Raw genomic sequence first — 116,967 nt, 5'->3', positions numbered from 1 at the left:
CTTGTTCCTATAGAAACAGTCAGTGACCAAATCATTGCGGAAATAGACGGTTACTAAAGGACGAAGTAAAAGAAAAGTGTTGCAGCTTACGGGAAGTGTATCAGATGAGGGTGGCTAAGCCCTAGTAAAATAAGGTTTGACTTTTAGCTAATCTACCATTGATTTTCTCTCTTATTTAAAAAATTCGTTTGCTTTAAGCCATATCAGTGAACTTCATACCTTATTGAAAAAGTTTTCACACACGCATTGCATGAGTTAAGTTTACTATTAAAAAATTTATATCTGCAGGAAAATTTTTGTGCTTATTGACTCTTAACTCTCAATTATATCTTGGTATATTTTTAAAATGCTATTTGACTGTTTTATGAGTTATTTATACATGCGTGTTCTGAAGCTAACGTTAGTAAAAAAAAAATTCTGTATATTTCCCTCTTTTTTTCAGCTTCTAGTGTGAAACGTCCGGACGAACATGTTCTTGCGTCCGGACACTCTCGGCTCTGTCGATATCTTATTTGACAGCATGCCGTCCGGACGAGTATGTACCATGTCCGGACGCGAGCTTTTGCTTTCTCTGCCAAACACATACTACTACTTTTTGCCTGTTTTATCATGTCATGTTGTGTGTTTTTCTCGCGGATTTCTCTCAAGATTTTGGCATTCTCTGCACATCTTTTCTCATTCCCAGGTATTTCCTTATTCTCTTAAGCTTTGGTTCTTTTTAGAATATTAGAATTTTTAATTGATTATGATTTGAGAGATTGTGCATAAATATCTTTTTCTGCCTTTATGCTGGTTGGATATTACTAAGCTGTGTCTTTTGGATTGCTATATCTACTTTTGTATTTCTTTATGTATCTAATAAATAGTCATCATAATACCACATTCTGTTTGAAACTAACAGGATCTAATATTTATTTTCATTTGGTTTTATTGTGGTGTTATTTTTGGATAGATTTATGTTTAAATATTTTCAGGAATATGTTGTCCAGCGGCTTCCAGCATAGTGTCAAACAGATGGCTCTTTGGAAAACAGATCAATGTTGAAATCATATGTTCCAGAGATCTCAAATTTTAGATGAGCTCATTCTCCCTGCTCATACAGAGTCCTCCGTAACCTTTTCCTCTAGATCTGCACTAGATAAAGATTCAGTGGTGAATCTTCTTTATCATCTTGCAGACCACTTGTCTAGGGGATTTCTTTCTACGGATGATCAGTTTCGGGCTATAGAAGACTCAAGTGACTAAAAAATTTCAGTCTATGGTTTCCCGGCTTTAAGAGCAAGAAGCCGAAGTGGCTCAAATTCAGGAAATGTGATATCTTGAGGTTTTGATTCTCTCTTATGTTGATTTGAGCTTTTGATGAGACACTTTACTATTATTCTTGTTGTTTTGAATTTTAGTAATTGTGGTTTTCTCTTATACTCTGTTTACCCTTTGTCATTTTGAGACAAAAATGGGGAGTATTTTGTGTTTTTGACCGAGAATGTATTTCCAAACCGGTCAAGTGTTTTTTATCCCATAATGGCCAAAGGGGAAGTTTTTTAGTATTTTATATTGACAACATTCTGGTTGATAAAAACACTTTATGTAACGGTTGCTTTTTAACAGGATTATCAGTTCTATTCAGAGTCTTCAAGTAATATGGACAGTGTCTCATTTCATGCCATGTGTATGGTCACAAGTTTCTAAAAAGATGTCCATGAAGATTCCATGCAATTTCCAAGTCAGAACAGCCGGTTCCTATGCAACCGTCCGGACGGGCCTTTGAAGGTGTCCAGACGCCCTGCAGTGTCTAGAAGCTTCAGCGTTGAAGACGTCCAGACATTAAAGCAACACCGTCTGGACGATAGGTCAAGCTTCTCCAATTTCTACACGGAGTTGGATTTCAGCAGTCGACATTGTTTGGGAAGTTTCTGCAAGACGTCCGGACGACGTGGCAACACGTCTGGACGCTGTTCAGCTTTTCAGATTATTCTGGACTTCCGTTCGAACGCGAAAAGAAGATATAGCAAAGACCATTCGGACGCTCAGCCAAGCCATCCAGACGTATACTTGTTATGGAAAGATTTGTGCTATTTTGGAAGGCGGTCGCAGAAGACCATCCGAACAAGGTTAACTTCCGTCCGAACGCTCGATAGCCAGAGTTCGAATTTAAGTAGATTTAGGTTTTCTGTAAGCCTATAAATAGAGGATTCTAGGCTTGTAAATTGTATGAATTCTGTAACGAATTCCATAGTACTTAGAGAGGGTGTTTAGGGAGAATCGAAGATCCACTAGCTCTCTAGCCGTTGCCGGTGTGTGCTCAACAGTTCGTGTGAAGTCTATCTTAGGAGTCGTCCCTAAGGTAAATGAATCCATCAAAGACCCCTTCAAGTAGGAGATTTGGTTGAGAAGCGTTCACGATGGGCTTCGTGTTATAGTTAAAGATATGACTACTGCAATAGGTTTTGTGAGTACGAGTGATTTGTAACTTGCTTTGTTTTTGGATAGTGGAGTTTTTGGGTTTGGCTGCTCCTGAGTGGTTTTTCTCTTCACAAAATTTTCACTTCGTCAACAAATATCTTGTCTTCTTTAAATTTCACATTTAAGATATTTTGTTGCACACAAACACACACTTGGTTCTTTTAGAAGTCCTTATTTTAATTTTCAAATCTAATTTTGGGTTCTTTTTTTAAAAAATAAATAATTTTAGCTACGTGGCTTTAATTGCAGTGGATAAAAAATGCCATTTTTTAAAAAAAAAATAAAAATAAAATTGCATTTAGCCACTTGGGGTTGCATGTCTCTAAACGTCACATGGCTAAATAACCACATATATAAAAAGGCCACGTTTCTAAATGTCATTTAGCAACAACCGGATTCACCACGTGAAACCCATGTAGCTAACTGTACGTGGCTAGTAGTTGGCCACGTGAATGACCCTCATCCACGTGGCTAACTGCAAGTAGCTAAAAAAACAAATTCTTTGTAGCAATAATTATACACGCATATGAAATGTAACATATATGTAATACGTAACATATAACAAGTAGTACCCACCTGGCTAGCGGTAAATAAATTAAAACGGGAAAATTAAAAACAAAACATGCAATTAAAACATGACAATTAAGCACCGTCAAACGTCACTATCACGATTGTATTATTATGGCACATTCACTATTGACGATTGTTTTATTAATTATGACCCGTTCTAGACGTACGTGGAACCATTATTAATTGTTTAATTAATTCTAACCTAATTAAGCTGGCCAGAAGGTGAAGGTGAGCACGTGAACCTAAGATTCAAACGCTTTTTGGATCTCACGGTGAAACCTTAATCCTCCCTTCGACACATGCGCCCCTACGTACGTTGCTTTTTTCCCTTTCTTTTTCAGATCAATAACGATTCCGCAAAGGCGTCTAATTCAACTTGGCTTTCTTCTGGCTTGAGAAGTTCTAGAAAATATTCCTCATACAGCTTCTCTAGCGTGTTCTCGCCTGTGGGTATATGAGAAGGGCACTCAAAATTTGAGCCGTTGACAAGACCATGATCTTGATCATGACCGCCAACAAGAAACCCGATCCCATTTTCAGCACTGTCTTTGATCAACTCGCTCCAAGGAATAATATTTACCACTTTTGATCCTTCTCTTGCTTGGTCCGAAGACCCACTAATTGTATTGCAATCAAAGCTTTCATTTCTTGGTATCCGAAAAGAATTAACCCTTGTCGCCTTCGGGAGATGAACCTTTTGCTTCTCTGGCTCTAGATTTGCTATACTCTTGCTCTTCTGCTTCCTGCTCTTGCTTTTGTTGTTGTTGTTGTTGTTGTTGCTGCTGCTGCTGCTGTTGTTCTTCCTCTTTGATCCTAATTGGGCTGTCTCCGACAGCTTTTTGTGGGTATTCGGGTCGGTTCCTTGGCTTCTGAGTTTTTTACTGAGATGGGTGTTCCAATAATTCTTTATCTCGTTATCAGTTCGGCCTGGAAGCCTGCCCGCAATGAGAGACCATCGGTTGCCGAGAAGCGAATGTAGTCGGATAATAAGGTCATCCTCATCAGGGCTTATGTTCCCTCTCTTTATATTTGGTCTTAGGTAGTTCATCCATCTTAGTCGGCAGCTCTTTCCACACCTAAGCAGGCCTTCATGCACACAAGACAAGTAATTTGTAATTAAGAACAAGAACATAGACTAGTATATATGTTGATATATATGATGAATAAACAATTCCAACTTTTCTTCAAAAGGGTGTTGATCGAAAAAACTAGTAGTTAAGGGAAACAGAGTGTTATGTACGTAATAGATATATGAGATAATTATTACCAGCTCTTTTAGGCATAGATCTCCAGTGACCTTCTCCATGAGCTTGAATATACTTGGTAAGCAATGTGTCTTCTCTAGGAGTCCATGGACCTCTATGCAACCCAACCTTAGAACAACAAGGAGCTCTTCCCATCTCTCTGTTTTTCTCTAGAGAAAATTAGGGTGACGTCGGGAAAGCTAGCAGCCAATTATATATCTATAAGCAGAAGGCCGATGCTCTGGAGAGTGGAGAGTGGAGTCTAGAGAGCACGAAGACTTCAACTCTTGTTCCCCCTATTTAAACTGTTGAAGTAGTTATTGAAAGTATCATGGCCATGGTATAATCGTAATTTACTTTGATATGCATACTAAATATGGAGGACGATGAAGTTGGGCAATTACTTTTAGGCATACTGCACGTAAGCCAACAACCCTTCTTCCTATCTGCCCTTCTGCTGCATGCCTACATTTACGTATCCTGGACCCCATTCACATAAGAATAGGCCTCCCCTGTGGTGCTAATTTTCCACCGCTACCATGTGGGAACTACGCTGAAGTGTCACAGCAGGTTAGATTGTCATGACTCATGGTCCATAAAAATCAAAGAATCAAAAGACCGACCACGTACTTATATATAATTATATATATAGCTCGCCATGAGGTTCCAACTGTCTCTATTAGCATTAACCTATTTTCAAAGAACCAAAGGAATCGAAGAAAAATCAAGGAGATCGAGACTATTCTCCTTACGTACGTGAGTCAGCTTTTCTCGATCTCCATTAGGGCCGGCCAGCCGACATGTGCAAATATAGAAATCTTATGCATTTCAAAAATATACGAGGAATGTTAGTGTTTTTTCTGACGAAATGTAATTATTTAAGTAAAAAATTAAATTTAAGTCCTCCACATTAGAAGAATGCTAGCTCAAAGGAGTTCTAATATTTCTTATTAAAAATATGTCATGAATCAAGCACGGTTTCATTCTAAATTAATGGTACAAAAAGGATGAGCCCAGATTAAAAATCACTGTACATGCGTGAAAGAACACTTTTTTGAGCTATATACAAATAATATATTTTTCCATGAAGTTTAATTATAGAGTAGTGCTATACGTGCGTCAAGAGTCCGGCTGGTGTCCGGCTCTTGACCCACGTGGCACATCTTTTTTCTTTTTTTATTTAAAAAAAAAATCCAAAAGAAACTTTGAAAACGCGGGTGGAAGGAAATCTCTCTCTCTCTCTCTCTCTCTCTCTCTCTCTCGTGAACCCAGCAGACCAGTACCCATCGATCGACTGGCGGCCAACGACCGCCCGACCCTCGCCCAGCTCTCTCTCTCTCTCGGACCCAGCAAATCCAGCCGACCCTCGCCCCCAGCTCTCTCTCTCTCTCTCTCAGACCCAGCAAATCCAGGAGCTCGTCGTTCTATCTCTGCAAATCACACGCAAGCAGGGAAAAAAAAAATTCAACGGGAAAAAAGACATGCCACGTGGGTCAAGAGCCGGACACCAGCCGGACTCTTGACGCACGTATAGTATTACTCTTAATTATATGCTTCAATTCCAATATCATTGCATTCCCAATAGCTTATACATTTTTAACTAATGGGTTTCAAATTGTACAATACAATATCGATCTAATTATCTATTGTTTCACTATATCATTTAAATATTCTTTTTTATCTTTCTTTATTTCAATTCTAAGACATTTTTTTAACGAGAAGTCTTTTCTTTTTTGGATAATTATTTGCTACAAAATCGGCAAATTTTTTGTTCTCATCTAAGGTGGTTCGCATGAGTGTAACCTTAAAATGGCAAAGATAGATTTTGTCATATAGACATACTCTGGACTACTATTTTCTAAATTCAGAGATATATTAAAATATTGTTATGGAGTAAATGGGTTTTATTGAGAGAGAGAGAGAGAGAGAGAGAGAGAGTGAGTGAGAGTGAGAGTGAGAGTGAGAGAGAGAGTGAGTGAAAGAAAGATAAACAAATAAAAAAAGAGATGCGTGTGTACGTGAATAGTGCAACTCTACTGTACTATTCACATATATATGCATCACAAACGCATTTTGCATTTGATTTGCATAATCGGATGGATGGACTTTTTAATGAATTAATTGATTAGTCATTTTAGCCTAAAGGTGAAAATAGGTAAACCATTGAGAATGCTCTAATAAAGCATGCTATGATTCCTACATGTAGCTCAACGAATAGGCATCCCTTTCCACCACAAGTCCTTTAGTCAGCAATTGTTTTGATGGGTACTTTTATGGATTTCGCTTATGAGTTATTTTGTTTTATTTTGTTTCGATTGTGCCGTTTTTCCCCTAGCTCATTTCTTCGGGTATTTTGTTAAAAAAAAAGGCTTGTCCCCCACATCGGCCAAGGAACAGTGAATTAATTAGTTTATAAGCATCATAAATCTTCTTTCAATCAATAATTATCTGAATGAGATACTTTTGTGAATTCCGCTTATAAACTATTATCTTCTATCAACCTATTCAGTCCCAATAGAACCTTTGTGGGTACCTTGGTATTATCTTAAAAAAAAATAAAAAATAAAAAGCACCCATTTCATCATAAGTCCCAATACCTAATGATTGTACGTAGCTACTACTTTTTTGGTTCTAATTTATATGTTTTGGTTTAAAACGGTGAACTTATTATTAAAAAGATAAAAATATAGCAATTTATATAAAATGCTTTTTTTTAAAAAAAAAAAATGTATTAAAGGTGACACAATTCTTAATAATAATATTATTTGCTGTTCTAAAAAGGAGAAGAATAATATAAAAATTAAAAAACCTAAAAAGTAAAAACTTTCACCCTCATAAAATTAAAAGAAGAAGTATAAATCTTCCCAAAAGATTAAACAGAAATACAAGACAAATAAGGATGGTTTTTCTTTCTTTTTATGATCGATCAGCATTTCTTTTTTCTTTTTATTATGTCTGTACTTTTTGAAAAAAAAAAAAAAAAAAAGACTGCTCTTTCCAACCACAAGTGGTCGTATACACTTGCAGTGCCCATGCACCGTTCCCATTTGTGAGGACCTCCCAAACACCGCTTTGGGAAACATCCAGAAGCGGAGTCGATCGGATCTCTGCAAGAGTCCCACCACTTTAACCGCATTCAACTTCGTGGGACCCTGAATTAAATGGTGCCGTTGGAATATGCCAACTGGTTTTACTGACTTGAATGGTAGGATTCTTCGCCGTCTTGATGTCTACATATATATATCTAGAGCTAGCTGTTAAAAACTGACGATCTTAAATGTTGAATGGAGAGATCAGATTTTCTGGAAATTATGATATTAGTCGATTTTAATCGATCTGATTTATTTAGATAAACGTGTCATGTCTTTTCATCGATAATTTTACGTCAAATTCATATCAAATTTAATAATTATGTAAAAAATTAAGAAAATGATAAATTTATCATAACCCCCTCACATGAAGGCTATATGTCACATGTGATGTCTCCGCATGCTAATCACTTTTAATGGTAAGATAGTACCCCTTAGAAGTTAGAGGGTGTGTTCCATAAAGCTTTTTGAAGGTGATTTTTTTTTTTTTTTAATGATAATAAAAAATGATTGATGTGATATAAAATAAAATGAAATTTTTAATTTTTTGTAAAAAAATTAAAAAAAAAATAATATTTTACATTAAATTTTTTTTTATTTGAATAGTGATAAAAAATTATTAATTTAATATAAAAGTGAAAAAAAAAAATTAAATAAAAAATGAAATATTTTGAAATTGATTTAAAAGAAAAAAAGAAAGAAAAGCACAAGTTGATGTCGGAGGATTTACCAAATTAGTCCAAAATATACTGCATTTTTTGACCGTCGAATTAGGCCCCAACATCAGAAAATAAAAAAATGTGGTCCTGTCCCACTGTCCGAGGCTTTCTTTTGGGACAACAATTCTGCACGGCTGCACCACAGAGTGGCCAGCATTTTTTATTTCAAAAAAAGAAAGAAAGAGTATTACACAAGGTGGAGCGATTGTTGCACAACTTGTGCAATCTGACACGAGGAAGTTGAGCCCACACAGTACACATATTTAAAGTGTAGTACACATATTTTGAGGTTTTAAAACAGCACCACACATATTTTAAGCAAAAGTGAAAATTAGCAATAGTCAGATAAATAGTAAATAAAAAAACATTTAATATATAATAATAATTTTTTACTGCCACATTAAAAAGTAAATATTTAAAAATATGTATAACATTTCTTCTTTTATTTTTTTATTTTTTTTTTTTGGAGTAAATAGCATGTGCTATTATATATTTCTTCAAATGAAAGCCCCAAGGCAAGAACCAATACAAATAAAAGAGGTACAAGACCTCATCACTCTAAGCCAAAAAACCTGACTTGAACAGCAACTTAAGCAATACAGAAATATTACAAGGGCATCAATGAGCCACTCTTTACAATTCAGCACAGACAACAAATAAAAGAGGGCAGATCTAGCACATAAGCCAACAAATAGTCTCGTAACATTTAAGCATTACACAGGCTAATTGTGGATAAAAAATAAAAACAGCAAAACACCCTAGACAGAAAAACAAAACGGGACCGGAGCCGGGAAACGACGTCGCCGGCGACAGTGAGTGCAGGCCATGCGCCGTCGCAGGGGACCTCCTCTGCAACAGAATCCGCCGGAAGACCCCCGAACCACCAGGAAACAACCCACCGCACCCTAGAAGACAAGACGTGACCCGCACGCGCCGGATCAGGGAGTTACCTCCTTGGTGCGTACAGGCCACGCGCCGAGCGTGGAGAGCCAGCACGACCGTGGCTAGAAGCTGCTGAACCAGAAGAGACCGGTGAACCCCGTGGAGAGGCGCGTGCCTTGAGAAAGGCCGCCGGAGAAAGCAGATCTAACTACAAAGAAAACCAAAAAAAAAAAAAAAAAAAAAACCAAGTCAGGAAAACTCCGCCAGAGGCATCGGAAAAATCGCTCCCCAACCCAAAACCGTGAAGTCTACTGCCAGGGGACAACAACCACCACCGGATCTAACCCGGGGGAACAAAACTCCACAACCCTAAAGGCTGGAAGGCACCTAAACTCCATTGGATTTAACCAGGGAAGAACAAAAACCTCCCCTAAAAGGCAAGGAGAACATCACCACCGGGGGAGGGAGGCGTAGAACCTTCCCCCCCGGAACACACCAAATCTCAAGCTCACTCTCTCTCTAAAAACTCTCAGGACCTTCTCTCTCTCTAGGAGGAAAATACTATTAAAGTAGTTGTTCATGTATAACAAAAAAAAAAAAAAGCAATTTTTGCTCAATATCAAAGTAAAAATCCCGAGCTCAGAACCTAAATCTAGAGCATCCGAGCCCATCAGATGCGGCAGGGTTTGATCGGGTCTCTTAATGTGAACCAATTGACCAAAAACACAAAGAATAATAGGTAACCTGTTTCGAGCGAGCGAAAAACCCTCGAAAATACAGTAAATTATATTTAGCTTAATAAAATTCAACATGCTATTATTTCATATCTTTACATTAATAAAATTCGACATGGTCTTCGAAGGCAATTGTTTGGTCGTTTGGTTTCCATTTAGGCAAAAATCTCCTTGCCTTTTTGTTCTCTTTATGTGTGTTTCACAACCCGTATATAGAAAGAAGACAATTTGTTGCATGGTGGCTATCAAGGCTGTTCTATTCATGACTCTCGAAATTCTTGTGTAGCTCTCGTTCGGATCTGCGGCTGATCATTTCACCAAACCAACTAATGAAGGAAAGGCGATCGACAATGAAGGATGACAGATGTTGTGGCTGCTTCCTCTGGTTTGCAGAGATAATATAAAAGGAGGAAAGAACAAAACATGCGAGATAGTTAAGCTCTTTTTGCATGCTTCTCATTATATTTTGGGTTAAATATAATTTAGTTTTCTCAACTAACAGATATTTTTATAAAGCACTATAAACAGACAAGTGTCATATTTGACGTCCCTTCAAAGTTCAAACTATTAATTTATTGCAACATAGCTTTATCCGTCACTCTAGACCGATAAATTGGATTAGTAGAAAAAGACAAAGGGAAATTTTGGTTTTTCAATGGTCAAAATAATAGAATTTTTGGAACATTTTGGTCAAATTTAATTTTTCATCCAACATAATGGTCAAGACTAATAGAGAGTGCTTAATAATAACAGATTGACAGTTTGGAAAGGTCAAATCATGACATTTTTCAGTTTGTAGTACTTCATAAAAAATTATTGTTAGTTTAGGAGGCTAAATAATATTTAACCCTTATATTTTTCTTTTCCTCTTATGATTATAGAGGATTTGTTGTGCTAGTCATAATATGCAATAGATCGAAAGAAGTTCGTGTTTCAAGGAGCGAGAAAAAAAAAAAATCAATTGAAAAAAAGAAGTCAAGAGGCATATGTGTGGCCCATGTTGCCCATTTTAGGCCCATAGTAGGCCCCGTTTCGGCCATAATAGCCAAAGCCGGCCAAAAAGTCGTCAATGTCAAAATTCTGGTCAAAATAACCATTGTCAGCCAAAGTTGCCGAAAGCCAAGTTTTGATCATAGTAACCGATGTTCAAATTCAAGCCGTAGTGGCCATTCTTCAGTCGTTCGATATTAAAGTATTTGATGAAATAATTAAATTTACCTATTTTTATTAACTTAAACTTTTGGGACAAATGATAGTTTTTGCATTGTATCAGAGAAGAGATTTTTGTAAAATGCATGATCCAATTTAACAATCAATTCACTCCATTTCAATTAAATATTCCACGTATTGGGCCTCGCCTATTAAAAAGAAGAGGAGTATGATCCCACATGTGAAAAAGAATGTTAAAATATTTGATTTAATATTCAAATTTACTTCTAATATCAACTTAAGTTTTGAAGACAAATAATAATTTTAAAGGGTGATCAACTGCTGACTTCTTCAATGACAATGAAAAGCTAATTAAATGGAAGAGAATACCTTCGGTCCAGATGAGCTATAAAAGGGAGCTTTTACAGCTTCCAATAAAAAGATGACACATCATCTAAAAGCACCAAAAGCAATAGACATGAAATAAACAAGAAAACACTCAATTGTTTTCTTTGAAACAAAAAAAAAAAAATACATCTAGCCACTTTCACTGCTGCCAAATCCTTCTTTAATGGAGGATCTTCATCCCGACCATCAAATCCTTCTTCTTCTAAGTCTTATGTTGCTACGATGGAAAAAATAAATAAATAAATTTATCGTATGCCAACTTTACAACATAGCCCCTTCCTTTAAAACTTATCCCCAGGTCTGTTGCTCTTGTGCGGTTACTGGCCGAAGAGCTTTGAAAGCCATTAGAGCTTCCAAATCTAGGTTTGCATAAGCTTTGGAGTGAAACAAGTGAAAGATGAAGATGATGAAATAATTTGTTGATGGCTACTCAGTTTGTTGTCTGCAAGTTGAGAGAGAGAGAGAGAGAGAGAGAGAGAGAGAGCTTCCAAATGGGTTTCACCTAGGGCTGGCAATTTTGACACGACCCAACAACCAGACATGAACACGACATGAAATTAGCGAGTCTAGGTCTACCTTAAACGGGTTTTGGTCATAAACGGGTCGACCCATTTATGACCCGTTTATCTCGGTCTGGCGGGTCGAGTCCCGGGTCACCCGTGGGTGACCTACTAGACACGATTAACTCCTTTTTTTTTTAAAAAAAAAAAAAAGAAGAAAAAAAAAAGGTGGGGAATGATCTGTTTTAACCGAAATCAAAACACAAAACCGGAAAAGTGAAAACCCTAACTTCTTCCTTTTTTGGTTTTTCCTCAGCCTCGCCGCGCCGCCGTCCCTTCTTCTTCCTCCCGCAAGGCCCAATCGGAAATTGGACCCTCTCGTCGCTCTCTCTCTCTCAGTCTCTCTAGTCTCTGCTCTCCGCTCGGCACTCGCTGCTGATTGCCAACATCTTTGCTCTCCCCGTCTCTCTGCCGCTCTCTCTGCCGATGTCGCATCCGGTACCGCCGGGTCTGTCAGCATGTTAATAGTTGATTTCCATTTTTAATTTTTATAGCATCATTATTGTGGGTATTAAAATCATAATCGTGATGCTTGCCTGCTTGGTCGGCATCTAATTTTTTATAGCATCATTATGTATGCATGAATCCCGATTTTCTGGGAAATATTTTCTTTTTCTTCTTGTATATTTACACCTCGTGATCTAAAAATTTTACTTGAAGTCTCTAATAAGCAACTAAACGGGTCAAACGGGTCTGGTCGATTCGACCCATTATGTTAAACGGGTTTCATGGGTCGTGTCAGATAACTCGTGAAATTATCGTGTTCGTGTCGTGTCTGAATCCCCGACCCGTTAACATAAACGAGTAGTGTTTAGGTCTAGCTTAAACAGGTCACGGGTCGTGTCGGGTACCCGTTTTGCTAGCCCTAGTTTCACCATTGTTTTCTGCAAGTTGTGAGAGGGAGAGAGAAAGTAATCGGACCAACAAATCCAGCTATACCATGAAGGGGAAAGATAAAAGTGTCCCAACTTCTTGATGGATTGGCTGCTTTCATTTTTATTCTATTTGGTGGTTTTGACTGATGTGTCAAAGTTTTATAGAAGGCTGTAAAAAAAAGGCTTTTATAGAAGGTCCGGATAGGAGGTGCTCTCTAAATAGAAACAATTACAAAATCATCGAGTCTTCGCTGCTGTCATAGCCGAACAACCCAAACATCTGTGCCATGACTTTTGGTTGCTTCTCTACCACTTATTTATAAGCTGTCACAAGTAGTGAGTTTTCACAATGAGTTGTTGTTATGAATGAAGAGATTGAGGCTCTTCATAAGAACTAGACTTGAAAATTGGTGAAATTGCCTAAGGGCACTAAGTAGGGTGGGCAAATTATTCGCCTACTGCCTACCGATCGCTTACCGAACCGCCATCGACTACCTACCGACTAATTTCGGTTCGGTAGTCGGTATAAAATTTTGTTCCGAAAACCGGTTCGGTAATCGAACCAACTTTTAAGTGGTAACCGAACCGAATCGAGCTGAACTGAACCGCCTTTTATTCCGACCAATTAACCGAACTGACATAAAACGAAACGACATCGTTTTAGTAAGAACGAAACATTTGATCATTTTCTTTTTTTCTTTTAAAAAAAAAATCAAAACAATGTCGTTTTATTACCCGTGTTAACCAAATGTTAACCGATTTAGCCGACCCCCTATTAACCGACTTAGTCGACTTAACCGCCTATTAACCACTTAACCGATTGCCTATTAACCGCTTAACCGAAATAAATTTACCGACTGCATTCCGACAAAAGTTGGTTAACCAACCGAATTAACCGCTTACCGAACCGATACCCACCCCTAGCACTAAAATTGTTGGTTGCAAATGGTTCTTCAAGAAAAAGGAAGCGATTGATCACAAGGGCTAAGGATGCAAGGTTCAAGTGACGCTTGGTGGCAAATGGCTCCAGTCAAAGAGATGGTGTAAACTTTAATGAAGTTTTTTCTCATGTTGTGAAACATAGCTCTATTTGCATGTTGCTTGCCATGATTGATCTATTTGATTTGGAGCTTGAACAATTCCATGTGAAAATGACTTTTCTACGTAATGAGCTCATAAAAACCATCTATGCATGCATCAGCCATATATGGGTTCATTGTTGATGGTAAATAAGATCTTGTTTATCGGTTGATGGAGTTAATAACATGATTAATAAATATTTGATCATTTCTTCAATTTGTATAGATTTACAACAACTCTTTCAATTTTTATAAAAACATTAAATATTAAAAATGAAATAAAGATTCATGTCATCATTATTGTTTAAGTATTTAGTAGGTCTACGGATGTACATAGGTTTATCATTCATTAAACCTGCATCCTTTCCATAATTTTAATACAAGTCTTACTTCAATAACGAAACGAAATCATCTCTATTTGTTAGAACTTCTTTCAATGAGTCTCTACACCTATTTCTCTTTTCTCTTTTCTTTTTTTTTCTTTTTTTTTTTTTCTCACTTTATGAACTCTCATTTGTTTTATTTTTTGAATATATTTTTGAAAAAAGAATTTTGCTCATTTGCTCATTTGCTCATTTTTTAATCATAAGATTTCTTTGAATTTGAAAGTTGCCGTTTGCTAGGTTTTCATATCAAGCTCAATCCAATTATTAGGACCACAAGGCCTACCAATTTTGTCATGAGTAATGCTATAGGGATAATCTTTCTATCCTAGTGAGATATGATTTTCCATCACTTAAATATACAATTTTTTATCACCTTATTTATGTATTTTATTTTTTAAAAATAAAAAATTTTAAAGCTAAAAGTTATCATTTGCTAGGTTTTCATATCAAGCTCAATCCAATTATTAGGACAACAAGGCCTACCAATTTTGTCATGAGTAATGCTATACGGACAATCTTTTTATCCTAGTGAGATGATTTTTCACTACTTAAATATACAACTTTTTACCACCTTATTTATGTATTTTATTTTTTAAAAATAAAAAATTTTAAAGTTAGTGGGGGACCACCTTGCCACATAGACAAGGTGGTGAAAAGTTGTATATTTAGGTGGTGGAGAATCATATCTCTATTTTATTTTTATCATTCTAAAGTTGATATGGTTTTTAAAATTACCATTGGATAAAATTCAATAATGATCCAAAGGCACATCAACTTTGAAGGATTAAAAAAATAGTATTTTACATTACTCTTTTGCCATATCCCCTAATTTTTTGTTTTATTGTTTCAAAATTAGGAACTTACTCGTGATGTCCTTTCCTTTTTTACTCCTATTCCTTTCATTTGCATTACATGTAGTCGATACTTTTTTACTATGTTAAGAACTAGAGAAATGATACACTTACATCTCTTATACATCTACAACCAACCAAATTTTAAATCTATCATTGAATTTGTGAGTCCTATAAATTCAAAAGTAAATTTAAGAATAAAACGTACAAAATATATATGTATATATATATAGATATATGATTCCGACACATTTAAGCACATATAAATCCGTAATTGCCTTGTTTGTTAAGTTACAGAACAGTACACAGTAATACGTGTACTGTTTATGTACTTTTTCATATTTCCTACTCCTTATCAACATCAAAACATGCTCATTTTTTTTCGCTTTTTATATCACATCAATAATTTTTTATTACTATTCAAATAAAAAAATTCACTACAAAATAAAATATTTTCACATTTTTATATCACATCATCACTTTTTACTAATTTCAAAATTAACAACTCACTACTCTGTTCTGTTCTGTTCTGTTCTGTAGATACCTTTACCACACAAGCCATGTGTTTTTTCCAAACAAGAAAGAAATTAGAACTTGCAATGATTCATGAGAGAGAGAGAGAGAGTCAAAGGCACAATTATTGGGATCGCTTTCACGCCAATTCAGCGGGCCGGGCGGTTAGATGAGCTCGTGGCCAACTTCTGTTCCAAAAATTGGTAGATGAGGATACATTTAGTACGGACTCCATTGTATTTGAGCCAAAAAAATTACAAAACCTGTGGACGGGTGGCGACAAAAAAGGGTCAGAGCAGGAGGTCCCCGTTATGATGTATGACCTCCGGCCTCGAATTCATGAAACAAAACTGTGTCTTTTAAAAACAAAAACTGTCAATTAATTAACTTCATCTCAGATTAAGACACCTTTGATTCACGTTTGAATTATTATTATTATTATTATTTTTTTTTTTCATTTGGATTTTCAAACCTATTATTATTCTCGATGTTTGGAAATAATTAATGTTTGGGTAACATTTTATATATATATATATAATTTTTTTTTTTTTTAGAAACATGTTTGAATTATTTTTTGAAATTCAAGTTCTACTAAGGTTTTATTTAACTTCTTCAGACACAATTTTAAAAAACAAGTTTTTTTTTGTATTCATAATTTTAAATATAATACGAAATAATAAAATATAATGTAAAAAAAATTGCATACCCAAACGAACCCTGAAATGTAATTAATAAAATTTTTGAAAATATAAAATTTGCATGTTTGGTTTACTTTTGGACATTAATTATGTACAAATTATTTATTTTTTCAAAAAATATATTCATGTACGTTTTGTCCGTTAGGGACGTACGGAACTTGGTATTTAACTTTGAGAGCTTTTACACATCCATTTCTTGTCTATTTCTTTCGAAAATTTATTTAAGTCTCACATATTTAATGATACATTTACACATTTCTAGATTGTATGGGGAGATGGACAAGAGATAAGTAAAAGATAAAAATGTGTCTCTTGAAGAGCCATATCTAATTTCTAACCCCATTTTACAGCTTCTAATAAAAATTTGACATATCAACTAAAAACATCATATCTTCATCAAACATCATATTTTTCTAACTTCATCAGATCTACCCTTAAACAACCCACCACTTCCTTCGCCGCACGTTGCCACTGTCGGAATATATTAAAGGCCAGCAAGGGCCACAACCCCCGCAGGAAAAATCAAAAATTAGTAATTTACGTTTCCTATGGCAACAACCTTTTTGTTACTTAGTCTAAGGTCTGGCCCCACCAACTTGGCACATTTTCTTTGATTTTCTTCTTGTAATAAGTCAGTAAATGTAAGACCAACTGGTTGATAGAAAGGCTTCTCTTATTCCCCAAATGGACACCAATTTTTTTTTTCCCTTTCCTTGCTTTCTACCACCTAATCCAAAACCCAGGCAAGGCCTTCCCATAAAATTTCTTAAAGTTTTGATAAATAAGTCCATAGAAGAAATATCAGTTTTCCATTGGCCATGGCTAGGGACTAGGGTTGTATTTGAGTCGAGTATTGAATGTTTAAGTTTGGCTCATTTAATTTTATTTCGAACACGAGTAGAGCTCGAATTTATCACTGAACGAGATATTCTATTCAAGCTTGAAAGCTCAATCTTGTCACGAGCTGCTCAATTAACTTATTCATTTCTTATATAAAGTAAATATTATAATTGTTTACATTTTCGTAAATCCATACTAATCATTAATTAATTAAATATTGTTAAAATTTTATCACTTGAGTTCATTAAATAAATTAACTTGAATTTTAAATAATATACTCTGGAGTTTATATGTATATAAATAAATTTACTATGCAAATACACAAATTACATGCATGCATACACACAAAGATAACCACATATGCTCACAAACACACTCATGTACACACAAATCTATAAAATTCAACTCAAAGCAATAATTCAAGTTATATCTATCATATTAGAGCATTCCTAGCAGCTTCCCTTCCCTTTCCCTTCATTTTTCCTAAATGTATGGAATAAAACTATTTTTTGCTTCCCTATCAAAAAACACCCCACAGCAGCTTCCCTTCATTTTTCCCTATATCATTAAAATATTATTTTGTTACTTTTACTTTAATTAAAAGTAAGAAAAGAAAGAGATAAAGTAAGAGAGAGATTATATTTTTAGAATAAACATTTGAATGAGAGGTGAACAGTGCTTCCCAATGCATTGGGAAGCACTGTTCACTTCATAGTGAACAGATAATTGTAAGGAAGCTGCTGTGGGATGGTTTTTTTGACTTTCTTAAAATTTTCCCTAAAATTTAGGGAACAGATCCCTTGTAGGGAAGCTGCTAGTAATGCTCTGAAAGATAATTAATTTTTGGGAAAAGTACACATAACTCCATTAAACTACCACATCATTGTCAATGTACCCCCCAAACTACCAATTGTGTCAATCTCCCCCCTTAATCTACCAGAAAATGTCAATGTCCCCCTAATGACAAAAATACCCTTCATAAAATTATTAAAATAAAATAAGAACTAAAAAAAATTATTAAAAAAAATAAAAAATAACAAAAAATTATTCCAAAAAAAAAAATTAAAATTAAAACTGTTTCTTTTTTAAAAAAAATAATAATTTTCAGTTTTTTTTTTTTAAAAAAAATTGTTCTTTTTCGTTTTTTTAATTTAATAAAAACTGGTTTTTTTTCATTTGTTTTATTTAAAAAAAAAATAAATAAATTTCAGTTTTTTTCTGTTTTTTTGTTTTTTTTTCTTTAAATTGACACGTGGCATTATATAAAAAAATTAAAAATATTTAAATAATAATAAAATTAAAAATAATAATAATAATAAACTAACGGTACGCTATGGCTTGCCACTCCCTTGTTTTTTTTTTCAATTTTTTTTTTAAATTTTATTATTTTTTAATTAATTTTTAAAGATTTTTATTTTTTTTATATAGTGCCGAACCATAAGTTTTTTGATAGAAAACTTGACTGAGATATTAATTCGGTTTTTTTCTAAAATTTAGGTAGCATCTGTGATACGAATTGAAACTTAGGAACTAAAAAATAAAGTTGTTAAAACTCAAAGACCAAATGTGTATTTAACCCCTTATTTTAAGAGGTTTAGTATATCAATCACTAAAAAAAAAAAAAAAAAAAAATCAAAAGTATAAACCACTCAAAAAATGTTATATCAACCAGTATAACATGTATGATAGATGAATGTAAAGAGTAGGATTACTCGATGCTGTTTTATTTGACAATTATATCGTAATGATAGAACTCTTATCAGCCTAGAGATATTGTTCACTTTTCGTATGGCGGAGGTTATGCATTCATCCTACAAAGTTTTATTCCTAATTAGGTGGGGAGAATTTTTTTCAATCCAACTTATTTAATTGACATGTATCATTAAAATATGTAATTTTTCCCTTCATTTTTAATTGGGCGGTCTATTTAATTGATATATGTCTTTAGAGTAAGTGATTATCACCTGCATTTTAAAAATAAATTTGAAAATCACATATTTTAATGACACATGTCATTTAATAAATTGAGAAATGATCCCTACACTCATTTCTCACAACAACCTTACAACAAGCTGATGTGGCTTGTAATATTTTATTATTTTTTTGTTTTCTTTTCATTTCTTTTTGTAAAAAAATAATAAAATATTACCAGCCACATCAGCTTGTTGTGGGGCTGTTGTGAGAAATGAGTGTAGGGATCATTTCTCTAATAAATTTATGTTATAAGGAGTTGCAGTGGTGAATGGATTATTGTATAATTATGTTAAAAAATAAATCGAAAGAAAACAAACCTTTATGTATTTATTACCCCATTCAAAAAAAGAAAAAAAAAAAGAAAAAAAAGGAGCAATTTATTTGTTATTTTCTTTTGGGTCGGGTCAGTGTGTGGAGCAACATTTGTGCCTTAAATTTCGAAGTAAAAATAGGGCGGATGAAGCTCAAGGCCCACTCGATCGTCCCCAAAAAAGATTGGGTCAGCAGATCCATCATCTGAAATTACGTTGAGAGAGTGGAATTTGGGCGGAGAAAAGAATAAAGATCACAAAGTCATGGACTTTATATGAGAGGGAGTATTGGGATTCTCTTCTTAATTGAAGATTATGGGCCAACCATCCAAAACACCCTCTCAGAACTTTCCTATCATCAAGAAGAGTTAATTTTAAATACTCGACTCTCATTCTATTTTTATATAATTGGGTTGATATGACAGAGTTTATTAGTCTTTCAATATATAGTAACTAGGCAATATGAGACTTAACATCCATGAGTAGAGGTGAAAATGCGGGCAGATAATAACTGTATGCATCCACTATTCGCACATGCATATGTGGTTAGCAAAAACCAATATATGCATTCCTTTTATATATATATATATATAGTTTTTTTCACTATCATCTCAAAGTCATACTTTATTGGATTTATTTATTTCTTTTCTTTGGTAATCAAAATCCCAATTTTTTTTTTTTTTTGAAGGAAAGATAAAATCTTTTATAGATCAAAGAAGGGTACATAACAAACCCACCATAAAAGGTGTATACAAGACACCCCCAACCAGGTGAATACCCCACCTGAGCCAAAAGACTCAGACCATTACAGACAGAAATGCTACATATAAGAAAACCTAGCCAAACAGAATGATACATCTACGGTGACATAATCCTTATCTTTAGAGGGAGTCGGTCACACATCCTGTGCAAAAAGCAAATACTAGGTTGATCAGCAAAGAGCACATTGCCAAAAGAACCAAACCCCTCCGGATTAACACTGAGGGGACAACAACTCCACCATTAGCTCAAAAGACTAAGGGGAAAAACAACAAGGACACAAACAAAAAATAAAAACAACTACAAATGCAATGGCTGGACCATTTCCACCACTTCGCCATTTTGGCAAACGGTTGGATACACCTGAGACTCCAGAAAATTCTGGAAACGTTCCATGAAAATCGCTCCTAAACCTCACCCCAGAAATCGTTGGATACACATTATGAGACTCCAGAAAAATTCGGATTCCTTCCATGAAAACCGCCCCTTATCCGCACCCAAAAATCGTCCTCAAACAAAACACTGCTAGTCCGGATTTTGAGCCACATGTCGCCCCTATGGCGAAATAACCAGTGAATCCAAACCACCAGAACCGCCGTTCCCCCTTTGCGCCCGAGACCACCGTTCCAGTAAAAGAACCCAGGCCGCCTCTGCTACAAACAACCACGGACAGACCCTAAGCGAGAATCGTCTCCGGCGTGGGCATCTAGACCATCAGCGGCATAGCAAAATTACCAAAGCAATTTCAGTACTGGGCACCACGAAAGACCGGAAAATCCATGAAAGAAGCCCTAATCTTGGAAATATGAGAAAACTTCCACCATTACATCGCACTAATCGAAAGAAAACCACAATAACAAACAAACCGTTCACCTCTACGGAGCCGACGACGCCGGAAAAGAAGAAAGGAACAATTATTTATATACAGACCTAACACCAAAAAACTGGGAAGGAGGGAAGCATATACAGACCTAACAATTATTTATATACAGACCCTCCTCCATTAACACGCTCCCACAAGGTTTCTGCAATAAGAGGCAAAAATCCCCATAGCACAAGTTGTAATTGTTTTTTTTATGCGAAAATCACAATTACTTAATGAGACAATGACCTTCTATGACTAATAATCGCGAATTATGTAACAAATTAAATCGTAATTTTTTTAAGCTTACATATAGTAATAACTGCATTATGTAATGTTGCATATAGATTTAGGTAATAATCTAAAATGCCCATTACTTCATATCTGGATAGCGGATAATAACCGCATTTAATAATTGCAATAACTGCACGAATGCAGATAGTGATCATATAATGCGAAGCAGGTATCTAAAAGTGATAACCGCATTTTGCGAATGTTAATAACTGCATCCGCATTTGCATTTTCACCCTTACTTATAAGTATTTTTATAAACCACTCGCTTTATGTGAACTATTCATCTGTTTTCGACATGAGACCATGATATTACAACTTTTCTCCACATATTACTTTACATGAAAAGAGAATTTGGGATCTGGCTGCTCGAGGGTAGACCTTTTGATCTCCACTTGGCTCTATCACTAGGTATATTCATCTTTCATTTTTCTTATATTTCATTGAAAAAAATAGAAAGAGTTTGGTTGTAAGTAAATGCGTCAAACCGGGTACAACAAAATACAGGGTTATTTGTTTAATTATCATTTTTCTCTTATATAATTTGTTCTACCATGAAACCCCATACAGGCACAAAAGACAAGCAGAGACACATTAGTGACATTACACATATAAAAGAAGAAGAAGAAGAGGAAAATGGGAAGTATTTTTCAGATAGATATGGGCTAAAGTCAAAGAAGCTAGAAATGGATCTTTAGGGTAATCAGCCATCTTTGAGCACGCTTTGTGAATGCTGTCACTTTTTGTCCTTTTGACTTTTATAAGTGGAATGAACAGAAGAAATCTTAGCTGGATTGAGACCATCACTGATTATTGCTTGCAGATTTGCAGACCCACATGAAAAGTTGGAGTAATTTGGCTTCGCACGGGGGTGTTTACTGTTTAGTGTTATAACACAGGACAAAAGACAAGGACACTTTCTTACCTCTTCCTTCTTCCTTCTTCCTAAAACCTTACCTGTCTCTGCTTATCTACTACTCTCAGCGTCAAGAGCAGCATTACTCTTTTATCTAATGCCCAAACTATATTCTTTTCCTCCTGTTTGTGTTCTCTTTTTCTAAAGAAAATATATATTGATTGCATTTTGTCTGAGTTACAATTTTTATATTAAAGCCCAGTACAGACTCACCAAGGAACAAAATTCTCTCACTATTTTAAGTAAAATCGATAATTTTTATTTTAAGGTCACAGTTTAGATGTTTTTGTCCTAATTTTCCTCTATTTTATAAAAAAAATTTCCTAAAACTTGCTCCTTCAATGATGTGTCACAATCCTGCGAAACGGTAACGTATTTCTCAAAATAATAAATTAGGTAGGATTAGGACACATTATTTATAGAGCAAATTTAAGAGATAATACTTTTTCAAACAACAATGAAAAACACCCCTACAAGCACATCAACAAAGAGATTATAAGGTCTCTAATTTTAGGATTGGTTTATCAAGACTTAGGCCTTGTGGATGTCCTCCTCCCATACTCTCATTCTCAAATTATCTTAATAAAAAATCCATCCTTTTCAAGTTATCTTAACAAAAAGAAAAAAGAAACATTTTCATTCATGGTTTATATTGATATGAGGACCCTATTTTAGTATTTTATATCAAAATTGAAATTGAAGACTCAGAAAATTGCAAGAGCTTGAAAGAAAAAAAAATAATAATAAAAATCATATAACCATTAAGTTTCTTTTTATGTCATTAAGAAGGCAAATATAAATCTGGCCCTAGGTCCTTGGCTTTTACTTAATGATGACATATAAAGTGAGAATAAGTTAGATCCAATATTCAACCCTTTTTTTTTTTTTTTTTTAAATCCTCCGAGACAAGGCAATTTCGTGTACCCACTATTGTCAGGTAAACCTCGGATCTGTGTAAAGTGTCCCCTCCACATGGATCAAGTAATATTTCGGCTTTGACAGCGGGCTGATCCCAAGAAATTGTTTGCACCAAAATAGATTCGAACTTTATTAAGACCAATGCCCTTGCTACTTGAGCCAACCCCTTGTGGTTCAGCTAGGATCCTTCTAGCATATTCTTTTTTTATTAAGACGTTAAATCATTACTTACTCTAAAAGTTTAAGTTCATTCTCTCAATAAATAAGGCTTAATATATAAAATATTTAACTAAAATAGAGACAAATGTTAGAAAAAACCGAATCTTTGTTTTGATATTATTACAAATTATCATTTAATTTAAAATTTTAAGCTGATAAAATAATAAATTTAATTATTTAATTAATCTTTAATTGCAAGTTTTAAGTTTATGACTAAAGATGAATAACACGTTTTCCATCTAAGAATTTGGTGGCAATGATTAATGACTTGTTTAGAAAGCCATGCAGTGACAGACTGACAGTGAGGGATGAAGTAAAGTCCAAGAAGTCCGCCCTTGAAAAGGAACTCACTCTCCATTTCTGGTTGGCATCCGATGCAAAAACACAAGAAAATCAGCTACGAGTGCGACCACTCTGGTGCTACCATGTGAGCCTTAATATTGGCCGAATAAAAATACTTTCCGCCACATGTTCTCATTTAATTGGCAGGAAAACATGAACAGAAGCTTTATATAAATTCCTTTTTCTTTTTTTTTTTTTTTTTTAAATTTCCTCCGTACGAAAGGAGATGAGAAGATATTGCTTCATGCTTCGCTGCTTTCACTATGCTACTGTAGTTCCATTTCAGAGGGTAGGTATGAGGAGTTTGGATCATGTGCTGAGATTTCCATTATATTTCTTCTGCACTCTATTAATAATAATAGAGTTTGAGAATTCATCCATATTGTTCTTTCCTTGTTGTCAATGAAAATGCCTTCATTAGATAACTCAAGCCATTATATTTTCAAAGTAATTGATATAAATTTTTTCCAACTTTCTCGTCCCTTTTTAATATTTGTTTTTTATTTTGAAAAAATGTTATATAAATGTGAAAATAATTTTGAGAAAAAATAAAATTATAGAATTTTTTTTTTTTTTTTTTTGGAAAAGTCCTTGTATCGCTATCAAATTACCACCAAATTGATAATATCTTCTTAAACTTTCAATTGAGACAATAAAGATTGTTGAAGTGATATTTTTATTTTTGAGTAATAGTAAGTAATAATTAATGTGATATAAAGTAAAAATAAGTTATGAATTTTTTTAAGGAAAAAAAAAAAAAAAAAACTTGTTTTACGGTGAATTTTTTGTTTAAAAAGTAATGGGAAAAGTACACATAACCCCCTCAAACTACCACATCATTGTCAATGTACCCTCCAAACTACTAATTGTGTCAATCTCCCCCCTTAAACTACCAGAAAATGTCAATGTCCCCCTAATGACAAAAATGCCCTTCATAAAATTATTAAAATAAAATAAGAACTAAAAAAATTATTAAAAAAATATAAAATAACAAAAAATTATTCCAAAAAAAAAATTTAAAATTAAAACTGTTTCTTTTTTTAAAAAAATAATAATTTTTAGTTTTCTTTTTTTTTTAAAAAAAAAAATTGTTCTTTTTCGTTTTTTTTAATTTAATAAAAACTGGTTTTTTTTCATTTGTTTTATTTTTTAAAAAAATAAATAAATAAATTTCAGTTTTTTTTTTTTTTTTTCTGTTTTTTTGTCTTTTTTTTTCTTTAACAAAATGTTCCTTTTTCGTTTTTTTAATGGAAAAAGTACACATAACCTCCTCAAACTACCACTCAATTGTCAATGTACCCCATAAACTACCAATTGTGTCAATGTCCCCTCCTAAACTACCAAAAAATGTCAATGCACCCCTAAGACCAACAAAAAGACAAAAATGACCCTAATTTTTTTTGAATAAGACAAAAATGTCCTCATAAATTCAAAAAAATTAAAACTAAAACTTAAAAACTTAAAAAAAAAATAATAAAATAAATTAAATAAAAAAAGAATTTTTTTTTTCTAAAAAAAAGAACAAATTTTTTAATTTTTTTTTAAAAAAAGTACAAAAAATAACTGATTTTTTTTAAAAAATAAAATAAAACAAATGAAAAAAAGAAAAAAGAAAAACCTGTTTTTATTAAATTAAAAAAAGAAAAAGAACAATTTTTTTTAAAGAAAAAAAACGAAAAAACAAAAAATAACTGAAATTTATTTATGTAAAAAAAAAAACAAATGAAAAAAAAAAACAGTTTTTATTAAATTAAAAAACGAAAAAGAACATTTTTTTAAAGAAAACAAAAAAAAAAAACTGAAATTTATTTATTTATTTTTTTAAAAATAAAACAAATGAAAAAAAACCAGTTTTTATTAAATTAAAAAAACGAAAAAGAACAATTTTTTTTTTGAAAAAAAAAACTGAAAATTATTATTTTTTTTAAAAAAGAAACAGTTTTAATTTTTTTTTTTTTTTGGAATAATTTTTTGTTATTTTATATTTTTTTAATAATTTTTTTTAGTTCTTATTTTATTTTAATAATTTTATGAAGGGCATTTTTGTCATTAGGGGGACATTGACATTTTCTGGTAGTTTAAGGGGGAAGATTGACACAATTGGTAGTTTGGGGGGTACATTGACAATGATGTGGTAGTTTGAGGGGGTTATGTGTACTTTTCCCTTTTTTAATTTAATAAAAACTGTTTTTTTTTTTTTCATTTGTTTTTTTTTTTTAAAATAAATAAATTTCAGTTATTTTTTGTTTTTTCGTTTTTTTTATTTAAAAAAAATTGTTCTTTTTCTTTTTTTAATTTAATAAAAACTGGTTTTTCTTTTTTCTTTTTTTCATTTGTTTTATTTTATTTTTAAAAATAATTCAGTTATTTTTTGTTTACTTTTTTTAAAATAAAAAATTAAAAAATTGTTCTTTTTTTTTTAAAAAAAAAACGTTTTTTATTTAATTTTTTTAATTATTTTTTTTAAGTTTTTAAGTTTTAGTTTTAATTTTAATTTTTTTGAATTTATGAGGACATTTTTGTCTTATTCAAAAAAAATTAGGGTCATTTTTGTCTTTTTGTTGGTCTTAGGGGGGACATTGACATTTTTTGGTAGTTTAGGGGGGGACATTGACACAATTGGTAGTTTAGGGGGTACATTGACAATTGAGTGGTAGTTTGAGGAGGTTATGTGTATTTTTCCCTAAATTTTTACTTAAGATGTTCTTATTATAAAATTAAAATAATACGATTTTTTTTTTTTGTAAAAATGAAGTTATACGAGTTTATACATGCTTATCCGAGTCGAGCCGAGGTTATAGAGTATATTTCGTTTAATATTCGAACATATTGTTGTGTTCACGAACGACTCATTTACTATTCAAATCGAGATCGAATCGAGTTTAACCAAACCGAACCGAGCCGAATTCACGAGCAGTTGGGCTCATCTTGCACCCCTAGCCATGGCCCCTCCAACCACAATTATATGGGTCCGCCACTGTCTTTTTGTATAACTTTAGGAGGGCTAGACTGCATTGATTTTTTTAAAAAGGGGAAGACAAAAAAAAAACAAAATATTTGTTTTAACAAATGTAAGGGCTAAATATATACTTTTTAACAATTTTATTATATATATATATATATATATATATATATATATATATATATATATATATATATATATATATATATATATATAATAAAAATAATACGAAAGTGAAAGACAAGAGAGACGTATGAGATACATCTTGATTGAATTGTATTAAATACTGCATTTCAATGCTCTTAATTTATAGAGAGACTATGAGTGATAAACAAGTAAATGTAAAATGAATCTAATTAAAATAAGGGATAATTGCACCGTTGGTCCCTGTGGTATACCATAATTATTTTTCACTCCCTATGGTTTAAAAAGTTCATGGGAGGTCCTCGTGATATGCAATAATTACAAATCGATCCCTAGCGTCAAATTCTGTTAAAATTTTTAACAGATTCCATCAAATGCCACATCAGCGACACGTATCCACCGTAATAAAAAAATAAAAATTTATTAAAAAAATAAAAATACTTAATTTTTTTTTTTTTTTTTTTAAAAAAAAAGGCTGAAGGGGCCGGCCACCCCCAGTGGCCGGGGGTGGCGCGGAGCCACCCCAGTGGCTGGGGGTGGCCGGCCCCTTCAGCATTTTTTTTTTTTTTTTTTTTTTTTTTGAATTTATTTTTAAAAAAATAAGTATTTTTATTTTTTTTAATAAATTTTTATTTTTTTTATTACGGTGGACACGTGTCGCCATCTTATTGGCGACACGTGTCGCTGACGTGGCATTTGACGGAATCTGTTAAAAATTTTAACAGAATTTGACGTCAGGGATCGATTTGTAATTATTGCATATCACGAGGACCTCCCATGAACTTTTTAAACCATATGAAGTAAAAAATAATTATGGTATACTACAGGGACCAACGGTGCAATTATCCCTTAAAATAATTAAAGAAGTGAATAAATCCTACTAGACAATAGAATAAAGAAGAATATACAATGGTAACCAAATCTCTATGGGAAGTATTATTCTAAGAAAATAAACCAGCATAATATGTAATATAACCAATGTACTATGAAATATATATTTAAACATCCTTCTCAAACTCAAGGTGTAAACTTGAGTTTGAAAAAGAGAATGAATTAAAGGTGGCCGAACTCAATGGTTTGATCAAAAAGGTGCCGACGAGAAAAGATGAAAGTGATAGCCGGAGAATTGAGACTATCCGTTAAAAGAATCTGATAAAGGGTTAAGCCGCAGCTGACAATGATAGTGAGATAATAGAAACTAGCCATTAAAAATCAGGTGAGACGCCAAACCATATTGTGTCAAAGATTCGCCAATGAATGGAGTCGTTGATCACAACAAAATAGCGCCAAAAATGAATTCCAAAGTTCTGTCACATACAAAAACAATCGCAACAAACGTTTGATGTATTGTTAAAAAAAAAAAAAAGGCTCAAACGAGAAGGAAAAAAAAAAATTGCACGTGCAAATCTCTAGATTTGGTTACAACCAAACCTAAATGGAAAATTATTCTAAGAAAATAAACCAATGTAATATGTAATATAACCGATGTAATACGAAAATATATATCATAACATAGTGGATGGGGGTTGGAGCCTTGGAGGGAAGCCATGGCCCGGCCCCCTACCCGCTTTCGTTAATTACTGGTATCCATACAATTTGCACGTTTTATTATCAACAAAAAGAAACATGTTTAAACTGAAAATTTGATGGGAGGTGGAAAATGAAAAATGGTGTTTCATTATTATTATTTTACATTTCTTGTTCAAGAATTTGAAATCTATCATCATATAATAGAACAAGGGGTAAGACAGATAGATACATAACATTTCTCAATCAATCTCGAATAAGGATGCTTTCGGCAAATTAACGTTTCTCAATACATACTAGTGTTTACTCTCTCGCCATAAAAATAAAAAAATAATAATAATAATAAAAAAAATAAAAAAAAGGCCACATTTTCTCTATCTTTTAGAGATAGGCTCTCCTCCTTCCCTCTTAAGAGTAAGGCTTTGCCATCTTCATTTGTGAGGTTTTTCCTCCACCTCCGGTGAGGGAAAAGGATGGTTTCCTTCCCTCCTCCCTTTCTTCCGTTGTTTTCCTTTGGCTGTTTTTCTCTTTCTCCATAATTGCTGTTTTTGATTTCTCCAAATAACACCATTATCGGTTGTTCTTTGACCCTGGCCTGTTGTCCCTCGTCGTCGAGTTGCTCTCCGGCACTTTCCTACTCCTTGTCGGCTGTTTCTTGGATCTGTGGAGGATCACAAATTTGACTTTTTCAATGCTAGATCTGTAAACCTCCTTTAGCCTCGCCCTCAAACACGCCCCACCACCATGCTCCGGGGCCTCCCCGCTTCCTGCCACTCTCTTATGTTTTTTGTCTGGCCACCATGCGCTAACGCATGACACTCATGCACCTGCGTGTGGATCGCATTTGCCAGCAAGTGTCCTCCACGCGCTGGCGCATGGCTGCCCCTTGCCCACACATGGCCTTTCTAAATTGTGGTTTCACCGTCCTCCTCCACCGTTGTAGCTGGTTTTTGGTGTTTTGTTGTATTTATGTTGTGTTCCTAGTGTTTTTTCGCATCTCTCTTTTTCTTTTTCTTTTATTCCTTTTTTTTTTTTTTGGTGTGTTCTTTGGATTACCGTCTCTCAACTCTTATGTGTCCTGATTTGTTAATGGAGACTTTTGTAACCAAAGTTTGTTCCTTTTCATTGGTTCCTGTTTCAATTTTTGGCAGTACTTTCCTTGCAAGAACTACTTAATGGTGGTTGTTGCCTTAACCGCTTAGGGTTCCTAAACAAGCTATTTTTTCCTTGTTTATCGCATTGTGCGGCCTTTAGAGAAGCTTTGATCTTTTTTAGATCCATTGTCTACTGTTTTTCTCATACCTGTATTGCATTTTTCGTTTGGACTGTGTTGTTGGAGAGCCCACCTTGTTTTTAATAACCCTTATCCCATTATTGAAATAAATAAATTAAACATTTTTCATGATTATACATACTCACGATGTTTGCAGATATTAGACATTCTGAGAGAACCACTGCAATAGCGGACAAATAAATCGTTTTTTTTTTTAAAAAAAATAAAATAAATAAGCCGTGGTTCAATGTAGGAGAGTGTCGTCTACAATTAAATAAAGGCGGACATTCCACTGGGCCAAATTTTGGCCTCATATAACTAGAATCACATATATGGTTCGAATATGTAATTTTTTTTTTTCTTCAAATAAATAACTTTCATTATGAACAAAGTATTTGCTTATAAAGAAACCTTAACAAAGCTAAAGCAAAAGACAACAACCTACCTAAATAATTCAGCAAGAGGAGTACGGTAGGAAAATGCGCAACAAAATCAAGCTAAAATCTCATCTAAACCCCAAATCATGCAAATGATAACATTTACTTTAGTGACCTTAAACTTAACTTTAGAGAGATTCTTAGTTCTAACCTCTCATATAATTCTAGTCCTAGTTCCAACCCTGTATATCCTAAATCAACAATAACATCCCACATTGTGGGACGATTCAAGACATTACAAAGTCTCGTAGCATAAGTCAAAGAAGAACACTAAAATCGCATGACTTGCTGGCTTGACAGAATAGTAATTTGGTTGATTAGGATCCTCCTTCCTTAGGTTCTTTTAAAGTCAACTTTGATATGGCCATTCGTCCTACTTTTGCAGTTGCTGCTGCAGTTCTCCGAGGTCATTCTGAAAAATTCTTGGCAGTCAATACTCTAAAGCTGCCCCCTATGGATGCCTTGATGGGTGAAGCCCATGCAACCTTATTGGCCTCTAGATTGGCTGTCTCAATGGGTTGTTCCCCCTGATCATTGAAGGAAACTCTCTCCTTACTATTCTGGCTTTGAAGGATCCTTTGCTTTTCTCAGACAGGATTTTTGCACTAGTAATTTCTGATTCTCTTGTTCAATTGCATTTCATAAATGTTTGGAGTGCTTTTAAGATATATAGATATGCAAATCTTGATGTACACCTTGTAGTTGGATGAGTCGCTTCCCACCTTGTATTCGGAACCATTCCCACTGTTTCACCTTTCATTTTTTCTATAAGATGAAGGAGTGGAAATGATCCTCCTTTGTAATTTTTTCGTTTTCTGCTTTTTTCCGTATTTGAATAAAATAAAATAAAAAAATAAAATAAAAAAAAAACAAAAAAAAAACCGCAATTTAGAAGAGCGCGTTTAAGCATACGACAGCGTTTCCCGTCACTACGGTTACGTAAAAACAGACAGAAAAACTACGAAACGAGGATTGCGAACAGGAATAGAAGCGATGGGAACAGTAACGGGGCCATGGAAGCAGCTTCTTATCAACGCTCTGGAGTCTAACGTTCACCTGAAGCACTCTTCCTTCTTTCAACTTGTACGTCCGTTAATTTTCATTCTTTTCTTTTTGGAAGTCATATTTTCTAAAATCAGTTACTTTGTGGATGTTCTTTTTGGTTTGGTTTTAGGCAACAATTGGATCAAATGGGAGACCTTCGAATCGCACTCTGGTTTTCAGGTAACTCTCTCTCCCTCTCTCCCTCTCTCTCCCTCTGTGTGTTGGAATTATGATTTCTTTTTTGGTTGTTGGTTTTCAGAGGATTTCAAGAGAACAGCGACAGGATCCAAATCAACACTGATTGCCGAACTCACAAGGTTTTTTATCTCATAGTCTTTTCTTTTTTTCGTACTTAATTTATATTACTTATTCTTGTTCTTAATTTTTAGGGATCTTGTTTTCCTTGTTTTGACATATAATTACGATCTGAGTTTTGTGTATGACTGAAAATTTAGCTGTTGTGCTTGAATTTTGGCTTGAACTCTGCTAATTGAAATTATTGTTCACTGCTCATTTGCATTTCCAAGGCCTTTTTAGTGGTTTTGTTGATATCTGTGTTTCACTGCACGTGCTGGCGTTTGTTTGTTCAGTATTTTGGTTCTGTTTTAATTGGGATATTGCCTGTTAGACTTTATTTTTTGGTTTACTATGCAGATTGAAGAGCTTAAGCATTGCCCATTTGCTGAGGTAATTATTCTCTAAGGTATACTCCCAAATTTAAGTTAAAGAATGATTTTGCCTCTAATTAATTTGCACTACTATATTGCATTCACATCGAACGCCGAAGCTTCTCTCCTAGTCTGGTTTATTTTGTGTTCTTAGGTTTATCCTAAACTCAATATTTGATTTATAGATGTGTTGGTATTTCACTGACTCTTGGGAGCAATTCCGGATCAATGGCAAAATTGATATCATTGATGCATCGGATCCTGATCCCAATAAACTTCAGGTAAGACTTGGATCTTATTTTTATTTCAAGGTAATTGTAAATTCCACATTCAAAATTTCCTTGATAGTATGGAGATGCTGGAATTTGTTCTGGCGACAACAAAATCCATGTGATTGATCCTTTATGTTTAATAATATGCTCATTGAATGTACATTTAATGTTACATGCTGATAATAATGGCTTGCTAACTTATTAAAAGGAAAAGTCATATGCTAATTGGTTGATAAACTGATGGATTTCATGATAAAATAGTCTATTGACCTGGTAATTGGCACATTAGTGTCTTGTTAAAGTCCGGCTTTTTTTGCGTAAAGCTTGGTTTTGCAATGGGTATCATAGTTTGCAACTTATTATAGGCCATCTGAAGGTCATCCTCATCCTTAGAATCGTCCTAAGATGCCTCAACATGGTCAAGTGTCTCAGCCACACTAGACACACTACCACTCTTCATAGAAGCGGTAAAAGCCATGCAATTTTCATTCTCACCAAGAGAGTCATTAGTGTCTAACTCATTCCAAGGGTAACTTTCATAGCTTTTCTTTTGGACTTTTTATAATTTGAATACTCAGCTCGAATATGTCCAAAACCATAGCATTCATGACATTCGATGCCTTGAGTATTTTTATCTTTCTTACCCCTAGAGTCTATTCTAAATTGAAAACTCACACTAAGGGACTGATATTTTTCCATGACAACATGGGTAAAGGATCTCACCAAGGAAATTAATCCAAATAAAGTGAATCCGCTTTGATACCAATTAAAAAATTCTGATTTAGACTCCAAGTTGTTACAAACAAGATTACCAAACCAATTATAAGTCAATTACCACAGATATAGTCACCAAAATCAAGATCAATAGTAAATAAATTAAACACAGAGATTTGGTGACGAAGTGAAAACCTTTTGAAGAACTTTTAAAAAGTAAAACTACTCCTGGGGCCAGCCAACCCCAAAAGCATCCCCTATAGAAGACTTGTATTACAAATTGTTCTTACAACTCCAAAGACTCAATCTTGCAACCCTGGCAAATGACACTTTCACCTCCCATCATAGTAGCTCTAGAACCTCTAGCCTTCTTCTACATGAATCGCCTTCACAAACAAACCTTGTCCGCTTCAACCCAGAACTTTGATGAGTATAAGCTTTTCTATGGTTTGAATGATGAAAAACAAGGAGATGGATAGAAATTGTTTAGGCTTAAGAACAAGAATAAACTTCTTCTAGAACAATGAAAAGTTGCCTCTTGGTCCCTTTGAAATTTGTGGGTCATTAGCCTTATATAGGTAGGAAGAAAACTAAGGATTTAAAGCTAAGTCGGCTAAAAATTAATTTTGTTAGCGGCTGGTTGGATCTATCCAAATTTAAGTTGGATTGATCCAACTTTAGGGGTTTTCAAATTTATTGTGCGGCGATCGAACGACTTGTGAACAACACTTCGATCTGAGCATTTTGTGCCTCTCTATTGGATTAGACTTGTTATCCGATAATGATAAGTGTAAAGTGTTAGAGTTAGATCAAGAGTTGTTATTAGATAATGATAAGTGTAAAGTGTTAGAGTTAGATCAAGACTCTGTCTCTATGGATAATCTTTAGACTAGTTATATTCTATTAGTCTAGGTCTCTTTAAGTCTTGTGATAAGGTAGATAGTTATTAGTACTAGAACTCTTCATGTAAAAGATATCTAGTGTAAGCTAGATGATTTATTCTCTATATATTCCAACACTGCCATACAATTATGGTAGGCAGTTTTACCTATATATCCTAAAATCCTATATGGTATCAAAGCCAGTGAAGACTAACGTCTATGGCTGCTCCCACCTCTGAAACCGATTCTACCACCTCCAACCCACCGCCTATCTCCATCCCAGTTACTTCCCCTATTCTTATTCAGAATGTGCACCATCACATCTTTGAAAAACTAACCCAGGATAATTACATCCTATGGCAATTTCTCATGGTTCCGTTTCTTGAAGGCCACAACCTCTTCGGTTATGTTGATGGCACCTTCCCTCAGCCTCCAAAACTCATCCCTGACCGAACCTCTAGTCTCCTCATCCTCAATCCCGATCATTCTCCATGGTATCATCAAGATCGCATTATCTTCAGCGCCATCATCTCCACACTCTCGGTGGAAACACTGCCTCATGTTATCGGCCTTACAACATCTCGGGAAGTCTGGGTCACTCTCGAAACTCTATTTGCTGCGCAGTCCCAATCTCGGATCCTCCAACTCAAGCAACAACTATCCAATCTGAAGAAAGATGCTCAAACTGTCTCTGCTTATTTCCAAAAAGCACAAGGAATTGCAAACCTCTTGGCTGCCATTGGAAAGCCCGTTGAAGATTCTGAATTAATCTCAAACATCCTTGCCGGAGTGGGTGCTGATTATGACCCCCTTGTTACCTCTGTCACAACAAGGCAGGATTCTATCTCTCTTACTAACCTTTATGGCTACATGTTATCACATGAACTGCGTCTGGAGACTCACAAAACAGCCCTTGATATCAACATCTCTACTGCCAACACTGCTCAACGTCAAAGTCCTAGCTATCCAAGGAACAATCGTGGCTCCAATACGGGCTACCGCAACACTAATTTCTCTCGTGGCAGGGGGCGTGGCGGTGGTCGAGGACCACCTCATCAATATTCCTTTTCTGGCCTGTCCCAACGCCCTACATGTCAAGTTTATCACAAGCTAGGCCATATGGCTGCCACTTGCTGGTTCCGGTTTGAACAAGGATACCAATCTGAAAGCTCTCCCCTGAATGCAAACTTGGCTTCCCTCCCTACTGCATCTGACTCTCAATGGTATCATGACACCGGATCTAATGTCCATCTCACGAATGAGCTGGCAAACCTCAATATGCATGCTGAGAACTACAATGGCACTGATCAGATCCGAGTGGGGAATGGGCAAGGTTTGCATATTTCAAATTCTGGTCGTGGACTCTTACCCACTCCCTCACGTAATTTTCATTTATTCTCTCTTTTTCATGTTCCTCAAATACAGAAAAACCTTATATCCGTAAATCAATTCACACATGATAACCATGTTTTCATTGAGTTTCACCCTACCTTTTTTTGTGTTAAGGATCTTCAAACTCGTCAATTGCTCCTTCAAGGCCCGAGTAAGCTCGGTCTCTATCCATGGCCATCCTTTGCTGCTGCTTCTTCCCGGTCTCTTGCTACCTTCCTTGGTGAAAAAGTATCCCTGGATCAGTGGCATCTAAGGCTTGGTCATCCTGCCTCTCCAATCGTCAACCAAGTTGTCCAGTCAAATAAACTGCCTGTGTCTTCATCAAAGTCCTCCTCTGTTTGCTCTCCATGTCAACAGGGCGAAAGTCACCGTTTTCATTTCAGTTATTCACCTTCTATTTCAAATTCTCCCCTTCAATTGTTGTTTCTTGATGTATGGGGCCCTGCCTCTGTAAACAACAATCGTTTCTATTTAAGTGTGGTTGATGATTTTAGTAAGTACACGTGGCTCTTTCCTCTTGCAACTAAATCTGAAGTGTGTTCAACTTTTCTTCGTTTCAAACATCTTGTTGAAACATTCTTCAATACTAAAATTAAATCTGTCCAAAGTGATAATGGTGGTGAATTTCGCCCACTTCAATCTGCCCTTAATTCCATGGGAACCTCTTATAGATTAAGCTGTCCACACACCCATCATCAAATGGGAACTGTTGAAAGATAACATCGCCACATTGTTGAAACCGGCCTCTCCTTTCTTGCCACTGCAAATGTACCTTTAATCTTTTGGGATTCAGCTTTTGAAACAGCCACTTATCTCATCAATCGTTTCCCATCTAAAGTTACTAACAGAAAATCTCCCTTTGAGTCTCTCTTTCACACTCCTCCTGACTACAAATTCCTTAAAAATTTTGGTTGTGAATGCTGGCCCTTTCTTCTTCGCCCTTACAACTCCTCTAAACTCTCCTTCCACTCTTCCTCTTGTGTGTTTATTGGATATAGCAAACAACATCTTGGCTATAAATGTCTTCATCTTCCCTCCGGTCGAGTCTATATTGCAAGACATGTTGTCTTCAATGAAAACAGCTTCCCCTTTTCAACTCCTACTCCTACTACAACATCTACTGTTCCTATCACACCTTCCTTGATCTCTATTCCCATTATACCTTCCTTAACTCCTCAATCTCCTGCCTCATGTTCAGATCCACCTCTGCTGACCTTTCCAAACACACCACTTACTCCATCACCTTCCCCTACAGTAAACACACCGCCCTCACCTTTTCAATCCGAGCCAGCCTCTTATGCCCCCTTACAAATTCCTCCAACCCGAGTCCATGACATGACCACTCGGTCACAGAATATGATCTTCAAGCCATCCAAGTTCACTGATGGCAGGGTGAGGTACCCTCCTCAAGCTCTCACAGCTTCCATTGCATCCACCGAAGAAGAACCTACTTGTTTCTCTCAAGCCAGCAAACATCCGGCCTGGCGAGCAGCTATGAATGCTGAATTTGATGCTCTCCTAAAAAATGGAACATGGTCTCTAGTTCCATCCCTTCCCTCAGTGAACATTGTCAGCTCCAAATGGGTTTTCAGAATTAAAAGAAAAGCTAATAGCGAAATAGAACGGTACAAGGCTCGTTTAGTGGCAAAAGGGTTTCACCAACAATCTGGAATTGACTTTGCTGAAACTTATAGTTCAGTGGTCAAACCTATTACTATTCGTTCTGTGCTCTCCATTGCTGTCTCTGCAGGTTGGGACATTCGACAAGTGGATGTTAGCAACGCATTTCTTCATGGTCACCTTCAAGAAACTGTGTATATGGCTCAACCTCCTGGATTTCAGCATCCTCAATATCCAGCAGCTGTTTGTAAGCTCCGCAAAGCCTTATATGGCTTAAAACAGGCCCCCCGCGCCTGGTTTTCAGGCCTAAGTACTCGACTACTTGATCTAAAGTTCACTAGCTCCAAATCAGACTCGTCTCTGTTTATATACAAAGCTCATGGCATCACTGTATTTGTCCTAATATACGTTGATGACATCATAATCACAAGCTCCCATCCAGCAGCCATCTCTCAGCTCATCAGTGACCTTCACGAATCCTTTGCCCTTAAGGATCTTGGACCTCTTCATGTTTTTTCTTGGAGTTGAAGCTATATGGCACAATGATGATCTTCATCTTTCCCAACAAAGGTATATTCATGATCTCCTCACCAAGACAAACATGCTGCTTGCAAAGCCAATAGCTACTCCTATGTCGGCTTCCACTACTCTCAGCCGGTTTGAAGGTTCTACTATTACAGACTCTACTCAATATCGAAGCACGGTGGGATCTCTTCAATATCTCTCCCTTACTCGGCCTGACATTGCCTTTGCAGTCAATAAAGTATCACAGTTTATGCAAGATCCTCGGGACACTCACTGGTCGGCAGTAAAATGTATCCTTCGGTATTTAAAGTCCACAATTTCACATACCTTCTGCATTTCAAAGAATTCTTCAAAGCATCTCACTGCTTACTCAGATTCCGATTGGGCTAGTTGTCCTGATGACCGGCGCTCTACTTCCGGGTATTGTGTCATTCTTGGTAAAAACATCTTATCCTGGAGCTCCAAGAAACAACCCACGGTGTCCCGATCTAGTACCGAATCTGAGTACAAGGCCATTGCGAATACAGCTGCAGAGTTAACTTGGATCCAAACACTTCTTTGTGAACTTGATGTAATATCTCCAGAACCACCGATTTTGTATGGTGCCACGTATCTCACTTCCAATCCTATCTATCATGCTTGCACAAAGCATATAGAGATTGACTATCATTTTGTCCGAGATATGGTCGCTAAAAAGCTCCTTAATGTATGTTTCATTTCTAAAAAAGATCAATTGGCCGATATCCTCACGAAGCCACTTGCTGCTGCCCGGTTCATCATGTTCCGATTCAACCTCAACGTTCATCCTCCCACGTCGAGTTTGAGGGGGCGTATTGGATTAGACTTGTTATTCGATAATGATAAGTGTAAAGTGTTAGAGTTAGATCAAGAGTTGTTATTAGATAATGGTAAGTGTAAAATGTTAGAGTTAGATCAAGACTCTGTCTCTGTGGATAATCTTTAGACTAGTTATATTCTATTAGTCTAGGTCTCTTTAAGTCTTGTGATAAGGTAGATAGTTATTAGTACTAGAGCTCTTCATGTAAAAGATATCTAGTGTAAGCTAGATGATTTATTCTCTATATATTCCAACACTGCCATACAATTATGGTAGGCAGTTTTACCTACATATCCTAAAATCCTATACTCTCTAGTTCGAACGCCTTTCAAATGGCTTTGTGAACTGGGCTTTCTGGAAGTCTAATTAAATTGTTGCATGACTTTGATTCAACCTAATGCAATCAAACGATCCAAGCTTAAGTTAGATTGATCCAACTTTAGTCTCCAGCTTTTCTTGAACCCTATTTTGTACTATCTCAACCCTAAACCAAATCTGAAGTATTATAACCCAAACAATGTATTTTAACACTGAATTTGCCAACACTAAAACCTAACAGAGTTAAAAATGGTCATGTTCAAATCTTTTTATGCTTGGATGGCAGCACTCAATAGCCCTTGCTTTTCTAGTTTTACTGAATTTTTGGATGTTTACTCTTTTCTTTTCTTTTCTTTTCTCTCCCTAACTGGGAGTCTCTCTTGTATAATTTCTGTGTACTTGGGTTGCGACCCTTTGCGCCTTATAATGAAATTGATTTACTTATCAAAATAATAATAATAATAATAATAATGGGTTTCACTAGTTATTTGATTTCGGCTTATTAGTTAAAAGTCCAACGAGTCTAAATCCATTAGGGTTTGGTATTAAGATCCCATATATATGGATGTAAGGGTTTTTCTAAAAAGGATTGGAAAAATAGGAGGGCTATGAAAATTTTAGCAACTATTGCCTAATGGATTGTGTGATGCAACCATATCCAAGTTGTGATGCCAAGGAACTGTAGGTGTGATGGTTAGGTATATTTTTCTCCTTTGTGTTTTTCCTTTGAAATTTCTAACAATTTCTAGAAAATCACAAAAAATTTGGATTATTCTTTCTCTAAACCTATTCTTCAAAATCTAAACCAACCAATTCTCAGGAGATTCAAAATTAAAAAATAATGTTTATGGTACTGTTTATGCATACTGTTCATGGTAGTGTTTACACAGTATTTTTCTACATCAATTTTGGTATCAAAACGTTTGTACTACATCACTTGATGACTTTGTACATGTAAAATGCGCTTTTGAAGGGTTAACCATTGTTGTTAGCATAGAAATTTCCATGAAACATTCCCACTTATATGGACGTGAAGTACGAGTTTGTGTTTAAAATATTTAGGTTGTGTCTGGATGGGGAAGTTTGAAATGAAAGGGACTGAAAAAAAAAAAAATACTGGCAAATTTTTACATTTTTTGTTTTTTTTGGATAACCTAATTGAGAATTTTAGATGTTTTGTACTGCCAACACCTTCGCCATAAGACCACCTCACCTTCACTCCACCCAAATGCACTGGCAAATTTCCCACAGCCACCACCCCAGTCCTGAATGCATTTCCCAAGTTCCCCACACCCGCATCACCACAAACAAACCACTTAACATGCACACATGAATATCCCACCATCATTGTGCATCAAATTTGGCACCACCATAAACACCATCCAAAGTCACTACATTTAACCATCGCAAAATCTGGCTAAATCCACCATCTTCATCATCATAGAACTCTATCAAAATCACACCATCTTTTATTGCATAAATATTAATCAAACCCACAGTTTTCCAGTCAATACCCATCATATTCCATCACCATCCCTTATCAAAAAACTGAGAAGTTCTCTTTTTTAAAACTCTCTCATAGAGATTTCCTGCAAGGGTTCGAGTTTTTTGATATTTAAAAATGATGTTGTTGGCGCTGGTGACAGAGGCTCAGAAGGATTGCATATGTACAAAAAGCGGCTGGATCAATGACAGGGAGAGGGAGGAATGTTTGGTGAGCGGGGGAGTCAATGTACGTGGATTTTGAAAATGAGTGCCTCTTGGGTGGTATTTGTTGCCGCCGTTTTGGCCCTGCAGAAGTCCACCTAAAAGTTCAGAGAGACATTTTGGCTTCTAACTTGGCCAAAAGTGGAAATGCTACCTTAACCACAAATTCTGGCTCAAATAGCTTGCCCGTGCACTCTTAGAACATGAAGTTCAATCACAATCATTTTTTCTTTAACCAAACCCTAAGTGCATGTTAGAAGCTTTGGACTTATTTTAATGCTAAAAAATGCCTTTTAACATGCTATAGTAATTCAAATTTCGGCTACCTTCAAAAGCTTTATCTTTTCCTTGTATGTTTCAATTCCTTATGCAGCAAAGAGAGAAATCTTGGTTTGCTAGTTCTCCGAAATCAAGACTGCAGTATTTAGGGCCTAATCCAGGTCTTCCCTGTCTAAGCGAACAGCCAGACCAGGAATTCTTAGATCCTTCTACAGGTCCAGTTGGTGCATTTTGTGTGCTGATTTTAGATCCAGATCAGGTTTCTAGCTTCTTTAGTCTCGTATTCATTTCATGATGTTGTTGTTTCCGTTTCTTAATTTGCTGGAATTCAACTTGTCTACAGGTTGATTACTTGAATTTGAAGAGCAACCAGAGGGTAAAATTTACATCTGGACTGAGTGTTAATGGAGAGAAGTGCTGGACTTCAGAGAGGGTCAATCCATAATCTCTGCTTTGTGATTGATTTTTGGATTCCAATGTCAAACAAGTTGCCGATTTAGAAACATTTATCAAATTGATTATAAAGAGATCCCTTTCATGTATCGTGCCTAGTGATTGTTCAACTTTTTTTTCTTCTTTGTCTTCAATGAATAAAAGACAGATTTGCGTATATATAATAACTCTCCTTGCAATTCTAATCAGGCAGTGTAATTCATGACAAGAACTGAAACAGTTAAAGATTTGTACTTACCTCCTTGATGTGAAGCCTTTGATTTAATGTTGTGGATGTCTAGTAGCCTCCCATGCAAAAGCATCTTGCCTAAATGAGCATCCCATTCCAACATTTGAAAGGAACTGATTGGAGGAGACCTATTGGAAATTAAAATCGCACATTCCTAACCAAGTTTGTGGAATACTCATTTGAGCAAGAGGCTTTTCCATGGAAGGGATAAAATGAATCTCCCCTTCTTCTCTAGGGCTGAAAGTGACCGATCCTATATATCAATGGTTTCTGTATGCTACTTGTCTACCAAACTGTGTTTTTCTGAGAGGTGGTTGTACCAGCCTTGCAATGTAAGGATAGCTTGGTGGTTGTATTTTCTTTGTATGCCATAAATAGGGATATGTTGGGCTGTTAGCTGTACTTATATCCTCCTAACAATATTTCGAGGGCTCCCCACCAATCTCTACGCCATATTATCCGCGGGATGTTTCCCAATAATTGGAAACTGCGTTTCTGCTGATGCTGGAAGAATCCTTGTAAACTATTTGTTCCTTGCTGTACGTCTACATTCGACTATTGTACTTCCGAAGTTTATTGTTGCACTACAGTCACTATTTCTTAAGTTTCTCTGTCGTATTACATATAATATATTACTGTTTTCTTTCAGTTCTCGATATCTCTGGGGGACTTTAGGATAGTGTGGCCCTCTGGTAGGAATCCCCAGATCAGTGCTTCATCGAGATCATCAAGAGTTTCAAGGTATGCATTAATCCCGACACTGGTACTTCTTGTCGATTAGTGTCCCTTAATCTTCCCTCTTATCAAATGGAAGTGTTAACCATGTGACCCCCAACCATAGGTGGGTGCCACCAACCTTTCTTTCAAGGAAGAAAAACAATCAGCTTCTTACTTCTTTCCTTGACTTTCTGGCATGCTGAAGAATGCAGATGAGGGTTAAAAGCAATAGCCTGAAGAATGCAGATGAGGGTTAAAAGCAATAGCCGTCATGCATAATGCATTATGGTAGCATTATGGTAGCATTATGGTAAGAGGAATGCTAGATATCCAAACACTTTTTTTCTAGAATTTGATTCCAACCTGATGTATCACAATCTATAAGATCTATCATTTTGGGAAGTGTGCCACAATCTCATAAGATTGTGACACATCAAGTTGAAATCAAATTCTGGAAAAAAGTGTTGAGATGTCTAGCATTTCTCTTATGGTAATCGAATAGGCCCATTGTGCTTCATATACACTTTGAAATGGATATATTTCATTTTCTTATACAAATCTAACGGGTGCTCTAATATACCTTTTTGGAGAAGTATTCTAGAGTTATTCTATGCTTGCATTTATTTCTTCTCAATCATATGATCTTGCTATAAAATTAATAGTAAAATACACCTAAATCCTCGATGATTTACAAGAGGACAAAGTTTTCGTTCAAATTGAGTTGAAAGAAATTCTTCCAACCCAAATTCTCACATGTTTTAAGAACAGGACAGAGTTTTCCTCCAAACTGAGTTGGAGGAACTTTCTACAACCCAATTTATAAAATTGCCATGTGTCCCGCGAGAAGCATTTGCTTTATGATACAAATAAATGACCCTATATCAATATTTATTAATGGAATAGCCTTATGTTACCTCCATATTAATATATTATACACCCACTTTTATCGAGTATTCTTTAGTTCCATATTGCCCTTGGGCCTTTGTTCGCATGGAAAACTAGTGGAAGGGGTACTGGGGTTGGGAGTTAAGTGTTAGCTTAGTCTTTAAAAGGCTATCATAAATTTGAAGATGCAAGGCATTAACACAGGATAGGAAAGATTCTTATTTTAGCCATGTGCAGGAGGGAAGAATATTCTTTCCAAATCTATCCAAGAGGGATGTATATGAGCCCCATGTCTTCTCTACTCCACACCAAATCGGCAACTCTCCCCTAAAAAGATGAGGGAAAAAGAAAGAAAGAAAAAGGAGTCATGACCTTTTGGTGGACTAATGTCCTGAACCAAGGAATTCGTTGGCTTCCCTGCCTATTATGTGATGGATTACTAGTTACTACCCACTTCCCAGTTTCCACCATACAAAGAAAAACAAAACAAAACAAAACAAAACAAAGAAAAAAAGAAAGAGGAGGAATCCCAAACAAATGAAGGAAAAGAAACTCCAATCAGTTTGGCATTTTTAAGACTACAATGACGTCTTCTAAAAGATATGGACCAACCACACATATTACACACTTGCACCAAGAGCTCTTTCACGTTTACTGTTCAAATCTAGCAATTCGGACAACTAAATTGTTGGGATCTCTATCCGCGCCAAATAATCCTTGCTCGGAAACTAGTATCGCGTACAATAGCTCATTAGTGTCAGTTCTGAATTATCCAGCAGAAATCTAGCACCGTGGGAGGTCTGCTGGAGGGGGAGGAAGTGTCTCCAGCTCCCCTTTCCCATTTTTCACTATGAAAGCCGTTCCTAATCCCCATGATTGATGTATGTCCAAGTGACAGTGCATAAACCAAACCCCTGCAACAAATCCAAATAACACCACGTCTTATATATCAGATAGATTTGGCTTATGTGCTGAAAAAATAAAAAATAAAAATTGTACCTGGATTGTCAGCGACAAATCGTATTGCAGTCCATCCACCCACCGGAACTCCGATCGTGTTCATGTAAGGTGGATCGACCAAGTTGAATTTTGCAGCTTGCGGATTATAGTTCCCTGTACCATATCCTACAACATAAAAGCTAAAACCATGAAGATGAATTGGGTGGTTCTCAGTGGTGACTGTCGCCGTGTTCTGCAAGATGAGTTGCACCCTGCTCCCATATTCAAGGATCTTGACCCTCGTCCCATTCAACGACTGCGTGTCATTAGGAATATTATTAGGTGCCCCATTCACAAAGTCATAGAACTTAAGGGGTACCCCAGGAAAATCCTCAGTGAAAGAACCGTTAATCTTTTTATAATAAGCTTCCAAAAGCGAAATCTTAGGCATTATGAAGCTTATATTGTTCATAGACGCCGCCATAACCCCATGATTAATGCCTTGGCAATTTTGTTTGGGTGTCTTTGAGTGACACTTTTGGACGTTTAGTCCGACGGTGATGAAAAAATTAGTGTCGATTTCCGTCGGAATATTAACTGGGTTTAGGCTCCTTAGCCCATCCATGACCGTCTTAACGGTGAGATTATCACTAACACTTGGTAATTGCGCAGGTAATGAAACGCTATTAGTTACGGCACCTAAGTATTTGAAGTGGGCTATGGCTAATGTATCTTGGAATGCAGCACCCTTGGCCGAACTGTAGGGTCCCATGGCCATGGAGTATTTTCCTATTGCCTGATCGGCGGTGACAAGGACGTTAATGGTCTGGCCTGGTCCAAGCATCACACGGTCCGTGGTGAAGGGCTTCGTGTACTCGGCGTCAGCTTCGACAATGGTTAATTTGTGATCAGCGATTGCAAAAAAGTTCTCGGAGTTTAAGCCTGCGCTTATCAGCCTTAACAAATACGTCTTCCCGGGAACCACATCGATCTTATACACATCTGGAATAATCAGCATGTTATATATAAGATAAAAATAAAAGAAAATAAAATAATGATTGATGATTACTTACAGCAATCATATTAGTCAAATTATATGATTACATTAGGAATTTCTTAATTACCATTGTTGGAGCAATTGTAGTTGGGGCCCGGGTGACCATTAATTGTATAGGCATCTGCCACTGGAGGACTTCCACCGCTTGCTGCAGTGGTGCGCTCAATTTGTACCACATCCTGCTTCCAATACTCCCCTAAACATATTCCCAAATAATCCAACGTACTGAGTGACTAAGAAGTAGAAGCTAATTTCATTCAAAACTCATCCAAAAATTAAAAAAAAATAAAACTTCATTTACCCCTTTTATGTTTCAGAACTTTTGCAATCATTCCTTTAAGATTTAAAAAGTTACAATATCGAGTTTCCATATTTCAAAATTGCAATGTTATTCCTACTGTTAGGGTTTAGGGTTAAATCAAACAGTATACAGGTGAAATGTTTCTTATACGCCCTTGTAAAACTAATAAAAATACAAAACCACCCTTTAAAAAAAAAAAAAAAAAAAAAAAGAGTATTTTGGAGATTTTAACGTCCTCCGTTTGGACTTAACAAAAAATCATAACGGATAGGTGATATTGCAAAATTTTAAAACATGAGAACCCGATATTGTAATTTTTTTAACTTTAAGAATATATAATTGCAAAAGTTTCGAAACATAAAGGGTAAATGAAGTTTTTCAAAAATAAAATAAAATAAAGAGAAGAGAAGACGCAGGTGTCAAAACAAAAGTGTTAGAGATTTGATTTACCTAGGATTATAATATGCTCTTCAAATGGGTAATTAAATGGGTAAGGGAGCCCAGTTTTTGGATGAACAACAAAGGCACCATAAACGGTGGCCCGGAGCCAAGAAACATGAGCATGCCAGAAAAAGGTGCCCTTTTGGTTCACCAATGCGAAGTCATACGTAAAAGTTTGGCCGGCCTGAATTGGGCATTGTGTAATGTATGAAGCCCCATCGAACCAACACGACCGTCTCTGCCTCACTCCATGCCTTGGAATAATTAATTAATAAATGGAGACACGTACACGTAAATCAGTGGTTGAAGTTGTTTTGGTACGTACGTACGTAGTCATTTTCTCATAATTAAAGATATATATATATAGGGTTTACCAGTGGATTGTGGTGTTAAATGGTGTCATATTTGTAACTTTGACAACGATTCTATCATCTTCTTGGGCATAAATTACAGGTCCCGGAAATATTCCGTTGATCGTGACCATGTCCTTGCTATTGCAAAGTTTTGTGATTCTCGTGGTTTGCACCTGTTTACGATTGAAACCTTCATTAACAAATAAATTAACCCGAACATATATATATATATATATATAGAGATCGAGAGAGAGAGAGAGAGAGAGAGAGAGAGAGAGAGAGAGAGAAACAAAAAAAATAAAAAATAAAAACACTCAGAAATTAATATGATGCTGCCATGCATATGCAGTGTACGGATATATATATATATACACACAGTAGAAGTAACCACTCAGAAATTAATATGATGCTGCCATGCATATGTAGTGTACGGATATATATATATACACACAGTAGAAGTAACCTTGAAATCATAGAACCTGGTTGAGCTTCCTCTAGGCAGCCATTGGGCCATTGCATGCACAGTATAAGCATATGATATTAAGCTTGACCATACCATAAGTGAGGTGGCAAAGTTGGACATCTTTTCCATACACAGATACGCGAGAGAGAGAGAGAGAGAGAGAGAGAGAGAGGGGGGGGGGGGGGGGGGGGGGGGGGGGGGGGTGGGGATTGAAGAGCTAGATGGGCAGTGGAGGGAGGTCATTATATATAATATAGAGAGTGAAAATAATTAATTTTGTCTAATTTTATTTGTTCAGAGGGGAAGAAGAAAGGGGTTTGTGTTGTTCTATAATGTTTGTCAGCTTTCATGATTCCTCTAACATGGATTGGTGATAATAAGGTGTTGGGGCGTGATTATCCAATGTGACCAATGTGGGGAAGGGTTTTATCCCTCCTCTTTTCTCTCTCTCTCTCTCTCTCTCTTTGTCTCTCTCACACGCACACACACATACTATTTTCTTCCCTTGCTGTCACATTTTCCCCAAGAAATTATGTCATTTGACTGAGAACATCAGCACACCTGCTTCTTAACACTATGCAAAAACCCCACCATGACAGCTACTTGCCCTGTTCTCTTTATGTCCTTAATCATTATACTACAAATAATCTTTTTCCTATTTGAATGATATATATCATATTCTAACTTTCTTGCATGGAAACTCTGTCCTTGACAAGGCTTATCAGAATTCAGACCATAGGCCTCAGCTCCATCATTTTGTTCTGTATTTGGCTATTGCCAACCTTGATAACTTGAATCAAAGTCATCACACATATTGTGGCAATGGCATGCATGCTGTAATTAAGTGCCTAATATTTCTACTCTGGAGCAGCATCACTTTAATTTGTTTGTGCTTTTATGTTCGTCTAGAGAGAGAGATTAAGACAACCCAAAACGTTTTATTTTATTTTACTTCATGATATGTATATATATATATACTTGGTACACAAATAGGGCAAAAGGTGAAAGAAGGATGGTCTGTTTGTTGTGCTTTTCTCATACATGCTCTTCTACTCAATCATAAGCAAGGTTGGTGCACGCCTTCGACATCCAACCCCACCTTTGTTGAGGGACTAAGCATCACGATTTTCCAAAGCTGTTTTCTTCTTCTTTTTTAGTACCCTCTTCGCTAAAAGCATTTCCCTTTAGATTACTAAGCTAGCCGTTTTGTTTCTTCATTATGCGTGCCATATTATATTTATGTGTTTCCTGTTTCCCTATTACAGTATTACTTTCCCTTTACTCTGTTTTTAGGTTTTTATTTTATTTTCTGCTTCTGGGTTGGGATGCTGGGAGATTCCATGGAAATTTCTGTATGGATTTGAGATTTTGCATTCAATAGACCTTCTCCACGGGCCTTATTGCCCCAATGTTCACGGACCTAAAGACATCACTCATCACTAAGTACATATATATATATATCCAACCCTTTAATTACTATATCATGGTCGGGATTGGCATGTGGTGTTCATTCAGACACTGCTGCCAAAATAATTTCTGATTAATTAGTTGCTAATGAAGTTAAATGATTGGCTTAATGAAGTTGTGTTCCAAGTGTCTTATTTTGCTAATGGTATATGCTCCAACAGTCCAACTACTTGAGTAATTAAACTGCGTCAACCAAACCAATCATGTAAATTAACTTCTTCTTCTTTTTCTAATTGATAACGGGAAAGGGTTACAAAGGGGCATGCAAATTAACTTATTAAGCCATAAAGTGATCATTAATTTAAATTAGTTCTACTATTACTAGCCCCCATCACCACCACCACCACAAAACCAACCTCAGCACCATAATTTACTGATCTTATCCGAATCTCAGATCGCATGACATGCATTAATTTACTTTTTCATTATGTCAATAATAAATGTATGCTTGCATGGAAGATGATAATCTTTTTGTGGAAGATGATCGTCTTTTTGTATAATGAATTGACTGTACTTAGTATAGACAAGCGGCGACCAAAGTTTAGCTCAAAAAGTGTTGACCATTGATGTATAATTTCTTAAAACTATGTTCTAGTACTATATATAGCATAACCATCACAAGAAATGTTCGACACTTGAAGAATATGATACCATGCATGTACTTAATTTCATCTTCGTAGTTATTATTACTCTAAACTCACAGATTGTATGTGTCCAAAAACTTTGAAAACGGCATTTTGTCCAAATTTGATCTCAAAGCAAACAAATTGTGTACAAATATTTACATGGTTGTTGAGTCAAATAGGAAATCACTCGTAATTTAATAACATGCATATCTACACCCAAGAGAACCCCAAGAAGATGTTCATTTGTATATATTACTTACATGTTGAAAATGTGATAGTTAAAGAAAATCATATCAACATGTATTTTTGTACCATTTACTACATTCTTATTAGTATCCAAGGGCATAAATTTTAATGATGGATATCGTTGAAGAACAGAGCCCTTTGATAAATGGGGTATGGATAAAACCATCACCATACCCTGTGACAAGGGACCAGCCTACACTGATTTATCAAAAGCGAGGGAGAAACACTTGGAAATAAGCTTTAGATTCTAACTTTTGTTTCTATATTCAAAGCCTGGTTCTTTTGTTAGACACCATATACAATATTCATAATCATCTATCATATACTATCTATATACAATAAAGCCTGTGATAAATGGGGTATGGATAAAGCCTCCACAAAGAAGGCTTTGAAGTTTGAGGAAGAAGAAGAGGTGAAACGGGTTATGCCTGGCTCCCTGTATGCCACAAGCATCCGCCGATCTGCTTCTTGATTGACTACTGTGGGTGGCGTGCGAGGAGCCAAGCATACGGGGGCTGTTTCTACCATTTTTTAGTTAGATTTTGTTCATTTCTTGCTCTGGTCGATTATGTGAGGTTTGTTTCAAATTTTTTCTGTATTGAATATCTCAAATATATATGGCATGAAAATTTGCATGCTTTGCTGCAAGTTCTGATCCAATTACTGACACTTACTTTACTTCAAACATAGTTGCCCTAGAATATAACAACCTCTTCATTATCCTGTGAAGAAGTTTCTGGCATAATTCATTCATCTTCTTCTTACAGATATAATAAGGCTAATCTAGTGTATCTTTCTCTTAAGATTGGAAATGCTGCCTACCATAGTGAGACACTGTATGAAGAGCTTAGGAGATCCATTCCTCAACTGGCAAACTTGCTGCTATCAGCAGCGGAAGATAAGACTAAAGCCAATGCTGCCATTTTATATGTTACATTATGCATGCAAGTTTCAATTTTTAGTGGGTGTATGGATAAAACCATCATCATACCCCATTTATCACAGGGTTTCATATCACTTCCATTAATTGCATAAATTCATTTATTCACATGATGGTGGCGACTATGTCTACACTTTCATAAATTCATTTACTTTATGGATCCAAGTAAATACAAGCAACCAAGTTCACTTATGTTCCTAAGGTAACCAAAAGGAGGAGGAAAATGCAATTACAATTCATAATCCACTGCATTATTCAATCATTCATTCCCCACAAAGAACCAAACTTCCAAATGACCACATAATATGATGATATGCAGAGCAAAACATTTAAATAATAACCAACATATGTGCCAAGTTAAATGTCCTAGAATTGCTAATCCTCAAAGCTAATAACAATAGAGGAAAGACAAGTAGATTATAAACCTGCCATCAGAAGCACATTGCATTCTATTATTGACAAAAGATTCCGATTCCTCCATTCCTTTGAGGAACGCAACATAAAGAAAAACCATAATGTAGCTCACAATCCTGAGACAAATAAAAAAAACTGAACACAAAATTAAACAATAATTGACAATAATACTCAAGAAAACAATGTAGCTGGAATACAATTCAAGCGAACGGTTGATTCGAACATTACATAATCCACAATCAAAGGCAGGAATTCAAACGAAGGAATCACCCCTGAAATGTAATCGGTTGAATTTGAGAAAACAAAAAAAAAAAAAAAAAAAAAAAAAAAATAATGGCGAATCAACCCACAGACATCCCCATGATCCACATCATCTAACTCTGATTAAACATTATCTACAAATTTCATATATAATCAAACACAAATTTTTCTAGAAAAAAAAAAGGGGGGGGTTACGGACAGGGATCCAAACGAACCCAATTGTCGTCACAGAGAAACAAAACCCCAGAACGCGGAGTTACGCGAACAGAAACAGTGACATAGAATTAAGAAAACCCAAGTGAATCAGTGGGGAATGGTCTTGGAAATGGGCTTGGGATGGGGTTCGGGGTTGGAAAGCATGAGAGGACGGTCATCGTTGTCGTGGTCGTCGTCGAGGTCGGAGGTGCTGAGGTTGATGCAGGAGCAGCGCTCCAGGGAGGCGAAGAAGGCAGACGCCACGTTGGATCCCACCCAGCTGGCCACCCGGTCCAGCTTCTCACACGACATCATGCTGCACTTGTTCTCCATCCTTGGCTTTTTCTCTTTTCTCTTTTCTGATGAACTTCTGAGAGATAGAGAGAGAAGGGGATGAGGCTGGCAATCCAAATTTGGAGCTGCTGCTCGTTGATGTAACGGACCGTTGTTTTTTTGTCCGTTACCCAATGGATGGGTTATTCCTGGCGAGAGTGGCAAGTCTTAAGTAACAATTGTTTTTATTATTATTTAAAAAAAAAATTATAATTTTATTCGATATTCATCCAACCACCCTAAAAAAAAAAAAAAAAATCATTCACCAAATTAAGTTATCATGGCACCCTCAACTAATCCTTATTAAATAAAAAATATATATATATATATATATAATGGTTAATTTAGAGTGGCACGTCAATATTATTGGACAATTGTAAGATAAAAATATGGTATTTTACATTAATTTTTTTTTTAGAATAATGCTAGAAATCTCATTTTTATCCTATAATTAGTCCATAATACTGACATTACAGTTTCAACCAACCTTTGGATATGTTCTTGTTAAATAAAAAAAAAAAAAACCAAATATTGGTTGGAGCTGTCACGCCAACATTATAAAATAATTGGTTGTATGATAAAGATATAGTTTCTAGCATCTCTCTCTCTCTCTCTCTCTCTCTCTCTCTCTCATTGTGTTTAGCTACTAGATGAAATGCTTATGAATCATGAAATGAGTACTGATAAAAATTACAATTTTATCCTACAATGCTAATGTGATAGTACCAACTAACCTTTATTTTATTTTTATTTTTTAACAAAGATTGATCATAGGGTTGATTAGAACTAGTACATCAAGTGTCAGCATTGTGAGATAAAAAATATAGATAAAAATATAGTATATACTCATCATGAGATATATAGCATGTAAGAATATCACTCGGGTATTACTATTATAGTAAGAGTAATGAAACTTTTCACACTCATTTCATACAGGTTGACGTAACGTGTTTAAAGTAACTTCACATGTTAGTCATTTAAAAAAAAAAAAATACTCAAAATACGCCACGTCAATCAGTATGAAATGAATACGAAAAATAGCATTACTCTTTACCGTAAGTGTATGCCGGTGTGAGATTAGTATAGCCTGAAATTAGTTTGCTAAATCACATAAAAAGGGGGGACTTAAAACCGATCAAACATGTTCGTACGACCATTTTAGCTAGGTGTATGAGTTTCGATCTTAAACCTGTATCTTATTAAAGTATTAACTAAATAATTTAAATTAATTATTTTTTATTAATTTAAATTTTTAAGACAATTTATAATTTAATATGATTTCATGACAAAAAGTAATGAGTTCAGATCTTCTTTGGGTAATTCGCAGTTAATTATTTGCTCCACCTGTTGAGCTTTATATATGGATTTGGGTGAAAATAGTTAATATTAAGAGTTATTAATAAAATTGGTTAGCCAAGCAGCGCATGAGCGCATCTAGTGTAGTGGTATCATAGTACCCTCCCACGGTACTGACCGGGGTTCGATTCCCCGGATGCGCATGCTCTCTCTCTACCCCAGTTTTTCTCATGACAAATCACCCTATAAAACGCCGACGTTTTGTTTTTAATCATTCTCAGGTTCTACTGCTGCTCTCTACTTCATACTCACAAGTCAGAAATCATCAATTCCGCCCACATCAGAAAATCAGGTTTAGAGATAAATTTATCAATTGAAGATTTTATGGAGTTTTCTTTGAACTAATTTTTTATTTTTTATTTTTTATTTTTTTTTAAAAAAAAGTATCATTAGACTGATCAAAGGTTATCAGGGAAAATGCTTTATGAGATATTGACATAAATAACCTACATTTTGTATATTGTTGCAATATTAAGGGGTGATTAGAAATGATTTTCTTATGATCAGGATTGAAACTAATAACCATTACCTTAATTTTTCTCTATTTTTTGAAAAAATATCAAAAAAAAACATTCCTGTACGTAGGCTGTAGTGAAATGAAATCTTGCCTCCTTTCTGTGATTCTGATTCCCGATCGAGTTGTGGGTTGGGGTATACTAAAAAGCTGATGCCTTCTGCCTATGCATGACGAGCTCTTTTGCTGTTGGCGTAAAGGTTTGGCAACTTCTCTCTCACTCTCAAACACAATACTGAATACTTCCCCTGCAAGACAGGTCGTTCAGCGGTTCAGGGCTAAATAATTTATTGTTTTTCTTTTCAACCTTTTGGCCTGACTTTAACCATTTAGAAATAAATTCAAATTCAATTTAACCAACAAACCACAAGTTAAAAATCAAAGCAAAATCTAATGAATAATGATATTTAGTAGACTATTTTACGACTGTAAAGGGTGTGGATAATGTCGTTTTGGATTACGTATAAGTTATGTTTATACCAGTTTGGTGTTGTATTGCTTTCTTATGTAATATTCGGGTAAAAAGACCAAAAGCAATATGAAATCAACATATTCTCATAAGATTAAGGCTTAAAAAAATTACAAACACTAAAAACCGAACTAAATTATTTTTTAGAATCATTTAAAATATACCCTAATAGAGACTCAAATAAGGCTAAAATAGGATTAAAATGTCATTACCTAATATGTGGATAACGGATAATAACCACGTTGATGCGGTTAGTAAAAATATAATTCAGATATTTAAAAATTATATTTGCATTTTGCGGATGCAGTTGCAGATATTAGAAATAGCCGCATTTGCATCCGCATGTGCACTCCTAACGACTGTCATATGACTGATATGACGTGACAATAAAAATTAGTCTTTAGTTTTTATTTTGTTTACAAATACTTATTTAAAAACGGACTCCGTTTGTTTCGACGTAAAATTGTTTTTCGTCGAAAAATATTTTTAGAGAAATTATTTTTTATTGCTTGTACATAAAATGAGTGACAACGAAAAACGAATGGCGACTTTCAGCAACCTCTGGCTGTGATCTAGAGAGAGTACAACAGTGAGCCGGCAGAGATTTCATGGTTTGAAAAAGAGAAACTCAAACTTAAAAAATGATTTTATGAAATTAAAAAACGAAATGCTATTTTCTAAAATTAAAGAATTTTTTTTTTATCAAACTGAAAATGTAACTATTATTTTCGATCATACCAAATATTAAAAAAATTTAAAAATTATTTTACGAAAAAATAAATATAGCCTGATTTAGCATGACAGTCGTACCACGAAATTCCTCAAAAAACCGGAAATGGCATAACCGAAATTACTAACAGACTGTGGGTCAATATTTAGCGGAAAAACACTCCCAGTTCCATCGGTTGGCTTGGCTGGAGAGAAACATGAGCGAAGAAGCAAAGGAGCGTTACAGAAAAGAAAAGAAAAGAAAAGACTAAGAAAAGATTGAAAAGAGAAGGAAGAGTGAAGATGAGGCTCCTCCGTCTTCCCACTCCAAAAGTCCAACTGCAACAACACACAGGCCGCCCCATGAATGCCCATGATTAAAGAGACATGGATTTTGTGTCTCTCTTCCTCCCCTTTTTCATTCTAAAGCTCGTCATTAAACTAAAGTACCCAAACTCCTTCATCATTAGGAGTCTCTTCCAAGCAACACTCCACCACCATTAATATATTCCTTTACTAACATCCCACTCACACCTCCTTCTTCACTCATTTGATTTCCCACTTCACCCACATTTATTCCTACTCTGATTTTGTGGTGGGTGACCATATTCATGACCTTTTAGCTTTTCCTTTTCAAATTTGTAACGCTCATCGTAGAAATTGGCTTGTGGCCTTGTGGGTATTGAATTTGATTTTGCAGCGATGCCGGGGTTTGTTTCCGTGCAAAACCCACCTCAGACACCGCCGTTACCCGTGTTCATACCGGAAGACCCGACCCGGAGAAACGAGTACTCCAATGGTGGCAACGCCAACAAAACCCCATCTGGGCCATCTCCCTCCAATTCACGAGTCCCGGCAAAGAAGGCCCCGGAAAAGGCACCCACTGACCAGTCCTCGCTGGAGAACCCGGATTTGGGTCCGTTTCTGTTGAAGGTCGCCCGGGACACGATGGCTTCGGGTGAGAACCCGAATAAGGCGTTGGACTATGCGCTCCGGGCTTCCAAGTCGTTTGAGAAGTCTTCGGGTCCGGGTCTGGAGCTTGTTGTGAGCCTCCAAGTGGTGGCTGCAATTTACTGTAGCTTGCGGCAGTTCGAGGAAGCAGTTTCGGTTCTGGAGCGGTCCATTGATGTTCCGGATCCTGAGAACGGCTCCGACCACGCACTTGCGAAGTTTTCCGGGTACATGCAGCTCGGGGATACGTATTCGGTGCTCGGAAAGCTGGACAAGTCCATTTCGTGTTACGGGTCGGCCTTGAAGATCCAGATAGAGGTTCTGGGTGGGTCAGATCCGAGAGTTGCAGAAACTTGCAGGTAAGTTCTGTTGTACTACTTATCTAGCGGCTCACTTTAGGTTGTGATGCTTTGGGATACTACCATGCGCTTTTTGAAAAAAATAGGGGTGTATGTTTGTGGCACTGACTACTGGGCAAGTGGGATCTACTTTTTTCCAACCGTAATTGGTTCGGGTTGGCCATTGCATTGGGATTTGGGCTGAAGATGCTGTCCACTTTCATGAGTTAATTTAATTCTTAGTAATAGTTAACAATTATTAGGGAAATCAACCATCCTCCTAATCTTTTCGTCATTTTGTTTTAATATCTTAGTTTTTATTTTAATAAATTTAAAACTTCAGAGCTTTTTTTTATATTCAATTACTAATTAAATAAGAGTAATGTATATAGCATACTCTCATCTCACCACCATCTCATTACGCTCGCTCGATACTGTCAATCTATTCGTATATTAATCTTAATTAAAAAAAATCAATAATAAATTGACAATATCACGTCATTACAGTGGAATGTGAGTGTGCTATTTAGGCTTTCTCATTAAATAATATTTATTTTAATTTATATTTATATTTTTTTTATTTAAAAATCATTCTTCTCGATTTTTACTGTTAATCTTTTTTTTTTTTTTTTTTTTTTCCAAATGATATGTATAATTTATCTCTGATGCAAGATATATCTCCGATGCAAGACATTTAGTTTCAAGTGATGACATATTTTGTGTTGAGCACTTGAGCTACATATAATCCTTTTATATAGAATTTAATTTGCGAAAACAAAATTTACTTTATTTTATACATTATTTTAATGAGCATTCTTAGCTTGATTTTAAGTTAGGAGAAATTATGAGTTTAGTTACTATTTTAGGAATATCATTAATGCGACTTTCTTTTTTTATCTTTCTTTTTCCCTAAAGTATTAATATCTTGGGATTCAATTCTTTATAATTATTTTTTTACCATAATTGGAGCCTTAATTAATTAAAGAACATTGACTAAACTCTTTAACTTAATTGGGGCCTTAATAGGTTTTTTTATAAACGGAAAACTTAATCATACTATTGATATTTGAGGCCTTATTTCATTGGGGCTATAGGCGACTGTCTAATTTACCTAAGCAATGAGTCGCCAGAGAAGCGATCAAATAATTTTGATTATATGATTTAGTAATATGATATGGAATGTAGAATGCTTTTACGTGTGATCCAACTATTAGATTTACATGATTTTTTTTTTATAAGTAACTATTAGATTTACATGATCAATAGTGATTTGGATTGCAAGATTAAATTAAGTGTAATTTAACAAGTATAATTAATTAACCTATAACGAGAAGGAAGATTTAACGGTCAAGGATAAAATGACCGTTAGTGATCAGTAAAATGACGATCAAAATTAAGTGACCATGACTGATGATTAAATTACAGTTAAATTTAAAATTAAATGTCGGTTAATGAACAAGCATTAAGCTACAATCACCATGGCTATTTGAAAAGGTATTTTCTCTTCTTCTCCCTCTTATAGATTTTCAACCTTCTATTTCTATAATAGTGTTTATAAGACCGTCATTAGATTCAAATCCACTACTCTGTCTAATTCAGTCTAAACTATATGACTTTGTTTTCCCTCTTTTCAACGGCATAGCTATTAACTGATTTCTGGGAATTGTTGTTCTTTATACATTTGGAGCATGTGGTTACCTTTGATTTATATTGTTTGTCATAAAACAAAAGTAATTGAGACAAGATGCTGAAAACCCTCTAGCATAACTATTGCCTTTCAATTGACTTTGAAAAGCCAGGTACTTAGCTGAGGCCCATGTTCAAGCAATGCAATTCGATGAGGCAGAAAGCTTCTGTAAGAAGACTCTTGAAATTCATAGGGAGCATACCGCACCAGCATCCCTTGAAGAAGCAGCTGATCGGCGTCTTATGGCTCTCATCTGTGAGGCAAAGGAAGATTATGAATCTGCACTCGAGCACCTTGTCCTTGCTAGCATGTCAATGATTGCCAACGGGCAAGATAATGAGATCGCAGCCATTGATGTTAGCATCGGTAACATTTACTTGTCTCTTTGCCGTTTTGATGAAGCGATTTTTTCCTACCAGAAGGCGCTTACTGTCTTCAAATCCACCAGAGGTGACAATCACCCTTCTGTAGCATCAGTCTATATTCGCCTTGCTGATCTCTACTACAAGACAGGCAAGTTAAGAGAGTCGAAATCATACTGTGAGAATGCCTTGAGGATACTTGCAAAACCTGCGCCTGGAGCCACAAATGAGGAAATTGCCAGTGGGTTAACTGAAATCTCGACCATCTACGAAGCTATAAATGAGCCAGAGGAGGCACTGAGGCTCTTGCAGAAGGCAGTGCAGTTATTGGAGGATACACCTGGTCAGCATAGCACAATTGCAGGAATAGAAGCGCAGATGGGTGTGATGTTCTACATAATTGGGAGGTATGGGGAAGCTCGGAACTCTTTTGAGAGTGCTAGAGCAAAGCTTCATTCCACTGGGGAGAAGAAATCAGCCTTCTTTGGAATAGTGTTGAATCAGATGGGATTGGCTTGTGTGCAACTTTACAAGGTAGATGAGGCCGCCAGATTGTTTGAAGAAGCAAGGGACATACTGGAGCAGGAGTGCGGCTCATTTCACATGGATACAATTGGAGTTTATAGCAATCTTGCAGCAACTTATGATGCCATGGGGAGGTGGACGTTCTTTCATAATCATTTCAAGCTTATCTCAATCTTTTATTTGCTGTCTTAGAGTTTTTTTGTTTCTCTTTTTAAGGGGTTCCTCTCTCTTACCGTATATTGTAATCTAGACAGGTTTATATCTGTTTTTCATCCTGCCCATGCATGTACAACTATCTTGCATTGGCTGATTATTTCCGAAGGCTTTTACAGTCTTCAAACCCCGCACGTGGCTGTGATCACCTGATCACAGCACTGCTAGTCGATCTTCATATCAATAAGAAGTGACCCTCCTGGTGTCTTGCACTATCGCTGCTTATGCCTTAGTCATGATTTTTGTTGCCTATTGTGTGGGCTAGCCTGTGTATCTTGTTCCTACTTCAGTTAAAAGTCCAGTGCCCTCTGATTTGGAGCTGCTATGTTACAGAATTTTGGCATTTATTGCAGGGTGGAAGATGCAATTAAGATATTGGAGTACATTCTTAAGGTGAGAGAAGAAAAGCTTGGAACAGCAAATCCAGAGGTTGAAGACGAGAAGAAAAGGCTAGCAAAGCTTTTGAGAGAAGTCGGAAGGAATCGGAACAGAAAGGGAAAATCACTTGAAAATCTTCTTGATTCCAACTCCCATAGGACGAAGGAGGGAACTAAAAGGAGGTCTGGATTTCGTTTCAAGACTTGATCAAGAATAAGATTCCCTCTCTGCTCTCCTTTACTCACTGACCCCAGTTTTTGTTGTGTTACATTATGTAAAGATAAAGCTCTTACAGTTTTTGTTCTTATTTCTTAATATTTAATTTCCACTTTTCTATGTTCTTGTATTTTCTCATTTGGTTAAATTAAAATTCTTATTAAATATCGAATTTGTTCACTGGATAAAAAAGCTCATATGCTAGTGAATATATATAGTTTGGATTTGCACTTTGTCATGCTGGGTTTTTTTTTTTTTCTCTAGTTATTTTCATTCTCTTTGGAAACAAACAACATTCTGGTTGTTACACATTTCTTTTTTTCTTTTTCTTTTTTAAGCCGACATCCAAAGTTGTAAAGTTGAGACTGGCCTTGACAAATCTTCACATTACTTCTCACTTCCTTCATATGAGAAAAATTTCCAATTTCAAGGACAGCCTGCAGTCCATTCACAGTCCAAGATTTCGGTAGAAGTAATCACCAAAAACAAAATGGTGAAAAACACGTGGGAGTTGAACCAAAGGTTCCCATGAAAATCAAAACAGGTAATATTTTTCTACATCAAGAATTGGAAGGAAGAGGAAAATTTCCGAAAAACAAGTTTGACCAGGAGGCTGAGTCGGATCTTATCTCAAGGATTGAAACTTACTTGACGATGGTCCCCAATAGCATCATACGGCACGTCAGACTTGAATTATATTGAAACATAAGTATAAGACTATATAGGTTAATCCTAATCCGACCAATTTAATTAAACGTTCGAACTTCTTAACCCTAATTCGACCCATTTCTATGTTGAATTTGTGCCGGGTTCGTAAGTCGTGTCGAAGGGTGATATAAAACCATACAAGTCAACCTTAACCGACCCATTAAATGAAACAAATCAAACCCTTCAACCTTAATCCACTAATTTCATATTAGGTTCAAGCCAAAAATAATAATAATAATAAAATAAAATAAAGGCTTTACATGTGCTCACTAAAGAAACAAAAGTACTTCACAAGTCCAAACTAAATAGCACCCATTTTCAAATTAGACAGCAGTTTAGGGAGAATTTGGATGTCACACGGTGGGAAATTTCCTTGTTGGGATAGCGACTAACTGTTTGGTCCACTACAGTTAGGTCCACTGTCCCAACAGTGAGGCACCACATTTTTCAACAAAATTGATCATCTAAAGCGTCCTCAAGTGGCCGCCTCGTCCCCCACATCTTCCTCGCGTTTGACTTTTTGAACTTTTTAGCACCCAAACAAACTAGCCGTTCCTATCATCCTCTCCGCAACTAATTCTCATCATCCTGTTTATATAACAGCTTCCAACAATTTTCTCCACACTGCAACGTTTTTGACCCTCCAAAATATGGGTTTCCAAGTGCTGGCCGGAGGCACCAGGGCCCTTCAACCGTGCGCCGCCTGTAGGATGCTCCGCCGAAAATGCGACAGTGATTGCTTGCTTGCGCCCTACTTCCCAGGTGATGACGTGGAGAAGTTTGCTGGCGTGCATAGAGTGTTTGGTGCCAGCAATGTCGCTAAAATGATAAAGGTGACAAAGTTTTGTCCATTAAAGTTTTCGATTATCATTCTGGTACATATCATTTGTTATAGTACAGATTATTAGAATATAAAATTAAATGATAAAGCTCCATGGGGTTGGCTCATCGTTAAGCATTTGGATCCTCTCCCGTTCTTCAGAGGATCCGGTTAGTTTTATTTTAGGGATAAAATTGGTTTTTATTTATCTAATCGGAAGATCCTTGTCCTATGGTTAAAGGGTCACTTGGGATTATCCATTCCCAAATTCAGCCCCCATTTTAGAGGTGAAACCGATGTCGAGGGGCCAGCTCTTAGGCGAAGCTCTCAACTCAACCTGGTCCATGCAAAGAGGGGCGTGTAGTATGGATTACGAGTTACTTCTTAAGGGTGGTAAGGGTGGGCACACGAAATGTTACTGCTTTACAGGATTTTTGGTCATAAAAAAAAAAAAAAATAAAAATAAAAAAAATTAAACGATTAAATTCACTTTTTCATGTCAGTTTAAACTTTCGAGATAAGGGATGATTTAATACGATATTAAAGTAAAAAATCATGAGTTCACATCTTGTATCAGTGATCTAACGGTGATAAAGTTGCATAGCAAAGCCAACTCTTCTCCTTTATGACACTGAATATTTTTGTAGTTGAGAACTACATCATCGATCTAAGCTGATATGGGTATGTTTGTTTTGGTCTTAGATAGTGGAGGAGACAAAGAGGGAGGATGCTGTCAAAGCAATGGTCTATGAAGCAACAGCAAGGCTCAGAGACCCTGTTTATGGCAGCGTTGGATCCATTTTCCATTTGCAGAAGATGGTTCAGGAAATCAAATTGCAGTTGGAATCTGTCAGAGCTCAAGTTTCGGACTCGCAGAAACAAAGAGATCAGCTGTTGGGCATCCTCATGAATCTTCGTCACCTTGATCTTGTCTCTCCCATCAATGACCCACTACTCCTTGATCGTGACAGTTTCACCTTAGATGATGAAACCATGGCATATGATCCTGTTAACTTTCCTGTAGAATGTGATTGGATTTCGTAAGGAGAATATATAGAAAATCGCTTATAATACCTAGTGGGCTAGCTAGTAGATACCAGATGAAGTACAAATATCAAATAATGAATTATTAATTAGATCATCTTTAGGATAAAAGCTAAGAAAAAAAAAACCATTTTCGGTTTGCATATAATTAACTTACAGAATTGCATTAGATCGTAGATTAGGCTCCACGATTTTGATTAATTATCTGTTGTACTTGTATGTATACTTGGTGCGAAAAATGATTATGACTTTTTTATCAATAAAAAAATTCAGTTTTCTAATATTTTCATTTTCAATTATATATATATACTCTACATCAATCCTACACCGAGATGTATTTGGTGTGGAACCTACATGCATGAGCTCTATGTGCCTTGATATATATATATATATATATATATATTATGCTTATTATAAGTTCTATAAATTATGGGACCTCAATTGCAATTTTCCCGTAACTGGCTGAAGAGACTGGATGCCGCCGTTGCATGCGCCTAACTAAATTTGGCAGCATTTTCCAGAATTCTTGATTGGAATATTACAATATTCATGTAATTTGCAGAGAGATGGCGTTCACGTTTCAAATTTTTGCAAGGCACGGTAGTATTATAGTATGCTATGGTGCTCAATTTTCCAGTCAGAGTCAAGAGGGGAAGTCAGTGAAGACAAAGACGGCGAATGAGACCGGTGCTGTGCTTCCAGAACCTCACCAGACTGATTCAACCAGATTACGAACAACTATTTTGAAAATATATATATATATATATATATATTGTAGGCTTGTAGCTTAAACGTTTATCTCATCCTTTTAAGTTTGGAATTTAACCCAAATCTAATTATACTTATTTTCTTCTTTTTATAAGGAGAAGGTTTAGGATTATTTGACCCATCAAATCCATTTTGTGGGATTATGCCGTTAGTTGAGCTCTCTTAATGAGTTGAGTAATATTATTTTGGGATAATTGTACCATTGGTCTCTGTGGTATGTCATAATTATTTTTCACTCCCTGTGGTTCAAAAAGTTTATGGAAAGTTATTGTGGGAACAATAATTACAAATTAATCTCTGAAGTCAAATTCCATTAAAATTTTTGACAAATTCTATTAAATGCCACGTCAACGCCACATCAAACCAATAAGATGGCGATAAGTGTCCATCTGAATAAACAAATATAAATTTATTAAAAAATAAATAAATATACTTATTTTTTAAAACCAAACAAAAAAAAAAAAAAAGGGAAGGGAAAAGGGGTGGCCCAACCACCCCCAGTGGCCGCCGAGGGTGGGTGTGCAGCCACCCCCAGAGGTGGCCGGAGGTGGCGCGCGGCAACCCTCAGGCCATTGGGGGTGGTTGCGCACCACCCTCGACCACTGGGAAGGCCGCGTGCCACCCCTCCCCATTTTTTTTTTTTTTTTTTTTAAAAAAAAAGTTTATTTATTTATTTTTTAATAAATTTTTTTTTTATTCAGATGGACATGTGTCGTCATCTTATTGGTTTGACGTGGCGCTGACGTGGCATTTAACAGAATCTGTCAAAAATTTTAATGAAATTTAACTCTAGGGATCGATTTGTAATTATTGCTTACCACAAGGACCTCCTATGAACTTTTTGAACCATAGGGAGTGAAAAATAATTATGGCATACCACAAGGACCAGTGGTGCAATTATCCCTATTATTTTAATAGACGTTTATAATTTTAGGATCAACAAGATTTGTAGGAAAAAAAAAATTATAGTTAATTTTCACTGTCACATTATTACAATTATATGATAGTCGTATAGTAGTTTATTAAATAGTAATACTTTAAAGAGTTTTCATGGAGTTTTTCATTGGAATCCAACTTACATCCGGTAAACAAAAGTACCGCACATCTCGCGTGTAAAGAATTTGATGGTCCATATCAATTATCTTTTATATATATATAGATCCATATCAAATTATCAATAGGAAAGACAAACGATGTAGCTATTACGCTTTCAATTTTTATGATCTTCTTTAGAGTTACATTGGGACACCATTTGTGCTCCAAAATCAGTTGGAGGTCTTGGTATCAAGAAAATGTGGGAGTTGAATGAGGCTTTTATTTTCACTTAAAAGTTGTTTCCAATGTCTTTAGACTCTTACCCTTTGAGTTCAAGCTTTCAAGCTCATGTACATCAAAGCCAATTATGAGTTATGCTATTCACATAAATTCGTTCTTCTCTCTCACGAAGACAACCACAAAATCTCCCATGGCTATCGAGGAGAAGGAAGTGAAACCCACTCCCTCCTCATCCCCTTTTTTGTCTATTCCCTTCCTCCTCCTTTTTTTCGCCTTTTTTGAGGCTCAAACTACCTCATCGGATGTCTTATCTGCATCTCCGGAGGTCTTATCCATCGTCTTTAGCGATACATCTCGGTTCAACATCATTGATGGCTTCTCCTCCACTGTAGATGGTCTGGTTTCAGCCTACTCATGTCGTTCTTAGCCTCGGATCCACCCCCTTATTGAAGTTGTTGGATTTGATTTTTTCAAATTCAGATCTGTCCACTTCAAGAAGCTTCATTCCTCCGTGATCCCGGGTCTCTCCGCTTCGCTCTGCCATCAGCAACTTCTTCGTCCGACCAACACACGCTGGAGAATGTCCCACACGTGCCGACGAGTAGATCTTACTCGCGGGTGCGTGTCCCACATGCACTGACGCATGGACAGCCATACACCACGCGTGATGACTTCCACCGCTGCCACCAGTCTCTCGTGGTGTTCTTCTTCCTCTCGGCAACCATCACCGACGCGATCTTTAGTTGTTGGCGAGTGGCTTACACGCATGGCAAACTCCACCTTCCTTCGCCACGCCAATTGCCAGTGTTATGTTCCATGATTTTACTTGCTTTTCCTAGTTTATTTAGGGCTTTTCATGCCATCACCACCATCTTTGGTGCTCTCTCGATTTGGTTGCAGATCGTTTTGTAGTGTTATCTGAACTTCGTGTTGGTGTTTCCCTCAGTGGGCTTCGATTTGACCTTCATCAGTGTCTTCTCTACTGCGATGGTTTCCCTCTGGGTGAGTTGCTACAATTGTTTCTTTGCTAGCTACAGAATGAGTTATTGGACCTTTTGAAGTTGTGGCCCTTCTTGTAGGATTAGGATCCTCTCTAGTTGGAAGCAATTGGAGAGGAGCTGGTCCTTTATAACATAAAGGTATAATTGTAATTTCACTTTTTATTTTGACAATTATACCCTTATGTTATAAAGGACCGGCTCCTCTCCAGTTGCTTTCAACTGGAGAGGATCCTCATGCCTTCTTGTGCCTCTAGGCTGTGCCATTCCTAGTGCGCCTTACCTTATTGCCATAATTGGTGACCAATCTTCTTAGTGTTCATGCCAAAAATCTATACGGCTGCATCATTAATTTGATACATTCATTTTTAATTTAGTTTTTCCGCATTGATGAGGTTACTTTGAGGTTTTTTGTCGGGTTGCCCAATCCTTTATTGTTCTTTGTAGTAATTTATCTATTGATGTACTTATAAAATAATAATAATAATAAAAGCTTTAAAATTCATATATCTAAAAACTTGAGCTTTCTACAAGCCCCTCGTCCCTTTGGAGCCTCTTTTAACTCTAGAAAGTTATTTTGAAATGGAGGGAGATTCCTGGCAAAGGGCTTTGCTACCAAGTTTTCGTTTTTTTCATTAGTTTAACGTTTTCTCATAATATATTCAGCAGAGCTTTTAAATTGTTTATAATAGCTATATTTAGCTATTATTAGGTAATTTATCCCTCTAAGCATCTCTAGCAAGAAAAGTTAAAATAGCTACTGAAAAAGTGCAAATATCTACTTTAGCTAATCATTTTTCTAAACACACTCCAACAGTTTACTCTTTGTTTTCTTTAAATATTGTTTTTTTAATATTTTTCTTTATTTTTTTCATTATTTTTTTTTCATTTCTCTCTCACTCTCCGATCTCCCCCAACCTCATTGTTTTCCATCGAAAATTGGCTGGACTTCGCACTTAGTTCGCCGGAAATCACCCCAGTTGGGTTCACGGCAATGGCTATGCTTAGCAATTCGAGTTTGTGGGTCGGGTTGGCAGGTTGGAGTACGACCCGATTAGCAACCCCAATAAAACCTGATTAATAATCGGGTTGGGACTGGTCAACCCAATTGTAATTTTTTTAAGAATTTTTTAAAAAAATGTCGTAAACGAGTTGACAGGTCATAAACGTGTCATTAACAGGTTGGCGGGTTGATGGAATTTTTTTAACTGAGTCGCAATCGTGTTGGTGGATCAACCCGCCAGACACGATTCTAATCGGGTCATAATCGAGTTGACCCGATTATGACCCGAACCCAACTACCCAAACCCTGTATTTTCATGTTGTATTCATGCCAGGTTTGCGAGTCGTGTCAAAAATTGCCAACCCTAGCGATGGCCCACTGTTGATCGGCTCCTCTGTGTCACGGGTCATCCAATTCTCTCCTTCTCCTGTGATCTCCCTCTCTCTCTCTCTCTCTCTCTATGTCTCTTTCTCTCACTCGATCTCTATCTTTCTCATTCTCAATCTCCCTCTCTGATTCCTATCTATCCCTCCCTGGTCTGCTATTGTTTGCCGTGTTCACGTAGAGAATAGAGAACAGAGAGAGATCAATTGAGGGAGAGGGAGAAAATATCAATAAAAAAAAATGTAAACAAATGAACAGTAATATAGGCAATATTGCCTATTTACTGTTCATGTGTTTAGAAAAATGGTTAAACTGACTATTCTGCTGGAGAAGAAAAAATGCTAATAATAGTCCAATTTGACTATTATGAGCCATTTTCCATCTCCAACAGAATAGGTAAAATAGATTTTTTTTTTTTTTTTTTTTCCTTCTAGTGTAAATAGTAAATAGTAAATAGGCTCTTCTGTCTATTTACTATTCACACCGCAAAGTGTTTTTTTTATTATTTTCTCTCTCCCGTTTCCTTCTTTCTCTCTCTCTCTCTCTTTCTCTCCTTATTTCTTTCACACTTTTTCTCACATAAAATAATATTAAAATGCAAGTAGATAGTAGAACAGAGAATCTGTTGGAGAGAATATGAAAAAAATAATAGCTGAAATAAAGAATTGTACTTTTTCAATAACTACTTTGACTATTATTGCTGAAGATGCTCTTGACATAACTTTTAAAATAAAAGTTTCCTCTTGGACTAATATAATAATATTTAAAAAAAGGGAGGGTGAGAAAAAGGTGAAAATGTGAAAAAATAATAATAAATGATTGAAAATAATATTTAAAGAAAGTAAATGGGTAAAATAGATAATTATACTAGAGTTTGAATTAAAAAAAATGAATAGCTAAAATATAAGTGAGGGTTTTTCAAGCATTTAAAACAACTCTTGTTGTTAGAGATGCGAGAGCCCGCAAGCATATGCTTCTAACTTTTCATTAATTTTTTTTTAATAAGTTAATTTCTTAAATTTAAATTTAACTTAAATTAAAAGTTATATAAATTCAATAATAAATTAAATGAGATATATAAGAAATGTATTTATATAATTTCTCTAAAAGAAATATATGCTTGCTAACTTTTCATTTATTTTTTTAATTAGTTAATTTCTTAAATTTAAATTTAACTTATATTAAAAGTTATATAAATTCAACAATAAATTTAAAAATAAGACGTATAATAGATGTATTTATATAAAAAATTTCTGAAAGAAATTTACACGAATGACGTTTTAAAATGTAGACATATCTTTTCAGTCTATACTTGTAGAATTTTTTTTTTTTATTAAAAAAATCACTTTAACAAATAAGCAAAAAGTAACTACTTTTTGAAAGGAAATGAATTTTAAATTATAGCGACGGTGCCCGCCTTGGCGGAATACAAAAGTAGCCTTAAAACCCCCGGTAGTCGCTGCTGAAACGTAAACGGCTACGGGAAGAAAAACGACGACGTATCCCTTCTCTAACTTGTAAATATAAAAACTGTTCCACTTCGCTCACTATCTTCTTCTGTTCCCGATCACGACCCGAACCAATGCCAAACCCAAACCCAAACCCAAACCCAAATCCAATCCCCGCCATGGATCCGACAGAGCACCTCCCACTCGCTCTCGTCCCATCGGAGCCGATACCTTCCGCCCCGACTAGTTCCTCACCACCCGGATCCACCATCGACTTCGCCCCCGACTTCTCAGGCTACTCATGGGTGGCCTACGCGGCCTCCTCTCTTCTTGTCATCTCCCATTTCCCCTCCCCTCTGTCCCCCGAAGAAACCCTAATCGGCCCCATCTTCCGCCAGGTGTTCGAACCCTCCGCCTCAGAACTCGCTGCCGTCTCTTGGTCCCCGGCGACGCCCTCCACGGGCCAGCTCGCCGCCGCCGCGGAGAATTGTGTCTGGCTGTTCGAGCATGACTCTGCGAGGTTCGAAGGTACGTTCATTGTTATTTTCTGTTTGGTTGCCGAGGGAATTGAGCAAGAAAAGTGAGAGTTTTAAGCTAACGTTATTGGAGTACAATCAGCAAAAATGACCAGCATTGTATTATTAATTGTGCTTTTAGTTTCTGAAATATGAGAATCTGATAAACCTCATTTTGGATTCGCCGTAATTTTTTTTGGTCTGGAAATCTTAATTCAGGTTCTTTTTGTTGGAGCCAGAATGCAGTGCTTGTACAATCCACGAAGGTGGAGGCAATCAAATGGACGGGCTGTGGGGATGGGATAATTGCCGGTGGGATCGAGGTGGTTTTATGGAGAAACAACAACAGGTCATGGGAAATAGCTTGGAAGCTTAAAGCAGAGCGTCCTCAGACTCTTGTTTCCGCAGCATGGTCCATCGAGGGACCTTTGGCCACTGCAGCTTATCCTAGTGAGCTGCAGATTGAAGGATCAATGGCTGATGCGGCCAGCAAATGCGTGTTGGTATGCTGTAGTAGTGGAAAATCTGATTATGTGAAATCTGAGCTACGTCATCCTCTGCCCGTGTCAATGATTCAATGGAGGCCGTCACCAGGAAGACAATTGATCAAAGATGCGAAACATTCACCAAGAGATGTTCTGCTAACATGCTGCTTAGATGGAACAGTAAGGTTGTGGTGTGAGGTTGATAGTGGAAAGGTCAGAAAAATGGGCAAGGACATCAACAATCACGAAACCACGAGGCGTTCTTTTTGTGTGGTTGCTGTAATTGAGGTTAGCCAGGCCTTAAATGGAACTCTGGGCATGGATTTATTTGTGTTGTGGGCCACAGAAATTGGGAGCCTTCTCAGAACTGGTGATGGAGTTAACCAAGTTTTCTCGACAGAAGGATCTGAGCATGAAAAGACAGGCAGATGTGAGTGGTTAGTCGGGTTTGGTCCGGGAATGTTGGTACATTTTTGGGCTATCCACTGCCTTGATGACATAGCCCCAATGCGGTTCCCCCGAGTTACGTTATGGAAGAGACAAGAACTGCAGGGCCTCGAAGTGGGATCAAATTTTGAAGGCAGATTACTTCTTAATAAATTTGTTATGTCGAGGAACCACTTGTCTGGTCCACCGATTATGTGTTCTTTGATTCACTTATTGCCTTCTGATTCTTTAATTTGGTCATTGTTATATACGAAAACATCAAATAATATAGACGATTCATCACTTAATAAATCCAGGCCAGATAACTATTTATCATGTTCTGCCGCTGGAATTTTGAATTTAGGTGGTCATGCTGGAAAAATCTTACAAGTTGCTGTGCATCCTTATAGCTGTGAAGTTGAACTCACTGTTTCTTTGGATTCTAATGGATTGCTTCTTTTTTGGTCACTCTCCACCATTTCCAACTGCATTGTGGGTCGTCCATCGCTGATTCCAACATGGAAACGTTTTGGAAAATTTGCAACTCAAGATTCATGTTCCAAATATACGTGCTTAAGGTGGGCACCTTCAGTATTGGAGGAAGAACTGGTTCTTTTTATGGGACATGTTGGAGGAATTGATTGCTTCATAGTTAAAATTTGCCAAAATGAAGAAGAAAATATAGAATGTCACTACTTATTCACTATACCTTTCACTGGTTGTGGTCCATATGAGGACGGTCCCACAAATATCTTTTCAATTCCTTTGTCTTCCACTTGTAATAAAACCTTCAAGTATAATAAATTTATGCTTTTGGGGATATGGATGAAGGGGTTCCAGGCTTTATCATGGGAAGTGACCTTGCATTCTTTTGATTTATCCGTAAGCTGCTGTGAATGTAATTTTGACACTACAGATGCTGCAGCAGGCAGCACGTGGAAATTTGAAGGTGTTTTTGGTAGCAAAAGATATTGTCTTGGTGTTATTCCTTGCTCATCATATCTGCCAGATCCTCATTCCCATGATCAGGTTACAAGTTTTGCTGTGGTCTGTCCAGGTACTCTGACTCTTAAACAACAAAAGCTGGCATCAAGCAATGATCTGTGTGGTAGTTACCCTGCATATATCATGGCCACTGGCTGCTTTGATGGTAGTTTGAAACTGTGGAGAAGTATCCCTGGTAAACCCTCAACTCCTCACGTGCCATGGGAGCTTGTGGGTATGTTTATTGCACATCAAGGCCCCATTAGTGCTATATGCTTGACCGATTATGGTCAGAAGATTGCAACCGTGTGTGCGGAACGTCATTCAAATACTGTCAGCACCCTTCATATATGGCATTCTGTACACCTTAAAGGTGCGGGGACTTTTATGTTAGAAGATACATTATTCGTTGACAAAGATGTTGTTGCTTTAAATTGGTTAGCTTTAGGAAATGGTCAGTTATTACTTGGAGTTTGCATGCAGAATGAGTTGCAAGTATATGCACCAAGGCCTTGTGGTGGTCAGACTTTGTTGAACTTTGAAAAATCTTTTAAAATGGACATATGGGTTTGCATTGCATTTGCTCATACCTTCTGTCCCATTCATGACTTCCTTTGGGGACCCAGAGCTGCAGCTGTGGTTATTCATGATAATTACTTCAGTGTATCTAGTCAGTGGTTGTTCCATGTATGTAAAAAACATAAGGCTACGTTCCATCTGAATTATACCACGGATATTTGCCTTTATTGTGATGGTGGAACAAATGAGGACATTCTTCCTGCAGTTTTCAGAGAATCATCAATTGAACATTGTAGTGGTGAATGCAAGTCTAATAAGAAGAGTGATTACCTGTCCAGCAGTTTGTTTGTAGCAGGGGCTCAATCGAAATGCGATTCAGGTTCCAAGCTTGGTTTATGGAGCCTGCCAGAAGTAGTGGAGAGGTTTAGTGGATGTGTGCCTAGCTATCACCCTGAAGTGCTACTTATGAATATATATTCAGGTACTATGAGTTAGTAATTAATCGTTTGAAACTCTGATTAAGTGCTATAACATTGTCAAGCGTCGGGAATTTAGAAATTTGACAACCCCCCTCCCCCTAAGTCAAGCTTAAGAAGTTATAAATTTAACTGAGCTATAAAATAGTTGTTATAAATTGGGTGCAAAGATGAACAAGACAGACTATATTTCATGAATCTTGTTATGGCAGTGGTGTTTTTACTGGTCATATTATATAATTCTTGTGCAAAGAACGTTGTTTATTTTTAATGCTGGGAATTTTGTTTGTGAGATTTGCAAAGGTAAGAATATTCAATCGATCTTCAGACTTGTTGGCTGCATTTGGGAACTTATGTCCGTCATGTGGTAAAAATATTCTAACCGTTTCTTTGCTTCTTTTCCAAATATTATTTTATTTTATTTTTATAAGTAAGTGCAAATTTTATAAATGACAGCGCGAGGCACCCCTAGTACACACGAAGTATACAAGAAACAACAAACACCTCAACACCGACCCGCCCCAAACAACAAATATCTTAAGTACTCTTCTTAGATTTCATTTGATCCTTCGTTAAAGGAGAACCTAGTGAGTAGTGACTGGTTTATTCTAAACTTCTATGTCACCCTGCCACCTTACGGCTACCTACTCTGTTGCAAGCAAAAGAAAGTTTCTGCCAGTGTTTGGCTAGCCTTTCTTGGATGTTGTTAGCATGGTTATGATGGAAGAATTTGTTATATGAAATAAATATATGATTTGATCGAAACAAAAAATTAAACATGCTAAATTATTTTCGTCTTGTAACATGAATGAAGGATTTCACAGATGTGGGTTTGTGAATCTCCTTCACATTACTCATAAAAAAAAAAAAAAATAAAAAAAAAAAAAAAAAAAAAAAAAAAAAAAAAAAAAAAAAAATCCTCCTTCACATTAATGCTCTGTCCTGAAAGAACTTATACTGACTTACCCTCCTTTTTTCTAATCTTTCATTCCCTTATAATTTATCTGTGTTCATACCCTTTTTCAATTGCATGATGTAAATGGACAGTCCTTATTCATGTTGGATGTGACAATTAATAAATTGTTGCTTGCAATACATGGTAATTTGCTGAAGTTGTAGAATTTGAAACAATCTGCCATGAAATTATAAGTATTATCTGATTTTCTTAGATTGAAGATATTTACATGCGGTTTTGTTGTAAGGAATGGGTGCATTATGCTTCGTGGGAATTTCAGCCTGGTAATTTACATTTTTTTATTCTGCATATACGCCCGCGTGTGTACTCTTCATTTTCTACTGTTTTTCCCTGGTGCTAACTATCAGTTCCCTTTTCAAATTAGTTTTGGAATTTGCAGACCAAATATTGCTTCTCTAGCATATAGGACTCTCCTGTTGTAGATCTCTTCTTTCAATGTGTTAATTAAAGCATGTTTTCTCTTATGCGTTTAGGCAATTGGAAACGGGCATATGCAGCTGTGAGGCATCTTGTTGAGTGTCTTGCTTCTAGTTCTGCTTCTAAGATGGAAAATATCTCTGCCAAGTCTAGCCACATTATCCCACAAATCCTTTTGTCAAATTATTTTGATGGAATTCTCTTGAAAAATTCAACTGTTAAAGGATTTCAATGGAGTGGAGATTTGACTGGAACATCGTCACAGTTTCAGAGCAGCATGAATTATGAGCCCATTGCTTCCAATATAATGTTCCCTTCCTCTTCCACAACATCTGAACTTAACGGGTTTGGTGAGCCGCTTGAGAACTTGTATCAATTAGCAGCTTTAACCAACACGCAGAAGACGCAAATTCTTGCAATTATAGATCTTCTTGGTGAAGTTAGTATTCCACACATTTCTACCTATGAAAGTCTTGATGAACCTGGGCGAAGGTAATTCTGAATCTGAATCAGATGAATTGCTTTGTTTACATGGTGTTTTACATGATCTTTTCTGATACCCCTTATGCAAGATCTACTTACCATAAGATTTTATGTTTTCACTAGATCTTTTTCACACTCTGTATTTTTAAAATGATAATTCTCAAGAGAATGTAAAACCCATTTATTTAATAATCATCAACTATTGAAGAGAATGCATTCACAATCTCACATGGCTACAAAGCCTAAAAGTAAACTAAGAGATGTGTTCTAAAAGAAAAATAAAAGTATGTAGCGATTATTAGCTTACATGTGAAATTTACAATTTGTTGTTGTTGTTGCTGCTAACATGAATTTTGAACCTCAAAAACCATGATGTCCCACTCTAACATGGTGGGTAGTTCAATCCCGTTGTTGACTTTCGTAGGTTTTACAAGGCATGTGATGGATTTTACACAAATCCATCAACTTGGAGTCGTTTATGAGAGGGGGGGGGGGGAGAGAGAGAGAGAAGAAAAAAAAGGAAGAAGGTTCTGCAAAATATAGAAGTCCGTTAAGAGACATTTGAATTAAACTAATATTTAGTTACGACTTTTTACACTGTGGTGCCTCAATTATTTAATATCATCTAATAGTAAAGTATTGAAATATCTTTCTTTGCTCTAAATTTTGTGCATGTAGAATGTGTGGTTGATTGCTGACTTTATTTTCCATATGTCTTTCTCAAAGTAACACCAGCTTTGTGTTCAATTTTTATTTATGGAATTGGTCTCTTTTTTTGGTTTTAATATCGATCTCCTCCTCTTTTTTCCCCTCCAGGTTTTGGGTGGCATTGAGGTTTCAGCAGTTACATTTTTCCCGAAGGTTTTGTAGATCAGCATCAATAAATGAGTTGGTTGTTGACTCCAGGTTGATTGTATGGGCCTACCACTCTGATTGTCAGGAAAATTTATTTGGTGCTGTTTTACCTAATGAATCGTCTTGGCAAGAAATGCGGGCTATGGGAGTTGGATTTTGGTTTACTAATACAACACAGTTGCGTGCGCGGGTAATATTTGAGCTATTATTTTCATTCTTCTTGCTCTATACACTATATTGGGAAAATTACTTGATCATTGAATAAAATAACAGAAAATGATTCTATCCTTTTTACCTGAGTGTTATTTTGTGCATAATGTTTGATATTTTTGACACCAAAGACACTAGGTAACCCCATCGTCATAGTTAACTCCTCAGCTGATAGAAGTAGAACCTTCAATGTTATACTCTTGGAAAGTAGTGTGAATGAGTTGAATTAAACTGGGTTGTATAATCAGATGGATATATTATTGTCAAAGGAGCCTTACATCCTTCTTGTAGACTAGTTTGGTTTTCTGAGCAAGTATGTGAAACAGATTCTGTTATCAATCAGTACCAGGGATGCACGCAGCACAAGATAACTGAATTCACAAGAATACACTTTTTAACCTGGCTGACAATTTCTGATTCTATCTGTTCAGTTGTTTTAAGGAGAAGTTTATTTCACGTAAGCTATGAGCTGATGTCTACAAGGCGATTGTTAATTGTTCTCTTACCATCCTGCAAGAATATGTAGTATCTTTTTCTTTTTTCCTTAAACCACTACTACAGAAAATATGTCGCATCTTTTTATTTATGATCTTTGATTGTTATATATAGTCACCTAACCTATCAAAAAAAATATATAGTGCTGCCCTCCCCTCTCTTTTAGCCACAGGTCTTTATGAACAGTTGTAGTGACATCTATCTCTGTAGACAATGTAGTGAGCAGAGTTCTAGTCTGTCTTTACTCTTTAAAAAGTTTTAACACGTGTGTTTCCACTGTAGATGGAGAAACTGGCAAGATTTCAATATCTGAAGAACAAAGACCCTAAGGATTGTGCACTGTTATATATAGCATTGAATAGGCTTCAAGTATTGGCTGCTCTTTTCAAAATCAGCAAGGATGAGAAGGATAAGCCGTTGGTGGCTTTTCTTGCACGTAATTTTCAGGTATTCTCTAAGTTATACAGTGTTAACTCATTAATTTATTTTGTTGGGAATTAACAGCTCACTACCATGAGTTTTGAGCCTATGTCAAATCATCACTCTTTCAGTTCCCAATTTTACAATCAGTTCCATGAGTTTCAGCCATTTTTCCAATAGATGCTTCCGTCATATTTTCCGTTTATTTTCTAGCTAAAGCTATGTGAAATCTCTATTATACTCTTAAAAAATTACCAAAAAAAGAATAAGGATTGAATTAAAGAAAATCCCGAAGCGGGTGGCTGGATTATCCTCTCATCAACCACCCCCCTCACCTTGAGAGGGTGGTCAGACCATTGAGTTGGAGGGATGCTTGGACCACCCCCAAAAGCTGGTGAGGGGGTGGTCAGACCACTCCAAAAATGCATTTTGCATTTTTATTTTTTTTAGGGGTATAATGGGGATTTTACATGGTTTCTGTTAGGATATTGATGGAAAATATGACGGTATGATCTATTTGATTAATGGACCTGATTTACAAACATTGAGAACCAAGTGAGTGATTTGATATGGGCAAAATTCAAGGCATGGATCTTTTAATTTCACTACTTATGCTTAGAATCTGAAGAAAACAATTACAGAAGCACTTTTTCCACTGTCTTTCTTGGAAGAAGTTAATCCCTTAAACCTCCACTTCTTTCTCATATTCCTTAATTTGTATCGTTGTGTGACAATTTTGATGAACTATGATACTAATCAAATTTCGATGAACTAGGACCTGAATTATTTATGCATAATTACTGCTACAGGAGGAGAAAAATAAGGCAGCTGCTTTGAAGAATGCTTATGTTTTAATGAGCAGACATCAGCTAGAACTGGCCATTGCTTTCTTTCTTCTTGGAGGTGATACTTATTCTGCTCTCAGTGTTTGCGCAAAGAACCTTGGAGATGAACAGCTTGCACTAGTAATTGCTCTGCTTGTTGAGGGACGTGGTGGCCCATTACAGCATTATGTAATAACAAAGTATTTGCTTCCATCCACCATTGAGAAAGGCGACCACTGGCTAGCAAGCCTTCTGGAGGTTTGAGGGATATAAATACTTTTAACTTATTTTTTATGAAAGGACATTCTTGTAAATAGCTGCATGTATGAGATCTCCCTGGTTTTGATGATGTCATAACTTACTTGGACCTGTCCTTGATCTGCAGTGGGAACTGGGGAATCACTTGCAATCATTTTTTAGCATCCTTGGTTTCCAGGTTGATCCTGCTACTGAAAAATCTGCACTTTCATCCAAAAATGTTGCTTTTTTGGATCCAAATATTGGTCTTTATTGCCAAACACTAGCCAACAAAAGTAGCATGAGAAATGCCGTAGGGGAGCAAAATACCGCAGTTCTGGGTAGGTGGGCAACTGTGATGACAGCTACTGCTTTAAAACGATGTGGGCTTCCTGTAAGTTTATTTTACAGTTCATGCTATTGTAATATGGGTTTATATGTGCTGAATGAATATTTATTGTTTCAGTTGTGTTTTATTTAATAATTTTTCTTCAGATCTACAGGCATATCTTACAATGTTTTACTTAAACTTATGCGCAAATTCTCTCACTTTTGTTGCATGACTTTGTATCTGCATCAGTCAATCAAAGGTTGACATACCAAAAAGCTGTCGTATAGTTGCTGACTCATGCTATTTATGCTGTCCTTTATATGTACTATGCACATATAGTAATTATATGTTTGACATAATCACATGTCATATGGTACACTCAAGATGTTTTACTTTGATGATTCTCACCATAATGGTGGAAAGTGATACCTACTTTTATAGAATGGAGTATGTGAGAATGGCTCTCTATCCTCACAAGTGGATACACCAAACAACCCTAATTTATCTAGAAGGGCTTTTGGAATTAAGATGTCCATTTAGAACCTCTATATAATTAGCTACCACCCCAACCCTAAGATCCAAACTTTTAAATTCTTATGATATATATTATATTTTGTTTTGTTGGTGACTAGACCAGCCCCAGTCCCTTTCTATGTTTGGTATCGTGTTTCTGGTACAAAACTGTAACTGATGCTTCTCACATTTATTGTAGCTCGAGGCTTTAGAGTGCCTTTCATCACCCCTGGGCATTCTTGGGAGTACAGATGAAGATAGTTGGTCAGATGATGTTGGACATTTTGAAATTCTACATAGGATTCTAAAGCCTTCTCGACGATATTCCTCTAACTGGCTTTCTAGGGATGTAGCTTTTCATCTGGAGTACCATGATAAATTGGATTTGGCATTTCCGTACTTCTCAAAATTGATGAGAGAGCATCCAAGTTGGCCAGACACCATTGTAGGATCTGTTGGAGCTTGTACTTGCTCAAAGGAGAATAATGTTCATGAATACAAGAAATTACTCGAAAACTTTCGGCATAAGTTGTGTATAGGTCTCTCACAGTTTGAGCAGAGGTTTTCCTTGGTTCCTGCCTGTCTGATTAGCATGGTATGTAGTTTGTAGAATATGTGTTAACTTCTCAATAACACAACTGACAGATACTTCCCATCTACTGATTTTTTTTTCTTAATCCCTTTCAACAGGCCGCACTACGCAATCATGGGTTCTTGTTTATCAGATATGATATGTTGCACGGTTGTAAGCCTCAAGTTGAGTCACAAAATGAGAGTAATACAGTTGATGGTTTCCTCTTATGTCCTCCTCTGCATGAGCCACTTTTGAAGTCTACCAAAGAAATTTCCCTTTTATTTTCACGGTTTATTGCTGCCTGCAGTATAACTTGCTCTCAGCCGAAGTCCTGTTATACTGAGAATGACATATCTGCTGAAAGTAGATCTACGCAGTTAGATGGGTACTTCTTTGAAGGTCTTTTACCGTCATTGTGGACTTTAAGAGCTACTTTGAGAATTATTTCTGACTTTGTCGCTGAAGATCTCATCATGAAACTCCTTATTGTTCTTGATTTATTTGAGTTTTATGTACATTTTGCATCTGCTTGGCTTCAAAAAAACTCAAGAGTTCTCCTTCTGATGGTGCAACCCCTCTTGATCACTCATACCAATGGGCATACTCCTTATGAAGTTGATATAATGGATTTGAAGAAACTCCTTCCCCAGATTGCAGAGTTGGTGGCTCAAAATCGATCAATAGATGACAAAGGAGAGGGTTTTCAGGCTTCAAATAATGTGCAAAATAAACAAGCTGGAGATGTAATCCATTCAATACCAGAAGATGAAAGATGGCAAATTATTGGCACTTGTTTGTGGCAACACATGTCCAGATTCATGAAACAGAAGTTAGATTTGGTGTCCGATAAGTTTGAAGATGAATGTTTCCCTGGTGTTTCCCTTGGAATACTTTCTTCCACAGCATCTAGATCCACGAATTTGGAATCTGATGGCAACAGTGTAACTCGGGAGATCAGGCTGGTCTCATTGAGCTTGGCAAAGTTACTGAAGACCACAGTTACACATCTTTCTTCTTATCATGTAAAACAACTTGCATCATTTCTATGGCAGAAAGTAGAGAATGGATTGCAGGTAGCGACTCTTCTGTGGTTAAAAGAATCTAGTGAGCCTCAACCCGGAGCCCTTTATCGGGGTACTGTAAATATTGACATCCTTAAAAACAAAGATAAATCTTCAATTTCTGAAATACTTTGGGATATCTGCGCTGATTCTAAGATAATATCTGAAGGCTTTGCAAATGGAGAAGTAAATTTGTCACATTTTTTCAATCATAAACCCTCTAAAGCATGGGGTGATAAATATATTGGTCTGGGAGTACATGAAACAGAGGAATCTTATATGTATGACAGCATGCATAACGGTAGTTTTGCCACTAGCGAAGCTGGATCACCTGCTAGAAGTCTGTTTCGAAATGGCCCCACTTTTTTAAGTTCCTGGCGGAAAGACACAACGTATACAAAGGAGATTACAACTTTCCAACAGCCTAAAGAAATATATAAGAGAAACGGGGAGCTTTTGGAGGTAATATTTCTTTATTCTTTTTTATTTGTTATTTATTTATTTATTTTTGTGTCTTTCATCTGGAGATGGCATCTAGTTCTGAAGATCAACATATTTCATAGCTCTCATATTGCATTTTATGGTAACTAAACCTTATTTCTTGAGCAGGCTTTGTGTATCAACTCTATTGATCAAAGGCAAGCTGCACTTGCCAGCAATCGAAAGGTTAGTCTCTGCACACAAACTCTAGCTTGTGTTCGGAAGCATTTCATTTGGCATCATTTAGTGAAAACTCTTTTTGTTGTTTGTAGATTGCTCCATTTTGTGTCTTGTATAATATTTAGGTTCCAAGCAGAGGTTATATTTTCAAGTTTTCAGACTGTCTCAGACCGTTTAGTTATGTCTGTTATACATATTTTTACATTCTGCAGACACTTTCAATTGGTTATATTACTTCCGTTGAACATGATAAACCTAGTTATGGATGTAGCTTGCAGTGTCTGGCAAAAGATAGAGGTACTTTTCCAGATTCATCTGTTATGGATCTTGGAGTTGCCAATTGACCAATGTGTAAAAAAAAAAAAAAAAAAAAAAAAAAAAAAAGAGAAAGGAGGTTGAAACCTTGCTTCTTTGGGGAAATAATCATATTTGAATCTGCATGACTTGTTTGAACTCTTTTGAAATAGAAAGTAAATGAATTCTCACAATCTGTTACCTCTTATTGTCTACATCTTTGTAAAATGCAACTTTTTTGACAGCTTGGATGGATCATTCAAGCTGGTTGTTCCAATGCTACATGGTAAATGCTATTCTAGTCTTTCTCAATATCTGGATGCCTTTCATAAAATGTTTATTCTTTTTTCTTTATTTCCCCCCCTAGTTTATTTATTAGCTACCATCCTGCTAGCATCTTTGAATCTTGATCTTGTTATTTTAGTTTTCTACTCTCTTGTTCTAATAATCAGCTTAATGCTGTGCATAAGTGTCTTAATTTTATTGACCTGTGCATAATAATGTTGCAAATTTGTCAAGGAAAGAAAAAACTTCTAAAAGTAGTACCTAGAGTGGTTGGTTCTTTTCTTTTTTTTTTCTTTTTTTTTTTTAAAAGAAAAATGTTAGTGAATTGTATTTCATTCTATGAGTTATAAAAATTACCAATTCCATCAAAAGTAGGAGGCTAGGGCAGTTGTTTGTCTGCTTGATTTATGCTGCAGGAAAGCTTACAGAAAACTACATTAGTTTTTTGCCCCTACGTTTGTGCCCCTTGATTATATTTTAGCATTTACATATATCTTATATCCAACATAGAATTATATGCATAAGCAAGTACTTATTAAATTCTATCTGAATCAGGGCATAATATTCTTTAATTGGGAAGATGGGATGTCTTTCAGTGATCAGTCAGACTATATCTGGTCAGAAGCTGATTGGCCACAGAATGGGTGGGCTGGTTCTGAGTCGACCCCAGTTCCAACATGTGTATCTCCTGGTGTTGGTCTGGGGAGCGAGAAATGGTCACACCTTGGGTTGGGTGGAGCAACTGTTGGTGTGGGCTCTTTGGCAAGGCCTGGCAGGGACTTGAAGGGTGGTGGAGCATTTGGGATTCCAGGTTATGCTGGTATTGGTGCCGCTGGCTTAGGTTGGGAGATTCAACAGGACTTTGAGGAGATTGTTGATCCACTGCCTACCATTGAGAATATAAGCACAAGAGCTTTCTCAAGTCACCCCTCTAGGCCTTTCTTCTTGGTGGGTTCTAGTAATACACACATTTACTTATGGGAGGTAAGAAACTTCTATAATATAGTAATATTTGCAATCTTTTATCTGGAAATGCATTAGTTCGCCTTTATACTTATCAAAAAAAGAAAAAAAAACTTTGCCTTTATGTATTGTTCTTCTTAGACTGTTCTTGTAGACTTTGTAGAGCGAAGGGGAATTCTTTTAATTTTTGCTACTTATCAGAAATTAAAAATTAAAAATTCATGTCAAGGTTTTCTTTCTAAAAATGAAACCCAACATCTGTCCCTTTTATTATGGAATAATCTATTCCTTGATTGAGGTTGTGGAATATGATTGTACTATTGGAAATAGCGAGGGGATTTTGGGTTGATCACAGCCTAGACATGGTTCTAGCCATGTATCAAATACACAGTATAATACCACACTCGTTTCAAGATGCATATTTAGTCTTTGAGCTTCTTGTATTATTGATTTGTCTCTCAACAGAAAGACACATAAGCACTGGACATGATTCCATGAGAAATAGTTTTTGCATGTTGAAGCTTACCTGTTATTTTGCACTAACCACCAGTCTGTTCTACTCCATTATTCTGTTGTGGTTTCTATTCTCCAAGAAATTGCTACCAAAAGGCCGGAGGAAGCTGTAAAAGTCTGAAAGAACAAAAACACATTGCATTGACATTAAATGTTTGAATCTTGCTCTAAAGTGAACTTTGTGAATTGTTTAGAGCTCATTGTCACTTTTAGGGCATAAGGATAAGGCTGATGTGGATTGTAATAACTGCAGTTCGGTAAAGATAAAGCTACTGCAACTTATGGAGTTTTGCCTGCTGCAAATGTACCCCCACCATATGCTCTTGCATCAATATCAGCTTTGCAGTTTGACTACTGTGGACAAAGATTTGCTACCGCTGCCGTAGACGGAACTGTAAGCACGTGGCAGCTGGAGGTAGGAGGAAGGAGTAACATCCGTCCAACAGAATCATCACTCTGCTTCAACGGCCACGCATCGTATGTTTTATATTCCTGTTGGTTTTAGGAGGCATTTCCAGTTACCCTTCTTTTAATCTTTAGCCATGTTTGGGAAGTAAATAGAAGATTTAGGAATTTGTTTGAGCATTATTTTGACTTGGTCGAGAATAATAACTTCAGCCCTCCGGATCTAAGGGAATTAATTTCCTCCATGTTGCAGTGGAAGTTCTTTCCCTGTAGTGTGGCCGTTCCCCCATTTGTCTCATTGCATTGGTTTTTTAGTGGTAGCAAAACCTGGGAACAATGGAAGAAAGTATTTACCTAACAATTCATAGTCTATCACTATTATATTTCCTGCCTACTCAGGATTTCTAATTATCACAATTAACCGTTCACTTGGTATTTGTTTGATTTGGTCTAGTTCTGGTTAACTTTTCTATTGTTGAGATGTTACATATGTGTTTCTTTGTGCTTTCCAATGGTACTAAATCTACTATTGACATTTGCAGGGATGTTGCTTATATTTCTAGCGGATCAATCATTGCTGCTGCTGGAAATAGCTCCAACAGTGTTAATGTGGTTATATGGGATACATTAGCTCCACCTTCAACCTCTCGAGCTTCCATTATTTGTCATGAAGGTTTTCCTTTTAAGTTTGAAATTGCATTTTGTGAAATTGGACACCTGTCACTATTTTGTCTACCTAATTCTATGGATTTTTTACATATAAAATAGGAAAATGCATACCAAACTCAATAGGTGATTATGCGCATGCACTGCAGACAAATACATTGAAGCAGTTGAAAGTTTTTCCTTGACAATTAGGTGATTTTGTTGGCGGTGACAGAATCATCGCAAAAAAAATATGAACACAAGAAAATTGTCCGACTGTGAGTCAGTTCGTGCGAGTATTGATGACAGCTATGATTTTTTTTTTTTTTTTTTCCAAGTGACAACTTTGATTAATGTAAAGTGAATATTGAAGTTACCTAATTTAGGAAATTAGACTTGGAATACTCTGTCTCTCTGTCTCTCTCATCTTCTTTTTTTCTTTTTCTTTTTTCATTTTACTATCAAATGCAATTGCGTCTATCCCTTATATAATAGATAGTAAAGGAATTGCATAGATTAGTGGAAGTTTGAAGATAGTCAAGGAATTGGTAAAATAACTCCCCCCCCCCCCCCCCCCCCCCCCCCCCCCCCCCCCTCCCCCCACAAAAAAATGCTACTCTTTAGGTGGTCTTTCCAGATTTATTGTATTGTAGAGTATTTTAGCTGTGGTTAAATTAGTTAACACATGCATTAAGTCTGTAATTTTCTCATATCTACTGTGTTGCCAACAATTCCCTTTTCTTGTGAAGGTGGTGCTCGCTCCCTTTCTGTGTTTGATAATGACATAGGAAGTGGTTCTGTTTCTCCTCTTATTGTGACTGGCGGTAAAGGTGGCGATGTTGGACTCCATGACTTCCGGTACATTGCTACTGGTAGGACTAAAAGGCACAGGCACACTGATAATGGTGAACCAAGCATTAGCCTGTCTTCAAGTTCTGACATGCAGATAGGGGTTGCTAAGAATGTCGGAGACCAGAATCGAAATGGGATGCTTTGGTATATACCGAAGGCTCACTTAGGTACAGACATGTTCTTTTTTATGTGATTAGTTATGCACGATATAATTTGGTCTAATTTTTATAATCAAAATGGTCTGAAGGGAGTATCACCAAAATATCTACCATCCCAAATACTAGTCTGTTCTTAACGGGAAGCAAAGATGGAGATGTTAAACTTTGGGATGCCAAAAGAGCCCAGTTAGTACATCAGTGGTCGAAATTGCATGAAAGACACACCTTTTTGCAACCCAGTTCTCGAGGCTTTGGTGGAGTTGTTCGGGTACTCTTTTGCTCTTGCAATCATGTTAAAATTTAGGATTAAATCTGAATTTGTTAACATAACATAGAATATGGTTTTGTTTTGGAACAAAATATCTTTTAGTTGTATGCCCGTTCTAAAGCAAAATATATTCATATTGAACAGGCTGCTGTTACAGATATACAAGTTTTTTCTCATGGTTTTCTTACATGCGGTGGAGATGGCACTGTAAAGATGGTAGAGCTCAGATAGTAGCAATCACAAAAATGTGGCACGTGTCAGTTACAAACGGCTGATGGAGAACCATTTTTGCACAAGGAAAATATGTGAACTTTTCATTCCATGAAGTGGTTAGTGGGGAAATTAAGCTTGGTGCAATTTTCCACGTTGCTCATTCTGCTGCTTGTTATTAGCATCATATCCATGTGGTGAGCGACGACGCATACATCTTGTACAATTCACCCGACCTATCGTGAGGTTCCTTCCATCAGGAAGTGGAGAACTTCTTCCCTTTCAGGCAAACCCCTCCATGTCTCCCAGCTCAAGGTTTTTGACTGGATGAAAGCAGTGGAAATAAATTCCACTGTAGTAATTCATGTAGCCCCTTCTGGATCCAACAAAAAAAATATCTTTCCTGTTCTATGACCAAACTGAAAGGGAATAAATCTTCAATGGACTGTGATAAGGAAAGATAACCAATCAGGTTGCTTGGCTGGAATGAAGGCATTTGTTGAGTATATACTGCTTCTTCTCGTGACTCTTCATGTTGTGGTCACCGAGCTAACAAGCATGAACAGGAGTTCCAATTTTTGTATACAATTTTTGCGTGTATAGGCATGAAGAAACTTTTTTTCTTTTTTAAAGAAAAAAAAAAAAAAGTAAAGAAAAGAAAAAGTTTCTTCTGTGGTCCAAATTTGTTGGATTCTTTAATCAGTGAATTAAATTTACATTTGCGATTGTCTCAAAAGGCGGTAGTTGACTGGTTATTTCTTTCTCCTTTATTTTTCTATGCCACTTACTATATTTATTGGTAATCGTAGTTGACAAAATAAAATTTAGAGATTCATTCGTTAGGGTCCGGAGCATCCGATGGACGGTTAAATGGGTTTGATTTGAGCCATCTAATTTCAGCAACAGCATGGATCTTCTATGAGTAATGCTACACATCATCTCTTTGTCCTCCCAAAATTGATGTGGCTCTTAAAATTACCATTGGATCAAAATTCAATAGTCATATATCAAAAATTCAATGGTGATTTTAATAGCCACATCAATTTTGAGGAGACAAAAGAAGGATAAAAGGATGATGTATAGCATTACTCATCTTCTATTACTGTTAACAGGGACCAGCATCTGTTGCATTGATAGATGTAGCCCTTGATTAGCGTTGGCGTAACTGAACGTGTGATGGACGTGGTATGGTAATGAAAGAAGAAATTAGGTGAAGAGAAGAAAAATAATTAAGAGACTTTTAAAAGATAGTAGACTAATTATTCAAGGATAATTTGAAAGGGAACCCCTTAACAACCAAAAGCGAAAAGCCCGTAGGCACAATCGCCACGCGTCAATCCGTTCCAAGGTGGCATCAGTTTTTTTGAAGATACGTGGCGTCTTGGTTTGCGTCTTACGTCTAAAACCGTTTCTGAAAACAGATTTCAGAAGAGAAATTTTGGGACCAATTAGCTACGGCCTAACCTAAAGGCTAAACCTTCCTATTCACAAAAGCAAGACATCCTGTGGGTGTCAAACCACTTGCAACTCAATTAAAGGCGTGCTAAGAGGAATTTTTATAGTCCGAGTTTGCGGAGTTGCAAAACTGAAAGAAACCTAATCAAAAGAAAACATGTCTCCTCTACTCTCTAATCCTAGCGGCCTTTTTACAAAGGGATAGAAAATTAATGTGAAAGATTTCTATTTAAACTTTCACGTGTCTGCTATTGGAAGAACAAATTGTTGAACCTTTTACAAGAGCTACAATGCTAACTGAAATCTGTTGTTGTAAATGGATCTACCTGCCTCATAATACCGTGGGTACACACTGGATCGATGATGTCTACTTTTTTTTCTCTGCCTTGCTACTAATGATCCATCTAACTTCTAAGCTATTTTAGCCTGTGGGTTAAATTGCTTGCCTCTGTTTTCAACGAGAATCTTGACAAAACGAAAGAGATTTTATAGACTACAGATCTGACCCTGACCCGTCGGATCAAATACATGTTGTCACTGGATCATGAGTCATGAGACAGCCCTTATGAAATGAAAAAAACCAGATGCTTCTAAACACGGTTCCACTGGAAAAATGCCGCTGGCTTTCGTTTGTATTACTCTTCCACGTTGAATTCATTCATCGGAGAAGGACCGAAATGGTGTGCTAGTAGGCCCTTGGATTTTCCTACGTGACTCGGCAATAAACAGGATAAGGGGCTCGTCTCTTTGTAATGTACCAACTACCAAATTAATTGAGTGGACCCCCCCCAATCTTTTCCTTCGACTTTTCGCTCTATTGCCACGTGTCCAATCAAGCATCTTATTATATGTACGGACAGAGAAGAAAAAAACATGATAGAAGCTCAGAAAAATAAAAAATAAAAAATAAAAACAAACATAGAAAAGCAGTACCACATTAATGTATATCTCAATTGTCTGTGAGGGTGGCGGATTATAAAAATATTTATTTTTCATATTTTTAATCCTGAAAAGAGAAACATACACAGGATCAATCAATCAAACAGAGCACTTGTTCAATAGGCCGTGGGAGTGGGACTGGACCGAGTATTTGAGAACGAGAAAGTGAAAAAATTGCAGAGTGTCAAAGCGACGTCGTATTCTCTCTCTCTCTCTCTCTCTCTCTCTCTCGCACGCCATATATATAAATATAATATTAAAGGCTGTGTATAAACCGACAGGAGAGAATGAAATGATAACTGAAAAACGAAAGCAAAGGCAAGGCCAAGGCCTTCTCCGACACGACTGAGCTTCTCCCTCGGTCCTAGATTGTCTTCTGGATCTCAATCCCTCCGGAACCGGTGCGTTTAGCACCCTGTAGCTTCAGATTCATCCAGATCGATGACTACCCACTTGCCCCCCCTGTGCCAGGCTTCCCCAATTAAATCTCACTCGCTCGCTCTTGGTTTGTTCTCTGTCTTTCTTTGTCTTCCCTTTGTTACTTCTGCTTTTCCTTTTCGTATTTGTTTGATTATAGATTTATTTCTTAGCTTTTACGGGATTTTTTTTAGTTTACCTGGTCGTTGCATGTGTTGTTTCAGCTTCTCTATGCGATTGTGCTGTTGGGGTGTTTGACTTTTGGGTGATTTCTATTTCTGTGTATCAGTTTTTCGTTGCGTTGTTCTGGGTGTTAGTGTTTTTGGGTCGGTTTCTTTTCAAGCAGCAATAAGTCTTTTTTAGACACTAGGATCTGGTTGAATTTTGTCAATTTGATCTTCTTTTTTGTTTTTGTTTCTGTCTTTGATTTTGAGTTTTATCTGGTGATCGTGCTTGGAATGGTGGTATGGGATGTGCTTGGTGTCAGCTTTAGTGAGTATTTGTTCTGATTAAACTTATATCTTCTATGAACTTTTAAGATTTAAATAACCTTGTTGATCATTTCGCAATTATGCATGCTCTGAGCCATCTTACTTGGAATGGCGGTTCCTCAATAAGGAAGAAAATGTTATGCTTTCCGTGCAGAAGATAGAAGGGCTCCTTGCCTACGGAAATGCAATTTTAACTTGAACCAATTTAAATAATCATAAAAGGTTATTTGCTTTCATTACAAGATCCACGAACTGTGAGTATTAGTTGGGCATCCTGAGATTTAAGAATTGCATTGGATTTTTTTTTTTTTTTTAAAAAAAAACAAGAGGGATGTGAATTGGATTTTTTTTCCCTAGGAAATATACTTCTTTCTCTTTATGTCTAATGGGTTGGTCAAACAGTCTTGTGTCATATTTTTCGTTCAAGCAAATAGTATTCCCTTTTCAAAGGGTTGGTTACTTCTTTGATGGCTCATTTTTCTTCTCAGGCTAAAATTTTTAGTGCGAAAGCTCAATCCTCATTTATCTGTTGATATCTAATTAAGGTACCTAGTAGAGTGTGTGTCATATGCTTCAGGGAAAATACTTTTTCTCAGTATCTTTCGTGCTAGCTATGAATTTTCATGCATCTAAGGTCCTGCTAATGGGTTTTCTCGTGATGTCCTTTGGAGCTAATTTTTGGTAAAGCACTAGCTTGTGAATGGCATAAATAAGCTTGTCCTTCTCACTTATGTTGCTCTCAATTTGTGTGCAGATTCATTTGATGTTTGTTTTAAATGACATCTCGTCTTAAATTCTATATCAATTTGGTCACCGAAGATAGCGTGACTGTCATTTATATAGAAGAGAAACCGTGTTAATTAGAATTCTTTTATTAGAATTTGTTTTGAATGGCATTATAAGTGAAGTATGCTTCCGGCTCTCCTTTATGAGAGATTGGCTTTTTAAAGGAAGGGGTTTTATGTGGTAAAGGTTGTGGAGGAGTTTTTCTTATTCACTTTTTTTGCAAAAGACTTTAATAAGGATACGATTGTGGGATTAAAGGTATTCAACGGGCTCGGCCTTGGTTCACTAGAAAAGCCATCCTTACCAGGATGTCAAAGAATTGCCAACTTTGTAAGGCCGAGTACTATAAGCTACTAATTGGGAGAGCTTAGCTCCTTTAAACTTTTATTGAGTCACTCTGATCAATCTTTTCATGTTCAACTTCTGTTTTTGTGACTTTCTTTTATCAGTTGAGAATTTCATCACCACAGTCTGATGAAGCGTCTTCTGTAACGAAGGATGCCATCTGGTTCATTTAAAGAAGTTACTAATTTGATAAAACATTACTAGCTTATGAAGTCAACATGATGACTTACGGGGAGGATTGGAATTAGAGTGAACGATTTTTTTATATTGAAATATTTCTTTGTGGACTATGAATAGAAACATAGAGAACTGGAGAAACTCATGTCCCTGAAGGTGATTAAACAATTTATGGATTTTTACGTATTTTCTTAATTTTGCCCTGTTACCATAGAGACTTATCCCTCTGAGAGGGCCAAAAGTTCCAGAAAAGGTGGGAAATGGCACATTGTCTTCTTAAATACTCATCGAATATGTTGAAATGGTGATACATATGATGAAACAAGAGCAGTTTTATTCTGGTGTGGTTTGACAAAAGTTCTAAACTTATAATCTGATGACTTGTCCCTGGTGCTAAAACCTTACCTTTTTCATTTAAGTTTAGAACCTCATCTTGTATAATTTTTGTTGCATCTTAATTATTCTTTTTATCTTTTTTAATTCTTCTGGGATTGTGGGTATTGGAGGAGGAGGATCATTTCTGTCCGCTACAACTGAAAACACAAATACCAAGTTTTGTCTGAATTGTTGTTTTTATCAATTTTTAACAAAATCTAGTTTTACGCAGTAAAATGTTTCAAAGAATAGGAGAGTGATGGCGGCAGCAGAAGCAAGAGTTGTATGGCAGAGAACAGCTAATCGGTGCTTTGTCCAAGAAGATGCGAAAAGAGCTCCCAAGTTAGCTTGCTGCCAGTCATCATCTTCAGCATCCGAACAAGTTGATGCTATACCTAACAATACAGCTGAATGGCCAGATCGTCCTGCATCAGGTTTTATGCCAAACAGGAATTCTTCATTTTCCAATCTATCACCTGACACAAGATGGTGGCTCCAATTGCAACCTAGCTATGGGTACCAAAAGGGTGTAACTTATGAACAGTTGAATGCATTGGAGGCTGAAGTGGAAACCTTAAGAGCTGACTCTGCAAATTCAACAACAAATATGTCTGATGAGGTCAACCCGCAAAAAGAAGACATTATTCATATTGAAGATCATAAGAGCAGTGAATGTTCTCTTGATATGCAATATGGTCTCTCTCCTGTTCGTATGAATACAGCTTCTGAAGTAAGAAAGCAAGAGGTACAGGCTCTATGTAGTAAGAATCCCAAGGAATATCTCGAACTAAGGGACATGAGTGGAAATTATGAATTTGTGGGTATGGATCGTGTTGGTTGTCCAGTTTCCAAGCAAGCCAATGAGTTTTGCTTGGATCCAGATTCTCCGTGGATTGGGAGTAGTAAGACCGAGCCATGGTGGCGAACAACAGATAAAGATGAATTGGCCTCCTTGGTCATGAAGAATTCACTTAACCATATCGAAAATTGTGATCTTCCCCCACCTCAGAAAATGTATGTAAGGAGACACCCATATGCTCATAGTGGGTGCTTTGACCATGATGAAGCATTGGCATCGTCTTTTGATTGGAAGGCCCAAACTAGTAGTATTTCCAATAGGACTCATGTACAGGTCTGTCCTGATTCTTTAAAAACACATGGAAACGAGAGGGCTTCATCTGAAGGACGGTGTTCACAATGTGGTTCTGACAAGTCATTCAGGTATTATTTTAGATTACCTTCATTTTACTTTGGGATGATGTCATCTGGTCGTTTCACCTGGCTATACGCATGTTTGTTATTTTTTTGTTTAGCTTATATAGCATATAAATTGTATACATTGCTTAGATTTTTGTTGGGACTTGCAATTCAAAAGCAGTTATAGTACAAACCACAAGGATATTAAAGAGATGCCACAAGTTTCTGAAGGTGACCCTTGCAAAGCTCAGCTGATGGAAGCACTCTGCCATTCTCAAACACGTGCAAGGGAAGCTGAGAGGGCAGCAAAGCAGGCTTATGCTGAGAAGGAGCACATTCTTAAGCTCTTCTTCAGACAAGCCTCACAACTATTTGCCCATAAGCAGTGGTTCAAACTGCTGCAGCTGGAAACCCTTTATATTCAGATTAAGAATAATGACCCGTCAATTTCCGCCCTATTTCCTGTGGTCGCTCCGTGGACGTCTTACAAAGGAGGTCGGAAACAGCGGAAAAGCTGGCAGAAGGCTACCAAGGGGAGAAGAGTCAAGCGAGGGCGACCCGTACATGATATCAAAAAGTACGCTGCTGCTTTTGCATTAGGGTTGAGTCTTGTTGGCGCCGGCTTGCTCCTAGGATGGACTGTAGGGTGGATGTTACCTCCTTTCTAGTGTACAGAGTTTCGACCAAAACCCTGCATCTTGTGAAGATTTATTTACCAGGGGAAGTTGCTGCTTTAAATTTATGTTGTATGCATGTATGTATCTTCGTAGATTCTTAGGTTGCCTAATGTGAATTCTCTGTTGTACTTTGTACCTTCTGTGCAAAAGTGCGATGACATTCGTGTATATGTTGGAGCGAAATGTTCTGAGATTGAAAACATCTAAAGAAAAAACTGTCTTTGATAATCTGTCATTAGTTATAGTTTCACATTACGCATCTCTTTTTCTTTTCTTTTTTTCCCTAATAGAAGGAATCTCAGACGAGTTTTGGTTCCAATGAGTGTTTACTTTTCTAAGGAGATTTGCTTGAAGAAATGGCAAGAAAAAAAATATATATATATAATTTGTAGTACGATTTGTCTTTATTAGCAGATAATATAAAATCACTCATTTTGATGACAATCAGAGTAGTATGTCTTTAACTTCATTATACGCCATGGAATATCACAATCTTATTAACCAGTCAGACGGATGGACCACTTTGTAAACAATAGAGAATTTGCTAGCTAAAAACAATTAAAAATACTTTACTTTAATCAAAAGTAAAATAAGTAAGGACAATCAGAACAACCAGCGTGCATGTAAGAGAGAGGGTCCCGAGAGCTTCTACAAAGAGAGAGGGTCAAAGCTTTGCTGTGTTTCTGGGGGGAGTTCTACGCCTCCCTCCCCCGGTGGTGCTTTCTCCCTTGCCCTTCTAGGGTGGGGGAGGTTTTTTGTTCCTCCCTGGTTAGATCCAGTGGAGTTTAGGTATCTTCCAACCATTAGGGTTGTGAAATTTTTGTCCCTCTGAGTTAGATCCGGTTGCGGTTGTTATTCTCTGGCAAAAGACTTTCACGGGTTTGGGTTGGGGAGGGTCTTTTCTGGTGTCTTCGGCAGAGTTTTCTGACATGGTTTTACTTATTTTGGGATTTTTCTTTGGAGTCAAATATGTTCACTCTGGCAGGTTTTTTCAAGGCACGTGCCTCTTCACAGGGGTCACCGGCTTCTTCCGGTCCAATAGCCTTCCAGACACAATCGCATCGGCTCTCCACGCTCGGCACATGGCCTGCACGCGCCAGGGAGGTCACTCCTGGCTTGGCGCGTGTGGGCCACAACTTTGCCTCCCAAGGTGCGGTGGGTGGCTTTCTGGAGGTCCCAAGGTCTTCCGGCGGTTTGCTAATGCTGAGGAGGTCCTCGGCATCGGCACATGGCCTACACGCGCCGTCGCCAGTGACGCCGCTTCCCAGCACCAGTCCCGATTTGGTTTTCTTTTTAGGGTGTTTTTTTTTTTTTTTTTCTTTCCACAATCTGCATGTGTGATGCTTAAATGTTATTGGACTATTTGTTGGCTTAGGTGTTAGATCTGCTCTCTATTATTTGTTGGTTGTGCTGAAATGTAAATAGTGGTTCATTGTTGTCCCTGTAACATTTTTGTATTGTTTAGATTGTTGTTCAAATCATATTTTCTGGCTTAGGGTGTAGGGGTCTTGTACCTATTTTCTCTGTATTTGTCCTTGTCCTGAGGCTTTTTCAGAAATATATAATAGCACGTGCTACTTGTTCCAAAAAAAAAAAAAAAAAGTAAGGACAGTCAATTAAAGAAGATTGCTTTTTTTTTTTATTATTATTATTTTAAAAAAAAAATAGCATTCTTTATAGATAATATCTTGGACGAGAAGTTACTCTTTTGTAAGGATCATCAAATGCAAAATAGCGTTGAGTGCCCTCTTGAACAATTTAGGGTTAGGTTTTCCTTGAGAGGATTCCGTTTATTCCATAGCGGTAAAAAACTTTTAAAAAAAAAAAAAAAAAAAAAAAAAAAAAAAAAAAAAGCTTGTTTAGCTTCGTCCAACGTATTATAGACCTTTGTCACAAGCACCTTTGAAGCTATTAATTTGTAAATTGCATTTGTGTCAATGATGTAAAGATTTTTAATTGAAACCCTTTAAACACAACATACACCTTGTTTAGGCGACCATAAATAAATCTTGTTTAGCTTTGTCTAGCGTATTATTGGCCTTGCAAGAAGTGCCTTTGAAACCAATAATTTGTGAATGGCATTGCCATTGTGTGCATGGTGTAATAATTTCTGGTTAGAATCCCTTAAACACAATGTACACCTTGTTTAGGTGATTGTTTTTGTTTGAACCTTTTGGAGCCTTTTTGGCTATAGTAATGACAAACTATAGTTACTTACTTGATTCTTATTTGATAGCTTTAGTTATTTGATTGCATACTTACAATTTCTTATATTTGTTATTTGATAACTATAATCTATAGTCGTTTTTAGTTCATGAGAAACAATCAAAAGAAAAAGAAAACTCATAGAACCGACATGTTTTTCAAGTTGTCATACTTTTACTTCCTCTTCTAATTTCTACCGCAACAATAGAAAAATTATTTTCGGCCATAAATATTTTCAAAATTGGGCTTCACAACAAAAATGATAATTGATTATGAGTTTTTGACCGACTCTTTAATATTGTATATCAAAAAGAAAAAATGTTGCGAAATTCAATACAGATTTAATCGTATATGATTTTTTAGGATCTAAAAGAACTTCACGTTCCATTTTGAAAGGTAATTAAATTGGAAATTAAAACATGTTAAGAAACGATTATCTTGTGTCTTTTCTTTTGTTTATATTTTGTTAACACTAAATGGATACTTTTTTTTTTTTTTTTTATATATATAATTTGAATATTATATCTTAATATATTTCTTATTCATACTTTTGACCTTTCTCAATAACAAAATTGGAATTCCATCCCTACCATCAATCCTATGGATTAGGAATCTCTTTATTTTATTTATGATCAAGTAGATTCTATAAAATTTAATCTTATTATGAAACGACTCTGTCACGTTTGAAATGAAAGGGATCCTATTCCCCAATCGTACGTGTGATATCGTGCCATGTCACCGGAGCTATAGAATTTTTTTTAAAAAAATTATATTAATAGAGAGATGTTGGATACGAGTCGGACCGTGAAGTCGAATAATCGAGTATATTAACCAAACCCGACTCGTCATGGGCGGGTACGTTACCTTTGAGAAGCAGATCCATTTCTACGCAAAATCAAAGACGCAGACAAGGAACGAAGTTTGAAGAAAGCCAAAGCGAGAGAGAGAGAGAGATGGCGGTAATGGAGAAGCTGAAGATTTTCATAGTGCAAGAGCCAGTAGTCGCAGCTTCTTGCCTCATCGCTGGCGTTGGTAACTTTCTCTCCTAAACCTCTAACCTGTATCTGATTTTCGCTTTCCTTCTGAATCTCTGATTAGTCTATGCGTTTTGTTCATAATTTGATTTTGTCCTTTGGTTTTTATTAATAATTTTTTAATTAATGCATCATAGGATTAGAGTACTACGTCTCGAGCTTTGTGGTGTTCCGTTCCCTTAAAATGAAATGATTCAATTTTTTTTGTTGGAATAATCGGGTTTCAATGGAATGATTTTGGATGAATGATTGTTATTTGGATTTGGTTAGATTCGAGGTCAACAATTTAGAGCATTCACATCCGGTCAGCAAATTGTCTCTCTATTTTAGCTATAAAAAATAGATAAATAAATAAAAATCTAATTTTTTTTTTTTAAAAAAAAAATCACATTTTTTCTATTTTAACTGTTTCATTTTTCAAAATTTGGTTTCCACTCAACCAGTTTCACTAATTGGTGTTCCTTGAGGAATGGCAATGGCCAAGTGGAGCTTGGTGATACTCTTATCAATTAAAATAGTCCTCCTATCTACAAAGTTAGTTAAAGGAAGAAGCATGCCAATATCGATTTATATTCCAATGACCGAATTTGCTTATGTGATCAAATGTGCACAAGCTCAAAGCTCATGCTGTGGAATTCCAAGTGAAGGTCACGAACACATTTCCCCTTCTGTGGGCTTACATCAAAGGAAGGGGAAAAGGTTTCTCGGAAAACAGTAGTAGCCCTTCTATGACCTTCACCAGACCTCATCTTCTACCAAACGTTTCTTCCCTTAATCCTCCATGCTTTCATCCTCTTTCTGGTCATCTTATTTTCCTGTTGTGCTTATTACAAACTTTTGGAGTTTCATGCTGTGATTAAATTATGTTATGCCTTTGTTCTTTTCTCTCCATTTTTTTTAATTAATATAATAATGTGTTATATGCCAAGGGGCAGTTAGGAATTTATGATGAGTTGGGTAGCTGATTTATGTGCGTAGTTTGACTTATCAAAAAAATTTATGTGCGTAGTTTGACAAATTTTAGGGTGTTTCAAGTCAGATTCAACAGTTGGGTGGAATCTCGGGGATAATTTCTTCATGCTTGCTAGCGCTTTGCTCAATGATTAGTTGTTCCGGTGAAATTTTGCTTCAAGTTTATGTAGTTTTTTTTTTTCTCTCTCTAGTGAAACTGATAATGGTAATGGTATTTATGTGACTGAAAATCTCTTTTATTGTGAATGGTTAATGACTAGGGCATGGTTTTGGTTAGCATTTTGGGAGTGTTTTTATGGATATAGAAGCAACGTATGTCTTGGTCTGGTTTCTGCTCAACCAAAGCAAACGTTTTTAATCAGTGAGCAACTAGTAGGTGACTGGGCCAGGAAAAAAAAAAAAAAAAACTAGTTTCTGACTGTATCTAAAGATGAGTTAAATGGAATTCTTTGATCTAGGAAACTAGACTAGCTTTATTTGTTGAATCATTCTCTTTCTCACTTTTTTTTTCTTTTTTTGAAACAAAAATGTTAACAAACAACCTAAAATACAAAACACTCGCAAAATACTCAAAATTGCTTTCACCTTTATGTCACATCAGAGCACTTTTTTAAACAAAAAATAAAAAGCACCCTCCAAAGGGCATTAACAAACGGATCTTTTGGCAGAAGTGGACCTCCATAGAAACACAGGCAGGATGGCTGTTTAGCTAAAGAGGGCTTCAATAAATGTTTCTTGATCCTGAGCGGTCTGTTTTGACTGAACCTACAAAACATGTTCATAATGGCAGGATGTGAAAATTTGGATGATCATATAAGAAATGATTCCTGGGAAAAAGGAATTGTCTGCTGTGTACTGCAAATTAGGCTCTTGGCAGTATGTTATGTGGACAATCACTGGCTTTGATTCAGACTTTGTGGCTTTCACTAGAAGAGATAGTGAGCAGTTTCAAGTGCTTAATGATGAGAAGACAAGTTAGATTGTGGACTATTTTGCATCATAATAGTGTTTGACGATGATAAATACATGAACAAGAAACTGGTTTGCCTGTTAGCAAGCCCCCAGAAGTTTTTTAAGTTTGGGTTTTGTAATGGATTATTCGCTAACCTTATCAATGGAAGAGTTGATGGTTCTAGGGGTAGATTGGAATGGCAGTAACTTAACGCCCCACCTTTTACAAAAAGATGTAAGGGATTAATTTCGATAAACCACGTAACATTACTACATCAGAGATGATAAATCTTACAGCGAAATATATACATATTTTTTTCTTTCAGACTTAGAAATTGACACAATAACAGTTTGAGCTGACTGAATTACCTCTAGTCATTTATTAAAGTAACAACTACACTGAACTAAGGATGACAATACCATCTCTTGAGTTGCTTGTTGGAGTATGTTAGGACAATATATCTCGAACTGGGGTTCTCTCTGTGTTAAACAGTTGAAGCCTAGGAAAGTGATAAGAGAACATTTAGGGTCGGGAAGGATCTGCAGCAATGTTTGTTTATGTTGGCCCTGGGCATACTTAATTTGGATAACCATGTCCAAAGTCATTCAGCCTTGAGTAGCTCTACCATATTACACAGCGAAAGTTATATCTCTGATATATTCTGATTGGATCCATTGTGTGGGCCCCTGATCGATACAGCCTTCATGATCATCTGGAACTGATTCATTCATGCAGAAACTTTGTTCTGTCATGCTGTATGAGAATATGGGTAGATCATAATTGATATTGCTACATGATATAATTTTAATTGAATTCAATTATTTAAGTGGGTTTTTTCATAAAATATCAATTTACAATGACTTAAAGGGCTGGTGATTTATACAGTCTTCATGACTGTAACAAAAGAGGCCTTTATGCAGAGAAAATATTCTTCAGTAATATGCAAAGAAATCAATTAATGCTTTGAAGATCAGGCATGTCATGGATTTTCTACAATCAATATTTGTTTGGTTTGAGGTTATTTGCTTGGAGAAAACAGATTTCTTCAACTTACCGATTATTATCTTGTTAAAATTTCAGGCCTCTTCCTTCCAGCGGTTGTGAGGCCCATTCTTGACTCCTTCGAAGCATCTAAACAAGTTCCCCAGCCTGCTTTAAGTGATGTAAGTCATTGGTTTTGTAATCTGTTTCTTTTATTCCTGTTTTCTTTTCCTGCATCTTTGTTATTTGGGAACGTGAATTTTAGTTTGTGTTTTATAGTTACTTACATATTTAAACTTTTTTTTTCTTTTTCATTTTAATGGAGTTAGAACTTATTTCATTTTGGTGATTTATTATATAAAAAATGTAATATTTAGTAAGTAAGAAGTTTTGATATGAAAAGAATGACCTTATTAGCATCAATGCACCCGAAATCTGCCCCACTTAGAAACAGCTCTTGGTATGGCTGCTTCAAGTTCAAGGAACCTTCTTTTGAAAGGATAAGCATCAAGATTAGCATTATACTTTGGGGTGGACTGATCTAAAAGGGATGCCCATGGTCCTTCATAGTGTACCCTTACACCGTACCTATCCATTCATTGCCTCGACCTTTTCTTTTTGGTATGTGCTCATTTTCTCAACTGGACGAAGTCTTTTCAATTTGGATGTTTTTCCCATGTGGTCCTGAACATCCAAAGCTAGATAGAGAAATTTTACTAGTTCCTCTGCATAATGGGTGAGGATTGATAGATCAACCACGCAATTCAACCTCATTGTAATTTGGTATCAGAACCTGCATATTAGTCTTATATTTAAAATAAAAAAATAATAATAATGTGAGGGGAAAATAAGTTAATCGAAGAGATTTGCCGTGATTATAATGCCTAGATGGGCTAGATCAACTGAATAAGAAAGTGGGCTCCATTCGTGACTGCTGCTGTTGGTTCAAGACTCACAATGCAACATTCTAACATGTTTTAACACTTTCTTGTTCCCTCAATACTAAAACGTCTCGCATCTTTGCAGGTGGTTGCAGGTATGACTGGTAAGAAATAAGGATGATGGTGTCATGCCCAGCCTTTCAATTTTATTATCATCAGCAATGTAATAAGCCTACCTTTTACGATAATTATTGGAGAATTAAATGATGCATATCAAACATCTTCCCATTTTGTGTTGTGCTATATGAATGGCTTTCTTTCTGCTGATTTTGAACGGTTTAGGTTCACTTCAACCCTAATTAATGCCTTGTTATATTCAACAGTAGTTTGTTTCATTTCGTACGAGTCGTGTTCCATTTATTAATTGCTGTAATAATGTGGCCCACAATGATACAAGGCGGTGCTCATATTGTTCATGCGGAAATTCTCTCAATACACGTGTTTTGAAGAGAAAATTGTTGAAGACTTTATGGTTCCAGCACATATAGCTTGAATAGGAAGACTATTAAATCTTTACTTTGCTTGTTTGAGTTGATTTGAACAGTGGCAAACTGTTCAGCAACTGGAATTGGAATACAGATATATACGTACATACATGTGTTACATTCAGAAATTCTCCCAATACATCTTTTGAAGAAAAAGTGTTAAGACTTGTTTGTCCGGCCAGAGTTCTACTACCAAGCAATGCATAGCTTGAATCTATACTTTGCTTGTTTGAGTGACAACTGCCCAGAAACTGGAGTAGGAAGACTCTTAAAGCTATACATATTCGTTAATGTTCGAATATGAATGAGTGGCAACTGCTCAGAAACTGGAACCAGAATATCTAAAACCATACAAGAATACTTTGAGAACAAACTAAAATTCATAGGATTAAGATTAAGATGGAAACTCATACAAATAAAGAGCACTCCAAAGTACTTCCTTTGCACATTCACCGGTATCGGTATGTTCTACAATCAATTGCTTTGCTAGAGCCCAGATATGTTTCCGTAAATAAACAAGATAAAGCTTGCAGAGCGCAGAGAAGCGAGCAGCAGTGGACAATGGCAAGTCTAAATCACAATCCTATCCCTATCTTTCTTCAGCTTCCTATTCCCCCATGGAACCACCTGCTTCAAGCCCTCGCATATAGTTGCCTGCAATATTATCCAAGAAAAGATTTAAAAATAAAACAAAGCAGCAATTGTTCAAGGATCAACTTTATTTGATTGCAGCATTATGTCTAGCAAATATTTCATACGGACTTTTTTCTACTCAAAAAAGTTGTAGACAGCATTCATTATGTTGGCACAATTTTTCCCTTAAACTACCCGTGCCAAAGCAACCTACTTTTCTGTCAACACTCACGAAGTCTTGGGTACATAATTTTCCATCCCATTATAGCCACAGACCAAGACAACAGAAAAGTACCATTCAAAGCCAAAATTAATGAAGCAGAGCAAAAAAGAAAAAAAAAAAAAAAAAAAGAAAAAAAAAGAAAGTGAAGAGCAAAACTTACCCAGAAATGAGACCTGGCGTGGGAGAGACTAGATAAGCTGCCTGCCCTTCTAATCCTGGTCATCTTCCCCTTTTTACTGTTGCTCTCTCCGGCACTACCACAATCACTCTCTTTATCAACGGAAGATGGGAAGACATGACTACACCCTCCAACCTCTTTTTTACTTTTGAAAGCCCTCCTGCCCCAAGAACCAAGCCAACCTCTCTTGCTAGGAGCCGAAGCCGGAGCCCCAAGCTGGGCTCTCTCGTGACTAAAAGATCCATAGCACTCCCTGCTGATTCTAAACGAAGAAGACTGAAATTTAGACCTGCCCACGTAAGGACCCTCCAAGACCGTGGTGGGCGAAGGCAGTCTTGTATCCGACGTCGTCAGCAGCCTTGGAGGCAGCTCCAAGCACTTGGTGGCAAAGACGTCAGTGACGGTGGCGAGAGCGGTGCAGGGCCTGGGTTTGCCTGGTTCTTCTTCCCAGCGAAATGGGACCGAGGCTGAGCTATGGAGTGGCGGGGTTAGCATGCCTGAAGGCTCCGTTGACTGCATCAGTGGGACTGAGAAGAGTGGTAGCTTCGGTGTCAAGCTTCCCACTGCCTCTGCCTCGCTTCCCATCTCTCTCTCTCTCTCTCTCAGTTTAGGTGCTTTGCTTTCTGATGTTGCATCTCAAGGAGGACTTTGGGACAAGCAGGAAGAGGGTCCAGGTAGGAAAGTCCTCAAAAGCAAAGGCTGGCCCGTTTTGTCATCAGTCATCGACTCCTCACTGTCTTTATTGAGAAGGAAATGCTAAAAAAATAAGAGCATCCCTATTATAGTTATCATGTGGCCTCGTATATTGCCGTTGAAAATTAAAATTAGCAGACGGATGTGCTTTTTGCTGACTCGGGGACATTTTGACAATTTTTTGGTAACCCCTTTTTTCACTTTCACTTTTTTCTTCAACTTTAAAATATTTTTATTTTTTATATCACATTAATTATTTTTTATTACTTTTTAAACAAAAAATTCACCGTAAAACAAGTTTTTTTTTTTTTTCCTTAAAAAAAATTCATAACTTATTTTTACTTTATATCACATTAATTATTACTTACTATTACTCAAAAATAAAAATATCACTTCAACAATCTTTATTGTCTTAATTGAAAGTTTAAGAAGATATTATCAATTTGGTGGTAATTTGATAGCGATACAAGGACTTTTCCCAAAAAAAAAAAAAAAAAATTCTATAATTTTATTTTTTCTCAAAATTATTTTCACATTTATATAACATTTTTTCAAAATAAAAAACAAATATTAAAAAGGGACGAGAAAGTTGGAAAAAATTTATATCAATTACTTTGAAAATATAATGGCTTGAGTTATCTAATGAAGGCATTTTCATTGACAACAAGGAAAGAACAATATGGATGAATTCTCAAACTCTATTATTATTAATAGAGTGCAGAAGAAATATAATGGAAATCTCAGCACATGATCCAAACTCCTCATACCTACCCTCTGAAATGGAACTACAGTAGCAATGTAGCATAGTGAAAGCAGCGAAGCATGAAGCAATATCTTCTTATCTCCTTTCGTACGGAGGAAATTTTTAAAAAAAAAAAAAAAAAAAAAAAAGGAATTTATATAAAGCTTCTGTTCATGTTTTCCTGCCAATTAAATGAGAACATGTGGCGGAAAGTATTTTTATTCGGCCAATATTAAGGCTCACATGGTAGCACCAGAGTGGTCGCACTCGTAGCTGATTTTCTTGTGTTTTTGCATCGGATGCCATTGCCAACCAGAAATGGAGAGTGAGTTGCTTTTCAAGGGCGGACTTCTTGGACTTTACTTCATCCCTCACTGTCAGTCTGTCACTGCATGGCTTTCTAAACAAGTCATTAATCATTGCCACCAAATTCTTAGATGGAAAACGTGTTATTCATCTTTAGTCATAAACTTGAAACTTGCAATTAAAGATTAATTAAATAATTAAATTTATTCTTTTATCAGCTTAAAATTTTAAATTAAATGATAATTTGTAATAATATCAAAACAAAGATTCGGTTTTTTCTAACATTTGTCTCTATTTTAGTTAAATATTTTATATATTAAACCTTATTTATTGAGAGAATGAACTTAAACTTTTAGAGAAACTAATGATTTAACGTCTTAATAAAAAAAGAATATGCTAGAAGGGTCCTAGCTGAACCACAAGGGGTTGGCTCAAGTAGCAAGGGCATTGGTCTTAATAAAGTTCGAATCTATTTTGGTGCAAATAATTTCTTGGGATCAACCCACTATCAAAGCTGAAATATTACCTGATCCATGTGTAGGGGATGCTTTACACGGATCCGAGGTTTACTTGACAATAGTGGGTACACGAAATTACCTTGTCTCGGAGGATTTAAAAAAAAAAAAAATGGTTGAATATTGGATCTAACTTATTCTCACTTTATATGTCATCATTTATATGTCATCATTAAGTAAAAGCCAAGGACCTAGGGCCAGATTTATATTTGCCTTCTTAATGACATAAAAAGAAACTTAATGGTTATATGATTTTTTTTATTTTATTTTTTTTTCTTTCAAGCTCTTGCAATTTTCTGAGTCTTCAATTTCAATATAAAATACTAAAATAGGGTCCTCATATCAATATAAACCATGAATGAAAATGTTTCTTTTTTCTTTTTGTTAAGATAACTTGAAAAGGATGGATTTTTTATTAAGATAATTTGAGAATGAGAGTATGGGAGGAGGACATCCACAAGGCCTAAGTCTTGATAAACCAATCCTAAAATTAGAGACCTTATAATCTATTTGTTGATGTGCTTGTAGGGGTGTTTTTCATTGTTGTTTGAAAAAGTATTATCTCTTAAATTTGCTCTATAAATAATGTGTCCTAATCCTACCTAATTTATTATTTTGAGAAATACGTTACCATTTCGCAGGATTGTGACACATCATTGAAGAAGTAAGTTTTGGGAAATTTTTTTTATAAAATAGAGGAAAATTAGGACAAAAACATCTAAACTGTGACCTTAAAATAAAAATGATCGATTTTACTTAAAATAGTGAGAGAATTTTGTTCCTTGGTGAGTCTGTACTGGGCTTTAATATAAAAATTGTAACTCAGACAAAATGCAATCAATATATATTTTCTTTAGAAAAAGAGAACACAAACAGGAGGAAAAGAATATAGTTTGGGCATTAGATAAAAGAGTAATGCTGCTCTTGACGCTGAGAGTAGTAGATAAGCAGAGACAGGTAAGGTTTTAGGAAGAAGGAAGAGGTAAGAAAGTGTCCTTGTCTTTTGTCCTGTGTTATAACACTAAACAGTAAACACCCCCATGCGAAGCCAAATTACTCCAACTTTTCATGTGGGTCTGCAAATCTGCAAGCAATAATCAGTGATGATCTCAATCCAGCTAAGATTTCTTCTGTTCATTCCACTTACAAAAGTCAAAAGGACAAAAAGTGACAGCATTCCGTCATTTTCACTATAAGAACAAAGCGTGCTCAAAGATGGCTGATTACCCTAAAGATCCATTTCTAGCTTCTTTGACTTTAGCCCATATCTATCTGAAAAATACTTCCCATTTTCCTCTTCTTCTTCTTTTATATGTGTAATGTCACTAATGTGTCTCTGCTTGTCTTTTGTGCCTGTATGGGGTTTCATGGTAGAACAAATTATATAAGAGAAAAATGATAATTAAACAAATAACCCTGTATTTTGTTGTACCCGGTTTGACGCATTTACTTACAACCAAACTCTTTCTATTTTACTTGAAAAAAAAAAAAAAAAAAAAAAAAAAAAAAAAAAAACTCTTTCTATTTTTTTTCAATGAAAGATGAATATACCTAGTGATAGAGCCAAGTGGAGATCAAAAGGTCTACCGTCGAGCAGCCGGATCCCAAATTCTCTTTTCATGAAAAGTAATATGAGGAGAAAAGTTGTAATATCATGACTCAGGTCAAAAACAGAAGAATAGTTCACATAAAGCGAGTGGTTTATAAAAATACTTATGAGTAAAGGTGAAAATGCAGATGCGGATGCAGTTACTAACATTCGCAAAATGCAGTTATCACTTTTAGATACCTGCTTCGCATTATATGATTACTATCTGCATTTATGCAGTTATTGCAATTATTAAATGCGGTTATTATCCGCTATCCAGATATGAAGTAATGGGCATTTTAGATTATTATCTAAATCTATATGCAACATTACATAATGCAGTTATTACTATATGTAAGCTTAAAAAAATTACGATTTAATTTGTTACATAATTCGCGATTATTAGTCATAGAAGGTCATTGTCTCATTAAGTAATTGTGATTTTCGCATAAAAAAAACAATTACAACTTGTGCTCTGAGGATTTTTTCCTCTTATTGCATAAACCTTGTGGGAGCATGTTAATGGAGGAGGGTCTGTATATAAATAATTGTTAGGTCTGTATATGCTTCCCTCCTTCCCAGTTTTTTGGTGTTAGGTCTGTATATAAATAATTGTTCCTTTCTTCTTTTCCGGCGTCGTCGGCTCCGTAGAGGTGAACGATTTGTTTGTTTATTGTGGTTTTCTTTCGATTAGTGCGATGTAATGGTGGAAGTTTTCTCATATTTCCAAGATTGGGGCTTCTTTCATGGATTTTTCGGTCTTTCGTGGTACCCAGTACTGAAATTGCTTTGGTAATTTTGCTATGCCGCTGATGGTCTAGATGCCCACGCCGGAGACGATTCTCGCTTAAGGTCTGTCTGTGGTTGTTTGTAGCGAAGGCGGCCTGGGTTCTTTTACTGGAACGGTGGTCTCGGGCGCAAAAGGGGAACGACAGTTCTGGTGGTTTGGATTCACCGGTTATTTCGCCATAGGGGCGACATGCGGCTCAAAATCCGGACTAGCAGTGTTTTGTTTGAGGACGATTTTTGGGTGCAGATAAGGGGCGGTTTTCATGGAAGGAATCCGAATTTTTCTGGAGTCTAATAATGTGTATCCAACGGTTTCTGGGGTGCGGTTTAGGAGCGATTTTCATGGAACGTTTCCAGAATTTTCTGGAGTCTCAGGTGTATCCAACCGTTTGCTCAAAATGGTGAAGTGGTGAAAATGGTCCAGCCATTGCATTTGTAGTTGTTTTTATTGAATCAACCTCTATTGATCTTTATATATATATATATATATTTTGAAAGACTAATAAACTTTGCCATATCAACCCAATTATATAAAAATAGAATGAGAGTCGAGTATTTAAAATTAACTCTTCTTGATGATAGGAAAGTTCTGAGAGGGTGTTTTGGATGGTTGGCCCATAATCTTCAATTAAGAAGAGAATCCCAATGCTCCCTCTCATATAAAGTCCATGACTTTGTGATCTTTATTCTTTTCTCAGCCCAAATTCCACTCTCTCAACGTAATTTCAGATGATGGATCTGCTGACCCAATCTTTTTTGGGGACGATCGAGTGGGCCTTGAGCTTCATCCGCCCTATTTTTACTTCGAAATTTAAGGCACAAATGTTGCTTCACACACTGACCCGACCCAAAAGAAAATAACAAATAAATTGCTCCTTTTTTTTCTTTTTTCTTTTTTTTTGAATGGGGTAATAAATACATAAAGGTGTGTTTTCTTTCGATTTCTTTTTTAACATAATTATACAATAATCCATTCTCCACTGCAACTCCTTATAACATAAATTTATTAAATGACATGTGTCATTAAAATATGTGATTTTCAAATTTATTTTTAAAATGCAGGTGATAATCACTTACTCTAAAGACATATATCAATTAAATAGACCGCCCAATTAAAAATGAAGGGAAAAATTACATATTTTAATGATATATGTCAATTAAATAAGTTCGATTGAAAAAAATTCTCCCCACCTAATTAGGAATAAAACTTTGTAGGATGAATGCATAACCTCTGCCATACAAAAAGTGAACAATATCTCTAGGCTGATAAGAGTTCTATCATTACGATATAATTGTCAAATAAAACAGCATCGAGTAATCCTACTCTTTACATTCATCTGTCATACATGTTATAATGGTTGATATAACATATTTTGAGTGGTTTATACTTTTGATTTTTTTTTTTTTTTTTTTTTTAGTGATTGATATACTAAACCTCTTAAAATAAGGGGTTAAATACACATTTGATCTTTGAGTTTTGACAACTTTATTTTTTAGTTCCTAAGTTTCAATTCGTATCACAGATGCTACCTAAATTTTAGAAAAAAAACCGAATTAATATCTCAGTCAAGTTTTCTATCAAAAAACTTATGGTTCGGCACTATATAAAAAAAATAAAAATCTTTAAAAATTAATTAAAAAATAATAAAATTTTAAAAAAAAAACAAGGGGGTGGCCAGCCATAGCGTACCATTAGTTTATTATTATTTTTTATTAATTTTTTTTTTTTTATATAATGCCACGTGTCAATAATAGCGTACCGTTAGTTTTTGGACGGAAAACTTATCTAAGTTACTAATTTGATTTTTTTTTCAAAATTGAGATACCATCTGGGATGTGAATTGAAACTCAAGGATTAAAAAATAAAGTTGTCAAAACTCAAAGACTAAAAAATGTGTTTAACCCTAAAATAAGTCACATTAACATGTGCAACATAAATATGATAAATTGGGTATAAATAGTAACGATACTCAACTTTATATCTTCTGTATTCGAGGTATGTTCAAACTCTTTAGCAAAATGGACGTGGTCTTGACCAATTTCAATATAAAATGTGTGGGATAAATGAGGGTGAAAATTAATGTTACTGTTTTTGATATCCTCATGAAATAACCTAAAGTGAGCTGGGTACGTGGCAAAAGCCAATGAACGCAACAGAGGAGCGGGCGAAGGAACATTGCGAGAAGAGCACCAACCATTGACGAGTCCAACAACTAGAAGACGCTAATCAACCCATGAATTAGTTCGCAACCGTACGGAGCAGCAGGTTAATACTTAATAGTTAATATAGCCGAAAATAAAAAGAAAAATATGAATAAATTCCCTTTCAAATTTTCAATACGCTCGTACAAGCAAAAGATAATAATAATGTGATATAATGTTTTTTCATATCCTTAAACTTGAATTACATATTTTACACATTGCCCTCAATGAATAGTATAGAAATACATTACCAGGAGTAATGAAACATCAAGGCGGATGCAATGCATCAAATAAATAGCGCGGGTCTATTAATTCTTGGTACGGATACGAAGAACCCAAGCAACCAGTAAAGGCGATTAAAGGCGTGTATAGAGTCTAGACGACCCAAACAAATGTTTGGTAACCATTACATGGAAAACTAAGAAGAATACTAAGCAAATAGATAAAACAAAAAGCCCATGAAAAAAACAAGTAAACAAAATAAAGGAATAACACACTGGCGCGGGGGGGGGGGGGGGGGGGGGAGGACGCTCACCGGTGCATAAAGACCACGCACCGACAATGGTTGCCAAAGACACCATAGGAGTCCGGCGGCAGCTGTGGAAAGCGGAGGAAGCCATCACGCACGGCTTTGCGTTGTCCACATGTCAGCGCATGTGAGACACGCACCAATGAGTAAGATCTACTCGTAGGCACATGTTAGACACGCTCCAGCGCGTGTTGGCCGAGGAAACACCTAGTGGCACAGTGGAGCAGAGAAAGCCCATATTATGGTAGAGGGGTGCTTGTGGTGGTGAAGCATCCTAAAGTGGACTGAACTGATTTTGAAAAAAGGGTTAAGTACTCCACTACTCCCTGAGTTTTGGAAACTTTATTTTTTAGTCCCTGAATTTCAATTTGCATCACAGATGATACATCAGTTTTGGGAAATGATCGAATAAGTACCTCAGTTAACTTCTCCGTCCAAAAACTAACAGACCTCCACGTGTCAACCTCAAAGGTTGACACGTGGCACTATATAAAAAATTAAAAATTAAAAATATTTAAAAAATGAATTTTAAAAAAAGGGAAAAAAAAAAAAAAAAAAAAAAAAACACAAGGCTTGGCCAGTCTGGGGTGGCCGAACCACCCCATGGGGGGTGGTTCGGCCACCCCTGTGGTTGCCAAGGGGGGTGGAAGCCACCCCTTGTTTTTTAATATTATTATTTTTTAATTCATTTTTAAAGATTTTTAATTTTTAATTTTTTTTATATAGTGCCACATGTCAAATTCTGAGGTTGACACGTGGCGGTCCGTTAGTTTTTGGACGGAGAAGTTAACCAATGTACTTATTCAGTCATTTCCCAAAATTGAAGTACCATCTGTGATGCAAATTGAAACTGATGGGTTAAAAAATAAAGTTTCCAAAACTCAGAAACTAAAAATGTGTTTAACCCTTGAAAAAATAAATCTATGAACTGCAAGAAGATGGCGAATCTGGGGCTGAGGGCAGCATGTAGAGGTTGTAGTCAGACCATCCACAGTGAAGGAGGAGCCAAAGGAGATGCTGAACCAGGATAAATTGCCTGGGCGATGGATAGGACCTCCGAAGAGGCTGGTTGAGCCTCAGAAGAAGCGAGAAATGGAGGGGGAAGGAGGAGGAGGAGGGGAGAAAAGGGAAAATGGGAGGAGGAGGAGGAGGTTGTAGATTTCACTACCTCCTTAGCAACCAGGGGTAGCAGAGAAGATGTCTTCAGAGGAGAGAGGGCGGAGCGTTTTCAGGAAGAAGAGGCGAAAAAGAAATATCATGTTAGTTTTTGATTGGCTGCATTCTGTAAAATTTAGTGTTGAATTCTTCTGTATTTAGAGAATGTGTTTAGGTAGACATTATAAAGATCTGCTAGCTCTCTAAGGGTTGCCGGAGTGCTGTTGCTATACTCGTGTTGAAGTCTATCTTAGGGAGGAACCTTAAGGTAAATGAATTCATTGAAGGTCCCTTCAAGTAGGTGACTTAATTAGGAGGCGTTCACGTTGGGTTACGTGTCAGAGTGCAAGATACGATTGCTGCATATGGGTATGTGAGTGTTACTGTCTTTGTACTAGCTTTGTCTTCTAAATAGTGAATTTCCTAGGTTTGGTTGTCCTGAAGTGATTTTTCTCTTAATTAAGTTTTCACTTTGTTAACAAAATATGTGTTTTTTAAATTTCGCATTTATAATATTTTGTTACACATTGTGCATACACGATAAATTAGAAGCCATTTATTTTTCATACCAGTTCTTAAATCATTATTGTCTATTGTTATTGTTAAAATTAGGAGTCTTTATTTGTGAAGATAATGGCACAAGCCCACACTACATGCCCACTACATGAGGAGAACTACCCATTACATGGATAATAACCGTATCAATATGAAGTCTAAGGGAGCACACACCCCAAGAAAGGGGGCCCTACCTCCACTTTCACCAATAGCAATTCCTTCCACCCATATTTGAGGTGGATTTGTTTTTAGTAGTAATCAAAAGAGATTAATATGATATAGAACAGAAAAAATTTATATAAAAAAAAAAGAATTGTATTGTAGTGAGTTTTTTTTTACTTAAACAGTACTAAAAAATTATTGATGTGATATAAAAAATGAAATAAGTTAGAATTTTTTAAAGTTAATATTTTTTTTGAAAAAAGTAAAAATAAGAGAAGGAGAGAGGAGAGGGTTGCTAAACGAGGCCGCTGCTATCTCTCACTAACTAAAACCTTCTCCATTCAGTTTAAACTAAAAAGAAGGTACTGACTTTAGAATCGGAGTATTATCAATTCTTTCACGAACCGGCTGGCTCATCGTTGGTCCTATAAAAGTCTATGGGTCTTACTCACTTTCAAAAGACGCTTTGAGAGATGAGGAGTGTCCATGGCTTATAAAGTTTACAAGACAAAGATCTCTTAGCAATGTGAGACACTTTAACAGGTCCCGCCATTAGAAAAATTACTTCGCCAATTTGTAATTTAATTCATTTGAAGATTTCCTAGTAATCTATATAAAAACAGGTTGTGGACTCGTTGTTATCAATTGCTAATTAGTCGTGTTTCAATAAAATTATTAATAGGAGAAAAATCTTGTGTTTTTCCTAATATATTTCAGATTTGTTGAGAATTACGTTACGTTACGCCAACTCTTAATTTGTATGCCTTCCAAGTTCCCGATACGCGTCTGAATTCAACGCATACAAAACTCATGGGTCGCAAAATGGGTAAAGTAAAAGTTCATCATTCTGTTTTTCTCTCTAATTAAATGAAGGGTTGGGAAGCTGCAAAGTTGATACGACATCGGATAGTGCCACCATATCTTCGTGTCGCTATCAAATGGATTTCACACCTTTTCAAAGATTTTCTTTTCTTTTTAATCCTCCCTCCTATTAACAAACAAATGCTTCCCCGAGAGGTAGTAATCTTCAAGAAAACAACCCTTGCCTCCACATTTTAGACAACTTAATAGAAAAAGCAAAAGAAAGAAGCTCTCTCTCTCTCTCTCTCTCTCTCTCTCTCTCTCTGTGACACGTCAGCATGCCCACAACTGCTCCTTTCCAAGCCTCCTCCTCTAAAATAGAGTATCTTTCTGGTTATGTTCTTTCAGGAAAAGAACAAGTAAACCACCGTTCCATGCTGCTGCTCCCTTCAAAGCATTTGAAACCACCGACCAATATTTTCTTGTCCACATTGACAATTGGCTTACCAACTACCAAGGGCCATCCTTGTGTTCTTATAAGAGCATTCCGGATCTATAGACAAATAGCTAATTATAGTTCAAATTTGATTATTATGAACTATTTTTCGTTTTTAGCACAATAGGCATAATATAATTTTTTATTTTAGTGTAATCAGTAAATAGGCAAAAAGAGTCTCACTATTCATACCGCAAATAATTTTTTATTGTTTTTTCTCTCTTCTTTTTCTTCTTTCACACTCTCTCTCTCTCTCCCTCTTTCTTTCACACTCTCTTCCACACACAAAATAATATTTAAAGAAAATAAAGAGTAAAATAGAGAATCTGTTAGAGCGAATATAGAAAAAACAGTAACTAAAGTAGAAAGTGTACTTTTTCAATAGCTACTTTGACTATTATTGCTAAAGATGCTCTAAAATAGTTAAAAATTACTTTTTTCTATTATTGTGAGCCACTTTTTTAATGCACCCCAGCAGCCCCACTATTTTAACTATTCACTACCACTATTCCATTTAAATAATTTTGTTTTTTTTTTTTTTCAAATTTCTTTATTCTTTCTATATTTAATCTTTTTTGAATGACTGTCTTTTCCTAACGGTTATATTTTTTAATATTTGTCTTATTTTGATGATCATATTTTTAAAATATTATATTATATTATTTTTACTATATTTAAAATAAAACTCGAGTAAAATTTGAATCTAAAAAATTACCCAAACATGTTTTTAAAAACTCATAATAATAATAATAATAATAATAATAAAACCTCCCCAAACATGTCCTTTCAATTTCAAAAAACTTGGTGGAATATGTGAACAATAAATTTGTCCGTTAATGAATGTCTAAAGTGTGAAAATATTATAATTTAAGAGAAAAAAAAAAATTTGGGTTGATTCACTGACAGGTCATTTCAATTTCAGTTGTACTACAGTCGTAAAAGAGTCAGCTAAATAGCATTACTTCGTATTCCACAAACATACAGTTAATGCCCTTGTGAGGAGGACAAGTGCTGAGAGTCCCGGAGACGAAGGCAAATAAAACGGATGATTAAGCAGAGCAGAAGACAAGAATGTTCAGCAACACAACAAACCAGAGTAAACTGACATCAAAATGCAATCACATATGTACTCTTACATGCAGATTAAAGTAGACCAACCAACCCATAAACAACCCTGCTTTAAGTTCATCTAATTCAACATGAGTCTACTACCCCCTTACATGAAAACCCAATTCATTTTAGTAGACTTTTTTGGCCGTCTTTGTGGAAAGTCTACTCTGCGCAAACCAAACCACCGCCAATCCACCCCAACCTCAAGCAAAAAAAAGCAAAGCACAACAAAACAAAACCCAAAAACGTAAAATAGGAGACTGAACTATCAAGTTTCATCTCTATGCTCCAGAGTCCGAGCTAAGAATAGTTCCTTCACCTTCTACCGATGAGCCGGTAAGCTTACATATTGAACTCATGGTCTTCACTTCCTCACTTGAATATATGTAGATCTTCCTCACCATCTTACAAAATTCCCTGCAACGAGAAAGAAAACACAACTTAAACCCCAATGCCTATACAATGGGAAATGGAATACTCAAGGAGATCAATTTATGTTGCTTACAGCCATGGATCATCGCCCACGAGCATCATGTCATTTTCATCGTCGGTAAATACGACGGCCCATTTGTTCTGTGGACGAAGCTCCCCTCTTATCTCGAACATTTTCTCCAGTTCATCTATTAGATCATTGTACCCTTTCAAGACAGTCAAGTCAACGGCACGCCCAACAGCAACCCCTTGCATTTGCACCTTCTCAATGATCAACGATGTTCATTGTCATCAGAAACAATACGAGCAATCAGCAGAACAAACCAAATTGAAGCAGCAATAACTATACATTTTACCTTGGTACGAGTTCTCATGGAAAGACTGGAGCCCTGCTTGCTGTGTGTCTCCCTCAGTGATGCATCTGGTGTGAGTTGCTTCTGTTCCTTTGGGGACTTTGAAGTATCCAGATTATTCACCCTATCAGATTCAGATGCTGCAGTTGGACTTGGTCCTTTACCCATAGGCATCCTTATTTCTGGTTCCCTGTCTGAAGGAGCAGTAGTCTGAGAGTTTTTTGTCAACAAATCAATTCCAAATAACCGGCAAACAAGAGAAGTCTCAGATTTTGTCCCCTTTTCCACATGGTCATGTATCACACCATTCCTTAGTCTTGATGAAACTGGAGAGACGTAATCAGAAAGTGTCGACTGTGCTGTTACAGTTTTGTCATCCTCTGCTGAATCTGAGAAAAGATCTAGAGAGACATTTATATGCGGAGAAGAGGGCCACATGCCTTCTGCTCTCACCCTTGAGCCATTGGTATTGATGTCTTTAGGCCTAGTAGCCCAGACAGCACAGGTTTCATGGCTTTGGACTTCAGCAGCACTACTCAATTGGGTTAACTCGTGGGACTGTGTTGATCCATGATACCAAAAAGGTGATGCCGTGGTGATCTCTACATTCCAAATAAATACAAATAAAGATTAAATATAATACACCAAGAGTTCATTGAAAGAACTCGACAAAATAGTTTCTCATACCAGAAGTTGGAATATCAACAGGTCGGGGCCTCTTGCTCTTTACTGCTGGTTGAGTAAGGTTCAGTGAAGCTGAAGCAACAAAAGGATCTATCTCCCAAGGGGAAACCCTCTCCGGTCTTTGAATTGTTGATGGTTCATCCCATTGAACCTAAACGGCAAAGTAGTTGGGACAGACAAGTATCAAAAACAGCATTTAACTGTGTAAATGAAAACTATTCTCAACCTTTCCTTTTATCTGTGTTCATTTGAGATTTAGTTTCTATTTTGTTTTGAGATTTTGTTGAATGAGACTGCAGCTTAGCTGCTTGTATTCTTTCAGTACTTCTATAGTTTCCCTTGGTTGAATAATATTTTCTTTCACCAAAAAGTAAAAAATAAAAAACTTCTTTCAACCTTCAATGATCGCCATTTAGACTTTGACCACTCTGGAGATATATCCCCGACCCCAACTATGGTGCCTGTGAATCTGACCAAACAGATTTTACATTGAAATTAACGATCAAGATTAAAAAGGGTAGGACCCAATGCCCAAAACATGTGTTATGCTATCACCTTCTTTCCGGAGAGTCTTCTCCCTCAAATCTCATCTTGAAGCGCATGCCAACTGAAAACGCATTATTAACAGCCTCCAGAAATTTGTTTACACTGATAATGAACTGGCTAGTCCTGAAGAAATTCATGAAGCCAAAGAATTCAAAGCTAAATAAACAAGATGGTCAACTAATATACATATCTAAATTTACAAATAAATGTACACATCAATCAAACCTTGGCTTGTAATACACCACAAAAATGGTTTGGGTCATAACTGCATGAGAGGCAGTGGCAAGCACTCCAAGATGCATGCTCTGGCTGGATATCACAGATGAAGGCATGGGAATCTGCTGGCGAGCAAGACGACGTACGCCCACTCGCAACTCCCCATTATCACCCCTACACAGCAAGTTATTAAGCTAAGCCACCACAAGATGCATACAACTGACTCTACACAACAAAGCATGTAAGGTACATCTAGTTCATTTACCTTAAAAATACAAAGGCATCTCCTGCAACCAATCTCTTAGAAGTGACAAAGTTACTCCATCCTGTCGTAAGCAAATGCCTCCGTGGTTGGCCTAAACATTCAGTAGAAAGGTAAAACATAGTTCCAGCAACAGAACAAGGAAACGGATTCGGTTCCTAGAAACATATCTAATCCTACTTGGGTTCAGAGTAGTATGTTCAAATGAAATAAACTTGGACTTCTTCCAGCAACTGAAAAACTAACATAGCATTGGTTCACAAAGTAAACTTGTGATTGCACAACTGTGTTACCTCTAAATATATGCTTAAACTTCCACTCAAACCCATGAAGATCCTTGGCAACCAACTCCTGAGTTGGTGTTGCTTGGGTCATATCCTATCATATGATAACAGCAATCAGTGCATGTGAAAAGCTTTGGATCAACAATTAGACCATATTCTATGTTAAACAATAAATAAATTTTTAAAAAAAAAAAAAAAAAAAAAAAAAAAAAAGATATTACCAACGGAGGCAGGCATTCAGTGGCATGCTTTCGAAGAACTGAGAACCCTCCATGAGTGCTTGTGTCAGAAGCAGTCAAAATCTTGCAAAATGAATGAACCGTTTGCCTCGGAAGCTCCGGTGAGAACCCATCAGGACTTGTAGGCTCACTTCGCTGTAATATCACCACAACCACATAAATTCATTCTACTTGAAGACGTTATTCCTGGAGTAGGCTATTTCTCTTAGGCACCAATTGATTACCGAGAAAATTGTGCAAATGAAAATTAAATGACTAAAGAAATTTCCGTTTAATGTTTCCTCATTAACGGTAATTAGTAAATAAACAAAATTAAAGTTTCTAATTTAAGGGAACCAAAACAAGTTATGTTTGTCATTTCTTCCTTAACTGGGAGAACAAAACAAAAATAGGAAAAAAAGATTCTCGAGTCCACCTACCTTTTTTTTTCTCCACGTTTTCTCAGCAACCAAACAATGCAAAAAAATAAATAAGAAATACAAAAGTGAAATAAATTCTCACATCTAGTTCCGGCTGCAAAGTGATCTGTGCATAAACCTCATCTGTTTCTTGTTCCGCCTGTAAAATGAATTAACCAAGCAACAATTATTACAATAAAAACCAACTTACAGAAAACAGAAAACAAAGACATATGGAGAAACAAAGATCAGAAATAGAATACCAGTAACCGAACGTTATGAACACGACAAAGGATCTTAGAAGAAAGATTAAACAGAGGGATTTGCTGATTCAGCTCCTGATTCGTTGATGCTTCCAACTACAAAACCCAATATGGCAAAAACATTTGAAAACACGCGCAACAATAAAAAGCAGATTTTGATCTATTTTTGGAAATTTGGAAACGCTGAAAACAAAAACAATGAAACCGAAGAGTGTGCTGTACTTGTTCCATGTGACCCTGAGGGAAGTAGAAGACTCTCTCCCCAGGGCGTGGCACATCCACCAAAGGTCCTGCACATAGCTTCCACAGCTCGGCGTACAGATCATCACCTCCAAATCCTGAAAAACTCGAAGGAAATCGAAAAAACAACGAATCAGAGAAATAAAAGTGGGTCTTGGACTCTTGAGCTTCAGCTCTATTTGGTGGCTGGGAAAGCTTCTGTTCCGCTTGATTGCCCAGAAAACGCAGGACAATGAAGGAGGCTACGACTTCAAACATCAATTTATCATTTTCGTGAGCTGAGAAATCAATTAACTCAGCAGGTACAAGTTTTCACTTTTACTTGAGATTCAGAATGGTAGACAAGCTTAAAGATCGAAAATTTCATTTTCCTCCGTTTCTCGGCACCCAAATACAGAATGCAAAATCTTCGCATCTTCATTTCTTCTCCCTTTGCCAAACTTTCTGGGCAACCAAACAGAGACATTTCCACGCCACCCACCAACTTTCCTTACCCGGTTCCGCATGAGAAATCGACGAGCTCCTCGGGCCACCTTCCAGATGCGCCATTCAAGACCGACAACAAACGACGTGGTAGAAGGAAAACGAAAAAAAAAAAAAACCCAGTAAAAGGAAAGAAAGAAAGCTGAAGGTCGAGGTGTGTGTCGCTTCACACGCTATAGCAGAAATAGGCTACCCCATTTACGAGCAAGAATGCCCATAAAGAGAGCAAAAGGCTCTAAGCAGCAGACACAACAACGGTTATGCAAGCAATCATAATGATCGGTTGTTGTTATTGTTGCTGCTGCAGCTGCTCTGTAACGACTGCGAGGCTCCTCTCTGCTTCGGTTACAAAACCGGGTTTGCTTTTGTCTCTGTCTTTGTTAGGGGTCCCCAAAACCGCCTTTCTTTTTTTGCTTTCTGCACCTCTCTTCGCTCTTCTGGGTATGGTGTTGCTGCTGCTGTCCTTGTTGGTTTGGTTCTTTTCGGCCTACCGAGCAGCTGAATCGACGTTACCAAATCCCCAAATTTGCCTTCTCTGAGTCGTATCCTCTCTCTCTCTCTCTCTCCCCCCCTGTGATTTCTTTCTCTCTCTAGTCTCTTTCTCCTTGTAGTTTCTTTCTGGTCGTATTATAATCTCTTTAAAAGCCTAGTAGTCTCCCTAGCCTCTATGCACTTCTCCACATCCTGTTACTCTTTCTCCAGTGACTCTGGATTAACACTCAAAAGTAAAACTGGCCCACAAAATTCATTTATCAAAATGATTCCTGCTACCTCCAATTACTCTTCCGTCTTTCAGTGTCCTCCTCACCATCCCATCGTACGGGTGTTTACCCTCCAATTAATTCTACTTTTTCTTTTTTTCTTTTTTCTTTTTTTTTTTCCAAATTTTAAGTTTCTTTTATTTTTTTAAAAAATTAACTAACAATCGAATTTAGAATGATCGCTTAAATTTTTAAGTTTTTTAATATGACCCACCAAATTATTAAAGTATTTCAAAAAGGCCACTTTTATATAAATATTCTTATAATATTTTTATTCTCTTAAAATCTAAACTAAGATATTTTTTTAAAAAAATGATAAATAGCAAAATCAATCTATATGGTTGGCCTAAGTTACAAATCTCTTACTGTAGAATAAAAAATAATTCAAATGTCTTCAAGGTAGGTAAAAAATGACAATTTAATCATTGTAGTTAAATTCTGTCAAAATACTTGACGAATTCTGTTAATGTCCACATTTAATACCAATAAAATAATAATATGTGTCACTCTTACTAAAAATTTTAATTAATTTTTTTTCTTTTTCTTAGTTAAAAAAATTTAATTCTTTAATTTCTTTAACTTTTTAGTTTTATTTCAATAGTTTTTTAAAATTTCTTTGTTTTTTTTAAATAATTTTTTTTTTTTTTTTTATTTTAGTTTTTAAGAGAATAAATGTATTATATAAATATTTTGACAAAGACAGTCTTTTTGTCACACGTTGGAAAGTTTGATGGATCGCATTAATGCACTTAAAAATCCAAAGAGCTATTTTAAAATCAACTATAAGTTCTAATGGTTTTTTTATATTTTTCCCTTTGCTTTTTAAGAAGAGTTTTCTTTTTGTGATTATTCTGTATCTCTAAGTTATTTTTCTTTATTCGGTGGTGAGCGTGTTCTTTGTTCGGTATCACACATAAATTGTTCTTGAGTAGTGATCGCTACAATTTTGTATGATATATGATATATTGTCACTCTTAAGACACAATTTCTTATCACCTTTGTCCACATAGCAATTTTTATTTTTATTTTTTTAGTTTTTTTTAAAAAAAAAACCTTAAAGTTAATTAGGAAATCACCTTATCACATAGATAAAATAATCAAAAATTATATTTTAAGATGATAAAATATCATATCTCATTTTGTATCTCTTACTCTCTTAGACAGATTTTCTTTGGGCGGTGAATTTAAATTATTCTTTTGTTTAATTATTCGATATCTTGTTAATTAGAGTTGTAATCTTGAAGTTGTAATTTTACTCATTTCTGATATCGTCCTTTTCTTTTTCTTTTTCTTTTTCTTTTTTTTCTTTCCTAAGATATTTTCCTTGGAGGTCACTAGTAACTTTCTTTTCACCCAATTGATAGAACAAGTACCACCTTTGCATAAATGGAGTCTTTTCTTTTTCTAATCAACAGAGAATGCACTAAGCTCACGAAAAAAAAAACAAAACAATAAAAAAAGAACAACAGAGATTGCACTATGAATGGTGGAAACACATCTGTTGAAGGCATGTGTTTCGATCTTAATCTATAAAAATAAAAACATTTACATATGATAAGAAATAACATGTTAAAGAAATAATAAAAAAATAGTAACTTTATCAACCAATGTAGTCGAGCAGAAGGAGTTTACAAGCGGAACAGTTATTAACTGCTAATAACTGTCAACAACCGCTAACCAGATAACCGAATAATCAGACTCCAGTTGCAGTTACCGATTATAGGGTTTTAAAAAACCAGTTAATAACTGGTTTATATATATACAAATAATTATATTTATTGTAGATAAGTTTCAAACTCAACCTTTAAATTAAATGAATGAATCATCTTAAATTTTTTAATATGAAGGTTTCGTATTTTTTTTTTGAATTGTCATTATATTTTAATTACAATACAATTATCATTATAT

General features: G+C 36.2%; 10 protein-coding genes, 1 non-coding gene and 1 pseudogene across 14 annotated transcripts; 8 read left to right on the top strand and 4 right to left on the bottom strand.

Moving 5' to 3' along the window:
* Positions 1 to 3,105: 3,105 nt before the first annotated feature.
* Positions 3,106 to 4,559, bottom strand: LOC133863748 (myb-related protein 308-like). The gene is made up of 2 exons (XM_062299826.1): positions 4,301 to 4,559; positions 3,106 to 4,119 (listed from the first exon to the last, which is right to left on the bottom strand). Exons 1-2 carry the CDS (start codon positions 4,431 to 4,433, stop codon positions 3,371 to 3,373), a joined length of 882 nt encoding a protein of 293 aa, XP_062155810.1. The 5' UTR covers positions 4,434 to 4,559; the 3' UTR covers positions 3,106 to 3,370.
* Positions 4,560 to 30,925: 26,366 nt separating this feature from the next.
* LOC133864739 (pyridoxine/pyridoxamine 5'-phosphate oxidase 2) lies at positions 30,926 to 40,795 on the top strand. The gene is made up of 7 exons (XM_062301151.1): positions 30,926 to 31,078; positions 31,170 to 31,219; positions 31,299 to 31,356; positions 31,694 to 31,726; positions 31,893 to 31,988; positions 40,348 to 40,512; positions 40,597 to 40,795. The coding sequence occupies exons 1-7, from the start codon at positions 30,989 to 30,991 to the stop codon at positions 40,696 to 40,698; spliced, it is 594 nt and encodes a 197-aa protein (XP_062157135.1). The 5' UTR covers positions 30,926 to 30,988; the 3' UTR covers positions 40,699 to 40,795.
* On the top strand, positions 34,322 to 34,420 carry LOC133865118 (small nucleolar RNA Z247; annotated as a pseudogene).
* Positions 40,796 to 43,075: 2,280 nt separating the features above from the next.
* Positions 43,076 to 46,253, bottom strand: LOC133864451 (laccase-6). Its single transcript, XM_062300792.1, has 6 exons — positions 46,092 to 46,253; positions 45,650 to 45,801; positions 45,285 to 45,529; positions 44,601 to 44,729; positions 43,537 to 44,478; positions 43,076 to 43,451 (listed from the first exon to the last, which is right to left on the bottom strand). Exons 1-6 carry the CDS (start codon positions 46,218 to 46,220, stop codon positions 43,321 to 43,323), a joined length of 1,728 nt encoding a protein of 575 aa, XP_062156776.1. The 5' UTR covers positions 46,221 to 46,253; the 3' UTR covers positions 43,076 to 43,320.
* Positions 46,254 to 52,001: 5,748 nt separating this feature from the next.
* TRNAG-CCC (transfer RNA glycine (anticodon CCC)) lies at positions 52,002 to 52,072 on the top strand. The gene has a single exon. It is a non-coding gene; the product is annotated as a tRNA-Gly (tRNA).
* A 1,755-nt stretch (positions 52,073 to 53,827) lies between these two features.
* On the top strand, positions 53,828 to 58,523 carry LOC133863532 (protein KINESIN LIGHT CHAIN-RELATED 1-like). Its single transcript, XM_062299508.1, has 3 exons — positions 53,828 to 54,930; positions 56,709 to 57,617; positions 58,050 to 58,523. The coding sequence occupies exons 1-3, from the start codon at positions 54,323 to 54,325 to the stop codon at positions 58,279 to 58,281; spliced, it is 1,749 nt and encodes a 582-aa protein (XP_062155492.1). The 5' UTR covers positions 53,828 to 54,322; the 3' UTR covers positions 58,282 to 58,523.
* A 1,056-nt stretch (positions 58,524 to 59,579) lies between these two features.
* Positions 59,580 to 60,891, top strand: LOC133864741 (LOB domain-containing protein 1-like). Its single transcript, XM_062301153.1, has 2 exons — positions 59,580 to 59,831; positions 60,521 to 60,891. Exons 1-2 carry the CDS (start codon positions 59,649 to 59,651, stop codon positions 60,860 to 60,862), a joined length of 525 nt encoding a protein of 174 aa, XP_062157137.1. The 5' UTR covers positions 59,580 to 59,648; the 3' UTR covers positions 60,863 to 60,891.
* A 5,943-nt stretch (positions 60,892 to 66,834) lies between these two features.
* Positions 66,835 to 83,528, top strand: LOC133862531 (uncharacterized). Of its 3 annotated transcripts, none has more exons than XM_062298361.1 (16): positions 66,836 to 67,266; positions 67,473 to 70,148; positions 71,593 to 72,028; positions 72,836 to 73,064; positions 73,862 to 74,026; positions 74,809 to 75,081; positions 75,209 to 75,454; positions 76,104 to 76,499; positions 76,595 to 78,001; positions 78,149 to 78,205; positions 79,334 to 79,762; positions 80,508 to 80,731; positions 81,202 to 81,332; positions 82,054 to 82,323; positions 82,404 to 82,582; positions 82,727 to 83,528. In XM_062298361.1, exons 1-16 carry the CDS (start codon positions 66,873 to 66,875, stop codon positions 82,811 to 82,813), a joined length of 7,599 nt encoding a protein of 2,532 aa, XP_062154345.1. In that variant the 5' UTR covers positions 66,836 to 66,872; the 3' UTR covers positions 82,814 to 83,528. The 3 variants fall into 3 exon arrangements, with proteins under 3 accessions (XP_062154347.1, XP_062154345.1, XP_062154346.1); XM_062298362.1 differs by having other exon boundaries at positions 67,094 to 67,266; positions 67,493 to 70,148; XM_062298363.1 differs by lacking the exons at positions 79,334 to 79,762; positions 80,508 to 80,731; positions 81,202 to 81,332; ... (1 more) ...; positions 82,404 to 82,582; positions 82,727 to 83,528 and adding an exon at positions 78,739 to 78,798 and having other exon boundaries at positions 66,835 to 67,266.
* A 1,916-nt stretch (positions 83,529 to 85,444) lies between these two features.
* On the top strand, positions 85,445 to 89,879 carry LOC133863783 (uncharacterized). Of its 2 annotated transcripts, none has more exons than XM_062299876.1 (3): positions 85,445 to 85,691; positions 88,010 to 88,998; positions 89,156 to 89,879. In XM_062299876.1, exons 2-3 carry the CDS (start codon positions 88,037 to 88,039, stop codon positions 89,640 to 89,642), a joined length of 1,449 nt encoding a protein of 482 aa, XP_062155860.1. In that variant the 5' UTR covers positions 85,445 to 85,691; positions 88,010 to 88,036; the 3' UTR covers positions 89,643 to 89,879. The 2 variants fall into 2 exon arrangements, with proteins under 2 accessions (XP_062155860.1, XP_062155859.1); XM_062299875.1 differs by having other exon boundaries at positions 89,153 to 89,879.
* A 2,826-nt stretch (positions 89,880 to 92,705) lies between these two features.
* On the top strand, positions 92,706 to 97,056 carry LOC133863968 (uncharacterized). The gene is made up of 3 exons (XM_062300141.1): positions 92,706 to 92,888; positions 95,895 to 95,977; positions 96,822 to 97,056. Exons 1-3 carry the CDS (start codon positions 92,810 to 92,812, stop codon positions 96,849 to 96,851), a joined length of 192 nt encoding a protein of 63 aa, XP_062156125.1. The 5' UTR covers positions 92,706 to 92,809; the 3' UTR covers positions 96,852 to 97,056.
* A 526-nt stretch (positions 97,057 to 97,582) lies between these two features.
* LOC133863966 (uncharacterized protein At4g00950) lies at positions 97,583 to 98,971 on the bottom strand. The gene is made up of 2 exons (XM_062300140.1): positions 98,238 to 98,971; positions 97,583 to 97,875 (listed from the first exon to the last, which is right to left on the bottom strand). Exons 1-2 carry the CDS (start codon positions 98,838 to 98,840, stop codon positions 97,792 to 97,794), a joined length of 687 nt encoding a protein of 228 aa, XP_062156124.1. The 5' UTR covers positions 98,841 to 98,971; the 3' UTR covers positions 97,583 to 97,791.
* Positions 98,972 to 109,862: 10,891 nt separating this feature from the next.
* On the bottom strand, positions 109,863 to 114,932 carry LOC133862714 (auxin response factor 18). Its single transcript, XM_062298566.1, has 14 exons — positions 114,310 to 114,932; positions 113,798 to 113,913; positions 113,576 to 113,671; positions 113,416 to 113,472; positions 112,897 to 113,049; positions 112,685 to 112,769; positions 112,395 to 112,485; positions 112,139 to 112,303; positions 111,923 to 112,036; positions 111,764 to 111,836; positions 111,371 to 111,518; positions 110,687 to 111,285; positions 110,404 to 110,591; positions 109,863 to 110,315 (listed from the first exon to the last, which is right to left on the bottom strand). Exons 1-14 carry the CDS (start codon positions 114,362 to 114,364, stop codon positions 110,180 to 110,182), a joined length of 2,076 nt encoding a protein of 691 aa, XP_062154550.1. The 5' UTR covers positions 114,365 to 114,932; the 3' UTR covers positions 109,863 to 110,179.
* Between the last annotated feature and the right edge of the window lie 2,035 nt (positions 114,933 to 116,967).

Source organism: Alnus glutinosa, chromosome 3 (assembly GCF_958979055.1).
Source record: "Alnus glutinosa chromosome 3, dhAlnGlut1.1, whole genome shotgun sequence".
Taxonomy (NCBI): domain Eukaryota; kingdom Viridiplantae; phylum Streptophyta; class Magnoliopsida; order Fagales; family Betulaceae; genus Alnus; species Alnus glutinosa.
The sequence above is the reverse complement of the archived record's forward strand: the minus strand, read 5'-3'. Positions and strand labels throughout refer to the sequence as shown.

Excerpts from the sequence above, each read along its gene's own strand:
- LOC133863748 (XM_062299826.1), bottom strand. The coding sequence starts at position 4,433 with ATGGGAAGAGCTCCTTGTTGTTCTAAGGTTGGGTTGCATAGAGGTCCA. Across the intron at positions 4,120-4,300 it reads ATCTATGCCTAAAAGAGCTG|GCCTGCTTAGGTGTGGAAAG; the intron begins GTAATAATTATC and ends GTGTGCATGAAG.
- LOC133864739 (XM_062301151.1), top strand. The coding sequence starts at position 30,989 with ATGGGAACAGTAACGGGGCCATGGAAGCAGCTTCTTATCAACGCTCTG. Across the intron at positions 31,220-31,298 it reads AATCGCACTCTGGTTTTCAG|AGGATTTCAAGAGAACAGCG; the intron begins GTAACTCTCTCT and ends GTTGGTTTTCAG. Across the intron at positions 31,989-40,347 it reads CTGATCCCAATAAACTTCAG|CAAAGAGAGAAATCTTGGTT; the intron begins GTAAGACTTGGA and ends TTCCTTATGCAG.
- LOC133864451 (XM_062300792.1), bottom strand. The coding sequence starts at position 46,220 with ATGGAAAAGATGTCCAACTTTGCCACCTCACTTATGGTATGGTCAAGC. Across the intron at positions 45,802-46,091 it reads CCAGGTTCTATGATTTCAAG|GTGCAAACCACGAGAATCAC; the intron begins GTTACTTCTACT and ends AATCGTAAACAG. Across the intron at positions 44,730-45,284 it reads AGAGCATATTATAATCCTAG|GGGAGTATTGGAAGCAGGAT; the intron begins GTAAATCAAATC and ends GAATATGTTTAG.
- LOC133863532 (XM_062299508.1), top strand. The coding sequence starts at position 54,323 with ATGCCGGGGTTTGTTTCCGTGCAAAACCCACCTCAGACACCGCCGTTA. Across the intron at positions 54,931-56,708 it reads AGAGTTGCAGAAACTTGCAG|GTACTTAGCTGAGGCCCATG; the intron begins GTAAGTTCTGTT and ends TTGAAAAGCCAG. Across the intron at positions 57,618-58,049 it reads ACTTATGATGCCATGGGGAG|GGTGGAAGATGCAATTAAGA; the intron begins GTGGACGTTCTT and ends CATTTATTGCAG.
- LOC133864741 (XM_062301153.1), top strand. The coding sequence starts at position 59,649 with ATGGGTTTCCAAGTGCTGGCCGGAGGCACCAGGGCCCTTCAACCGTGC. Across the intron at positions 59,832-60,520 it reads ATGTCGCTAAAATGATAAAG|ATAGTGGAGGAGACAAAGAG; the intron begins GTGACAAAGTTT and ends TTTTGGTCTTAG.
- LOC133862531 (XM_062298361.1), top strand. The coding sequence starts at position 66,873 with ATGCCAAACCCAAACCCAAACCCAAACCCAAATCCAATCCCCGCCATG. Across the intron at positions 70,149-71,592 it reads ACTTATGAATATATATTCAG|GCAATTGGAAACGGGCATAT; the intron begins GTACTATGAGTT and ends TTATGCGTTTAG. Across the intron at positions 82,583-82,726 it reads GCTTTGGTGGAGTTGTTCGG|GCTGCTGTTACAGATATACA; the intron begins GTACTCTTTTGC and ends CATATTGAACAG.
- LOC133863783 (XM_062299875.1), top strand. The coding sequence starts at position 88,037 with ATGGCGGCAGCAGAAGCAAGAGTTGTATGGCAGAGAACAGCTAATCGG. Across the intron at positions 88,999-89,152 it reads GGTTCTGACAAGTCATTCAG|CAGTTATAGTACAAACCACA; the intron begins GTATTATTTTAG and ends GCAATTCAAAAG.
- LOC133863968 (XM_062300141.1), top strand. The coding sequence starts at position 92,810 with ATGGCGGTAATGGAGAAGCTGAAGATTTTCATAGTGCAAGAGCCAGTA. Across the intron at positions 92,889-95,894 it reads TTGCCTCATCGCTGGCGTTG|GCCTCTTCCTTCCAGCGGTT; the intron begins GTAACTTTCTCT and ends TTAAAATTTCAG. Across the intron at positions 95,978-96,821 it reads CCCAGCCTGCTTTAAGTGAT|GTGGTTGCAGGTATGACTGG; the intron begins GTAAGTCATTGG and ends GCATCTTTGCAG.
- LOC133863966 (XM_062300140.1), bottom strand. The coding sequence starts at position 98,840 with ATGGGAAGCGAGGCAGAGGCAGTGGGAAGCTTGACACCGAAGCTACCA. Across the intron at positions 97,876-98,237 it reads ACGCCAGGTCTCATTTCTGG|GCAACTATATGCGAGGGCTT; the intron begins GTAAGTTTTGCT and ends ATAATATTGCAG.
- LOC133862714 (XM_062298566.1), bottom strand. The coding sequence starts at position 114,364 with ATGGCGCATCTGGAAGGTGGCCCGAGGAGCTCGTCGATTTCTCATGCG. Across the intron at positions 113,914-114,309 it reads GATTTCTCATGCGGAACCGG|GATTTGGAGGTGATGATCTG; the intron begins GTAAGGAAAGTT and ends CGAGTTTTTCAG. Across the intron at positions 111,837-111,922 it reads GAAGACTCTCCGGAAAGAAG|ATTCACAGGCACCATAGTTG; the intron begins GTGATAGCATAA and ends CTGTTTGGTCAG.